We start from the raw sequence: 144,179 nt of genomic DNA, 5'->3' as shown, positions 1-144,179 counted from the left end.
TCATGCTCTCTCTCACTGCCTCTCTCTCAAATAAATAAATAAAATCTTAAAAAAAAAAAAGTTAATTATTATTATGTGTATTAAGTATCTCTTGAACATACAAGAAATGAGTATCTGTGGTTGCCTCTCTGGGTGCGAGAGAGACCTACGTACTACTGTAGCTTCTAGTCTGTGTACACTAGTGTTTCAGTGATATTTTCTCAGTGCCCCCCTGCCAAAAGAAATACCTAATAGTGCCATTTATTATGTAGTTAGTTCCAAGCAATTTAGTATTTGTGTTCTAAAATCCCAGTAGCCATTTGAAAAAAAAATTCATTTAAATTGAAAGAAAAAATGCTATTATTATTTTATCCATAAGTAACCACAATTGCCAACAGATGTGTGTGTTTGTTGGGCACCGCACAATTCCTCAAATCTTGGAAAAAGACCGGATGCTGCTGCCACTCATTTCCCATTCCACACTGATCTTCACAAGATTCTTGCTTTTCGGGGCGCCTGGGTGGCTCAGTGGGTTAAGCCGCTGTCTTCGGCTCAGGTCATGATCTCAGGGTCCTGGGATCGAGTCCCACATCGGGCTCTCTGCTCAGCGGGGAGCCTGCTTCCCTCTCTCTCTCTCTCTCTCTCTCTGCCTGACTCTCCGTCTACTTGTGATCTCTCTCTGTCAAATAAATAAATAAAATCTTTAAAAAAAAAAAAAAAAAAGATTCTTGCTTTTCATCATGGCACTCCCCAAAATTCTCAGCTTTGCAAAGATACATGTCATTGCAAGGAATGTAGTGTGATCTAATATTCAAACTATGAGCTACCCTGAGTTAGTAGAGTGGTGTCCAACAGGCATCACTTCTGTTTTCCTATCAATTTGTCAATTCAATAGGAGAAAACTTTCAAATAGCCCCTGCTGACCCTGGGAGTTGATTGTGCACTGGGCACCTCAACACACAGTTTGAGAACCACGGTTATATACCATTTCATAACTTTAAAAAAAGATTTTACATATTTATTATTTGAGAGAGAGAGAGCATGCATGTGTGAGTGGGGGGAGGGGCAGAGGGAGAGGGAGAGAGAGAGAATCCCAAGCAGAGTCTGCTGCTGAGCGAGGAGCCTGATGCTGGGCTCTATCTCACAACTCTGAGATCATGACCTGAGCCAAAAACAAGAGTCTGAAACTTAACCAACTGAGCCACCCAAGTATCCCACCTTTTCATAACTTTTCAATCTAGTTGATTTCAATCCATTAGAACATAACATAAAATATATGTATATATGCCTGCCTCCCCCCCCCACCCCCAAGTAATTTGACCAAAATCAAGTTACCTTTCACCCTGGGTAGCCTGTCCCTTGAAGACATTTTGGTCAAACTCTTTACTTTCAATGCATGCTGCGAAATGTCTTTCTGCTCTAGATGGGCAGTGGGTAAAGGGGACATTAGCCCCACCTTTTCTCTTTGCTGGCATCTCTGATGTTGGAGAAAGAAAGAAGAGTATAAGAGACAGAGGTTTCCTTCTGTGACTGCCTGTTAGGTACAGATCCAGGACTCAGAGCTGAAGCTTATAAACATTTATGAATGTTGGAGACCCTTGAGTACTAAAATTGAAATGGGCTCATTCAGGTGAGGGGTGCTTGGGTTTCACTTCATTACCTCATGCTAAGTTCCCCCTTCTGGTGGTCACCACTGTCTCTCTGCTCAAAGCTGATAGACATGAGCTCTTCGAGGTGGCCCCTCCAAATCCTGGAGCTGCATGGGTGCACGGGAGGGGTTCTGTGGCAAGAGGTTCACACCCTGGGAGGACTGAATCTGCACAAGCCCCTGACATGGGAAGTCCAGCTCCTGCTTGAACTTCTTGTACAAGTTTCTGCTCTCCTTGGTCCTCCACACCTCCTATGCCTGGTCCAGTGGGCAGCTTCTTGACTAGGCCGTCTCGGGTTAAGGTGTCATCCACTCAACCGACATAGTCTTACTTCACTGAAGGGGAGAAGTCCAGCCAAGCGATCACTGTGAACTGCTTCTTGCCTTCCCTCTTTCACCCTTCGTCTCTTCCTCATTGTTCTGCTCTGCTTAGATGACACAGTTTCCTGATGAGCAAAACTCTGGTTGAACTGAAGTCCAACAGGTAAACAAAAGGTTTATGCTGACTGGGGAAGTAAGAAGGTTTGGAGAGCTGACTAGTGATGAGGTGGACTGCCCCCAGGCACTTCTCAGAGGTCCAGAGGGGTTTTGAAGTCTCCCTGAACATAGAATGTGGAGTTCTTAACATCCTTTGCCCATGGCTTTGGGCCTCAGCTACAATTCTAGAATGAAAAGAAAAACCCACATGAAACATCATGTATTTACTCAAAATGCAGAAATGAAATATTTAAAGAGTAAGATAAAGTTAGCATTTACAAGAGATGTTTTAAAATTAACACTTCCATGGGAATTTAAATTGGCACAACCCTTCTGGGAAATCAATTTGAAAATATGTGATGAGAGTCTTAAAAATGTTCTTAAGGATATAGAGATATGAAAAAGGATTTGTGTACAAGGATATGACTTTTCCTGTTTTTTAGAAACTATTTTCTGTTACCCTTATTTCTATTTTCTGTTTAAGAGCCTGTGGGAGAACAGCTTAAGATACTCAGTGGTTGTTCCAACCCTTTCAGTGGCCTTCGCAATGGGAGCTACAGACCAAACTTCAGTGGCAAGCTGAGCACTTCAGGCTTCAGTAGGGAACTCCTGGACAGGCACAGAGGGGACCTATGCTTTCACACAAGTTTGTGACCCTGGGTTAAGTGGCAGTAAGTACCAACCTATCATAAAGGAAGTGATGTGCCCACAAGTCTGAGCCATCCTTGCTCACGAGGAGGAACCTGTGGCAGTGTGGGTTGCTAAAGATTTGGGTTCTGGTTTTAAGGGATCATCTAAAGTCTTTTGGGAAAGAAGACGAAGAAAGGGGCTTTTGCATAGTGGGTAAAAAAGGATAGGACAGATGGAGAAAGAGGAGGAACAAATCAGAAACTTCTGGGTTGGGTCACCAAAAGCCTGGCACCTGATCCAGGATGTTTGTTTCAGAAGGGGTCCTTGCTGTCTTGAATGTGGGGGCAAAGAGAGGGACAATACTCAAGAACCTGAAGGGCTTTGCATCTGAAGCCCACCAGGAGCTGACCAAATGCCATGCTTTGACTTAAGCAAGAGCCATTCTGAGGAGCCAGCCTGGAGCCTCAGCCAGTTCTTCCCACAGTGACTCAGAGAAATGAATGTCTCACACATTCATTTCTCTGACCGCCAGAAGACTTGATCTATCCCAGGCCAACTTATGCCTCAAAGAGATCCCTCACCAGCTGAGGGACTTCCTCCCCCTCCCTTGAGCAGGCTGGAGGCCCAGAAGTGAGACACTCCATTCCCTACTCATGTACACCTTCTCCCCAGGAAGGAACAAAGGATAAGAATTTGAGTGTGACAAACATATTGTCACACACTCCAATGCACTAGTTTATACCTAGTTGTTTATCACTCTGAGTAGACTGGGCTTATCTCCTTGTCTTAAAGAAATTATTACAAGATTTATAATAATGTAGTAAGGCTAAATGCCTTTTGGATGATTAATTACTGCATTAACTGTATTACTACTGGTAATGTCACATTTATAAGTAAAATTTTATTAAATTCTACTTGTATTACTGTCTTGAGGGTCAGTCTTCTGGCAGCATTGACAAACTTCATAGATCACAACCTTGTGCTTCGGTTCGACAGACAATATTGAACTCTTGTCCAAGATTTAGAAATCTCAGGCAATGACATGCCAAAACAACACTGCAAATTTGCAATATACTCTGCTATTATCAGTGAGGTGGTCAAAAAAACCTAGTGATAAGAATGTACTGTGGGGTGCCTGGGGGTGCCTGGCTCAGATTCCAGGGTCCTGGTATCCAGGGACTCCCTGCTCAGCAGGGAGAAGCAGGCTTGTGCATACACACTCTCTTTCTTGCTCTCTCAAATAAATGAGAGTGAGAGAGAGAGAGTGAGAGCAAGAGAGAGAGCACAGAGAGATAGGGAGAAGCATACTTTCCACCAAACAGGGAGCAAGACATGGGGCTTGATCCCAGGACCTCAAGACCACGACCTGAGCCAAAGGCAGCTGCTTAACCAACTAAGCCACCCAGGTGCCCCTAAATTAATAATATCTTAAAAGAAAAAGAAAATCTAGAAATAGATAGAAAATATAAAGATGGAGGAAGAAAAAAAAACACCCACAATTGTACCATCCCGAAGATGCAACCATTTTTTAACTTCGTCATATTTCTTTTCAAACATTGAAAAATTTGATATATTTCTTCCTCTTTTTTTCTCTACATGCCATTATTAAGATCACAGTATACATCTATAGCTTTAATATCCTGCATTTTTTAAAAGATTTTATTTATTTGTTTGACAGAGATAAAAAGTAGGCAGAGAGGCAGGTAGAGAGAGAGAGGGGGAAGCAGGCTCCTTGTTGAGCAGAGAGCCCGATGCGGGGCTCAATCCCAGGACCCCAGGATCATGACCTGAGGCGAAGGCAGAGGCTTAACCCACTGAGTCACCCTGGCGCCCCATATTCTGCCTTTTTAAGACTTAACATTATATAGTGATTATTTAGTTTGTCATTAAAAACCCTTTGGAAACAAGATTTCTAAAGATTCATGAAATTTCAATATGGCAAAAGACTCACACCGTAATATTTTCATTTGTCCTCATATTACTGGACATATAATTGCTTTTCAAAAATACTGCTAAAGAAGTGTTAAAATAACTACCGTGTGCATGAATTTTTTTTTATTAAAGATTTTTATTTATTTATTTGACAGAGAGAGAAAGAGACAGCGAGAGAAGGAACACAAGCAGGGGAGTGGGAGAGGGAGAAGCAGGCTTCCTGCTGAGTGGGGAGACTGACGCGGAGCTCCATCCCAGGACCCTGGGATTATGACCAAATCTGTGTCCATAAAAGTTGTAACCATGTTTATCAATAGGGCAGGAGTGTCCATTTCAATATAACCATGCTAGAATCTGAATGCCACTGTTTTTAGTCTTTGCCATAACAATAGGTGGAAAGTGGTACCTTAGTGTTTTAATTTTCATTTGTTCAATTAATAGTGACAATTTGGTTGAGTATTTGTCATGTATTTATTAGTGCCTTATTTTCCTTCTTTGAACTTCCTGTTCATATTCTTCACCCATTTTTCATGTCAGGATGCTGTTGTTTTTCTTGTCACTTTGCAGTTGTTCATTGTATACTAAACACATAAGTTCTTAGAAAAAAATTAAGTTGGAGTGTCTTCTCATATCATACATGAGACTATGTTTTAGATGAATCAATGAGTTAAATGTAAACATGAAAATAAGGCAATATTGAAGTGAAAAAAGATTAATATTTAATTTCTGGATAGATGAGAACACATATTTAAACATCTCAATTGACATAAAAATTTTTAAATTTCTGTACATTAAAAATTTATTCATTTATTTCTCCAATAAAAACTAAAAGGGAAATCACAAAATGTTAAAAATGTTTTTCATTATCTCCATAATACCCTGATTATTTTTATCCCAGAATTTATCACATTAAAAAAAGTAACTGTCAGGGCACCTAGGTGGCTCGGTCAGTTAAGCATCTGCCTTCATCTCCGGTCATGATCTCGGGGTCCTGGGGTCAAGCCCTGTGTTGGGCTCTCTGCTCAGCATGGAGTCTGCCTCTCCCTCTCCCTCTGTTGCTCTCCCTGCTTGTGCTCTCTCTCTCTCTTTGTCAAATAAATAAATAAAATCTTTAAAAAATTTTTAAAAAAATTAAAAAGTAACTGTCTATGTGTTTGTCTTCCCTACAGTGTGAGCTCCCTGATAGCAGGACTGTGCCTTAGTTATTTCATTTTCTTGTCTCCTGCACCAGGCCTGGCATTAGTGGATGCTCTGTGTAGCTTCTTTGAAGGAGGGAGGGAAGTAGAGAGGGGAAAGAGAGGGAGGAAAAATAGAGGAGGAACAAGGAGCAAGAAGAAGCGGGAAAGGAATGAATTGTTTTCCAAGGAAAAGTAGGCCTTTTGAGGACTGAGCAAGGGCTGTCTAGCAAGCAGTCTTTGGACAGCTGAGCCCACCAGGGCATCCACTGTTACTGAAGGGGATGGACTGGCAAAGAGCAATTTGACAAGGAGAGGCTGACCCAACTAAGATGAAAGGGCACTTTACTCGATGGGCAATCAGTAAAGCTCTTCAACCACAGAGGAGAGTAGGCTTGTGACTCTCTGTTGAGTGTCTGAGACACAGACCTGGAGGTGATTTAGAGAGATTGCTCTGCCAGTGGCCATAGCCCTGCAGCCATGCTTGCTGCTCACATGAACTGACCATTTACTGGAACACAGTGGACCTGGACATGAAAGGGAGGAGGAAGAAAAAGCGAAAGGGTGAACTATGGAACAGAACTATTGCGGTAGGTGTTGGATGATGGTGAATGGGTGTGAAGGAAATTATTAGGGTGATAGAAATATCCTATCTGGTTGCACAACTAGAAAAACTTACTTAAAAGCAGTGAATGGTATATTGTAAGGGTGAATTTTTGTGACACGACAATTATATGTTATACCTCAAGGTTTTAAAAAAATGTAAATGGGAGACACCTGGGTGGCTCACTGGGTTAAGCCACTGCCTTCAGCTCGGGTCGTGATCCCGGGGTCCTGGGATCGAGCCCCACATCAGGCTCCTTCCTCAGTGGAGAGCTTGTTCTCTCTCTGCCTCTGCCTGCCACTCTGCCTACTTGTGTTCTCTCTCTCTCTCTCTCTCTCTCTCTGACAAATAAATAAATAAATAAATAAAATCTTTTTAAAAATGTAAATGGGATAAATAAAAACTTAAAACCAGCTGGTCTCACATTTTTTGTGCTCAGGACCCCTAAGCACTCTAAAAAATTAGTGAGGACCCCTCAGAACTTTGTGTGCGGTCGAGTGAGGGAGTGGAAAAGCGTTGTATCTATCAATATTTATCATATAGAAATTAAAACTTAGAAATTTTAAAAAATATTAATTGAAAAAGTTAAAAAATCATTACATGTTAACATAAACAACATGCTTTCTGCAAAATACCTATCTTTTCCAAGGGGGGTGAAGTTATGGTGTTGGGGTGAATATCATTGTTTCATATTTTGCATATCTCTTGAATATCTGGTTTAAGAGAAGACGGCTGGATTCTTATTTCTGCCCCCACATTCAATCTGTTGTGCTATGTTGTTTTGGTTGACGTAGATGGAAAAGTTCAGCCTCCCCCAGATATGTAGTTGGAAAAGGGGACCTCCTGGGCCTCCCTGCTCCCACAGACCACACTTTGAGAACTGTTAGTCTGGCCTAAGTCATGATTTTTTCAATCATAGGAACAGTGCTCTAGCAGAAACCCAGACTGTTTGCCTTCAACAGAGACCAGAGATAAATTCTGCTTGAAAAAGGGTTTCCTGGGAGTTGCTATTAACCACACAACTCGGTCTGAACATTTTTATCACTTTGGGAAATGTTTTAGCTATACAGCTTGTTCCTTTTTTTTTTTTTTTTTAAGATTTTATTTATTTATTTGACAGACAGAGATCACAAGTAGGCAGAGAGGCAGGCAGAGAGAGAGAGAGAAAGGGAAGCAGGCTCCCTGCTAAGCAGAGAGCCTGATGTGGGGCTTGATTCCTGAGCCGAAGGCAGAGGCTTTAACCCACTGAGCCACCCAGGTGCCCCCAGCTTGTTCCTTTTTTAAACCAAAAGCATTTGCCTCTTTAAATAGCCATGCTCTGCTGTGCCCTGACCACAAGGTGGCTCCCAACCCAGGCTTTTCTAGAAGCACCCATCCCAGGACCCTAGGTTCCTGGTTTGAGCTGCTGAAGTCCCTGAGGGTAACTTTCTTTGGATGGTTCAACACAAGAGAAGCATCTGTTGGGTATGAGGAGGAATTCACTGTAAGAAAAGGAAAGTTGAGAAAGATCAGAATTATTTCTTTTTAATTTTTTATTTAAATTCAATTTAGTTAACATATAGTATATTACCAGTTTTAGAGTAAAGTTTGATGATTCATCAGTTGCATGTAACAACCAGTGCTCATCACATCACATGCCCTCCTTAATCCCCATCATCCAGTTACCCCATCCTTCCACCCTCCTCCCTTCCAGCAACCCTTGTTCGTTTCCTACAGTCAAGAGTCTCTTATGGTTGTCTTCCTCCAGAACTGCATTTTTTTCTGTTTTTATCTTATTTTATTTTTCCTTCCCTTTCCCTATGCTCCTTTGTTTTGTTTCTTAAGAAAGATGAGAACTATTTTCTAACCTGGTGGGGAGGTGGGGAGAGTAATGTAGAAAATTCCAAAGGGTTGTTCTAAATATTGGAAGAAGTACTATTTGGCACTCTCCCTCTCCTATCAGTGAACATGGCTTTCTTCTCTTATTATTTTCAACTCATAGGCTTAAATTCTGTATTACTATCTCTACTAAAATGATTCTGTGTCAAAGTGAGGTATTATACTGAAAAACACATGGGATAACTAAATGGTGGCAGTGGAGTGACTCACTCCATTGAGAGACTGGAGGCCTGTGTTCTCGTCTTCTCTCACTGTGACACTGGATGGGTTTCTTATGCTTCTTCAGCCTGAGCGATCCACTCCATTCGTAAAATAGGGCTAATAATACTTTACTTGCCCAAAGGCTTGGTTCCAAATCAATTATCTCTGGAGCTGCTCGCTGGCATTGAGATGTACGGATCTGTGGTTCAATTTGAATCTGGTAGGGTTCTTGAGTTGCAATAGAAATCAACATTGACTAACCCTGCTCAGTTTCCTTAACAAGACTCATAAGGTCTGGCCCCTGCCTGTGTCTCTGGCTTTAAATCTCTGTTGGCCCTATAAAGCTCCAGCCATAATGTGACATAACACCACCATCCCACATCATACCCCCTCAGCTGGTCATCTCCTAGTTGTCATTAGGTCTCAGTGCAGACATCACTTCTGCTGACCTGCCTTCTCTCACTTCTCCAGTCTGGTTCAGGTGCCAGGTATCTCTTGTTCTCCCCACAGCACCCTGTAACTTCCCTGGCACACTTTTTAGACTGTTGCATTATCATTTTCTAAATGCTTTACTCCACTGGGAGTTGTGGGAGGCAAGAAACATGTCTGCCTTCTTCATGGGTATCCTCAATACCTAGCATGCTTTCTGGCACATAGAAGGTGTGTAAGAACATATTTATCAAATGAGTGAAGAAACCAAGAGAGGACATCTTCCCTTGGATGATCCCTGTCACATAGTAGGTGATCATTAAGCACTTGTTAAACTGAACCAAAAACACTAATATGCTTAACAGGATATTCAAAACCCAGTAAAATGAAAAAAGATACTGACAGAATTTTGATAATGGGGTGACTTGCTCAGCATCCCAGAACTAAAAAGTGGCAGATCTGAGACTTGAACCAAAATATCCTTGTTCCAACATCTTTCATGATAATTTTGTCAAGAGAAGGAAAACATTTCCTTCTTCACACAGGCAGTCTTAATCATTGACTCTCAGGACACACAGTTAAGCACAGACTCAACCCCAAGGAAAGAGGGAAGAACACAAGGAGAGACTGAGGAACAATGGCTGAATAATTGGATTCTAAGATCATAGTGAGCAGGTGGGGAGACTTTTCCTACAGCACAGTCAGAAAAGGCATTGTCTGATTAGAAGAGACAAGAAGATAAACAGACTAAGATATCCTCTGCCCACAAAAAAGCACATCTGGCCCATCCACATATTCTATGTTTGCTCACTCTTGCTTTTCTTGCCTTTTGAGGTCACAGCAGCTGGGTCCCCACTCGTGCACAGTGGCGTGAGACACTTCCCAGGTACGGCTCTGGCACAAAAGTGGTCTGAGCTTCTGAAGGGGCCTGGCCCTTCAGTGTCAGACACCAGAAACCAGCAACGCTGACACGGGATTCTGGGTAGCTGATCTGACCCCACTGAAGGCTCATGATGACTGTGACCCATAAGAAGGTGACCACAACTCCTCCTCCACACACCTGTGTCCCCTGGAGGATTATTGATTTATTTTATTTCTAATTGTAGTAAAATACACACACTATAAAATTCACCACCTTAGTTATTTTTAAGTGTACAGTTCAATCCTGTTAAGGATTTTCACCATCCATCTTCAGAATTTTTTATCTTCCTAAACTGAAACTCTGTACCCAGGAAGGGACAGGTCCCCATTTCCCCTCCTTCCAGTTCCTGGCAACCAACCCCTTCTACTTTCTGTTTCTATGATTTTGACTACGATAGCTACCTCGTATCAGTGGACTCATACAGTATTTTTCTTTTTGTAATTGGCTTATTTCATTTAGCATAATGTGTTCAAATTTCATTTGTTTAATAGCATGTGTCAGATTTCTTTCCTTTTTATGCCCTGAGTAATATTTCATTATATAAATCTACTACATCTTCTTCATTCATTAATCAATCGATTACCTCCATCTTTTTTAAAAAGATTTTATTTATTTATTTGGCAGAGAAAGAGAGTGAGGGAATACAAGCAAGGGGAGCATCAGAGGGAGAGGGAGAAGCAGACTTGCCACTGAGCAGAGAGCCTGACACTCGACTCAGTTCCAGGACCCTGGGATCATGAATTCAGCTGAAGGCAGACACTTAACTGACTGAGTTACCCAGGCACTCTCCTTGTCAACACTTACTACATTTTGTCTTTTTGATACAAGCCATTCTGAGAGCTGTGAGGTGCTATCTTGTTGTGATTTTGATTTCTCTGATGATTAGTGATGTTGAGCATCTTTCCATGTATCTGTTGGTCATCTGCATGTCTTCTTTGGAGAAATGTCTGTATAGTGCCTCTGCTCATTTTTAAAAAATTGGATTTTTGTTGTTGTTGTTGTTGTTAGTCATGTGAGTTCTTTATATATATTTTGGATATCAACCCATTATCAGATATATCATTTGCCAATTATCTTTCCTATTTAGTAGGTTGCCTTTTCATTTTGTTGATGGTTTCCTTTGCTGTGTGAAAGTTTTTTAATTTAATGTAGTCCCAATTGTTTATTTTTGCATTAATTGTCTTGCCTGAGGAGACAGATCCAAAAAAATATTGCTAAGACCTATGTTCAAGAGTTATTTCCAAGGCATCTGGGTGGCTCAGTGGGTTAAGGCCTCTGCCTTCGGCTCAGGTCGTGATCCTAGGTCCTGGGATTGAGCCCCGAATTGGGCTTTCTGTTGATGGGGAACCTATTTCCCCCAATCTCTCTGCCTGCCTCTCTGCCTACTTGTGATCTCTGTCTGTCAAATAAATAAATAAAATCTTAAGAAAAAAAAAAGAGCTATTGCCAATGTTTTCTTTTAGGAGTTTTATGGTTTTGGGTTTTACATTTAGGTCTTGAATCCATTTTGAGTTTATTTTTGTATATGGTGTGTTAAAGTGGTCAAGTTTTATTCCTTTACATGTGGCTGTCTAATTTTCCCAGCACCATTTATTGAAGAGACTGTCTTTTCCACATTGTATATTCTTGCCTCCTTTGTCATATATTGATTGACTATATAAATGTAGGTTTATTTCTGGGCTTTCTATTCGGTTCTATTGACCTATATGTCTATTTTTCTGTCAATTCCTTACTACTTTGATTACTGTAGCTTTGTAGTACAGTTTGAAATCTGGGGGTGTGATGCCTCCCGATTCATTCTTTCTTAAGACAGTTTTGGCTATTTGAAGTCTTTTGTGATTCCATACAAATTTTAGGATCCTTTATTCTAGTTCTGTGAAAAATGCTACTGATAATTTGATAGGGACTGTAGTGAATCCATGGATTGCTTTGGGTAGTATGGACCTTATAACAATATTAAGTCTTCCAATCCATGATCATGGTTTAGCTTTACATTTATACGTGTTGTCTTCAATTTCTTTCTACAATGTCTTACAGTTTTCAGAGGACAGGTCTCCTTGTTTAAGTTTATTCCTAGGGATTTATTATTTTTGGTGCAATTGTAAATGGGATTGTTTCTTAATTTCTCTTCTGCTTCTTCATTATTAGTATACAGAAATGCAATGGATTTCTCTATATTGACTTTGTATCCTGCAACCTTACTGAATTCATTTATCAGTTCTAGTAGTAGTAGAGTCTTTAGGGTTTTCTAATGTAATATCATGTCATCTGTGAATAGTGAGTTTTCTCTTCTTCCTTACCAATTTGAATGCCTTTTATTTCTTTTTCTTGTCTGATTGTGGTGGCTAGCTTCCAGTTCTATGTTTAATATAGTGGTGAGAATGGGCATCCTTATCTTGATCCTGGTTTTAGAGGAAGAGCTTTTGGCTTTTCACCATTGAATACAATATTAGCTGTGAGTTTTTCATAGTCTTTATTATGCTGAGATATGTTCCCTCTATATCCACTTTGTTGAGAGTTTTTACCATGAATGGATTTTTAATTTTGTCAGATGCTTTCTCTGCATCTATTGTGATGATTGTATGATTTTTAATGTGGTGTATAATGCTGATTGATTTTTGGATTGATCCTTGAATCCTTGGACTAAACCCCACTTGGTCATGATGAATGATCCTTTTAATTTATTGTTGAATTCAGTTTGCTAATATTGTTGAGAATTTTTGTTTCTATATTCATCAGGGCTATTGGCCTGTAATTTTATTTTTTGTACTAGCTTTGTCTGATTTTGGTATGAGGGTAATGTTGGCCATATAGAATGAATATGGAAGCATTCCTTTCTGTTATATTTTTTGGAACAGTTTGAGAAGAGCAGGTGTTAACTCATCCTTAAATATTTGGTAGAATTCACTTGTGAAGCCGTCTGGTCCTGAAATTTTGTTGGGAGTTCTTCTTTATAATGAGTTAATTTCATTACTAGTAACTGATCCATTCAGATTTTATATTTCTTCCTGTTTCAGTCTTGGAGAACTATATGTTTCTATGAATTTATCCATTTCCTCTGGGTTGGCATATAATTTGTCATAGTATTCTCTTATAATCATTTGTATTTATGTGGTGTCAGTTGTCACATCGCTTTCATTTCTGATTTCCTTTATTTGTGTCCTCACTCTTTTTTTTCTTGATGAGTCTAGATAAAGGTTTATCAATTTTGCTTGTCTTTTCAAAGAACACAGCTCTTAGTTTCATTTTTTAGAAAAATTTTTAAGTCACTATTTCATTGGTTTCTGTTCTGATCTTTATTATTTCCTTCCTTCTACTAACTTCAGGCTTTGTTTTTCTTTTTCTAGTCCCTTCAGGTGTAATGTCAAAATATTTATTTGAGATTTTTTTCTTGTTTCTTGAGGTAGGTCTGTCTTGCTATAAACTTCCCACTTGGAACACAACTGCTACAGAGCCATGAAAAGAGAACACACATCTGAGGCATGCATGGGGAAGACCTCATCTTGGAGATAGAACTTGAGATGGGTGTTCATGTGCATGCAGTAGTTCTCAGAATGAAAATTTAGAAAGAACAGCATTTCAGGTAAAGGAAATGTATGCAAACATAACGGAAGTCTGAAGGAACATGTAAACTTAAAGATTCATAAAAGATTTTGGTATGGTTACAGCACAGGTGTATGGAAGAGGGTCCAGAGATGAAAGGAAGGGGGACTGACTCCTTGTTAGGGGACATCTGTTATGTCTTGGGCACTTTGCTTATGTTTTTCATTTAATTCTCCCATTGGTACTATTATCTTTATTTTATATTAAGGAAATTGAGCATCAGAAGTGTTAAGCAACTCTTTCAGGTTTAAAAAATCACCCAGGATCATGCAGCTTCAGACAGACCAGCAACTTACACTCAGGTCCACCTGAAGCCAAAGCTTCTGATGATTCCATTGTATCACCACAATGCAGTACTTGGAGTGGGATTCTAAAGGCCTCCAGTGCTGGACCAATGTTGGATCTTATCTTTGGACATTGCAAAATCATAGAAGGTGTCAAACTGAGACTGTTTCCAGAAGGAATTAAAAAGCAGTTGACTTCTGGTCAATGGCCCCAAGAAGGGCCACACCAGATAGCACTGAGGGAGGAAGGCAGAATATAGGCAAATATAAGCCACCAGCAAAAAGCAAGTCCTGGCTTGCTGATTGACAGTGATGACTTCCCACAGCTCTCATTTCTTATGTTTCTCATATCATTCCTTCTTCCATGAAAACAAAAACAAGAACATACTGTAGTCTGGAAGCCCTGCTTAAATCCAAAGCTGCCAAGTGTCACAAGGAAATCTGGGATGGTAGAACTTGTGTCTTCCTGGTTCTACCTTCAGTATTCCTCTAATTCCTGACCTTGCTTGTCCGTGACTACAGCCAGTGGAGATTTAGTTTTTCTTAGCAAGAACCTGGTGGCTGTATCATATGATTGTGGTTGATTTTCTACTCTGTATTTTGGCTGATGAAAGTAAAAAATTTGTGTCCAACCATTAACGATTTACTAATATTGACTTTGTGTGTACTCCCAGATGGTGTTTATTTTGAAAAGAGACTTCAAGCTACTGTGAGATAAAGTTCAAGATCAAAGTTTTCCAGAGAGAAAAGAAATGGCCTCAGCTTACAGGCTAAGCTGTTCTTAAAATTCAGAGCATGCAAACCAAAGACCAGCAATGAACATCTGAACAGCATATGAAGTCCCAGGAAGATAAGACTAGAAGACTGACCCTAGGGCCAACTTCCACCCCATGTTCATTGCTCCAGCCATATGCAGTGTATCCAGGATGAGACTCTTATCTTCATCTATGGAAACCCGCCTACCAGATCCTGAGGTCCTGGGGTAGAACAGAGCCTTGTCCTGGCTTCACAGACACAAGAGAAACACAGGTATGGCCTCTGCCCTTGGCTTCTTTAGGAACTTATGTATTGAGGGTTATATTGTGTATAGCATTGTGTTAGGCACTGGGTGATATTGATGGACCACAGAGAGGGGGAAAAAACCCAACCTTGTCACATACAGGGCCTGCTCTGAAAGAGCTTGTAGATGAATATGTGAATTTAACAAAAAATATGAGTGCCCACTATGTGCTAGGCACAGGAGGACAATGGGGGAGGAAGACATGTTCACTTTAACAAAAATCACTAAACACGGGATGCCTGGGTGGTTCAATTGTTAAGTGTCTGCTTTTGGCTTGGGCCATGATCCCAGGATCCTAGGATTGAGACCCACACTGAGTCCCGCACACATCAGGCTCCCTGCCCAGTAGAGAGTCTGTTTGTCCCTCTCCATCTGCCCCTTCACCCCCATGTGTGCTCTCTCACTCTCTCTCTCTGTCTCTCCCCTCTACACACTCTCTCTCATATAAATAAATAAATAAAATTTTTAAAAATCACTAAACACAAAAAATACTTTGACAGATCCCAGTGCTAAAGCTAAAGCTAAAAGACTGTAGAAGAAAGCACAGATGAATGATCTTGGACAAGGAAAAGATTTCTCAAATAGAACAACAAAAGCATTATTAGAGAAAAAAAATAAGAGATTTGGCTTCATCAAAACTAAAACCTGCTCTTTAAAAGATTCCTTTAAGAAAATAGGATAAAATATTCTCAATACATACATCTGACAGAGGACTTATTTCCAAATTGCGTCCTTGTAAGGCAGCATCTCTTTGCCATCTTAGGTATGATGCAAATATTTCCCATTATGGAAGATGAGAATTTAACTCCTTAAAAATGTTTTTCTCCTGCTATCCACGCATGTTCTTCCCATTCCCCTATCTTCCTAATACAGTATTATCATAATCAACATTTAACATGTCATTATTATATCTATGTAAATATTATCTTCAAATGAACCACTGTATTTTTACTTTTATGCACAACCCTTAGTTTTCCCTATAATTAATACTTGCTTAGTTTTCTACATACTTAACCAAAATCCAATCCTGTACAGTTCACCAAGTATCACAATCTCCTTTCCAGATGGGTGAAAGAACTTCTTCCCAGAGAAGTCTGTACTAGAGCCTCCTGACCTATCTCACATGAATGGCTTGTCATCTACACATGGTGCATGGCTGTCATTCTGGATTGTTTTAACATCATCCCAATTATCCCCTTTCCTCTTTCCTTCTATTGGATCTACTTCTTGGACCGTATGTCCTCTTCTAGCTTTGTTTAATCTCTTCTTTCAGTGGAGTGCACCTTCTAGTAACTTCCTGAGAAAGAGTGTATGGGAAGAAAATATTTTGAATTTTTCAATATCTGAAATGTCTTTTTGTTTGTTTTTGAGAGAGAGAGAGAGAGAAAGAGAGCAGGGGTGGTTGTGGGGGCAGAGAGATAGAGAGAGAGTGAATCCCAAACAGGCTCCACTGCCTAGCACAGAGCCTGATGTTGGCTTCCATCTCATGACCCTGAGATCATGACCTGAGCCGAATCTAAGAGTCAGATGCTTAACTGACTGCACCACCCAGGCACCCCTCAAATAAATAAATAAATAAACATTTAAAAAGGTTGGAAACAATTATTTTTACAAATTTTGAAGACCTTGTTCCATTATTCTCTAATGTCTAGAATTGGTGTTAAGTTCAAAGCCATTCTGATTCTTTTTTTTTTTTTTTAAGATTTTATTTATTTATTTGACAGAGAGAGACCACAAGTAGACAGAGAGGCAGGCAGAGAGAGAGGAGGAAGCAGGCTCCCTGCTGAGCAGAGAGCCTGATGCGGGACTCGATCCCAGGACCCCGAGATCATGACCTGAGCCGAAGGCAGCGGCTTAACCCACTGAGCCACCCAGGCGCCCCAAGCCATTCTGATTCTTGATCCTTTGTATAGTAACTGTTTTCTCTCTCTCTAGAAGCTTTTTGAATTTTCTCTTTGTTCCAAATATTCTAAATATTGTGATGATATACATTTGTAGGGGTCTACTTTTTTTAAAATTTATTTGTCAGAGAGAGCATAAGCAGGGGGAGCTGCAGGCAGAGGGAGAAGCAGGATCCCCACTGAGCAAGGAGTCTGATGTGGGACTCCATCCCAGGACCCTGGGATCATGACCTGAGCTAAAGGCAGACGTTCAACCGAGCCACCCAGGCATCCTATGTATGGGCCTATTTTTTATCCGTTTTTCTGGGCACTTCATTTCCTTTAAATCTAGAAGCATATTGTTTAGCTCTAGGGAATTTTCCTGAATTATGGCATTGAGGATTTCCTCAACTCCATTATTTTTTTTTCCCTTTCTGAACTCCTATGATTCAGAAATTAGACATGGGCATATCTTCTAATTCTTTATGTTTCTCTCTTATTTTCCATTTCTTCGTCTTTGGGATCTTTTTTTTCCTGGAAGAGTTCCTTGACTTTATTATTCAAACTTCCTCCTGAGTTATACATTTTTGCTATGATTGTTATTTATTTGTTTATTTATTTATTTATTTATTAGTATCAAAGAGCTCTCTTTTATTCTCTGAAATTAAAAAAAATATATACAGTATCCTGGGGGCACCTGGGTGGCTCAATCAGTTGAGCATATGACTCTTGTTTTCAGCTCAGGTCATGATGTCAGGATTATGTGATCAGGCTCCGCATTCAGTGGGGAATCTGCTTGAGATTCTCTCTCTCTCTCTCTCTTTCTCTGTCCCCCATCCCCTAGCTCTCTCTCTTTAGGATAAATAAATAAATCTTAAAAAATAATATACAGCCTCCTCTTCCTTTTCAGGGTTGCAGTATCTTTTCTTATCATTTTGAAAATATTAGTGATAATTTGTTGAAAATTTCTTCTCACACAATCTCTCTCTCTCTCTCTTTTTGGTTGCTTTTTTGTCTGTGTGTTTTTGTCTGCATCTTCCAAGTTAGAAGCTTTCCTCAGTTTCACATTATTCTTCAAAGGTTCATACACAAGAGCTAAACACTAAAATGCCGACTAAAAGCTCTGAGTGTGTGGTGAAGCTTCAGTGTAAAGTAATCTGGCTTGACCCCCTACTTGGGGAATCTCAGTATCAGTATCTTCATGTTGCTCCTTCTAGACTGTTCAAAGGTCCTGGAGAAGAACGCCGATCTCCTGCCCAGAGGATGATGGCCTTGTGGCCAGTATTCTGAAAATTGAGTGAGAACAGAACATACATCCATTTCATCCTACTGTGGACAGTCCTATAGTTCTGTCTGAAACCATGCCTTATAACATCACGGCCCTCTAGTTTATCATACTCAGAGAATAATTTCCTGGCTTTTTCAGTTGGGAGAAGGGCAGTTGGGGAGATGATTTGAGTAGTTTCTAACACAAACTTTCAGCCAAATCCTCTTTATTTTAGCATGAAACATTCATCAAAATAGACAATAATCTAGGCCATAAAACATATTTTTATACATTTAAAGGAATAGAAGTAGAATAAACTAGAAATTGGTAACAGAAAGAGCTGGAAAATGCCAAAATACTTGGAGATTAACCAACACACTTCTAACTAACACATAGGTCAAAGAAGAAAGCTCAGTAGAAATATAAACATATTTGAAGCCAATGAAAATGAAAATACAGGCGCCTGGGTGGCTCAGTGGGTTAAAGCCTCTGCTTTCAGCTCAGGTCATGATCCTAGGGTCCTGGGATCAAGCCCCACATTGGGCTCTCTGCTCAGCAGGGAGCCTGCTTTCCTTCCTCTCTCTCTGCCTGCCTCTCTGCCTACTTGTGATCTCTGTCTGTCAAATAAATTTAAAAAAAAATTTAAAAAAATGAAAATACAACTTACCAAATTTGTGGGATGCTGCAAAAGCAGTGATAAGAGGGAAATGTATAGTATTGAAGGCATTAACCTTCTACCTTAGGAAAGAAGGAGAAGGAGAAGAAGAAGAAAGAAGAAAGAAGAAGGAGGAGGAGGAGGAGGAGAAGAGGAAGGAGAAGAGGGGGAGGAAGGAGAATGAGGGGAAGAAGAAGAAGAGGAAGAGGAAGGAGAATGAGGAGGAGAAGAAGGAGGAGGGAAGGAAGAGGAGGGGAGGAACAGAAAGAAAGGAGGAGGAGGAGGAAGAGAAGGAGGAGGAGAAGAAGGGGAAGGAGGAAGAAGAGGAAAATAAATGATAAATATTAGAGTAGAAATCAATGAAATTGAAAATAGGAAATCAGAAGAGAAAATCAACAAAACCAAAAGCTGGTTCTTAGAAAAAATTGATAAAATCAGTATGCTTCCAGCCAAACTAATTAAGAAAAAAAGAGAGTGAACATAAGTTGCCAATATCAGAAATGCAAGAGGGACATCAATAGAGCATGGACATTAAAAGAATCCATTGGGGGGGGAGGTGCCTGGGTGGTGGCTTAGTCGGTCTTGATTTTGGCTTGGGTCATAATCTCAGGGTGGTGGAATCGAGCCCTGTGGTGGGCTCTGCACTCAGTGGGAAGTTTGCTTGAGATTTTCTCCCTCTCCCTTTGCCCCTCCACATACTCCTCTAAATAAATAAGTAAATAAGCAAATAAATAAATAAATAAATAAAAATCTTTTTAGAAAAAGAATATATTTGGTCTAGTTGACATGGACCATTTCCTTGAAAGACACAATCTGTCAGAACTCACGCAAGAAGTAATTGACAATCTGAATAGGCCTATATCCATTAAAGAAATCAAATCAATGTTAATTTTCCAAAACAGAAAGCACCAGGCCACAGGAGTTCACTGGTGCATTTCGCCAAACATTTAAGGAAGAAATTATAGTAATTCTCTACAATCTCTTCCAAAAGATAGAAGCCAAGGGAATATTTCCTAATTTATTCTATGAGGCCAGCATTACCCTGACACCAAAACCAAAGACATTACAAAAGAAGAAAGCATAGACCAATATCGCTCATGAACATAGATGTAAAAATCCTCAACAAATATTAGCAAATCAAATCCAACAATGTATAAAAAGAATTATACATCACAACCAAGGATGATTTATCCCAGGTAGGTGAGGCTGGTTCAACATTCAAAAATTAATTAAGATAGTCTATCACATCGATAGGCTTAAGAAAAATCGCATGCTCATATTAATAGATAAAAATAGATAAAAACTCACTTGACAAAATCCAAGACCCATCCATGATAACAATTTTAAAAATTAAAAAAAAAAAAACACCACCTCAGTAAAATTGGAATAGAGGGGAACTTCCTCAACTTGATAAAGAACATCTATAAAAACCTACAATTAACATCATAATTAATGGTAAGAAACTCAAAGCTTTCCTGCTAAGATCAGGAACAAGTCAAGGATATCCCTCACTATTGCTTATCAATGTCATACTGAAAGTTCTAGCTAATTCAGTTAACATAAGAAAAAGAAATACAGGGGCACCTGGGTGGCTCAGTGCGTTAAAGCCTCTGTCTTCGGCTCAGGTCATGATCCCAGGGTCCTGGGATCGAGCCCCACATCGGGCTCTCTGCTCAGCAGGGAGCCTGCTTTCTCCTCTCTCTCTGCCTGCCTCTCTGCCTACTTGTGATCTCTGTCTGTAAAATAAATAAATAAAATCTTAAAAAAAAAAAAAAGAAAGAAAGAAAGAAAAAGAAATACATTGGAGCACTTGGGTGGCTCAGTTGTTAAGCATCTGCCTTCGGGTCAGGTCATGATCCCAGGGTCCTGGGATGGAGCTCCGCATCAGGCTCCCTGCTCTGTGGGAAGCCCAATCACCCTGCTTGTGTTCCCTCTCACTGTGTCTCTGTCAAATAAATAAATAAAATCTTTAAAAAATTTTAAAAAAGATACATTTATACTGATTGGGAAGAAGGAAATCAAACTGGTCTTTGTTTACAGATGACATGTCTATGTAGAAAATTTGAAAAAATCTATACAAATACTCCTGAAACCAATAGCAATTATAGAAGTTTGCAGGATACAAGGTTAATATACAAAAGTAAGGGGTAAAAGCGGTCAACATACAAAAATGTCCCAGTTGTAAGATATATAAGTCTTGGGGATGTAATGTATCTCATGATGATGATAGTTAACAATACTGCATTGTATATTTGAAAATTGTTAAGATAATAGATCTTAAAAATTCTCATCACAAGGAGAAAAGCTTGTAACTATGTGTGGTGATAGATATTAGTTAAACTTATTGTGATAATCATTTCCCAGTATATACATATATCAAATCATTATGTTGCATACCTAAAATGAATACAATGTGTAAATGTCAATTATATATATGCATATATGTCAATTATATTTCACAAAACAACAATGGCTTTCTTATATACCAGCAATAAACAAGCACAATGTGAAACTTGTAATTTGTAACTTAAAAATATATTTCCATTTACAATAGAAGCACAAAACTATGAAATACTTCAGTATAAATCTAACACAACATATACAAGATCTACGAAGGAAAACTACAAAATCTGATGAAAATAACAAAGAAGTTAATACATGGAAATATATTTCATATTCATGAATAGGACAATGTAGTCAAGATGTCAGTTCTTCCCAACTTAATCCATAGATCCTACACAATCCAAATCCAAATCCAAATCCTAGCATGTCATTTTACAGATATTAATAAGCTGATTCTAAAGTTGATATGGAGAGGCAAAAGACCCAGAATAGCCAACTCAATACTGAAGGGGAAGAACAAAGTTGGAGGACTGACACTACCTGAGTTCAAGACTTATTATAAAGCTACAGTAATCAAAGCAGTATCCTATTGGCACAAGAATGGACAAATAGATCAGTGTAACAAGATAGAGACCACAGATATAAATCCATATATATATTGCCCACCAACTGATATTTGACAAAGATGAAACAAGCAAAGATAGTCTTTTCAATAAGTGGTGCTGGAACAATTAGACATCTTCATACAAAAAAAAAAAAAATCTAGATACCTTACACTCTTCACAAAAAAATTTTTTTTTGCCAAAAAAAATCATGAACCTAAATATAAAACATGAAATTAGGGAAGTCATAGAATATAACAGGAGAAAACTTAGATGAGCTTGGGTATGGCAGTGACATTTTATTTACTTTTTTAAAATATTCTCTTGGAAATTATCATTATTATGGTTTAAATTTCTTCTTAAAAAAGAACTTTCCAGGGGCACCTGGGTGTCTCAGATGATTAAGTGTCTAACTCTTGATCTCAGCTCAGGGCTTGATCTCAGGGTCGTGAGTGCAAGCCCTGAGTTGGGCTCCATCCTGGGTGTGGAGCCTACTTTAAAAAACAAAAACAAAAACAAAATTAACTTTCCCTAAGTTAAAATTATTATTTTCACAAATACTAGCACGAAATGAAATAGTAACAGCAAAACAAAAACCATGATTAATGAGGAAGTTGAATGTTTTATGATTTAACTATTTATCTTCCTACAAGCCTGTTGCTACTTTGCATAAAAACAGCATCAGCAAGGGCGATATATTGCAAAATTAAAGAGAGTATTGCTCTTTATCTGACACTACACAACTCACAAACCTTTCTCCAGTGCCAGTATTTCTAATGGGAAGATAATTTGAGCATTTCCACCTCAATCTGGGGTAAGCAATCCAGGATATAAGCAAGTGACTATATTCCCTAAGGTTTAAGATTACAATGTTGTTCTTGATTTATGTAATTTTTTATAACTAGTTTTTAACCACAGATAATTTCAGGATTCTGAATGCTATAATTGGAGTCTAGCCTAAAAATCATAGGGTGTTGCAAAAAAGATGCACATGTGTTTATCTGCAATCATTAGAAATTTAAGGGGTGGTTTCCTCCTTTAGCATTGTTGTAAGTATTGTTAAAAGTTGCTATTTTAAAACCTCTATGCACAACTAATTCAAGACAACTATACTAGATTAAGTCGCTTTATACTAGTTTATTTAGGGGTTTCATTTTCACTCCTCAATAGATTTTATGTATTTTCCATATGTTTTTTCACTCATTAATTCACCCAGTTCTGAAGGATTACTGAGTATTATCTTGATCAGCCAACCATTTTCATAACATATTTGTTGACACGTCTTGGATTTTCTGCAAGAGCTTCATTAATTTCAGTTATTTCTGACCAGAGGAGAATAGAGTTCACTAATAGCTTTCACATTTTCCAAAGCACCAAACTTATCTTGCTCAATTTGGTCCAACTTCAGGCAGATTGCAATTAACATCTCCCAAAGCTTCCTGTGCAAAGTTGCTGATTCCCACTGGTCCAATACTATTTTCTGTTGTCATCCAGTCACGTTTGTCTGTGAATGCAGGCACAGAGAGCAGAGTGGAGCATGTGCACAGCTTCCAGATGGTGCCAGTCCTCAGCCCCCCGGGACCCCAGCCCCCATGCTCCTCACTGCTCCTAGAGTCATGTTCTCATGTTCACAGAGGTGTGGGGGTCACAGACTGGCAATGACATTTTTGATAGAACATTGAAGGCATGATCCATGGAAGAAAGAATTGGTTAGTGGAACTTTGTTACAATTAAAAATTTCTTCACTGTGCAAGACAATAAGATTCTCTCAAGAGAATGAGACAATAAGCTACAGACTGAAAGAAATTACTCGCAATAGACACATCTGATAAAGGACCACTATTCACAATACACAAAGAACTCTTAAATTTCAGCAATAGTAAAACAAGCAATCTGATTTTAAAATAGGCAGTCTGAAAAGAAGCCTCACCAAATAAGATATACAGATGGCCAGTAAGCATATGGAAAGAGGTTCAATATTATATGTCATCAGGGAATTGCTAACTAAAACAACACTGAGATACCACACTATATACCTATTAGAATGGTCAAAATCCCAAACACTGACAATAGCAAATGCTGGTGAGAATGTGGAGCAACAGAAATTCATTCATTGCTGGTGGGAATGCAGAGTGATACAGCCACTTTGGAAGACAGTTTGGTAGTTTCTTGCAAAACTAAACATCCTCCCAGCATATGATTCAGCAATTTTGCTCCTTGGAATTTACCCAGAATTGAAAAGTACAGCGGTCTACCCTCATCTGTGGTTTCAGTTACCCCCCATCAACTGTGGTCTTGAAGCAGACAATCCTCCTTCCGACATACTCTCAGAGGGTCAGCGGTCACCTAATTCTCTATCAGAATGCCTCCGTCATTCACCTCGCTTTGTCTTATTATATAGGCCTTTTATCATCTCACACCAACACCCTGAGGGTGAATATAGTGCACAAAGATATTTTGAGAAAGAGACCATGTTCACATAACTTTTATTACAGTGTATTGTTATGATTGTTGTATTTTAATGTTAGTTATTATTGTTAATCTCTTACAATGCCTCATTGATAAATTAAACATGATCACAGCTGTGGAAGTACAGGAAAGAACATAGCGTATCTAGGACTCATACACTGTCTGTGGGTTCAGGCATCCACTGGGGATCTTGGAGCACGTCCCCCATGGATAAAGGGAGACTACTGTATGTCCACACAAGAATCCATACATGGGTGTTTAAAACAGTTTTATTAATAATTGCCCACACTTGGAGGCAACCAAAATGTCCTTCAGTAGGTGAGTAGATGAATAAACCATGGTACATTCAGACGATGGAATATTATTCAGCACCAAAAAGGAATGAGCCATGAAAAGCCCAGAAGGAACCTTAAATGCATACTAGTAAGGGAAAGAAGCTAATCTATCTATATCCAACTATATGGCATTCTGGAAAAAACAAAACTGTGGAGACAGTAAAAAAAAAAATCAGTGGCTGCTAGAGGTTATGGGGAGGGAGGATGAGTCGGTCAGGCGAAGGATTCTTAGGGCATGAAACTATTCTGTATACCATAATAGTGGAAACCTGTCATTATACCTTTGTCAAAACCCATAGAACGTATGACACCAAGTCAAATCTTACTGTAAACTATGGACTTTGAATGATACCGATGTGTCAACGTGGATTCATTGATTGTAACAAATGGACTCTGGTGGGGGATGTTGATAATGTGAGAGGCTATGCATGTGTAGAGGCAGGGGTGCATGGGAAACCTCTGTACTTTCCATTCCATTTTGCTGTGAAACTAAAGGTGCCCTAAAAAGATAAACCTATTAATTAAAAAAATCTCTTTTCTGTCATTTTAGTGGTATTAGGGGAGAGAGAAAATGTAGATACAGCCAGACATCTTAGATGTCTAAATCAGTATAATACATTGAAATAGAGTAGTGTGTTAAAGTCTATGGTTGGTTAAGAACACTAGAAGAAGCTGGTTACTTTTGGTCCTGAGGAAATAAATTAGTGCTCCTGGTATGAATTGAAAGCAAAGGAATGGGTATTGAGTAAAGAGGGTCCAATGGTTTATTTAAGAATCATAAATATCCTGGCAGTGCCAGCTGCTAAGTAATGGGGAACCATTTTTAGGTAGACTTCAAGCTTCTTACACTGTAGAAGATTCCTGACCCAGGAGGGAGAACACAGCCAATGTACAAGCAACAGAGGCAGAGATCTCAAGGTAGAGAAAGGGGTGCAAATTATGAGCCCATCTCTGCTGGGACCTAAGTCCACAGAATGCCTGCAGTTGGATGTATAACCACCAGTCAGCAAGTGCAGCCTTTCCTGCAAATACAGAAAGACCTCAGAGTCATAAATAAAACACACCCCGACCCCGCCAGGTGGGGCTCCTATTCAGCTGTCAGTGCTTGATACTTTAAACAAGAATGGATAACAAAAGGATAGATGCATAGTTCAATTAAATACAATGGAGAGTCCAGAAATAAATCCTTAAATTTATGGTCAGTTAATTTTTGGCAAGAATGTTAAGACAATCCATTGGGAAAAGAATAGTCTTTTCAGCAAATGGTAAATATTCACAAGCACACTAATGAAATCATACTCCTGCATCTTGCCACTCACAAAGATAAACTAAAAATAAATCATAGAGCTAAATGTAAGGGCTAAATTAAAAAAATTTTTTTAAAGATTATTTATTTATTTATTTACTTGACAGGCAGAGATTTACAAGTAAGCAGAGAGGCAGGCAAAGAGAGAGGAGGAAGCAGACTCCCTGCTGAGCAGAAAGCTCGATGTGGGGCTCGATCCCAGGACCCTGGGACCATGACCTAAGCCGAAGGCAGAGGCTTTAACCCACTGAGCCACCCAGGCACCCCTACATTTAAAAATTTTTAAAGAAAACACAGGAGTGAATTTTCATGACTTTGGGTCAGGCAACGATTTCTTAGATATGATGCCAAAAAGAAAACCAACAAAATAATTAAGAAATTGGACTTCATCAACGTTAAAACACATAGGGGCATCAAAGGATGCCTTTTAAAAAAAAAGTGAAAAGAAAACACACTTCCAAGAATGGAAGATATTTGCAAACCATATTTCTTTCCTTTTTTTTTTTTTTTTTAGATTTTTTTTACTTATTTATTTGACAGAGAGATCACAAGTAGGCAGAGAGGCAGGCAGAGAGAGAGGAGGAAGCAGGCTCCCTGCTGAGCAGAGAGCCCGATGTGGGGCTCGATCCCAGGACCCTGGGATCATGACCTGAGCTGAACGCAGAGGCTTTAATCCACTGAGCCACCCAGTCGCCCCGCAAACCATATTTCTGATAAGGCACTTGTATCTAGAATATATAAAGGACTCTAACAACTCAATAATAATAAAAAATAAATAATCAAATTTTAAAATTGGCAAAAAATTTGAAGAGACATTTCTCCAAAGAAGATATAAAGATGGCTAATAACCACAGGCAAAGGACTGATATCATTATTCTTTAGGGAAATATAAATCAAAACCAAAGTGATACCACTTCACCCCTACTAGGATGGTTATAATAAAAGGACAGATAGTAACAAGCATTGATGAGGATGCAGAGAAACTGGGGACCTCATACTAGCTGGTGGGAATGCAAAAATGATGTAGTTGCTTTGGAAAACAGTCTGGCAGTCCCTCCTGAGGTTAAATATAGAGTTATCATTTGAACCACCAATTCCACTACTGGGCAAATACCCAAGAGAAATGAAATCATCATCCCCAAAAAAAGTGCTCATGAATGCTTATAGCATTCATGCTCATGAATGCTTATGAATGAATGCTCATGAATTCATAATAGTAGAAATAACCCAAATGTTCATCAACTGATGGATAAACAGGATAAGTAAAATGGGGGAAATCTACACAAAATTATCTGACAATAAAAAGGAACGATATACTAACATATGCTACAACATATGTTTAAACCATTAGGTTAAGTAAAAGGAGCCAGTCACCAAAAGCTGTATATTGTATGACTCTGTGAAATGTCCAGAAGAGGCAAACCCATAGAGATAAGAACTAGATTAGTGATTGCCTCAGGTTGGCAACTGGGAGGGGGGTTTAAAAAAAAAAAATGGGAGTGATCACCAAAGGGAACAGAGTTTCTCTTGGAGTGGGGGGCACCTGGGTGGTTTAGTTGATTAAGCATCTGCCTTTGGCTCAGGTCATGATCCCAGGGTCCTGCAATCGAGCCCCACACTGGACTCCCTCCTTGGTGGGGAGTCTGCTTCTCTCCCTCCCTTTGCCCCTCCTGGTTTGCCTGCTCATGCTCTCTCTCTCTCTCTCTCTCTTGCACACTCTCTCTCAAATAAATAAATAAAATCTTTTAAAAAATCAAACGAAGTTGTTGGGATGTTTGTGCAACTCTGAATATCCTAAAAACTAGTTTGATTTTACACTTTAAATGGGTGAACTTTATGTATTTGTGTCAATTATATTTCATTAAAGCTACCTTTTTATTTATTTATTTATTTATTTATTTTTAGAAAAGATTTTATTTATTTATTTGACAGAGATCACAAGTAGGCAGAGAGACAGGCAGAGAGAGATGGAGAAGCAGGCTCCCTGCTGAGCAAAGAGCCTGATGTGGGACTCAATCCCAGGACCCTGGGATCATGACCTGAGCCGAAGGCAGAGGCTTTAACCCACTGAGCCACCCAGGCGCCCCTAAAGCTACCTTTTTAAAGAAAAGATTTTATTTTTAAGTAATCTCTACACCCAGCAGGGGCTTGAACTCACAACCCTGAGACCAAGAGTCTCATGTTCCACCAACTAGGAAGCCAGGTGCCCCTAAGGCTACTTTTTGAAAAAAAGATGGCCAGAGTCATTTGAGGAAAGCTTCCAACATGAAAGAGAAAGAATAAAACAAAGACACAAGTAGCAAAAATGATAGCAAAAAGATAACCAGAGACAATTTGGCAAACAACAGAAAAAACTCAAAATAGTAAGAGGGCTAATAAACACAAATATTGAAGACATAAAACAAGAATAGATTGTTTAGAGAATAAGAATGAGCTCTTGGGAATTAAAAAGATATTGCTTGCCAGCCCTCGAAGAGTTTAATATGAAATCTAAAGTCAATGAAATCTTCCAGAAAGTGGAATAAAAAAGACATGGATGTTAGTATATAAACTTAAGAAAACTGGAGGAGCAATTGAGGAGATCCAACATATAGGAGTTAGAGAACAGAGCAAATAAAGTTCAAAGCAATGCAAGAAAATTTCCCAGAAATTTTCAAGGGTACAAGAATCTAGGTTGAAAGCTACATGGTTTTCAGGATAATACATGAAAAACAATGTATATCAAGGAACATAATCATGAAATGTAGAACACTGGGCATACAGAGATGATCCTAAATGCTTGGAGAGAAAGAGGGGGAAAAAGGCCACTTATACAGGAGTGAGAATCCGAATGGCATTAGACTTCTGACAGTAAGACTAGAAGCAGGTAAACAAAGGATTAATGCCTTCCAAAGGCATGTGAATGTTCATCCTAGAATTTTATGCCTCCCCATATTTTCAATCAAGTAGAAAAGGGACATTTTCAGACAAACTAGGACTCCAAACTTTTTCTAGGTATAAATCAAGAAAAAGGAAGATACAGCTTTTGGCAAAAATGGGATCCAGCACAAGAAAGTGACAAAGAGAATTCCTCCCCAAGATGAGCTGTTTGTCAGGTTTGGAGGGCGGCCAGTCCAGACTGGGAGGAGGTGGACAAAGCATTTGTGCTCCTGGAAAACAGTCTGGCATTTGACAGATCCACTGCAACAATTGAAGGCAAGGAGGGAAGGACAGGCAGAAGGAAGGGAGTGAGGGAGGGAGGGGAAGACAGGGAGGGAGGAGGAAAGGATGTATGGACAGACAAAAACACCTGCAGTTTCAAAGAAAACAAAGCAAATGAAAAAGTGAGGCAATTAAGTCCAAGAGGAAAAAAATTATATAAAAAGAAAAACATAATCACAATATAGTATTTGGCTCAAAGAGTACATAGCATAGTCTCAGTAGTATTTACACTGACAATTGATTTAACAAAAAATTGTGATAGAACTCTGTTAGGAAACAGAGGTTGGGAAGGGGACTATAAGAGAATGACCATAATATGCTATTGATAAAAAATATTTGAAATAAGTAAGTCAAGAAATATCATTAGAAGCTTATTACCAACAAAGGAAATACTAGAAGAAATAACAGAAAAACATGACAGTTGGTTGTGTTTGGGGAGCGGGAAATGGTAAGAGATGGACACAGACTTCTTTTTTTGAAGTCTCTTCAAAACTATATACATTTATTATGTTTATAAACCTTAAAATTAGCTTTTAACAACAAAGAAAACACTTTACCAATCATGTAAACCAGTGGTCTTAAAACTTGTTTTGGTTAGAATGCTTGTTTTGGAAAACCTATGCAAAATACAAGCACAACTAGTATATGAGAGAAGCAAAAGGCAGGGCCCTCCTGCCCTAGCAGCCTTGGAGACCACCCTTAGAAGTTACTAATTCTTAAGAATAACTTAAAAGCCAGATTCTCTCTGACCTGTGTAACTAATAAATCTGGTAGAAGTTCTAATTTACCCAAAGTTATACAAAGCTGGGCTTAGAATCAAGGCCCTGGATTCCCTGCCCAGGACTCTTTCTCTTATATGGCCCTGCTTCAAGAATTTAAAAACACAAGCGACAGAGGCATCACTGAAGCCAGTTCATTTTTATGGACAGGGAAAAGGTGGGCATCTATGATCATATTGATGTAAGAGTTAGAGGTCAATGGAAGGAATAAATGAGCACTGAGGCTTTCACAGGAGGTAAGATGTAATAGGATCAAAGGAGAAAGAGGGGAATTCAAGAAGTTGGCATTGCCGTGTTAAGAGTGTTAACAAGATATTATCTTGATACCTGGTTTGATCAATCAATAACTTCTCCAAGCACTGAGTTGGGTTTTGAGGCCAGGTCTGGGTTCAGCCGGAAGGGGTTTCTTGATTGATTGGCGACGTCTGGTAAGACAAGTGAGAGGTTGCTGTAGTAGACATGCTGCATGTCTTCTAGTCTTGTCTTATTGCTATAAGCTATCATGATCCTTTTGGAGACATTAGTCACCAGCTTAAAGAAAAGGAAACTGGTGATTTTAGGAAACACCATGTAGTCAAAGCAGTGTGGCAGGAATAGTCAATGATGCTGCTGAACCAAAGGTAGTTTTGGATGCACCGTAGATCTTCAGTTGACTCTGCTCCTTGAGAGAGAGTGTGGTCTCTCCATTGCCCAAGTGTAAATGATACATAAGAGATGAAGGCTAGCTTATCCTTATCTTAAAATTCAGCAAGAGGGTACCTGTGTGGCTCAGTCAGTTGGGCATCCAACTCTTGATTTCAGCTCAGCCCATGATCTCAGGGTCATAAGATCAAGCCCCGCATTGGGGCTCTGTGCTCAGGGTGGAATCTGCTTGAGATTCTCTCCTTCTCCCTCTGCCCCTTCCCATTTCCATTCTCTCTGTCTCTGAAATAAATAAAATCTTTAACAAAATTCAGCAAGATGTTTGTCAGTGCAAGGATTAATGCAAAACTAGAGAACCTATTGTCTCAGATCTGAGCTATCCAGTATGGTAGCCATTAACCATGTGTAGCTACTGAGCATGTGAAATGAGGCTGGTATGACTGAGGAACTGAATTTTGAGTTTTAATTAGTTAAAACTGAAGTTGAAATTGAAACCCTCTTCCACTTTCAGATGGAGTATACATACTTCTCCCTATTCCTCCTGTTAAATACAACGAAACTCTTAGACGTTACATATAAAACAAAAAGCACTGAAAGGTAGAGAGGTGGAAGCCAAGCAGCTAGGGACCTCAGTCTCCAAGGAATAACATAGTAGTGAGTTCTCTGGGTTTTCTTTCTGCCTCAGTGTTCCAAACTTGGAGCTAGAAGCCAGTAGCCTGGAAATGCCAACAAGCACAGGCAAAAAGAGTCCCAACAAAAGCCTGCTCTCTCTAGCTAGTGGGGTAGACTAGCAAGACAGCTTTTAGACCATAATCGCTCTCTACTCCAGCCAATTGCCAGAGAACACTGTGACACCACACGCTCACCCTAAATTGCCATGCCAGCAAAGGCAAAGTGGAAGCCTACAATTCTACTCTTACAAGGCTGAAATGAGGCTCCTCAACATTCCTGCTGGGGTGATTTCAGAGAACTCCAAGTAGGAGGCTGGGATATTTATCCCCATTGGCTGGTGATGCCTTTCCCAACTTGGCAGTCTAAGTGAAAAATATGGGGAACCTGGACTTTGGTGTCCGATACCTGACAATAATGAGGCATCTCTCTCCCCCCATCACTAGGATGGTGTCAGAGGAGGCTTTGCACAGAGTCAGGACTTCTCAGTGATAATGAGGCCACCCCAACAAGATGTCAGTGGACACAACTTGGACAGCAGATACATCACCCCTGCTCAGCAGTTAACAAGGAAACGTCCCTGTCCCTGCATATCAAAAAGAGGCTGAGAGGCTGACTTCTGCCTGCACCAGGCAATAATGAGGCAGTTATGTCCCTCTTTCCTTGCCGGAACAATGACAGCCACCTAAAACAGAAGATCCAAAGTCTCGGAATGTAATGCAAAATGTCCAGGTTCACAACTGAGGATCACACCAAAAATCAGGAAGATCTTTGAAAGAAATCAATAGAAAACAATGCTGAGGTATTAGATTTACCTAAGATTTTAAATCACAATGTATGCTTCAAAGAGCAATTGCGTTCTTTAAAAAAAAAAAAAAATGGGTAGAAAGCTTCAGCAAAGAAGCAGAAGATATAAAGAATCAAATGTTATTTTGTGGTCCCCAAAATACAATAACTGAAATACAAAGCTCCGTGGATGGGCTCAAGAGTAGAAGAGAGGGGACAGAGTAAAGAATCTGTGAACTAAAAGAACAACAGAAATTACCCAGCCTGAGCAGCACAGAGAAAATGGGTGAAGAGGTGGGGAAGAGATGAGCAGTGTCTCAGGGATAACAAAAGATGTAATACTTGCATCTTCAGAGTACTGGACAGAGAAGAGAAACAGGGCAGGGATGAAAAAGCGCTCAATGAAATAATGGCTGAAAACTTCTCAAATTTGGCAAGAGATGTGAACCTACATAGTCAAGAATCTGAGTGAATCACAAACAGGGTAAATCTAAAGAAATCCAAGCCAGCACACAACATAACTAAACTTCTGGAAAGCAATTAAAGAACATTTTGGAGTCAGAGAAAGACAATGACCTTGTCTGTAGAGGAAAAATAGAATGATAATAGATTCTCATCAGAGACCATGGAGGCTGGACAGAAGGGGCATATTTCTCAAGTGCTGAAAAAACAACTATCAATCTAGAATCCTACACCCAAATGAGATTATACCCAAAGTAAGTACACCTAAAATATCTTTCAGGGGAAAAGGGGAGAGGAAGACATTCTCAGATGAAGGAAACCTAACGGAATTTGTCACCTGTTGACCTTTCCTAAAAGAATGGATAAAGGACATTTTCTAAAAAGATAGGAAAAGATAAAAATCCTAACAATATCAAGAAGAAAGAAGATGGTGAGCAAAACTATCCACAAATACAGTAGGATTCCCTTTCCCTCTTGAGTTTTCTAAAGCATATTTGATGGTGGAAACAAAAATTAGAACACTGGTTGATATGAGTTGCAAAAGAAAAACAAAGTTGCCATTCAAGCTAGTTTTCTCCCCTTAACAGTGAGCCATATGTATTTCATCCCAGTGTTCAATAACAATAAAATGTTTCTTCCTTTCTACAGTGAATAAGCACATTTTGTCCACTAAGCTGTCACTTTTGGAAATGGAAAATTCACTTGCTGAGGAAAAGTTCTTTATTGATGGAAAATAATATAATTAATGGTTAATAATGCCAGCATAGTAGTACTTACAAATATGCACTTTAATAGCAAAGATCTTTTATGTTGAATTTTTGCCAATGAAAATAAAATATTAATTAAGTACTGGACTTTAAAGCTGGTCCATAAGTAGAATCTGGAGGAAGTATTATGAATTTGATAAACTGCATTTAAAAAATTTGCAACTATTGGGGCGCCTGGGTGGCTCAGTGGGTTAAGCCACTGCCTTTGGCTCAGGTCATGATCTCAGAGTCCTGGGATCGAGCCCCGCATCGGGCTCTCTGCTCTCTAGGGGTGCCTGCTTCCTCCTCTCTCTCTGCCTGCCTCTCTGCCTGCTTGTGATCTCTCTGTCAAATAAATAAATAAAATCTTAAAAAAAAAAAATTTGCAACTGAGGGCACCTGGGTGGCTCAGTTGGTTAAGCATCTGCCCTCTGCTCAGGTTATGATCCCAGGGTCCTGGGATCCAGTCCCACAGCGGGCTCCCTGCTCAGCCAGGGAGTCTGCTTCTCCCTCATCCTATGCCTCTCCTCCCCACTTATGCTCTCTCTCTCTCTCTCTCTCTCTCACACAAATAAAAATCTTTAGAAAGTTTTGTTTTGTTTTGTTTGCAACTGAATAAAGATTCAGACCATAGGAGGTTCAGAGGAAGCCAGCCATGCTGGCTACTGTTTTTCTCTTTGAGATTTGCATTCAGATTTATCAAGGGACACATAACATGCCAAGTATGAAGGAGGAAACTTCGAAAGAATGTAGTATTTTTTCCCTCAACGCACTCCAGTCACACCCAGCAATGACCACAGATATGTTGAAGTTCGATCTGGCTGTGTCCTTGCAACATTCTGAGCGGAGTATTCACCTCCTATGGAATCTGCAAAACACTGAAGGGTCTGTTCTCAGTAATCTGTTATCTGGCCTTCAGCCCAGTTAATTCACTGGAGCTGAGCAGGAAGAGAAGACCAAGAGTAAGAAGTGAATGGAAATCTTTTGGGATTCCCTTAAGTACTGACACTCAAATGATGCATAAAATTGGAACCATTGCTTTTTAAGGATATGCACTTGAATACTAAGCATACACAAAAATGCTCAACCTCTTTCAAAATGAGAGGAATGTCAGAAGTACATCAACACACACACACACACACACACACACACACACAATTTTAACTTAGTCGATGGACAAAGATCAAAAAGGTTGATAATATACTCTGCAGCTGGCAAAGCAGTAAGTGAATACTCCCGTATGTTTCTCTTGGGGGTATATATTGGCATAATACCTGTGGTCAGGTCTAAGATTTGATTTTACCCTACTTATAAGCTAAGAAGTTAGCCTGTCACTCTTTCATGAATCCTGAAATAAGACAAGGGACTCCAGGATCAGACACACAGGACTTTATTACTCACAGAACATTAAGCAGCATGAGCACTGGTGTGTTTGCACAGATCTCCTTGCCTCCAAGTCCCACAGGGGAAGCGCAAGAGACCCAGAGGGATTCTGCTGAGGTACACTGAGCCTGAGGAACCTACCCCTTTTATAGCAAGCAATAAGGAAACATTTTTTATTTTATTTATTTTTTTTTGGTCTTAGAGGGAGACATTACTCCCCCACTCAGGGTTCCTCGCTACAAACCCTAACCTGAGAAACAGTCCATGTGAAAAGTGGTCAGGGCCTTGCCTTCTTGGTATACCCAAGAATGCATAGGAGAGAGCCATGGAAGGGTTCTCCCAAGATCTCTGCTGGGCAATCTGGCAATAAAAATTACAAATATACTTAACTTTTGACCTAGCAATTCCACCTCTAGGAAACTACCCTATATATGTACTTGCACATGCACAAAATGATGGCTATAGTGGTTATTTATTCCAGTATTATTTATAACAGAAAAAGATCAGAAACTGAAATGTCTGTTGATATGGGACTTTGCTGGATTGATTATAATACACCTTCATGATGAAATACCACATAGTATAATAAAACATGATGAGTGATAACTTAGACTGCCAAGTGAAGAAAACAGATGCAGAAAGCATTCATAACATTCTCCCATTTGTGTAAAAGAGGTAAAATGTATGCATTTTCTTGCGCTGTGTATGCATGAAGTTTCATTTAAGGACACACAATAAACTGTGAGAGGTGAATTGAATGGCTAGAAAAAGGAGTAGGAGACATTTTCTTGTATATCCTTTTACGTGTTTTGGTTTTGAAACTATATAACTATTCAAAAGAGTAACTGAAAGAAAATAAACTATCTTCTGAAATTCCACCAAGCATTTTATTTATTTCTAAAAGATTTTATTTGAGAGAGAGAGAGAGACAGAGCATAAGCAGTGTGAGGGGCAGAAGGAGAAGCAGGCTCTTCACTGAACAAGGAGCCTGATGTAGGCTCGATCCCAGGACCCGCATCATGACCTGAGAGGAAGGCAAACGCTTAACTGACTGAGCTACCCAGGCGTCCACATTTTGATTTTTGAACCATGCGATTATAACTATTCAAAAGATTAACAGAAAGAACACAAACTATAATATTTTCTGAAATTCCATCAACCATTTTAAACCAAAGTTCAGGGAGTTACTGTAGTCCTCTTAGTTTAAGTGTCTCATGAAGGGTAATCAACTCCTGATCAGGATTTATTTTATCACCCACCATACATATTTGATATCCCACTTAATCCACCTGCTGATCCTAGTGAAGTATATTTTGTCAATGTCTTATGGAAGAGAAGATAGGTCACAGAACCATACCCTGACCTGGACTTTCTGTGTATAACCTGAAAACCCATTTTTCCCACACCCGACCCTTCCCTTCCTGAGCCAGAACCCTGTCTGGGGAGGCTCTTCTCCCTCCCTCTCATGACAGTGCCTCCATCAGCAGTTGGCAGTCCTGGCTGCATACGGATCACTGAGAAACACATTGATAAGAGCAAGAAATTACAGATTCCAGTATGACATCACACCAAGGGATTTGGATTCAAACTTTTAATAATAAATTGTGCCAGTAGAAGCTTTTCAAAGGCAATGATATATCAATAAATAATAGTTAAATTGAGTTCCTGAGAAAGAACCTACCACATGAAAGTATGTCAGAGCGCTGTAAATAACAGGGCGTTACTATAAAATAGCGAAAATACTGACAGTCACGATACAAGCACAGCAGACTTCAGAATTTGCCATTCATACAAATGTAAACCAGTACACAGTAATTTTTTTTGTTTGTTTTTTCTTAGTTTAGACATTGATAAACTTGTAAGTGTTGTTGCCTAGATATATACTAAATAATGGATACATTATGCTAAAAAATTCAAGGAAAAATATGTGGAATAACATAATGAAAAATATGACGCATCAGATTTTTAAAAAGCAAAAAAGAATTGAACTTTTTACTGAGAAATAAATCACTTTAAATAGGAATCATACTAATTTGAAATAAGGAATATTTTGTGTGTTTATCTATGTAGTTATATATACATCTACACTTCTAAGAAAATACGTATGGCTTAATTATTTTTTTATTCCAATGTCACTTTGAATAATCCTTGCTGTTTTACAAAGATTAGAAAAGTGTATTTTTAAAACCAAGTTAAGATTGATACTTCAAAGCACACCAAAAAAAAAAGTTAAAAGAATTAAATTTCATCATGGTCGTAACACCTCCCTTGTCTACAATGACAGGAGGAATGACATCACGCAAACTGTTCAGTGCGGGCAGTGTGCTGGCAGCCGGGCCGTGGCTACAGGGTTCCACATATCAGCTATGCCAAGGAGAGTATACTGACTAGCGAAATGGACAGAGTTCGATGATTAATTTAATATTTTTGGGCATAGCTAAATTAATCCCTTTTGATGTATGTAAGTTTAGTATATGACAAATATTTAAGTTTACCCCCCAAAGAATCCAATCATACCCAAGACGCACACACAAAAATCACTTCTCAGTTACACATCTGCATTTCTTTGACAAAACAAAAAGGGATACAATCATAGCAAAGAAGTCACCCACACGATACGTTATCAGCAAACTGTCTATAACATCTCATTTAAAGATACTCAGTAAAAACATATTCACAGAACCTGCTGTGAATGGCAAGATATGGTAATTTTATAATAGAAAAACCTTGCTCATGCAGTACTCTCTACACACCAGACATCTGAAATCACACCCACATAATCACCTTGCTCACACTTCCTAGTATACTATCATATGCAAAAAGCAAAAAAAGAAAAAAAAAGAAAGAAAGAAAAAGCAGCTTTTAACATTATATCACAATTTTGAAATGTGGGAAAAAATATAAAACAAAAACCACTGTGTGAATAAAATGGTATCAGTAATATCAGAACAGTGTTACTTTTTTTTTTATACATTATTGCACAGAGATTTCTTATCACATGTTCTTCAGTTTGTATGTCTTTTCCTAAATGTGAATAAGTGCTATGGATAAAATACAAATGTAGAAAATAACAGCAGCATGATTTGTCAAAGTTAATCCCTATAATTTAGTAAGAAAAATGGCTATAAACAAAATAAGTGCTCTTTCTAAACTGTACTAAATTTTTAAAAATATTGTTTTAATGCAGTGAAGGTCCTCAAAAGCCAATTTCAATTCAAAGCAATGTTGACACTTGTCCCCCACCCCCATCAACCAGAATCTGCTAGACTTGAGTCCTTTATAAAAAAGCTTTTTTGTTTGTTTTGGGGGTTTTTGATGAAGACCAGAACTTCAAGTGAAGTAACCAATGGACTAACTTGAACAAAGCTGACCTCGACTCTCCATCAGGCCTGTTAAGAAACCAGCTCTGGGCCCCCTGGACCTCTGAAGCAGAGTGGCAGGGACTCCAAGTCACTGTCTACACATACACTGGCTGGCAACCTTCAGTCTGATCCACCATATCAGAATTTTCCAAATCAGAGTCCTCAGCCTGTGAAGCATCTGCTCCTGAAGGCTTTGGGCACCTAAAGGGATAGCCATTGTCATCAAAGAACCTTCGGAAAGTGAACTCATAAAATGCATGCTCAGGGTGTTTGTTATTTGGAGAGGTGAGTGTGTCCCAGGCCTTCGTGCTATCTTCACTAGCATCGTTCCAAGGGCTTTCTTCATCTACAGGGTCAAAATTTGAGGTGTCCATAGGGTGGCTGATCTTGGGGACATAGGGGGCTGGCTGCTTCCGGATGTCACTCGAGAAATCAATGGCCCCGAAGAATGGATGGGCCTTCAGGTCGTCGGCCCCATTCCTCCCCAGCCGGTGGTCAGCTGCGCAGCACAGTTTGGTGATGAGGTCCCGGGCCTCGGGGCTCAGCTTGACCTGGGCTGGAATGTGGAGCGTGTTCTCCCAGTTTATGACCTGAAGAGACAACAAAACTAAAGTTTTCCTTTCTTTTCACATTTTAAGTTTCATTTAGGGCAGTTCTGAGATAGTATGTAATGATATGGCTTTTAACTAATTGGACTTTGACGATGGGAGGATATTTAGAATAGATCGAGGAGCAGCAGGTGCAAAGCTGAGCAGCTATCAAAGGCCAACATGGGTAAGTAGCAGGCTCACAGCCTGAGGCGGAGGGTGCGTAAGCCAAACAGACCATAATAGACGGACTTTCTTCTATCAGAAATACAGATTCAAATTAAAACCACATTGAGATATCACCTTACACCACTTAGAATGGCCAAAATTAGCAAGACAGGAAACAACATGTGTTGGAGGGGATGTGGAGAAAGGGGAATCCTCTTATACTGTTGGTGGGAATGCAAGTTGGTGCAGCCACTTTGGAGAACAGTGTGGAGATTCCTCAAGAAATTAAACATAGAGCTTCCCTATGACCCTGCAATTGCACTACTGGGTATTTACCCCAAAGATACAGATGTAGTGAAAAGAAGGGCCATCTGTACCCCAATGTTTATAGCAGCAATGGCCACAGTCGCCAAACTGTGGAAAGAACCAAGATGCCCTTCAATGGACGAATGGATAAGGAAGATGTGGTCCATATACACTATGGAGTATTATGCCTCCATCAGAAAGGATGAATACCCAACTTTTGTAGCAACATGGACGGGACTGGAAGAGATTATGCTGAGTGAAATAAGTCAAACAGAGAGAGTCAATTATCATACGGTTTCACTTATTTGTGGAGTATAACAAATAGCATGGAGGACAAGGGGAGTTAGAGAGGAGAAGGGAGTTGGGGGAAATTGGAAGGGGAGGTGAACCATGAGAGACTAGGGACTCTGAAAAACAATCTAAGGGGTTTGAAGCGGCAGGGGGTGGGAGGTTGGGGGAACCAGGTGGTGGGTATTAGAGAGGGCACGGATTGCATGGAGCACTGGGTGTGGTGCAAAAACAAGGAATACTGTTATGCTGAAAATAAAAAAAAAATAGTAATGAAAGAGTAATAAAAAGAAAAAAATTCTGGAAAAAAAAAGAAATACAGTTAAGCAAAAGAATTTTGTGATTTCTATAAAAATGAAGAGGCCGATCACTGGAGTCATTTCTTTAGCTTATGCAAGAGATTTCTATTGAACCATCATGGTTTGCATTCAGTACTTATTATGGCCAAGAGATGGTCCACTGGGATTTTGTTTAAAAAAAAAAAAAAAAAAAAAAAAAAGACAACCTCACATAGGAGAATAAAGGTGACAGAACCTATGGTCTTGGCCTCATGCTTGTGACAGTCAACTGCACAGACCAGCCATCAGGATGTTTAGTAAATACATTTGTCATGAAGTTCATCTACTATGAAGAGAAAACCTAATGGACGTCTCTATTATTTATACTTAGAATCAGGATAAAGCAAGGCCAAATTATCAGGCTACAGGCAGGGGTGACAGGGCACTGGTAAGGCATGGAGATAGGTAGGTGTATGGGTGGGAGGGCTGGTTTGAACTTGAGTAGTTGTTTTAATAAAGCTAAAATTATAAAAGTCAAAGAAGAAAACAGGGGAAAATCTTCATGACATTGGATTTGGCAAAAATTTCTTGGATATGATACCAAAAGCACAGGCAACAAAACAAAAAATACATAAAATGGACTTTATCAAAATTAAAAACTTTTGTTCACCAAAGGACACTATTAACAGAGTGAAAAGGTAACCCCCAGAATGAGAGAATATATTTGCAAAGCATATATCTGATTGGGGATTAATGTCCAGAATATATAAAGATCTCCTACAATTCAACAATAACAACAACCTGATTAAAAAAGAGCTAAAGACTTGAACAGACATTCTCCAAACATGTGCAAATGTCCAATAAGCACACGAAGAGAGGCTCACTCATTATCATCAGGGAAATACCAATCAAAACCAAAATGAGATACCACCTCACACCCACTAGGATGATTATGATTAAAAAAACAAGTAAAGTAAGTGTTGATGAGCATGTGAAGAAACTGGACCCTTCATGCATGGATGATGGGAATGTAAAATCATGCAGCCAATGCGGCCAACAGTTTGGTGGTTCCTCAAAAGGTTAAACACAGAATGACCACATGATCTGGCCCATCTCACTTCTGGGTATATAACCCCCAAAAAGAAAGCAGTACTTGTATATGTACTCATGTTGACAGCAGCATTATTCAATCACCAAAATGTAGAACAAGCCCAAGTGACCCATCACCACATGATGGATAGATAAATGTGCTATACACATACACTGGAATATTCTTCAGCCTTATAAAGAAAGGAAATTCTGATATGTGCTACAGCATGGATGGACCCCAAAGACATTATGGTAAGTCAAATTTAGCCAGTCATGAAAAGACAAATATGGTTATTACACTTTCATGAGGCACCTAGACTAGGCAACTTCACAGACACAGAAAGTAGAAGAGAGGTTATAGAGTCTGGCGGAAGGAGGAAGGGGAGTTATTGTTTAATGGGTACAGTTTCTGTTTGGGATGATAAAAATATCTAAAAACAGGTAATGGTTACAGTTGTACAACACTGTGAATGCACTCAATGCCAATGAATTGTAAAATTAAAAATGGTTAAAATGTCAAATTTTATCACAATAAAAACATTGGGTTATTATCATGCAGGCAAATTAGTGAACAGTTCAGCAATTCAATTAGGATACAGATAATGTCAAATTGCATTTTTATTATTACCTGAGTGAAAACTAAGCCTTCATTTAGGGTTTTTCTAAGTAAGGGATTATTAATTTAAGGCCTAACATAGATTCTGGGACATGGATACTTCATAGAACTGTTAGTAAACACCTATATTGGTGTTAAAGTGCACTGTTAAAGGAAGTCTCAAAGATTTCATCAGCTTCTCTGTTCAATCCTTAAGTAATCAAATCATTTATTTCAGAAAATGGCTATCATTCTATCCTTCTAAAACTAGTTATTTAGTATTAAATGATTGACAGAGTAAATATTCTTTCCAACTGTTATTAGAAATATGTATAACTAGCCCAACCACACAGCTGATCATCTGCAAACGGTAATATAGCGTATAATGCAGTATAACAACCAAAGAAATAACTGGTTTCTTTAGGTCTAGTTCATAGAGTTTTCAGTGTTTTTTGCAAGGGAGGCATGGGTGGCAGCAGAGAATGGATGTACAGTGCACCTTTACGGCATCTCACTGTTCATGGTTCAAGATGGTGGGTGGCCACTGGTTCAAGTAAAACTTCAGATACACCTATGTATCAAAACACAGGTCTAACTTTGTGGCATTAGTAAAATAAAAATTTTTATACAGGTAACAATAATTATAATACTTTAAAATACACAACTGACAATCCAACACTATTCAGAATGAAAGGTCAAATGCTGACTGGAGACTCATGGGTTCATCAGAAAACCACATGTGTTTGCAGCAAGCGGATGCATAGGCTCATTAGTTCCTACCTTCAGTTGGGTTTCTGTGGGAGTAGGGGCCAAAAAGGGCGGCTGCCCCACCAGCATCTCAAAGAGAATCACACCAACACTCCACCAGTCACAGAGTTGAGTGTATCCTGAAAGACAGAGTCTCACTCAATTCCAACACAGGCATGTATTCTTCTCAGAGAAGGATTTTGTGAAATCCTCAAATGCTAACTGACTATTAAGGGGGAAAGCATGTTCAAGCAGCATACATGTTATGTAAAAGAAAACCAACCTACACAAAATGCACCTCCTTGCACGTGTGGCTCAGAATAGAAGGCAGGATGGGACACCTGCCGGGATGGTGCCAGTCTTCATGTATTCCCTTCTTTTCTACCATTAGTTTGTGATAAACACAGGATGCTTTCGTAATAGAACTTTCTAATTTTAAAAGCCTATTGTTATTATTAGCAACACTACGAATCAGGATTTTAAGTCCTTAAAGAATGCACAAAGACATCAATTAAAATAGGACTAACTGAAAAACAGCAAGTGCTACACCTGCCAGCCTCAAGGGCTTCCTGGGGAGGCTTGCTAAGTTGATTTTGGAAGAAGCTGAGGAATATGGAGCAGAAGAGGGAAAGGGAACGGAAACAACTGTCTCCTAAGACACAGCGTGACACACTCACGGAGCCAGCCCCTTCCTCACCGAGCTTCCAAGACACAGTAGCTGAGGCGGGGCACCCTGCAGCTTGGGCAGGCGGGGCTGGCCTCATCAAGGCAGCAGAAAAGGTCCATTTTTCTTTTATTTTCTCCCACTTTTCCTCCAGAGCTCTGTATCCCAGTCCCAGCCATGCTCTAGTCCTGATGTCACCTGATCCTTGCCAAGCCTGAACTGGGCCTTAAGACCTGCCAGCAGTGTTTGCTAACTCTGTTCTCCACCCATCCCATCTCCTCCTGCCCTGGTGTGGCACTGGAGGCGGCAGGGTAACACCAACCCGTTTCCTGGACTGCGGCATGTGTCAGGGTGCCAGAGACACCTCCCACCTCCCACTGGGAGAGGAAGGAGAGAACTACACCTTTCCAGGGCAGCGAGGCCGGTATTCACAACCACCTCTCAAGGTTAATTATTGTTATGCCTGTGGCTCTGAGTGGTTAAGTGATTTGCCTTGGATTTCCACAGCTAACAAAGAAAACTGACTTGAACAGACTTCAAAGACTCGAAACAACACATGTGAAAAGACAGACCACCGACCTTTGGATTTACTGCACTGTCACTACGAGCCCCACAGCTATCACTGAAAGGTTCCTCTTGTACTCAGTCAAATGAATATTTGATAGAACATCCACACAGATCAATTTTACTGAATGCTTGTAATTTCACACATACCACTGTCCCCAAAACTCACCTGCCAGCACTTCTGGACTAACAGGGGAGAAAGGGAGGAAAACAAAACTAGCGTTCTGTCATACTTCCTAACCAACTGGATAGACTATAAGCAGCTAGGAACCTGGGCATGTATGGTTCAGGCAGACTGAATAGTGTCCCTGTGCCCTCAGAGTTGTTTCTGTCAAAACCAGTTGTGGAGATTCTCTTGGATTCTAGACAGAAAGCCCACACCCTAAACCCAATCTATCCCAGCCAAAGCTAGTGAGGCAGGTCTAATGGTGTGTGTCCTCTTTCACCCCAGAAGCCACAGCAGCTGCAAAACAGATGTGAGACACGCTGGAGGCCTGTGAGGGAAATAATTTCCTCTCGGGCTTCCACGAGTACAAAAATACAATGAGAACATTCAGCCTTGGAAAGCTGGAGCTGGAGAGACTCAGAGGTCATCTGGTTCCACAGGTTTGAAGTCAAGATGGCTGCCAGTTGGGCAGCTGCCTGTGGCCGGAAGCACAAACCTTTTCGGAGGAGCACTTCCGGCGCAATGTAATTTGGGGTCCCAACCAGGGAGTGCGCCAGACACCTCTGGTGCTGCTTCCTGGCTCTCTGCTCCAGAGTCTTCAGCCTGTCTCCACATCGACAATTAGACACGTCATCCCAGAGGTCGCTGGGTTCCATGCTGTCCTGTCTGATGTGGCTCCCTTTCACCCAGAAATCAGGGGCAGTGAAAGAAGAGAATAAAAAACAAAGTGAATTTCCACTATTCAGTGATGCAACAAATCCACAACTTCAAAGGGGGAAAGTAATTCAGTTCAGCTCCAGACATATTACAAGAAAGGATCCTCCCCAGCTGCTCTGCAGGGGTGGTCCATGATTCCTGGGTGTGAGTTTCAAGTCAAGAGGTAACAAACACTAAGAACGATGGATGAGGCAATGAGAAGAGCTGGGTGCTGTGCAGGGTGACAGCGTGATGTGCCAGGAGAAAAGCTCAGGTAACTATGGGAATACCAGACATAGCACTCTGGCCAAAGTCTACTACCTGTCTGACAAGACATGTTTTAAGATGAGCATGGAAAAGCATGAGACGATTTAAAAAAATATAAACAAAAGTGGCTTTAATGCCAGAAAATGGGAAAGATGAAATGATTTAGGATTAGTTTTGAGTTAAAAAATAAATGCATGAGGCTCAATCGATAAAGCATGCAACTCTTGATCTCGGGGTTGTGAGTTCAAGCCCGTTACGTGTAAAGATTACTTAAAAAAAAAATCTTACTAAAAAAATAATAGATGACTGAGCCATGGTATTAAAATAACTATCTCAAGAAATGGAGTCATAAGTAAGCTAATGGCCAGCAGAACTATAGAAGATGGAGTTAACCTATATCTGTTCTTACAGATACCTATAGAGAGAGTCATATTAACTAGAAGAGAGGACTCTTAGGAGGTTGTGAGATTTAATTTTTTAAGGCTCATTTTATAAGGGCATAGTGATGGTTTCCACAAAGGTCCCATGACACCCCATAGCCTATTGTCCTAAAAATACTATAGTAAAACTTGAGTCCATTCATTTAAAAAACTTCTTTTTTTCACATATCATACTACTGCTTCAGGGAGAAAAGGATGTCATGACAAATTATAAAATAATGGAAAACAGATAATTTCAAATGATCAGGAACCACCCAGATGGGAAAGAGTTGCCTTAGATGGTTTAGTTATGTCTAGATGTAGAAGGTGGATGTGGCACGTCTAAGACAATACCTTTCTGGTAGTATTTGGAATTGTGAGTCCACCTGAACCCAGTGCAGAGGCCAAAATCTGTCAGTTTGATGTGGCCATCAAGATCTATCAAAATGTTGTCTGGCTTAATGTCTCGGTGGATAAAGCCCATCTTGTGGACACTCTCAATGGCCAGAGTCAACTCGGCGATGTAGAAGCGGGCCAGGTGCTCAGGGAAGACCTCCATCCGGATCAGCAGGCTCATCATGTCTCCCCCTGGGATATAGTCCATCACAAAGTACAGGCTGTCCTTGTCTTGGAAGGAGTAGTAGAGTTTGACCACCCACTCGTTGTCTGCCTCAGCCAGGATGTCCCTCTCAGCCTTGACATGAGCCACCTGATTTCGGTTCAGGACATCCTTCTTCCTCAGGGTCTTCATGGCATACAGGGCATGAGTGTCCACCTTACAAGCAAGGCATACTTCTCCAAAGGCACCGATTCCCAGGGTTTTGATTTTCACGAACATGGACTTGTCCATTTTGGCCCTCTTCAGCCTGTTGTAATTAGACTCCTTCTGGTAGAGGATCTTCCTCATCTGTTCCTGCTCAGCTTCACAGAGTCCAGCCTGTGGGGAAGGAAAACAAGGAAGTCATGTTAGAGGAGTCCGTGGGAGGAAACAGATGGGACAGGAGATACAAGGGTCCTAACTTAATTTATAGAAACAAGAACACTGAATGGGTCCGGTATACTATAAGCAAGACAACAACTGGTTCTGTTCTTTATATGCTTATGTAGACACAAGTCTGGAATCTAAAAGAAAGACAAAACGGGTGATTTTAGGCTCCAAAAAAAAAAAATATAAAAAAAAAAAAACAAAAAAAAAAAAAAAAAAAAAAGGGACCACAAAGTTCCTAGAACTCTAAGAGCAATCTAATAATTTAATAGCTTAAGGAAAATGGGAACAAGGAAAAGTCAATGAAAATGGAAGAGTGGAAAGGAAGGACACAGATTTGATTTTTAGAATTTGGAATGACTGGCTTTGTATGATTTAAATTTACTGTAACATTTTATTTATTTTTTTTAATTATTTATTTGACAGACAGAGATCACAAGTAGGCAGAGAGGCAAGCAGAGAGAGAGAGGTAGAAGCAGGATACCTGCTGAGCAGCGAGCCTGACGTGGGGCTCAATCCCAGGACCCTGGGATCATGACCTGAGCCAAAGGCAGAGGCTTTAACCCACTGAGCCACCCAGGCGCCCCTACTGTAACATTTTAATTTAGATCATTTCATTATCCACCTTCTCTAGCAGATTGGTGTCAATTAAGGTACATTTAAAATATTATTTACTGGGGCACCTGGATGGCTCAGTTAGTTAAGCATCTGATTTCGGCTCAGGTCATGATCCCAGGGTACTGGGATGTCCCTGTCCCTCTAGCCTCTGCCCCTCCCCCTGGTTGTGCTCTTTATGTCTCTCTCTCTCAAATAAATAAATAAATAAATAAAATCTTTCAAAAATATATATTACTTGCTAATTAAAGGATACATAGATTATTACCAGATATATTTTCCCTTATAATCCCACAATTTCAATTTGTAGAACCTCAAACTTTGTTTCTCCTCTTTCAAAATGTTTAAATACCAGTTACTAACAAATTTTGTTAAGGAATAAGTACACACCATAAAAATCGATCTGGTAATCTGCCTGTTGGCTGCATCACACTCAGTGTTCACTGCTCCCCTGCAGAGTCAGGGTGAACAGGCAAGGGAGCCTGAAATATGTGTCATTTCTCCAAGGTGTTCACCCTGTAACCATATCATTGCCCTGTGAGATGAATCATTTGTAATAAAGATGCATAAAGCAGAAACAAAAAAGGAATTCTGCTGTAATTCCCACTACCAATTTAGGAAAGAGCCAGGGCCAAATGATAAGGACATAATTAGAAATTACTTTCGCCATTTCCTGTTCCAGCTGCAACCTCCGGTTGACCTTCTGCTGGTAGGTTTTTATGACATTTTCCACGTGCTGCTCCATGAAGAACTTAAACGCATATGGCGAGTAGCTCTTGATGCGAGATTCCCTCTTCTCTTCATCTCTGCTGTTTTTCCGAACGGGAACAGGAGAGGTCTGAATCTGCTTTTTATCCTTCCCCACTTTCTCCCCTTTGGCATTTTTGTGGCTCTTGTCACTCCTCTCGGCAGGCTCGGCAGCCTGGCTGCCTCGGAGGCTCTGCTCCATGCCCACACACAGGCTGTCCATGTCATACTGCTCTGACTTACTCCGGAGCAGCAAATGCTTGGGGTACGGTGGGGGCGGGCACCTCAGGTCTGGGCTGCCATAGTCAACGTCCAGCGGGTATGCATTGGCTCCCCCCAGGGGCAGAGGGTGCTCATCCTTGGAGTCCAGACTCTCCACCCCGGGGGTGGGCGCTGGAACCCAGGCCGGGTGGGAGGGCCCCACAGCCGTCTGGGGCTCGGGCCGCATCACCCTCACACTCTTCACTGGGTGCAGGATGTGGGCGGCTGTCACAGCCGTGATGGTGTTGGGGGAGGGCATGGAAGGCTCCGTCTTGCTGGGCACTCCTGCCCGGATGGGCACGGCCACTGGCTGCTGGTGGTTGTTGAAGGAGTTGGTTCTGCTGGGGATGGGGCCTTCGGGCAGGAATGCCACGTGCTGGCGGGGGGGGTGCCTCCAGGCCCGGCTTCTGAAGAGAGTCGCGGCGGGACAGGGTAGAGGACTGCCACTGCTGGACAGGAGGGCTGCTCAGGTCATAAAGGTCCACGTTGAGGCTGTTTCTGGAGGGTGTGATCAGACTCTGCGGGGGGCTGTCGCTTGTGAACACCTGACCCCGGGAGCCCATCATGTGCATTTGGTGGGCCTGTTTGTGGTGCGGGTGGGGCATGTACAGCCCTGTGGCCGCTCCCGTGGGTGGAAACGCATGGCCGGCCCCCGGCTGCACGGCTGGGCCCTTGGCAGCAAGGTTTGCGTATGCTCCTGCCTCCTTGTTTTGGAAGGAGGGGCTACGCTGGATGCCATAGCCCAGCGGCTCCCCAGGTACCAGTACGTGTGGCCTGTAGTGGGGGCCTTGCAGTGGGAGGGGTTGGCCCCCGGGGCCGGCCACTGGGAAGTTCATCCCTGCAGCCTCCATGTTTGCGGCATAGCCTTTGGGCTGGTGCTGATGGCCACCAGGCACGCTGTGAGTGCTTCCGGCGAAAAGAAAGTCCATATACTGACGAGGTACCTCCTCCAGCGTGCTGCTGCCCTCGTAGGCTGCCCCACTCATCTGATGGTAGGGTGGGAAAGGCTCGCCTGTTCCTTCAAAGCTTGGCCTCCGTGGCACAGGGGCTGGTGTGATGCCCTTTCCTGCAGAGGAAAGAATGGGGACGGTATTAGAGGGGAAGCTGCTCCATTGGCTCTGGCTCTTTCAGGCTGGACCCTCGCACTGGCCGTGTCCTTGGGGTCAACACTGCTGTACAGACTCTGCAATGACCCCAGGCCCTCTGGAAGGCCCTCCGACAGAGGCTAAACTCTGCTGTGGGCAGATCCAGATGACCTTCTGGGTCAAAGGCTCTGCCCCACCCATCAAAGGTCCCTCACAGGGACGCTTGGCAGAGCCGAGAACCTCTACAGACATCATCTAGGGCAGAAGCACAGCCAAACAATTACTTTTCCTGGGCTAAGAAGATGCATCAGCAAATACATGTCAAAGGCAAATGCAGAAGAAAATCATTACAGACATGGGCCTGCATTTCCCCTTGGAGCTGTGCTCCAAGACAGACCCTGGGACTCTAAGAATCTTGATTTGGAGAGCCAGCAGGCAATCATTCAAGGACCTTCTATCAACAAGAAAACAAGAGTCTGTGTTCTCTTAACAAAAAAGATACAACTTCCCACTCAATAGATGAATTGGGTTTTATCAAAGATCTTCTACAAAATAAGGAAAACTCTTTTTGCTAAATATCCAAAAATCCCTTATCACTCCCATGGACCTCAGCCCACCCAAAACTTCTCATCTGCTCCAGAAACATTCACTGAGATCCAGTGAGGCAGAGCATGTGGTGCTGGTGTGTCTGGCCCTTCCCAGGGGACACTGTGGGGGCTGTCCTAGTGCCATTGCCACGGCTGCCAGCCTGGAGAGCTGCCTGCCAGCCTGCTCTGAGGCAAGAGCGTGAGCAAAGGTGTGTTCTAAGATCAATGAAATAAACCTCCCTTTTCAAAGACTCCCTCATAAGCCTAAGAGAAAATAGAAAGAACATTTTAGATCTCACTCTGCTGTGTTGCCTAACTTTAATATCCAGTCGGGTTTTTTAATCTTCCCAGAACAAAGCATGTATACAAGCAACACCCCCCACCACCGCCACTGGAAGTACCGCAGGCTATTTCAGGACCCAGGTAAGTCCTGTGATTGGCCACCTGCTGCCTCCCCTCACAGGGCCCGAAGGCAGAGCAAGGCAGGCCCAGCTCACCACTAAGTGCAGTGAGGCAAAGGGCCAAGAGATAATGTGCTGGCTGGGGCCATACTGGACCTCCCTTCCTGTAAGTGGAGTTGTGTTTTTCGATCCCCCACAGCGCTGCAGGTCTGAGCTCACCTGGCGAGGTCTGCTTAATGACTCGCACAATCTGCTCGTTCCTCGGGTCCAGGTAGCCCATCTTGCTGATGTACTCCAGAGCGGCTTCAATGCTCCGGCTGCCGGTCTGCTTCAGAGCCCTGCCTGCCATCTCCTGGGAGGAAAGCACAAGGCTGCTTCAGTGGGTGGTGTCAATGCCTGTCATCTTAAAACAGAGCCACGCGAGGACTTGCGTTGCCACCATGCTCAGGACTGTTGTGACATCTGCCCCTCTGTGCCTGCTGGGGTCCTGCAACGTGCCGCAGACAAGTCTCAGAATGAGCACAGCTGGCTCCATGTCCTCAGGGGCCTTGTGACAAAAGCTCCCACACACTAAACCATAGGCTATTTAGGATACGTCACAAACACACTGGAATTTTGATGGTGGACCTGAAAGAATCTTAAGTTCTGCTTCTCCTTAGAAGACTTCTGTGATTGGACTGATTCTGCTTTGTGGGCAAACCTAAAACTAGAACAGTTTAATGTGAAGAATGGCTGAAGTCAGAGACCTTGGCTTTAACCTCCTCTGACCCCCAGGCTAACTTGGAGAAAGAGGAGGAGGGGAGGGTCACCAGAGTCATTTATAAAGAGCTTGATGAATGCCCTGAGCTGGCTATGGTAGCTGGGAACTTGCACTTGGGCTCCTGGTCTAGTGGGAGAAAGAGAAGCCAGGCCCTAAAGGAGCCCTCGGAGAAGTGCCCAGCATAGGACAAGCCCCCTAAAACTGCCTGTGGGATGAACAAGAGAAATAAGCTGGGAACCACCACAGGAGACACAGAGGACAAAGGTCAGGGATGAAGGACAAGGGTCAGAGGAGACGGGATTCCTCCTGCTGGTGGGGAAGGGCACCAGACACTGTTGGTGGAAGAGATGGAGGCACAGCTAGCTCCTCAAGGACCCACAGAATTTGGGTAGATGGAGAGTCCAGGGGGTATTCTTGGCAGGGGGAACAGCCAGAGCAGAGGCCAGGGGGACAGAGGATGGGCTGAGTGGCAGGCAGCAAACAGGGACATGAGAGACAGCAGAGAGGGAGCTAAGGCTGGGGCCAGACTGTACCAGTTACAGAGGCTTTCCAATCGGGGACATGGGGCAATGAGAAGATCAGTTTGGGTTAGGGAGATGATAAGCAGAGCTGGAGGCATTCCGAGGTCAGAGAGATCACACAGGCCAGAGCGGATGGGAGACAGGAAGGGACAAAGTGCCTGTTGGTTGGCTTAGTAGAGCAGTGGGCGAACAGGAAGGATGGCAGAGGTTGGCCTCCTCAAGACAATGATGGAACAGGCTGAGGCAGCAAATGGGGAATTTGTGGGAGGGAACACAGAGCACTGTGAAGGTGGAGGGGCAGGCAAGCAGGGAGGAGCAACAAAAGGCAGAAAGGGTAGTGACAAGAGACAAGGGGGTCCAAAGGCATAAGGGGTAGGAAAGCAATGCAAAGGAGATCCTGTGGCTCAGACAGGAGGAGAACAGGAGTGAGGGTGCAGGAAGATCCCAGGATGACGAGAAGGAAGCTCAGGGCTATTCTGGGCAGAAAGACAGTGGCTGTGCTAGCCAAGGGCCACTCTGGAGAATCAGAACTCATCCCAGACACTGAGAAGGAACCGATCTCCCTGGCTTCCCAACCAAGTGCTTTTCCAGGCTAACTCAGAGCTGATCACTATGCTCCTGCCAGCCCTGGGACAGGGCATCACCTACCAATGACCTTCATCAGCCCAATCTGTCTGTCCATGTGTCCTTCTCTGGGACTGGGAGAACCTGGTGGGGCCTGAATTCCACCTCACTTGTGGCTGTATCCACCCACCTAATGTGGCAATTGGAACAACTTCAGCGCCTAATATCCCTCTGATTATGTAATACTAAAATCCAGTTTTCCTTTCCTGGCCATATCCCTGCTTCATGGCAGGACAAAGCACACTGGCTGCTAACCTGTGTCTATATTCTTGGTGACACCAAGAGACACGACAAGATGATGGGGGGTGGGGCAGGGGGCAGCCACTGATGGCCTGAGATGGGCGGGTGGGGACATGGTAGTTGCAGGACGCAGGGTGTGTGGGGGCAGGGGGTGGGGAGAACATGGAGAGGCATTTATGAGGCAGAGGGAGAAACAGTAGTTAAGAACCGAGCTGTGTTTTGAAAGCAGAGCTTGGACGGATAGAAATGGCAAGTGTGTCAAATCCGATGGGGCCGTTGAGAGAAGTGCAGAAGTGAACACAGCAATGCCTCACCTGTAGACAGGAGGTAATGCTTCAACCTCCCGACTTCACAGCTATGTTATGCGATGAGGTCATGTCTGCAGAGAACTCTCGACAGCTCGGAGGAAAACATGGTATAAGGCCGCATCTTATCAGGATCACCCTGGATCTTTTGGCACCCATTTAAAATGTGTGCCCAAGGGGGCTGACCCTAACCACAGCTGTCTGCTCTGTCTGAAATGTGACCACCAGCTCCTGTCTTCTCCAGGGTGAACTGCCAGACATGCTCACTCCCTCAGCACCCGCCGAACGGCAGAAGAGTGCAGATTCTCTGACGGACCACCACATTCTCAAACTCTCCCTGTTTACTGGGTACCCATGACTTCGAGATTTAAATGTTTATTGTGCTTTGAATCTAGGAATTTAACCAAGAAAAATGAACAGGAGACCACAAATAATGACTGTTCATAGCAATGCTTCAAATCATAAAACCTAACCAATGCTAACGAGGCAACCTGTTTATTAAAAACCATCAAATAATCCAGGTCAGGCAAGTCTTGCCCCTGTGCGTTCCTCACCCTCATTTGGAAAATAAGTGGTTTGTACACGTTAACTCTCGGAAGATGCTATACGCACACGTGTGCAGCTAGGTCTTACAGCTGAAGGAAATCCAAGATCATTTCTAAATCCAGGGGAACACGCACGCTGCCTCTCATCCAGCCACCCCCATCTGCCATGGACTGCGCACAGACCCAAGCAGGCGTCAGCTGGTGCTAAGCCCATCCAACAGCATACCCTGCTCCCTTCACGGCTGCTGCGTGTGACCTCGCTAAAGCCCCACACGACTCTGGCTCTCAGACACCAAGCCAGCAGCTTGGACTGTCCCCCCGGGAAGTAGCTTGGAACCTGCTTGGGGAGAGGTGCCAAGAGAGGAAGGGCAGCAGCCACTGCCTCCAGCATCCCCACAGGGTGTCCAGGCGCTCCCAAAGGTCGGATGCCCCTCCTGGCACAGGTCAGTGATGATGGTGGGGCCAAGCATGTCATTATACACAGTATTTCTAATGTACCCAAGAATGCCCAATTTCTGCCCCAGAGCTTAGGTACTTTTCCTGGATGGTATATGCTTGGACACTGGCATATCTACATGCATGATGCACGGGCTAGTACACGCAGTCCCCCTGCCCCTTTCTCCAGCAGACAGACACAGCCATGTCCTGTCTGCCTCTGGACTATCTCTTCCTCTTACCCGTCCCTGTACCACCCCTGCACCCCCCACCACCCACACATGTATGCTCCTCTGTACCTTGTACTCCCATCTATTACTGATCTGTCCCGGAGCATCTAAAGTCTCCCCTACCAGTGTAGCAGCCCAACGAGCACAGAGGCAATGTCTCGCTAATTTTGATTTCCTTAGTACCTTCAGTAATAAGTATCTTTGGAATAAAACTAAAAAGGCCTATCACAACTATAACAGAGAAAAGGAAAACAAAACAAAAACCGAGGGAGAAAAGGGGTGACCTAATAAGGCCAAAGTTAAAGTGATGTGGCATGTGTTGGGACCAGGCGGTGACAAGGCCCCCCATCCCCCCCCAAGGACCACCTCATTCACAGGAGCTGTGAAAACAAAGTGATCATCCTCCAACCATTCCTGAGACCTAACAGTATCACTTCTTCCCACATAGCTTTTTTTCAGTGTATACCTTCCATGGAAATGCTCCATGGGCAGCGTTGCCCTCTAAGGCAGATCTGAGAGGAATCTGGGCTCTGAGATCTGGTGGGGCACCTGTCCCTCCCACCCTCCTTTGTTGCAGGACAGGGCTTCCATGGAGTTCAAGGGAAACAATGAGGGATGAACCAGGCCCTGGGAGGGCAGAGGTGCCCCCAACCAGGGGCAGCTGCCATGGCAACAGGACTGAACAGGGGCCCCCTGTCCCCAGACCAGTCAGGGGATCCAGACTTCAACATCCATCCCTAGACCCCAACTGTGTCTGTCTGTCCATTGGCGCCTTCCATCCCACTCCCTATCTCATCCCAAATCCCCATTTCACAAAACTGCTCCTCAGTTTTCAGTGGACTGATGAAGAAACAGAAACTACTGATCAGCCCATTATCAAATTCATAATAAAAATGACTGGGAGGAAAAAAAATATACCCCAAGATGCAATTAACAACAGCAAAAAGTACCTATTACAGGGATTTGCACTTAACAGAAGGGTGACTCTCTATCTGAAATTCGAACCTGGGAAGCTCAGAGATATGGACATGGCCAAACAGTGGCTGCTCATAGCTCACAGCGTGGAAGCAAAAATGAGCAGGAGCTGATATGGTCAAAAGCTAATCATGAACCCAATCTTCACTGTAAAATTTCAATGGAAACTACTTGGTTTTGATGAAAATAAAAGTAAAAACGGAAACAATTGTAAATTATCTAATTTCTAATGAAACCTAATGTGGGAGCTGACAAATGATGACCTTAAGCCTGTCCCAGAAAGTCACTGAAGCTTCATTGCCCACATTCTCCCCAACTCGTAGGAAGCTGTCCTGCCACCTGCTGCCCATAGTAGCCCATGCTGTCTGCTAGGCTCTCCGCAGACCCCACACAGTATATCTTGTGGTGCAGCTGGCTCAGCTCCAAGGTTTCCCTCCTATTAGAGAAGGCTAGAGGGTGACAGAGACAAGACAGGCGACTGCTCCCTGGAAAAGAGATCCCACCAAAGGCCCTGGAAACACTTCAGCGTTTACCCACAGCTTCCTAGTCAGCCCCAAGGAGCAAAAGCTCACGGGCAATTTGGCGGCAACTCTTCTGGACAAGCTGCCCCAGGGATGAGAAACTGAGAGAGAGGAAAGAAGCCACATTCCTGCGCTCACTAGTGACCGCCACGGGCCGCACACCACATGCCAGGCATGAGCAGAGAGTGGCAAGGGAGCTCACAGCCATGTCAGGGCAAGGACAACTGGGAAGGGGGCCGGTGCCCTCTGGCTGGGCGAAAAGCCTGTGCACAGGCAAAGAGACAAGTGCACAGACAGTCAGGGGGATGGCAAGAAGCTGGAGCCAGGAGATGCAGGGGGATGAAGCTAATACTGGGCATTGGGGCCTAGAGCCAAGCTGAGGAGCTCCTTTCTCAAGCACTCACCCGCCGTCAGTTCAACGTCCTGATCGAGAATTGTGCAGGGCCATTCCGAGCATAAAACCTGCTCCTGAGCAGGCAGCAGGATGGCAGAGCACTACAGAGCCTCGACGTGGAGCATGGAGCCATGTGGCCTGGCTTCACTCCTGCCCTCTGCCACGTAGCAGCTGCGTAACCTTCAACCAGTCATTTACCTACTTTGAGCATTTGTTTCCTCCCTGTGAAAGAAGCTAAGAGGGCTGCCCCGAAGATTAGAAGAGATAATGACACGTTTCAACACCATTTAAGGGTTTGCTCTTACAGTTCACAGAGGTACTTCAAGTGTCTCTGGTGACAAACATAAAGATTATGCTTGCAGATTTGATACAGATTCAGTATTTAATCTTTCTAATACTTTATACTTCATTTTTCCTACCATAATTATAACTAGAACGGTAATGAATTCTTTTCACCAAGTCTCAATGGACACCTCCAAGCTCTTCCAGTTCACCTAGGGCTGCCCCATAAATATTACTCCGTTCCGTGGGTGCTAAGATGGGAACAGGGTTGGGTGGCCGTGCCTTGAAGTGAAACAAGTTGCCCCGAGAAGGATGGTCAGGAATCTGACACTAGAAAGGGCTGGCTGAGTGACAGAATGACTGAATGGGACTCTGGCAGGAGAGCCACAAAGGAGGAAAGGGGGGCCTTTGGGGAGGCCAGGAAGTGGGGAGGCGGGAGGAGGTGCTCTGGGTTCTCATGCAGGTTGCCTCTCCCTGTGTGGGAAGGTGGAGATAAAGCACAAACAAGGGCTGTACTCAACCACAGGCTGAAGGAAAAGTAAAACGCATACTGAACACAAAAATCAAACTATTTCCCCAAGTTTTCCTCTAGTACCTAATTTGCATACCTGGGCCATTCTTCAGGAAAGCCTCTTCTATAGAAGTTCACAAAATCTTCAAGCTGTCCTACCATGTGTCTCCTATATTGCTTACCACTTACTAATTATCAACGGTCTAAAACTGAGCAATACTATGGGTTAAAAAGACTTTGATAACTTTATGCCACCTAGCAACATGCACCAAGAAAATATTATGTACAACTCATTCTCCTAAAGCACTCCAGAAAGCTTCAGTTAGGATTGCTTAATAGCTCATACAAAAGTTATGCTTATCCACTAGGGACTCAGGCACCGTGTCTACAAGCCAGCCTTCTCTTTCACACAGCCCGGTGTGCTGGGGTTGAAGCTACTGCATGAGCTGTGCTAGGTCTGGTACAAGCTACCTCCAGGGTTCAAACTCACTTCCTTGGTGACTGCTCCATGCCACCTACAGCAATGACTCCACCTGTGCAAACCCACCCACCTGTTCAGTCTTCCCATTCAGTAAACAACAGCGCCATTCTCCCAACCTTGGAAGCATCCTGACTTTGAGATCTCCTTCATATCCCACATCCAATCTAGAAGCACTTTTTCTCAGCTTTACCTAGAGTAGTAGAAGATGCTTGATGCTCTGAAGGCAAGAGCCTTCCACCTTAGGTATCTCTCCCAAGAGATTTCTCCTTTTATATTTTATCAATAAACTGTTGAGAACTTAAAACTGGTTCTAGTCAAAATAAATTCTGGAAAATGAGATTTCCCCATATCTTGTCTGCTATGAAAGCGACTGCAGTGAGGCAGTTTAACAAAATGGCCAAGCGGCTGATGTGTAGGGCATGGAACCAAACTGCCCTCCCACTGTTCTGGCAGACTCTTGAGCTGCTCCACACCCCAATTTCAAAGCATTCCCAGGACCAGCCAAGCCTCCACCGTAGGTCCATTTTACCTAACAATCTCCTCTGCCTAGTCCGGATCCTGCCCCTCAGTAAGCCTCCTACCCAGCAGCCCTGCCAGCTGCTGCAGGGCCCCCAGAGCCTGCTCTGCCGGCCCTGCAGCCCACACACAACAGGAAGCCCACCGAACAGCACGAGGAGGCCCAGCAATCAGCTGTGCTACTTCTCCAGGTGCGAGGGCTCTTGATGCCAAAAATGCCCAGCTTGGGGAAAAGCCTGTGGTCTGGCCAGGGATGTGCCCCACCTGCCTTTGCTCTCCTGACGTGATCACCCTCAAATGGGTACATTTTCTCCACCACTCACAGGTCCTACAGTGCAGAGCTGTAGCAAACCTAGTCACGCGCCTACGGTTTTTGAGTCCTAACTCATAAGAGGACAAAAGCTAGGTTCACACACTCTATAAGGCTCGATTATTTTATGGGCATCGACGCAGGATTAAGATAATTGAAAGTCAGTGAAGAGTTATTATGTATGAAGGAAGGAATTTCCTATGGAGGTCCTTCCCCTAACCCCTTCCTGGTAAGGAAGCATTTTTCAAATATAGCAAAGCCATATCCCACATTTTAACATTCCAATTACAAAATTTGGCTGCAAAATGAGAAATGTAGAACTCTGGTCTTGTTGGGTCCATGTGGGCCTATGTCTCAGTCCTCAATACACACTATCAACTTAATTTCAGAGTCAGAATAGAGGAAAAGAATCTCTGGCCATCCCTTGCTGAAGACCCCATCTCTGGGCAAGACACCCAGCCACCTGAGCACTGCTGTCCTGGGACTCAAACAGCTCCCTTCTATCCCCAAATCAATGGGCACTTCCTCAGCCTGTCAAGGAAAAGGAAGACAGCACAGCTAGCTTTGTAATTGGGCGGCATTCCTCTTCTTCACCTTAAAAAGGAATCTGATCCAGAAGGCTAGATTTCCTGAAGAGAACACCAAGATGGAAAAGAAACAAACAGCAGGGTATTTGGGAAGGGCATCCGCAGTGAGCAGCAGCCCTGAGAGGAAAGGTGCCCGGGTGCATGGAAAGCTACAGCCCAGATAGCTGCTCCCGGAGCACACAGCCCACACACTGTCGCAAGGGCTGCTGCCGCCCTGCATTTCCTCAACCAAATGCTTCCAGGAGTTCTTTTGGAAACAGAGTGGAACACAGTGTTTCAGTGCATCCTGCCGCCAGTTTGTCAAGCCTTAATCAGAAACACGGGCCTGGGGCGGATTGGATGTGAATCACCAGCCAGCCCAGCAGACCCGCCTCCTGCCATTCTCTGTCCTGCAGGCAATTCCCAGACAGAAGGAAGAGCTCTCTACGTGGGCTTGTAGGCACTTCCTTGTGTGTGTGCTCCAACAATGGCTTGGACAAACAGAAGCAACCTCTGACTTTTAAAGGTGTATGCAAGAAAAGAAAATTACTAATGCACATTAGTGGCTCACAGCAACTTCAACCCCTCGTGGCGGCCTCTGAAAGGTTTGCTGGATGAAGCCACTGGACCTACACCTTATTTACCCAGCAAGTGGCTGTGAGGAGGTAGAGTAACGGCCCAGTACTTTGGAGGAAAAAAACCACTTCTTAGAGTAACCTGTAGATAAGAGAATGAAGAATAAATCTGGCCTAAAACAAAACATGAAAATTTTCAACCTTGCCAATGATCAAAGAAACACTAATAAAATAATATTTTATAATCACTATTAGCACCAAAATAAAATAAAACAGTATAAAGACAAATGGGCTGTTGAAACTCTTCAACAGTCCCAGACTTTTGGTGGCAATATAAGCTATCATACTCCTTTAAGATGAATGTTTGTTATTAAGTATCAATAGTTATAAAATTTGCTTGTACCCTGATTAAATAATTTTACTTCTTGAAATTTATTCTCGGGCTGTTTTTTGTTTTTGTTTTTGTTTTTGTTTAAAGATTTTATTTATTTATTTGACAGAGATCACAAGTAGGCAGAGAGAGAGAGAGAGAGAGGAGGAAGCAGGCTCCCTGCTGAGCAGAGAGCCCGATGTGGGGCTCGATCCCAGGACTCTGGGATCATGACCTGAGCCGAAGGCAGAGGCTTTAACCCACTGAGCCACCCAGGCGCCCCCCTTTTTTTTTTAAAGAAATCTCTACCACCAACATCGGGCTTAAACATATGGTCCTGACAGATAAAGAGTCTCATGCTCTACTGACTGAGCCCAGCCAGGTGTCCCTTTCAGGCTAATTTAAAATAATACTTAAAAAATATTTTAAAAATCAATTTGTATAAAGAGGTATCCAAATTAGGTATAATAAATCAGCCCCTTAAATAGAAGGAGGTGGGACAGGAGTTGGAAGGAGCTTAAATATCCAATGATAGAATGATTATGTTAATTATAATTAATGTGTTGCCCAGAACATACTAATACAGCCATAAAAATACTTTCTATGGCCACAATTATTTCACTTGACAAAAATTTACTGAGCACCTACTACTGCTCTCAATACTAAATATGCAGTAGCGAACAAAACATGCAACTTGCAATAGTGTAAACAACATGCAAAAATGCTTACATACAAAACATTATGTATCTTTAACTATGTACAAATTAATTATTATCTGTGAACAAGAGCTTAATTAGAACATGAGAAAAGAATCTGACTTGATTTTATGTTGAACTACCCATGATTTCTTTTTGTTAGACAGTAACACAGTAAGAGTACTTACTGATGAACATGCCGCATTCCATCAGAATAAAACTACCTGTATTATCTAGCATCATTATTGTGAGCAGGTAACAAACTCTTCAGATCACAGTGGAGTCCAATGAGAGAGCAAGATTTCACAAGGTAATCCCTCTGAAATACCATGATATTGAGGGATATTTGCTAAACTGCTAAAGATTTTTACTTTCGCCACTGTCAAGGTAGGTGAAGAAAGGTATGCACATTCCATGGAAACTTAGTACAGCAAAATTCCCTCTTAGTTTTCATACACACATATGGTTTCAGGGGCCCAGATCCTCTCTTTCTACTCATGTGTGCCTGTGTCCAAAAATGAGGACCAACTCCTCTATCCCTTGTACACAGGCTGCAGCTCCCAGAGGAAGGTGGAGTCTATCGCCCCGCCCCTTCAGTCACGGCTGGCCTGGGATCTGCTCCAGTGGAATGAACCACAAGTGAAACTGTGCCCGTTCTGCGCCTTGCCTAGCCTTCAAGAGGCCTGGCTGCTTCCATCTTTACTCTTTGGCTCCGTGTGTGACTTAAGAGAGACCCAGCCAGCCTCAGCAGTTCCAGCCTGCCCTGCTGCAGTTCTGGCTTGTGGGTGATGCCATCTTGGATGCTAAACCCCCAGCTGAGCCCCCAGTAGAATGAGCCATAAAGAACCCCAGCAGATGCCACATGGAGCAGAAGAACTGTCCAGGAGAGGCCAGCCAACCCAGAGGATCGCCACAAATAATAAATTACTGTGATTTTGCAGCCACCAAACATTCCGGGATGGTTTTTTACACAATAGACAAGTGATAACTGACTCAACTTTTTCTGCAGTACATAATCTGGGAAAAAAGTATGATTACCTATTTATCTTAAAACTTTGCATTATCATAATTTAGCTGCATATTCAGCAGTAAGTAGTACTGCCTTTCTACACAGTCTTGCAACTCTGTTGGCCCTCAAATAGATATTTGGTTGGGTTAATATTTGACTACAAAATTATTATTTTATCTCTAAATGTTTTTGTTCTCTTAAAGGAGTACCTAACCCTTGGGTATGACTTGTTACAGTAACTAAACCCAATCTCTTGTTGAGAAAAATAAACTATTTTTTTCAGTAATGAAAGTAATAAAAAAATAAATATACAAAACCACTTTAAAGTGTTTCAGGAAAGAATAGGCAAATGAATCTTTTCTTTTCTTTTTTTTTTCCTTAAGTAAGCTCTATGTCTAATATGGGGCTTAAACTCACAATGCTGAGATCAAGAGTTGCATGCTCTACCAACTGAGCCATCCAGGGGTCCCTGGGCAAATGAATCTTTAACAGCACACATGCTGTTCAATGTCATGTCTGCAAGGGAGAACTCCTGGGTTCTAACCACATGTGTGCACGGGCATGCACTTGTATGTGCACACAGCCCACAGTCTGGGCTTAGGAAATCAGCACTGTACTGAGCTTCCCAGCCCCAGTCTCCAATCTGCAGGCATCCCTGTGCTCTGGCAGGAAGCCCTTTGGCTCCAGCAGAACAGGGAATAATCCAGCAGCATCCTGATCCAAAGAGTGAGAGCCAAAGCCCAACAGAGATTGAGCAAGAGCTTCACAAGGCAGAATCGGCTCTGGCCCCTTCTCTCCCCCACACAAGACATCCCTGCTCTTATGACGGACAACAGGTACTCTAAAATGTGGCTGGTAAAATTCAGCAAAAAAATAACCATACACACAATGCACACAGGAGTTATCATATGCCTCACTTTTATCAAGTCTCTAAAACAACCTCTACTGCTGAAGGAAATGCAGATCATCACTTCCAGTGTTCTGAGTGCTTAGGGAAGCAAGAAGCCTCTGGCAGCACAGAAATGGTGTGATCCACAGGAAGCAATGATGTTGGCCCCACAGAAGACAGAATTCTAGGGAAAATTCTGGTAACCATCAGCCATGGGTTTGACTTCTTGAGTACGTAGAGGTCCATGTTTTCCCAGCACAAAAGAATGCCTATCACTAAGAGCACACACTTTTAAAGAATGAGCTGAAGAATGCCAGATGGGAGGGTAGGGCTGAACTCAGGCAGAAGACAGATCAACAAAGTTTCTGGCTAAGAGGACAAGATTATACAGAGAAAACTTAGAACATAACCTGACCTTGATAGAGTGGATAATTGAATAGATGCTAAGAGACCCAAAGCTGTCCTTCTTGGCTCCCTCTGTTGGGAAGAGCTCAGGCTGGCCAGGATGGCACCAACCTCAGGCTTTCTCCTGCGGCTTTCTCTTCCTTTTAAGACAGGCTCAGAGGTCAGGACAAGAGTCCAGAAAGAAGGGCTTGCCAAAGCTTGGGAGTTCAACTGCAACCTTAACTTTGAACTTCTACTGATGTCTAACAGGGACACTGGTAAGACAGATACTAAAGCTAAGGTAAGCAAAAGGCCACCTGCCATTTGTCTTTGGCTCCTAGCGGAGCATTATCCAGTGGTAAGGAGAATTAGGACAGGAGGTAATTTTGAGTTTTAATTCACACTCTTGATGGGAATTCTACCTTTAGAGGAAAAAAGTCTCCATAAAGGAAAAGATTCAATGTCTGCCTCAACCCATGATGCCTGAGGAAGAAAAATCATAGCAAGACAGTGATGGGGCCAGTGCTCTGTAAGCAAGGCACGGGGATGTTATTAATGAGCAAAAGAAAACTGTGCCCGAGATGTGCAAGCTTTTATCAAAGATACTGGTACCCATCCCTGGTCTCCAATACCCACTGTATATATCCTTTGAAAAAGGCAAGCAGATGACAGGTTCAACTCTATGAAGAACCGTCTGCTACCAAAGCACACATACTGTGATGGGCTTGAGTTTGTGAAGGACTAGCCTGTGCCAGGACTGGGCATCAAGCCAGCCAAAAGATAAACCAGAGTCCTCGAAGATGAAGCATGAACAGCTTAAACACGATTCTGGACAAACAGATTTCTCCTACTGGGCTCCAAGCCAATCCTGGCTCTTGAAATTAAGTCCACCAAATATGTGGGAAGACTGGCTGCTCTTCACTTCCGGACAAATGCTGCCTGTCAAGTTCTGCCCCTGTCTATGAAATGCTTACCTGAAAACAGCACATGGACCTACTTCACTAGCCCATGCTTTTGTCACAGAACTTGAAGTTTGTTTTCCTTGCTTTTTTTTTTTTTTTAATTAAAAAAATTTTTTTTTTTTTTTTATTTGACAGAGATCACAAGCAGGCAGAGAGAGAGCAGAGAGCCCGACATGGGGCTTGATCCCAGGACCCTGGGATCAGGACCCGAGCCGAAGGCAGAGGCTTTAACCCACTGAGCCACCCAGGCGCCCCTGTTTTCCTTGCTTTTTAAATGAGTAACTGTTTTTTGTTTTTCTGTGTGTTCAGGGCCCTCAGTACTACCTCTGTCTCACTTTGTTGGGGATGGTCAGCCCATAAGTATCAAGCGGAAGGGGTGTTTAGATGCAGTGTACACAGAGCTCTCTTCCCTGTGGTTATTTTTTTTTTTTTTATGTTATCAAGTAAATGGGAATATCTAGAAAGCTACAGGCTCGTCAAAGAAAACAGTAATCTGCTACTTTTGTAAGAACTCTTCAAAGATAATCATGTAATATATTACAGTATAATTTATTAAAATGTGTAAGTATCTTAGTTATGAAACATGGTAGTGAAAACTGAAATCCACTATTAAGTTTTTATGTATTTTTCAGAAACAGTTACAGTATAACTTTGAGATGAATATATATTGGGGAGTCAACTTTTAATTCACATCTCCAAAGACTTGGAAACTCTGTAACAATCTTCATTTTCCAACAATGCTTTATTTTTATTTTTATTTTAAGTAGGCTTCACACCAAATGTGGGGCATTAACTCACAACCCTGAGATTAAGAACTGCATGCTCTGCTGACTAAGCCAGCCAGGTACTCCTCCATCAATGCTTTCAAATCCACTCATTTTGTTTCAAACTTGGCTATGACTACCAGTTATAATTTTTTTTTAATTCTATGTTGCTGACAGTGAGATACTGCATTGCCAAAATAGTGGTGACAAACATTACCAAATAGTGGTATAAATTTTATGTTAAAAAAATATATGTTTGGCAAGAATCTGGAGAAAAGAGAACCCTTATGCACTGTTGGTGGGAATGTAAACTGATATAGCCACTTTGGAAAACAGTATGGAGCTACCTCAAAAAAATTAAAAATAAGAATACCGTATGATCCAGCAATTCCACTTCTGGGTATTTATCCAAAGGAAATAAAAATGCTAACTCGAAAAGATATTTCCATCCCCATGTTTGTTCCAGCATTATTTACAACAGCCAAAACACAGAAGCTTAAGTGTCCACTGATGGATGAATGGATAAAGAAAATGTGGTATCTGTATCTACATCTACACACACACGAATATTATTCAGCCATAAAAAAGAGCTAGAGAATGACAAATACTGAATGATCTCACTTATATGTAGAATCTTAAAAAAAAGAGAAAAAAAGAAAAAACCCAAAGCAAGCTCATAGCTACAGAGGAGAGACAGGCAGTTTTCAGAGGTGAAGTGTGGGGAATGGGCGAAATGGGTAAAGGGGTCAAAAGGTATAAACTTCCAGTTACAAAATAAGTAAGTCCTGGGCATGTAATACATAGCATGGTGACTACTTAATAATACATACTGTATTGCATATTTGAAAGCTGCTAGGAGAGTAGATCCTAAAAGTTTTCATCAAAAAAGAAAATTTTCTAACTATGCATGGTAATGGATGTTAACTAGATTCACTGTGACAATCATTTTGCAATATATACAGATACTGAATCGTTATGTTATATACCCTAAATTAATATGTCACATATTAATCATACCTCAATTATTTAAAAAATCTGTGTGTATAACATTTTAATATTTTTTTAAAAGATTTTATTTATTTGAGAGAGAGAGAGAGAAGAGAGAGAGCACTTACACAGGTTAGGGGGGTGGGACGGGCAGAGGGAGAGAAGTTGACTTCCCGCTGAGCAGGGAGCCCGCTGTGGGAATTGAGCCCAAGACCCTGAGATCATGATCCAAGCCCAAGGCAGACACTTAATTGAATGAGCCACCAAGGTCCCCCAACATTTTAATATTTTTAATATTAAATATATATTAATAGATTAAAATAATTAAGTAATATTAAATAGAATGCTACATTTAAATTCTTGTTGTGCCCAATAGGGCAAGGACAGCTTCTGCCAAGTTCAGATGACAAACTTGTCTCTCAGTACCCAAGCTTTCCTAGGAAGGAAGAAATTATCAATGACATTTCTTAGAGCACCAAGCAGTGAACCCAGGCCTCTGAAGAGCCTTTGCTGTTAGCAACTGTACCACAAAGCTCTCTCCTACTCAGGGAACAGGGGCAGGCCAGGCCCAGCCCAACAACCTGGACAGCCACCACCGGAGGATACAGAACAGTGGATGTGGGCGCAGATGGGTACATGAGAGGGAGAGATGGAGAGAGGGACTAATTGTAGAAAAAGGGGACGGGGCACCTGGGTGGCTTAGTCATTAGGGATCTGCCTTAGGCTCAGGTCATGATCCCAAGTGTCCTAGATTGAGCCCTGCACTGAGCTCCCTGCTCAGTGGGAAGCCTGCTTCTCCCTCTCCCATTCCCGCTGCCTGTGTTCCCTCTCTCACTGTGTCTCTCTGTCAAGTAAATAAATAAAATCTTAAAAAAAAAAAAAAAGGCAGGCTCAGTGTGGCTGGAACACAGCAGGCAAGGCCAGGATGGTGAGTGCCCATCCCACTGAGACTCCCAAGGCTGCAACGCTACTTTGACTATGGCCACAGGAAGCAGTCCATTTTACACAAAAACTCATTACACATGCACCTAACTGATCCAAGTGATTCAACACCAGCTGTGCGCTGCACTCTTCTATCCCTCCTCTACTTCCTGGCTTTGGAATGCTGGACATGATCCTGCAGATTCATATCAGGATGAAAATGGGCAACAAACCACTGGGTGGGAACTCAACGCACAGGCCATGATAAGGACTTTGGCTTTCACCCTGAGTGAGACCAGAAGCCACACAAGAGCACAACATCTGCCTTTGGCTTTAAAAGGATTGCTCAGGGGCTGCCTGGGAGGCTAAGTGGGTTAAGCCTCTGCCTTTGGCTCAGGTCATGATCTCAGGGTCCTGGGATCGAGCCCCGCATCGGGCTCTCTGCTTAGCGGGGAGCCTGCTTCCCCACCCCCTCTTCTTGCCTCTCTGCCTACTTGTGATCTCTATCAAATAAATAAAATCTTAAAAAAAAAAAAAAAAAGGATTGCTTGGGGGACGCCTGGGCGGCTCAGTGGGTTAAGCGTCTGCCTTTGGCTCAGGTCATGATCCCAGGGTCCTGGGACTGAGTCCTACACTGGGCTCCTCACTCAGCAGGGAGTCTCCTTCTCCCTCTGCCTGCCACACTCCCTGCTTGTGCTCTCTGCCTCTCTAATAAATAAATAAAATCTTAAAAATAATAAATAGAAGGATTGCTCAGGCCGTGGTGTGAGAATGGACTGTAAAGGTGCAAGGGGAGAGAAGGGAGATCAGTTAACACAACAGACCTGACTGACTCTACAAGCTCTGTGGCACAGCAACTGCATGTAAGGGCCCTCCTGGGACTCCTGCTGGGCTCTCAGGAAGGTCCTTCCAGCTCCAATGGGGCCTCTGTTACTGTCTCCTGCTGCTGCAGACCACAACCCTTGGTTGGGTGGGGGGGATATCTCCTCAGTGTGGGGGGCAAGCTTGTGGGTATTGTTGGAAGAAAGATTTGAGACAGACAAACAGAGTCAGAAACTGTGCACATGGTCTCCAATCTTCAGAATGACTCCAAAACACCAGTATTCATGTTTTATGAAAATCAGGAGATGAGGCTTGGAATGAGTAATCATATTGCAAGTTCATGCCATCAGTGGTTCAAACTCAAATAGTCAGAAAAACTACAATGTCATTAGTAACAGAGAACTGCATTTTCTTTTTTAGAGAGAGAGAGCATGAAAGTGGCGGCGAGGGAGGGGGAGAGAGAGAGAGAGAGAAAATCTCAAGCAGACTACATGCCCAGCACAGAGCCCAATGTAGGGCTCTGTCTTACAACCCTGAGATCATGACCTGAGCCAAAATCAAGAGTCAGATGCTAACTGAGACTGAGCCACCCACGTGCACCCAGAATTGCATTTTTTATTTAAATTCAATTTAGTTAACATAGTATATTATTAGTTTCAGGGGTAGAATTTAGTGATTCATCAGCTGCACATAACACCCAGTGCTCATCACATCACACGCCCTCCTTAATGCCCATCACCCAGTTACCCCATCCCTCCACCAACTTCCCCTCCAGCAACTGTTCTCTACAGTTAAAAATCTCTTATGGTTTGCCTCCCCCCAGAATTGCATTTTTAAAAACTATTTCACACCTCTTAGGTTGACATATTTAAAATGTCTGACACCACCAGCTATTGGCAAGGACAGGGAAACCTGCCCTGATAAACCAAGGAAAGGAGTGTGAATTGGTATAACCACAGAGAATACTTTGACAGCATCTAGGAAAGTTAAAGATGATCAAATCCTGTGACCCTGAAATCCTACTTCTAAGCATATACTCTAGGGAAATTGCCATGTTTACAAGAGGACATACAGAAGAATGTTCACTGCATTTCTGTTGGTAAAAGAAAACTGGAAACAATCTGAATTTCCATCAACGGGCTAGTGGATAGATAAGTGATGATATAATTATACAATGCAATACAACTGAGCAATTATAATGAATTAGAGCCTCTTCTGTCAACAAGGATAAATCTCAAAAACATGCTGCATGAAAAACCTAAGTTGCAAAATCATACTATACAGAGCTTTTTTCTCAAATTTGTAAAACAGTCCTGTGGATTGGTTATAGTACGCATGGGAAAAAGATGAACTCAGTATAATAGAGGCTGGGGAGGGAGGGGAGAGATCAAGGCTGGAAGAGCCCAGAGAAGCCCCACTCTGTATGTAATACAGTGTTTCCTTAAAAGTCTCTAAAGCAGCACCAGGATTCCTGACTCCAAGTTATATTACAGCTGTAGTCATCAAAACAGTACTGTATGCACAAAAACAGACACACAGATCAATGGAATAGAATACAGAACTCAGAAATAAACCCACAATTACATGATCAATTAACCTTCCACAAAGCAGGAAAGAATATACAATGGGAAAAAGTCTCTTCACCAAAGGTGTTGGGAAAACTGGACAGCTACATGCATGCAGAAGAATGAAACTGGACCATTTTCTGTAAGAAACACACAAACATAAATTCAAAATGGATTAAAGACCTAAATGTGAGACCTGAAACCATAAAAATCCTAGAAGAGAGCTCAGGCAATAATGTCTCTGACATCAACCATTGCAACATTTTTCTAGATACATCTCATAAGGGACAATCAAAAAAATTAAAAGGCAAACTATTGAATGGAGAAGATATTTGCAAGTGACATATCTGATAAAGGGTTGTGTCCAAAATATATAAAGTACTTCCAAAACTCAATATTGAAAAAAACAAATAATCCAATCAGAAAATAGGCAGAAGATATAAACAGACATTTCTCCAAAGAAGATGGCCGACAGACACATGAAAAGATGCTCATCATCACTTACTCTCAGGGAAATGCAAATCAAAACTACAATGAGCTACCACCTCACACCTGTCAGAGTGGCTAAAACCAACAACACAAGAAACAGCAAGTGTTGGCAAGGATGTGGAGAAAAAGGAACCCTTGTGCACTGTTGGTGGGAATGCAGATTGCTACAGCTTCTGTGGAAAAAAAAAATTAGAAGCAGAACTACCCTGTGATCCAGTAACTGCACTACTGCTTATTTACTCAAAGAATACAAAAAAACTAATTCAAAGGGTACATGCTCCCCTAAGTTTACAGCAGCATTATTTACAATAGCCAAATTATGGAAGCAGCCCAAGTATCCATCAATGGATGAATGGATAAAGAAGAGGAGATACACACACACACACACACACACACACACACACACACACACAGGAATATTATTAAGCCACAAAAAAGAATGAAACCTTGCCATTTGCAATGACATGGATGGAGTTAGAGGGTATAACGCTAAGTGAAATCAGTCAGAGAAAGACAAATACCATATCATTTAACTCATATGTGGAATTTAAGAAACAAAACAAAGAAGCAAAGGGGAGAGAGACATATCAACAGACTCTTAATTATAAAGAACAGACTGATGGTTACCAGAAGAGAGGTGGGTGGGGGGTGGGTGAAATAGGTGATGGGGATTATGAAGGGCACATTCATGATGAGCACCAGGTGATGTATGGATGTACTGAACTGCTATACTGTACACCTGAAACTAATACCACAATGTATGTTGACTAAATGGAATTAAAATAAAAACCTAAAAAAAAGTCTTGGAAACAAATGTGGGGAAATGTTCTCTTATTCTCCTTTTATGAATGTTTGGATGATTACATCATCGTCAACCATCACCAAACATACTGAACAATAAAACTAAGACCCAGCTTCTCTTTGTCCCACGGCCTTTCTCCACAATCCTGCCTCCTTATCCTATATGCTCTCAGGGCCAAAAACTGAGTCATACTCATGTTTGTATCCACTGTACTTAGCAAACAGGGACTGTTCAATGTTTGGTTAAGTAATGAACAAATGAATAAATGTGCGAAAGCATAGCTCTTTCATGCCTTGGTTACCTTCCTTACCACCTTGCAAGGTCCCGGGAGGCAGGAACAAGCACCGTTTCACATCTGATTCAGTGCCCCAAAGACCTTTACACAGCGTCAAAAAACTCGTATTTCCTTTGCACCTGCTCCTGTCTCCTCCCCTTCTCCTCTCAGACAACTATCTGAAAATCCCTCTGGCAAATTGGTTCAAATTCTCTATTGACAACTGGCCCAGCAAATCATGTCTAGGAATGATATAGCTGATTAAAAGTATATCCACATGAGTGTTGCAAATAGGGTGAAAAATTACAAACGAATGGAGTGCTCCCATATAAATTAATGTCTATCACCCACTTAGTGAAATATAACACTTTTTTTCAAGTGCTAGAGGGGCCCCTGGGTGGCTCAGTCATTAGGCGTCTGCCTTCTGCTCGGGTCATGATCCCAGGGTCCTGGGACTGAGCCCCATGTTGGGCTCCCTGCTCCGCAGGAAGCCTGCTTCTCCCTCTCCCACTCCCCCTGTGTTCCCTCTCTTACTGTCTCTCTCCCTGTCAAATAAATAAATAAAATCTTCAAAAAAAATAAAAATAAAGTGCTAGAGAGTAAAATTTCATGACATAGGAAAATGTTTATAATACATTGTTATGTAAAAACAAACCAAAAAATTGGGTAACAAAAATATATACAGGACTTGGAACATTAGCCACAACTCTACTTACTCTGCTTAGTTTTCCATCACAGCTCTTCTGTGAACAATCACAATGAAGAAGGGATTTCAGTTCAGAACCAAACGGAGGGACAACCATGGACTCCACATACACCCAAGTGTGTGATGGGAGCCCACAGGGCAGGAGAGGGTGGAAAAGAGGGTGCTCTGCTGGAGGTCCATCCGCAGTGGACCCAAGTCCTGGGGTTCCCACGCTGTGCAGGAGACACTGAACAAGAAGCACCCAAATCAGAGTCTGCAGCACAGCAGGGGGCAGACAGGAAGCAGTGAATTAAAGCGGGGAGATTGAGCCCAACTCACTGAACTGACTATGGCCCGGCACATCAGAGATCCTCCCATCCTGTGAACAGACCTCCCAGAGCCACTGGCCATCTCACAGACTCGAGGGTCTCTCCTGGAAAAACCCAAGGGCCCCTCAGACAAGTCTCTAGAAACAGATTTTTGTGGGACCGGCTCTCCCCAATCACCCTACAGTGAAGCCCCCATCAACAGGCCCCACCCCACAGTTCTTCCAATCAGCATTTTAGCGCACTGCCCCAAATATGAAGAGCCCGAAATCACTAGATACTCAAGAACGTCTCCCAAGAGAAAGTCAACACAAATCAAACAGTACCCACAACATGACCCTGATCTTGCAAAATTTTTAAAAACCCGAGTATACACCAACATTAATTGCTACTGGTGGCTAACCTGTAGTGGTGTCAGCATGTTTTTCCAGAAATGCATGCCAAATACCTTATAAGAGGACCCATGACCCTTCCTACTTCCTCTCCCTTCTTCTTTGGCTACTCTTCTGAAATATCTGTCTTCCTTCAAAGACTGAAACGGACTTCTAAAGATGGTGAATGTGAGGGGCGCCTGGGTGGCTCAGTGGGGTAAGCCTCTGCCTTCAGCTCAGGTCAAAGTCTCAGGGTCCTGGGATTGAGCCCCCATTGGGGTCTCTGCTCAGCAGGGAGCCTGCTTCCCCTCTCTTTCTGCCTGCCTCTCTGCCTACTTATGATCTCTCTCTCTCTCAGATAAATAAAATCTTAAAAAAAAAAAAAAAAGATGGTGAATGAGTGTCAACTTCTGGTGGAAACAATCTATAATCCTCTCCACATCCTCTCCACCCACCACTCATCAAATGCGCACATGGGCGCTGCTGCAGAAGATGTGGCTGGAGGTGATGCTGCTCATTTCAGGGAGGATGGCGTTTTTAAACGGGTCACAGTACCCACAAGTGGCAGAGAGCCAATAAACAAAAAATCAGAAAATGTACAACTCCTCAAGAGCATTACATTTTTTTCTGAGAAAACGGCTATTTTTTGTGGCAAGTGACTCTCTGTGGAAGATGATTAAACTATTCTGAGTACACACTACTGCTAGGAGGCTCTGCCTGAGTCCAGACCTTCCAAAATCTGCTGTGCTTCTCTCTAGACAGGACAATCTGGGGGCAAGACACCAGGTGGCTAATGTGGAGTTAACAGACTTCCAAAAATGATGGAATGCTATCTTTATCAACGTTTGCCAAAAGCTTCCGCACCTTCACTAGGAAATTTTCCAATGGAATTTTCTTTCTTCTTTTAAAAAAAGATTTTATTTTTAAGTAATGTCCACATCCAATGGGGGGCTCAAACTCACAACACTGGGATTTTTAAGAGTTGCACGCTGTACAGACTGAGCCAGCGTGGCACCCCTCTCATTAAATTTTCTACCTAAGAGCATTCCCACCTTTCAATGCCTAGGAAATGCCATTTATGCCACTGGGCACAGTCCACAACTGTAAGCTGTTGGTAGATTTTTGAAGGAAATGGGCAGCATGAGGGGACAATGCTAGCAAAGACCAGGTGCTGTGCAAGGCTCTTTACTTAGATCATATCTTATCCATCCCACAACCACCCTGGAAAACGAGCTTTACCAGCCATGCTTCCAAGATGGAAAAACTGTGACTACAACAGATTAGCAACGATAACACAGGTGGAGCAGTGTTAAGAAGATGAGAAGGTTGTTTCTATTACAAAGTGACTGTTTAAGGTATAGAGATTTTGTTCATGTCAATGACTTCATGATCTCGGCTAGAACACTGCATTCATTCAAAACCGTTATTAAATCACCAAACAGTAAGGGGCCCCGTTATAGGTATTAAGGATGCAGCAGTGACAGAACAAAGGCCCTCTGCTTATGTGAGTTCCATTCTCGTGGTAGGGTTAAGTTTCTATACCTAAAAATTCTCATTCCTTGCTCATTTAGGCCAGTTAAGCCAACCAGCTACAGTGACAGGTAAAGTGGGGCTTTCAGGATTACAAGTAACTACTCACTAGAGTTATGGAAGCTTGAGGTTAGTCCCAGAGAGACCTGAACAGGTGTCCGGGCTTGATGCCTGAGTAATATGCTCACCCTCAGGATGTGAGCAATGTGCTTGGGCCAAGACTTATTATCATACTTTATAAAAGCAAAAAACAGCGTGTTAGCTCCCAAATGCATGGAAAGAGTCGAATTTTCTGCAGACAAGACCTAACATGGCAAGAAAGGTAAAGATAAGGTTGTTTGAAAAGCTGCACTCAGGAAGGCTGTAAATGATACAAAGTCCTGACCTTTGTTTCAAGGCCGTGGAACAGAGTTCCATTTTAATGGTCTGCCTTTCACATTTATATTGGAGTGCTCTTAAATGTATTCTCTTAAATGTCCTTTTCCTTGTCCTCCCATGAAATTTGTATAGCTCGTTTTAAAATGAAATAAGGAAGCAGATTTAAAAAGCTAAATAATTTAAGGGGGAAAAAACTGATGAAAGGGAATTATTCTAAAAAACAAGAACAGGACAATATGAGCTCTGTGACACTAGTCCCCACTCCCTGGATGGGAAGGCGTGGCATCAGGGAATCCAGCAGCTTCCCTTCTTACTAATTGTCTCAAAGATGAGAGCAAACCACAGAGGACAATTAGCAATTCAACCATCTATCCTCTCAGGTCAAATGATCTATCTGAAACAAATTCCAGAACTGAAACACACCAGCCAAAGAAAGTAATAACGGAGTCAGGTTAAACAAACCAAAAAAGCCAGTTTGCCCTGCTGTACGGTTTGGCTTAGCTCAATGCTGAAGTATGAATAAAGCATAACCTTTGCTAAGGAACTGCTATGAAGGAAGTATTTTTGGATGAAAAGTATATGCTTGATGTGTATTAAAAAATTATATGCCAGAAGGTTCTACAATAACTCTTTCAGATAGCATGGAAATGTTGAGACGGTGTGGTGAAGCAGCGCCCCTCGCTGGCAATGCACGCCTCAGCCACCGAGTCAGAAAGGCAACACCAGCCCATCCGCCAACACAAGTTCTGATTTCACTGAACTTGACAAATCTGTTTCTGCAGGCAGCACTGCTGCTATCAGCCTTAAAGTCCAATTTGAGCAATAAAAATAAACATCACAGGCCCAAGGAAAGAATGAGTATGATACTTAAAAAAAAAAAAGTTTGTTGCATGGTTTAACTTTAGAGCCTCAACCACATGAACACTCCTTTCTCAGAAATTCAGAAATTCACAAATAACACAACATTCTTCATCCAGCTGGGCAATCAAAGCGATTCTAAGATCTTGTCTGTTTTAGGACAATTTAGTTTGGAAAAAGGTATTGAAAATGTATTTGCTGGCTGGTCATAAATTCCAAGAGGGGCCACCCGTCTATTATGTTCGCTGTAGCACCTGTGGGGTCCTAACACAGTGCCTGGCACACAGCAAGCACTCCACAATGTGCACTGAGTCAGCACCATTAGGATTTTCTTTTGAGTTTCCGATGCCAGGTGTTCTATGTAAAACTGTAGAACTCTCTTGGTCCAGTAATATTTAGATTACTGTGAAAGGGCCTGTACTGCACTTGGGCAAGAATGGTTTGGTAACATATTTCTCTATTCTTCTCCCACTATCGACTCTCTCACTACAAGGGGTTCAGACTCAGCAGCTGGCAGCAGAAGTCCAGATCAGCCATAGAAATAAAGGGACAGCCAGCTAGAGGACCGACTGGGGCAGGGTGCAGTTGCTGCTTGTGTTGGCCAGGGTTTGACTTTGGGCTGGTTTGTTGCAACCATCAGGATCCTGCCCTGGAAGAAGCCCCGTGTTTCAGACACAGCGAGGACCTGGCCTCCAGCAGAGATGAAACATGTTACTCTCTAGTGCACAATTTCCACACTTAGAGACATCTAATAGTACTGCACAGTAATCCATACTATACACATCAATTCACCTAAAACCCAAATAAAACATATTCTTAAACTTCTGTAAGAAGACAAGCAAAATACCTTTGGCTTCATTAACGCCCAACTTTAAAAACTCTCCTAGGTAGGTGTTATAAACAGAATTCAGGGGACTGTCAAGAATTAGTTTTCAGGGTGCCAGCTGGCTCAGTCAGTACAGTATGCAACTCTTACTCTCAGGGTTCTGAGTTCAAGCCTCATGTTGGGTGTGGAGATTACCTAAAATTAAAATCTTTATTATTATTATTATTATTATTTATTTATTTTTGAGAGAGAGAGAGAGAGCACAAGCAAGAGGAGGAACAGAGGGAGAAGCAGACGGCCCGCCAAGCAGGGAGCCCCATGTGGGACCGGATCCCAGGACACTGGGATCATGACCTGAGTGAAAGATGGATGCTTAACCGGCTGAACCACCCAGGCACCCCCTAAAAATAAAATCTTTTTTTTAAAAGAAGTATTTTCTATAATCAGCAGTTTCCCTTTTTATACGAGTTCATTCCTTTAAAAATGGCTACACACAAAAAAAATACCTTTCTTCACATTTTGTCCTTATCCTACAATCAGGAAATATTAGCACTCTACCATAAATACTAAGATACTAAGCACAGCCTCTCCTGGACCTTGAGTAAAAACAAGTGTTTCTTCACACCAACATTAAGTGTCTGGATTGTGCATTTCACAGCTGAGAAATTAGCCAGATAGCACCTTGCTTATAAAACCCCATAGAAAACCTGAAGTAACTAACTACTGTGGACAGGGGCCAAGACTGCCTCCCTCATATCCTGTTAAATCCAAGTCCTTGAAATGAGGGACACCAGGACAAAGGACAGCACCATGCCCAACCCTTGGCCATACATTTATTCTCAGACAGAAGACTAGTTAGGGGACCAATTACTCATGAGGAAAAAACATGTTCCACAGAATATGGCAAATCCAGAAACAAATTCATCCTCATTGTTAGTGCTTCTTTCTCTCCCAGAGTTCTAAGGAATCTGAAGCATCGAAGGAGGAGGTGACAGACCATTAGAAAAACCCTTAGCAGAGTGTTTGGCACCTGAACAGCAGCTAGATGCTGCTGAAAAGCACAGAGTCTGTCCCTTCAGTCTCCCATCCAGTAAAAGTTAACATTCTACGTATCACTGTATTATTGTTGTTTTGTTTATACCATGACTCACAATTTCATAAGAATGACTTACCCTTATTTACATGTGATGTGATTCTCTGCGTTTTTATTCATAGACCACAAAATGCTTGTTTGATCCACTCAAGGATCTCGCCCTGCAGTCTGAAAGACACTTGACTGAAAATGCTGGGGTGCTGTCAGCAGCCACCCACCTTTCCCCAAAAGGATCATTCATTTCTTCATTCTAGTAACGTGAGACTTCTCAAAATGCCATCCCTTCAGTTAGGTGCCATGATCCTCTTTATATTGTCTCAATTCAAGCTGCCATGGGGAAGCAGAAGTTGCCAGCTGGTCCACTCCTACTCCTCAGGCTCAATTTCACTTCCACAGGGAGCACCAGCTAGTTGCTTAGCAGCTCTGCAGCCTCACAGGTCAGAAAGGTCTAAAAAACCTGAGACATCCCCTCAGGCACATGTCAAATACTTAGAATTCAATGAAAGAGTAAAGATTTATTGGAGAAATACAGTTTATGGAGATAAACAAAGGCAAGTTTCTTCCTGATTCGGAACGTAGGACACTTGTTAAGTGTGGGCTCTGCAATGATGCTGAAGGGATTACTACTAGGAGGTGATAAGGCGCTGACACAGAAAACCAAAACTGTCACAGGACCCCTGACACGGGGGCACCATCTGCTCTGGTCACGCGCACACCTGGCACACTCCTGCGCAACAGCCTCTGACAGGACTCAAGGGCGCCTTCCACAGCACCCCAGAAACCAGCTATGTAGGGGCACCTGGGTGGCTCAGTGGGTTGAGCCTCTGCCTTCAGCTCGGGTCCTGATCTCGGGGTCCTGGGATCGAGCCTCACATCAGGCTCTTTGCTCAGTGGGGAGCCTGCTTCTTCCTCTCTCTCTGCTTGCTGCTCTACTTGTGATCTCTCTGTCAAATAAATAAAATCTTTAAAAAAAAAAAAAAAGAAAGAAAGAAACCAGCTGTGTCACAAAGCAGCACCTTCTCAGTTCCATAAACTGAAATAATAAAAATCTGTACGTCCCCAAATCAGAAGAGCTAATATTGTTTGTGACACTAAAGTGACTGGGGTAAAGGGGATGAGCCCAAGGGAAAATAGGAAGACAAAAGCTGAGAAGACTAGCCCAGTGGGTTCTCACACTTGCTGAGTTTTAAAAATACCAAGGCCCAGAACCCATCCAAGACCAATTAAATCAGAACCTCTGGGGTTGGGGCCCAGGCGTTCCGGGTGTGCGAGCATGAATGAAAGTGTGAGAGGAAGAGAGAGTGTATGCTCACATGTGTTCCCAGAGCTCCTTAGTGAGTCTAACTGCTCAGGGCTGAGAACTGTCACTCCAGGTCATGCATGTACCTTGGGGTTCTAGACTTCCTCCAATACACCCCTTACCTTTTCTCTCCTACTGGTTGTGGAGCTAACCTCCTTAACACCCGACCCTCAGACTGCAGTGTTAGAAAGCTCCTCCTGGTATCATGTATATACCACATGGACCTTGCTCTCACCTGCCTTACTTCAAACCATACAGAATAAATCTTGTCCCCTTTCCAAGTGTTCGAAGAGACAAAGTGAGCTACACCAAAGTCAAAATTAAGCTTTTTATTTAATTGTCAGGTGCCTCCACACACCTGTTTACTACCTGTATCAGAGAAATTGAATATTCAAGCAAGCTGGGGTCAGAGATGAGGGATATTACAGAAATAATCAATTTAGATATGAAGGTGGAGAGTTTCATTTACATGTTTTTGAGAAACTTAAGTTGATATAAAGAGTTATTCACTCTGATAGAGAATAAAAGAATCTTCATTATATTCACAAAGGGATTTTCCAACTACTCTTCAGGGAGGTGGGAGGAGCCACAATACCCTGGCTTTATAAGAAAGAATCACCTTTTCTGGGGGACATCTATTACCTCGATCATACATAAATTAAAAAATAATAGTTTCCCCTTCTTATTCTTTAGCTGGGTGCTTTGCCAATGGCTGGTGTTTTCTATTCCCCCCACCAGGCATTTTGATCTCCCATCTTGAGCAAACATAGGAGGCCAAGGAGCAGCATGTTTTGAGCGTCCCAGTACTTAGAGAGAGTGGGGAGTCACCGGAGGGGAAGACAGCTCAGCTTAGCCCGCTCCTCTAGCTGGTGCTGCAATCCCTGGCACCAGGGCCCAAGGCAGGACAGCCCACAGTCCTCAGGGCCAATAGGCCCCGTCTCACATGAGCAGCTGCTTGGAGGCTTGGGGTTTAGGTTCCATGAGAACATAATTTACAAGATGGAAACTGATTTTTTTTTTTAACTGTAGGACTGTGTGTAGGTAGAACAAAAACACCACTGCTAAAGAAAGAGCTCCTTGGGGGTGCCTGGGTGGCTCAGAGGGTTAAGGGTCTGCCTTCGGCTCAGTTCATGATCCCAGAGTCCTGGTATCAGGTCCTGCATCAGGCTCCCTGATCAGCATGGAGTCTGGTTTTTCCCCCTTTCCCTCTGCCCCTACTCAAGTTCTCTCTCTCACTCACTCTCTCAAATAAATAAATAAAATTTAAAAAAAGAAAACAGAGAGAAATCCTTAGGCTTCCAGCCCGTGAGCTCTGCTATATCCAGACTGGAAGCTGAGCTGCCAAGCGCACTGACCAGCCTCCGCCTGCCTGTGGTGTGAACCGTATTCATCTAAAATCCATGTGCACGGCACAACCAGTGCGCCTTATGCAGTGAACTGTCACTCTTGATGGAACGTTTGCTTCCCAAATCTTCTGAAGTTGAGGATCAACAATGAAACAAGATCTTAAAATTTCAAAAGTACTGAAGGGAGGTCCAACTAATGACACATTTTGTGCTACTGGCTAAAAGAAAACAGAGGACTTGGGGAAAAAGACAGTAGGCATCCTGGCATGTTGTGAGGGAGGTGCTCCCACAGCAAATTTATAGACCTTCACAGAGAAAAGTTAAATGTTTACTTGTGAAAAATAAAACATCAATTTGAAAAAGAGCATGCATGGGTTTAAACCCAAGAAGAAAAGGCAGTGGAATACGGAGAGAAGCAGCTCATGAAATGATAAACCAAGATTACAAACCAATGTGATTCCAGTTTGTTTGTTTTGTAAAATGCAAACATCCAGAAAGACTGAAAGGATCGGTTCGTATCAATACATTAATGTTAAAAATTTTAATTTTATCAGTGGTTGCCTTTCGGAGATAAGGTTTTTAACAGCTTTTGTTCTCTTCACTACAGTGCCCAAAGTTTTCTACAATGAGCACAGATTACCATTTTAGATGTAATAAAATGATGACAACAAAATTTTAACAGTTGCCTCTTCTAAGTCAGCTGAACTTTTAGTGAGGACAGTTACAACCAAGCAATCTGGGCAGAGAAATATCCAAAGCAACAGCACTGTGCAGGGAGCTGCCCCAGGCAATGGTGTGACCGAAGATGGCCTCACCGCCACTGTTGCCACTGACTAGCTACCCATCCACATACGGTCATTTCTAATTTTCTGACAGCCTCATTTAAGAAAACAGAGATAAAAGTGGAATTAATGTTAACATGTGTTCTCTAGCGCAATAAATCTTTTCATCATGTAACCAATATTAAAAAGATGGAAAGAGGGCGCCTACGTGGCTCAGTTTGTTGACTGACTGCCTTCAGCTCAGGTCATGATCCTGAAGTCCCAGGATTGAGTCCGCCTTCGGGCTCCCTGCTCAGCAGGGGGTCTGCTTCTCCCTCTGACCTTCCCCCCTCAAGCTTGCTCTCATTCTCTTTCAAATAAATAAATAAAATCTTTAACAAAAAAAAGATGGAAATATTTCACATTCTCTTTTTCTCATAAAGTCTTCCAAATCGGGTATCTATTATAGACTCACATATCTCAACTTGTGATAAGCTACATCTCTGGGGCTGCACAGCCACGAGTGACAAGATATATGCAACAGTAAAACCACCATCACAACAAAGATACAGAATGTTTTCATCACTCCTAAGATTTTCTGAGTGTTCCTTCTTGGCACTCCCTCCTTCCACTCCGACCCTAGTTAACCACTATCTACTTTCTGTCACTAAAATTAGTTTATATTCTCTAAAATATTATAAAAAGAAAATCCTATATGATTCTATTTTGTACTTAGCATCTTTCATGCACTGTGATTTTGAAATTCGTCCACGCTGTTGTTTATATAAGTGGTCCCACAGGTTTCTTTTAATTGAATAGTCTTCCATTGTATGGACATGCCAGGATTTATTATCCATTCACCTGCTGATGGACATTTAGGCTGTTTATAGTTTTTGGCTATTGCAAATAAACCTGCTATGAACATTTATGCACGAGTCTTTTTGCAGACACAGGTTTTCATTTCTCTTTGAGAAATAATTATGGGGACGCCTGGGTGGCTCAGTTGGTTAAGCAGCTGCCTTCGGCTCAGGTCATGATCCCAGTGTCCTGGGATCGAGTCCCACATCGGGCTCCTTGCTCGTCAGGGAGCCTGCTTCTCCCTCTGCCTCTGCCTGCCATTCTGTCTGCCTGTGCTCACTCGCTCTCCCTCTCTCTCTCTGACAAATAAATAAAATAAAATCTTAAAAAAAAAAAGAAATAATTATGAAGAGAATGACTGAGATGTATGGTTGGTATATGCTTAAGAAACTTTTTTACATTTCCACCAAAAGTGTAAGAAAATCCTAGCTGCTATACATTCCGTCAACACTTGGTGTTATCAGACTTTAAAATTTTATCCTTTCTAATATAGTGATATCTCATTGTGGTTTTCATTTGCATTTCCCTGCAATATTCCCTCTAATAATATTGAGTATTTTTCATGGGCTTATTAGCCATTCTTGCATATTTTCTTGTGAAATGTTTGCTCAAATCTTTGCCCTTTTTTAAAAAAAATTTTTTTTCAAGTTATTTATTTGAGAGAGAGCGAGATGGAGAGAGAGAGCACAGATAGAGAGGGAGAAGCAGACTCCCCGCTGAGCAGAGAGCCTGATGTGATCCCAGGACCCTGAGATCATGACCTGAGCCCAAAGCAGATGCTTAACCAACTGAGTCAACCAGGTTCCCCTGATCTTTGCCCATTTTTAAGCATTTGTCATTTTATTACTGAATTGTAAGGATTCTTTACATATTACAGAAATAAATCTATTGTCCAGTGTATGTATTTGAAGTATTTTTTTCTTATCCCATGGATTGACTTTTTGTTGTTTCAATGATGTCTTCTGAAGAGCATAGATTTTTAATTTCAGAAAAGTCATATTTATCAATTTTTGTTTTATGATCCATGCTTTTTATATTAGATCTAAAAAAATCTTTGCTTTTTTTAAGATTGCAAAGATTTTCTCCTATGTTTTCTTTCGAAAGTTTTTAGTTTGTATTTAGGGCTATAATCTATTTTAATTATTGTGACTGGTGTAAAAGTGTTAGTATTTGTCCACTAGGATATTCATTTATCCCAGGACCATTTCCTGAAAACACAAAAAAACCCTTTCCTTCTTTCCCTTGGTATCCTTGTGACTATAAAAAGGTGGGCTCATTTCTGCACTCTGAATTCTTTATTATTTTTTAGTAAGATTTATTTGACACAGAAAGAAAAGAAGCACAAGTAGGCAGAGCAGCAAGCAGAGACACAGGGAGAAGCAGGTTCCCCACTGAAGAGGGAGCCCAATGTGGGGCTCCACCCCAGGACCCTGGATCATGACCTGAGCCAACTGCAGAAACTTAACCAACTGAGCCACCCAGGTGTCCCTGGACTCCGAATTCTGTTTCACTCATCTGTGGATCTATCCTTGTGATAGTACCACACTGTCTTATTGTATAGCTCTAGAATCTATTATAAAGTTTAACTAGTATGAGTCTTGAAATTACATAGTTTAAGTATTCTACCTATGTTCTTTTTTAATATAGCTTTTGTTATTCTAGGTCCTTTGTGGAACATATGAATTTGCAATCAGTTTGTCAATTTCAATTAAAAAAAAAAGCCTGCTCTGGCTTTATCAGAATTGTGATGAATCTGCAGATAAGTTTGAGAACTGCCATATTAACAATATTAAGTCTTCCAATCTATGAACATGGTATATCACTCCATTTATTCTGTCTGATCTTCTTTAACACATTCAGTATTGTTCTGTGCTTTTTTTTTTTTTACAGGTCTTGTACATATACATATTTTGTTAAAGTTATCCCTAAGTATTTCATATTTCTAAATGCTAATATAAATGAAATCACTTTTTTTTTTCTTAAACAGGTTCCATGCCCAGCATGGAGCCCAACATGGGGGTTTGAATTCACAACCCTGAGATCGAGGCCTGAGCTGAGATCAAGAGTCAGGACACTTAACTGACTGAGCCACCCAAGGGCCTCATGAAATCACATTTAAAATTTTAATTTCCCAGTGTTGATTGCTAGATTACAGAAACTACTGATTTTTGCATATTAACCTTGTCCTGTAACCATGCTAAATTATTATGTAGGAAATTATTAGTTCTGGTAGCCTTTTAATAGATTCCTTATGATTTCCTACAAAAGGATCACATCAAATGTAAATAAAGACAGCTTTACTTATTTTCCAATCTGTGTACTTTTATTTCTTTTACCCTCCTTAAGGCACTGCCCAGGACCTCCATATAAGATGAAAAGTAGACATCCATGCTTTATTACCAATCTTAAAGGCAATGTAAGTAGGAAGAGTTTCACCATTAAATGTGATGCTGGCTGTAGATTTTACACAGGTGTCCTTCAGTAATGTGAGGAGTTCTCTTTTATGCACAGTTTTGTTATGAATGGCTGTTGGATTCTGTGATGGGATTTTTTTTCTATCTATGGAGATGGCTTTACTCATGGCCTTATTCTTCACTTTGTTGACATGGTGAATTACATTAATTTTCTAATGTTAAACCACCCCTGCATGTCCGGGATAAATCTCGTTTGTCCTTTATGTATTTTCACTGAATGGCATTTGCTAGTACTTTGGTTAGGATGTTTGCCTTTATATAGCATTTACAAAAGATATTGGAAATATTGGTCTGTAGTTTTCTTATAATGGTTTCGTCAAGTCTTGATACCAGAGCAACACTGGTCTCATGAGATCAGCCGGGAACCACTCCCTACTCCTTTATTTTGTGAAAGAGTTTTGGCTAGCATCACTATTACTTCTTAACTGTTTAATAGAATGCACCAGAGAAGCATGTGAACCTATAGTTCTCTTTGTAGGAAGGATTTTAATTATGAATTGATGTTGGGCTATTCAGATTTTTCTATTTCTTTGTGTTAATTTTGGTAGTTTTTTTGTCTTCCAACAAATTTGTCTATCCATTTCATCTAAGTCACATTTATTGGATCATAAATTTATTGGTTATATATTCCCTTACAATTTTTAATGTCTTTAGGACCCACAGCAGTAGCCATTCATTCCTGAAATTGGTCCTTTGTTTCCTCTGTGCTTTTTTCTTTCCTTTTTTTAAAAGATTTTATTCATTTATTAGAGAGAGAGGGAGAGAGAGCATGTGTACAAACATGTGGTGGGAGGAGGCAGAAGGAGAGGGATAAGCAAACTCCATGCATAACACCTTATAGACACTCAAGCAACATGTGCTCAAAGAAGGGCTGCAAACATGTGGGTTTACTCCTGGTTCTGCCAATCATTTACTACTACTGAATTTACTCAACCTCTAGGCAAAACTAATTTGCATGAAACAATTATATAAGAAGGCTCCTGGAGTAATTTCACTTTAAAAAAATCTAACCTAAGGAAAGCAGTAGAGATGTCTTTTAAAATTTACAAATAAACATGCTCACTGTAGCATCATTTATAATAGTAAAAACCTGAAACAATTTCATTGTCCAAAAACAGGGGAATGGGGCACCTGGGTGGCTCCATTCTTAAGCATCTGCCTTTGGCTCAGGTCACGATCCTGGGGTCCTGGGATCGAGCCCCGCATTGGGCTCCTACCTTGGTGGGGAGCCTACTTCTCCCCACTCCTACTCACCCTGCTTGTGTTCTCTCTCTTGCTGTCTCTGTCAAAGAAATATATAAAATCTTTAAAAAAAACCTAGGAATTGTTAAATTCTGGCAGACTCCCATGATAGCATGTAAATGTTTTAGATTAATGTTTTTACTGATATGAAGAGATGCTATGTATAGAAGTATTGAGGGAAAAGAACTCAGGATATAAAACAAGAAACAGATCTGGATTTTTGATTCCTGGTTTCACTACTTAGTAGGCACATTATTTACCTTGTGTAAGTTAACCTGTGATCCAGTTTTTTCATCTGTAAATGTTGACAATAATAGAATCTTGCTGTGGGCTTGTTGGGAGGATTAAGTGATATTCACATAGTAATTTCTCAGAAATATTAATTTCTTTAATAAGCAGTTCTAAAATATTAACCATGTAGTCATAAAAATTATATTAAATTTAAAATGTTGGGGCGCCTGGGTGGCTCAGTGGGTTAAAGCCTCTGCCTTCGGCTCAGGTCATGATCCCAGGGTCCTGGGATTGAGCCCCGAATCGGGCTCTCTGCTCAGCAGGGAGTCTGCTTCGTCCTCTCTCTGCCTGATTCTCTGCCTGCTTACGATCTCGGTCTGTCAAATAAATAAATAAAATCTTTAAAAAAAATGTTTATTCTATTGAATGTGTGATAACAGTATTGTGATTATGTTCCTATTCTGTGTGGTTTTTATTTTTTCTGTCTTTTGCAGATACGTTTAAATATATGAGTATATGAATGATGAATGAAATGATGTCTAGTATTTGTTTTCAAAATATTCTAGATGTTGGGGCACCTTGGTGGCTCAGTGGGTTAAGCCTCTGCCTTCAGCTCTTGTCGTCATCTCAGGGTCCTAGGATCGAGCCCCGCATCAGGCTCTCTGCTCAGCGGGGAGCCTAACTTCCCCCTCTCTCTCTCTCTGCCTGCCTCCCTGCCTACTTGTGATCTCTTTGTGTTAAATAAATAAATAAAATCTTTAAAAAAAATTTTAGATGGTATATTTGAATTAAATGTTTATTCTAAAATTACTGGAGAGAGAGATGCTATTATACTTTTAAATTTTTTCCAAAATAAAAAGTTAATCAAAGCAACAATAAAAGGAAATTAAAATGGCCAAGTAACAATAATTACCCCTGGACCAATTCTACTATGTGGAAATATCTCACTTTCATAAATGGTAGGGTGATGACTATTTCTCTTTCTTTCTCTTTCAAGTTTCATGGGTGAAACTGAGAGGCTTGTAGCTCTGGGTCTGTCCTTCATTTGCTGTATAGTCTTAAACTGACCACATTACCTCTCTGGGTCTCAGTTAATTTAACTATGTAAAAAGCCATGTAGCCTAGATAATCCCTAAGACCCCGTATAGACCTACCAGAGCACTCTGGATGGTACCAATAAAAAAATGGGAATTCAGGAAAGGGAGAAGCCCCACATGTGTAGGAATGAATAGCTGGAAAAGGCCACAAAGATGAATCATGGAAGAAGTGGGACTTGAGTGGGCAGAGCATGGCTGGGCTGGCGGGGAGTGCATTCCAGGTAGCGTAAACAGCATGAGTAAAGCCAGTGTGGGAGAAAGTCACACAGCTTGGTAGTAGCTGGTGTGTAAAGAGGCAAACACAGCTGGAGCAAGCAGGCCGGGCTGGAAATGAGAGAAATAATCAAGTTTGGTAAGTGGAGATCACATGGTAGGAAGAGGAGGGGAGTGGATACAAGGGAGTGGCTGACTGTCACCTTTTAGGAAAAGTTCACTGGCAGAAATACTGGGTCAGGGAGACTACTTAGAAGAATCCAGGTATAGAGCAGGGTGTTAGCACTGAAAAGATACAGAGATGTGAAAGATCTGCAGGAGAAGAAATAGGTACTGGGGAAAGTATGCCTTAATATAATGACCAAAGTAGAGATTAGATCAAAGACAGGTCACTTTACATTCTTTCTGGTCTGCAACACAACCCGTAGGGTAGGAGTAATTGTTACCCCCAGGGTATAGATGAAGGATCATGAGGCTCAGAAAGGCAGGCTATAAGCCCATGGTGACAGCCAGTACAACATGTGGTCATGCTCTGGCTCCTTAATGAAATCTACTCTCTGACTTACTGAAATCCAGTCCTCCTTACTAACAGAAGGCTAGTTACTGAAATCCAGTCTTCCTTACTAACAGGAGGCCAGTTCTATCGTGGCAGCCGTATGCTCAGCTAAAGTACACAGTTCTGCTTTAACCTCTGGTGACTAAGTGAATACGTTTGGGCCTGTGAGGTAGAGAAGCATCTCTGCTGCCATATTCCTGCTTCTTGTACAAACTGTTGGCTCTCAGAGAGGTGCCACCTTGGGCACCTGGAAACGGAAGCCTCTTATTAAGGAGCCAGAACTGACAGAGAGGAGGAGCCCAGGGCCTTGACAACACTGCAGAACCACCATGCTGGCCACATCCTGCCGAACTCCAGCCTTCCTTTGTTAGGCCACCTATGCATACTAAGCTCTGTAGCCGAGAATCTGTCACCAGCAGCTTAATTCAATTCCCAAATCATACTCAGAGCAACTTTAGTCAGAATGGAATACAGTCCATCTGATTCTAACTGCTGGGGGTATCTATTGAGCATTCACTATTTATTCAGGACTATGCTAGATGGCTGGGGTAAGGGTGAGGACATGGGAGAATGGTACAAAGGGAAGAAAAATTTCCTATGGTTTCCCACAACTCCAGGAAAAAGAGCCAAGTACACTTATAAAAATTCGAATTGTTGCACTGAAAGTCAATTATATATATATCACAAATGTGAAAAATACAATTATGAAAAATATCTCCTTTCCAAAGACTAAAGACAAGAAAGAGGAAATACAAATCAAAACCACAAGGAGGGGGCGCCTGAGTGGCTCAGTTGGTTAAGTGTCTGCCTTCAGCTCAGGGCATGAACCCAAGGCTGCTGGGATTGAGTCCCACATCAGGCTCCCTGCTCAGCGGGGAGCCTGCTTCTCCCTCTCTCTCTGCCCTTCTCCCTGCTTGTGTGTGCACGCTCTTCCTCTCTCTCTCTGTCAAATAAAAAAATAAAATCTTAAAAAAACAAAAACAAAGAAACACAAAGAGATACCACCTCACACGAGTCAGAATGGCTAAAATTAACAAGTCAGGAAACAACAGATGTTGGTGAGGATGTGGACAAAAGGGAACCCTTTTAACTGTTAGTGGAGGTTTCTCAAAAAGTAAAAATAGAGCTACCCTACAACCCAGCAGTTACACTACTAGGTATTTACCCAAGGAATACAAACATAGTGATTCAAAGGGGCACATGCACAACCATGTTTATAGCAATAATGTCCACAACAGCCAAACTACAGAAAGAGCCCAGATGTCCATCGGCAGATGAATGGATAAAGATGTGGTATTTCTCCTGTTTGTGTTCCTTCTCTTGCTGTGTCTCTCTTTCAAATAAATAAAATCTTTTAAAAAAATGTGGTATACATACACACTGGACTATTACTCAGTCATCAAAAAAATGAAATCTTACATCTGCAGTGATATGGATGGAACTAGAGGGTATTATGCTAGGTGAAATAAGTCAATCAGAGAAAGACGATTATCATATGATTTCACTCATGCAGAATTTAAGAAACAAAACAAAGGATCACAGGGGAAGGGAGAGAAAGATAAAATAAGATGAAATCAGAGAGGGAGACAAACCATAAGAAACTCTGAACTCTAGGAAACAAACTGAAGGTTTCTGGAGGAGTGGTAGGTGGAGGGATGGGGTAACTGGGTGATGGGCATTTAGGAGAGCGTGTGATGTGATGAGCACTGGGTGTTATCTGCAACTGATGAATCACTGAACTCTACCTCTGAATCTAATAATATACTATATGTTAATTTTTAAAATTAACATATAGTATATTATTAGCCCCAGGGATACAGGTCTGTGAATCGTCAGGCTTATACACTTTACAGCACTCACCATAGCACATACCCTCCCCTGTGTCCATAACCCAACCACCCTCTCCCTACCCGCCTCACCCTGGCAACCCTCCATTTGTTTTGTGAGATTCTTTTATGGTTTGTCTCCCTCCGATCTCATCTTTTTTCATTTTTTTCCTTCCCTACCCCCCAAACACCCCACCTTGCCTCTCAAATTCCTCATATCAGGGAGATCATATAATTGTCTTTCTCTGATTGACTTATTTCGCTCAGCATAATACCCTCTAGTTCCATCCACGGTGTTGCAAATGGCAAGATTTCATTTCTTTTGATGGCTGCATAGTATTCCATCGTATATACATACCACAGCTTCTTCATCTATTCATCTGTTGATGGACATCTAGGTTCTTTATACTATACATTAATTAACTGAATTTAAGTAAAATAAAATTTTTTTAAAAAACAATAAAGAAATCCAAGATGAGTAAATCATAATATAAAAAATTGCATGATGAACTTATTTTACTTGAGAACCATGAGCTTCCGGTAACTGAATTTTAATGCCAAAGTAAGAAGCAGCTGGGTAGTGACTATGATAATGGAGGTGGCTTTTTTGTTGTTAAGTTTGAAATTTATAATAACTGTATTACGAGTAGCTTAAAAGAGATTGTTGTTAAAGGACATAAAAGGTAGGCACACCCGGGTGGCTTAGTTGGTTTAGTGTCTGTCTTTGGCTCAGGTCATGATCCCAGAATCCTGAGATCAGCCTCATGTTGGGCTCCCTGCTCATCGGGGAGCCTGCTTCTCCCTCTGCCCACCACTCCCTCTGCTTGTGTGCTCTCACTCAAATAAATAAATAAAATTTAAAAAATAAATATAGGACAAAAAAACCCTCAATGTCCTTGTTGGGTATTTCACTTCTCTTTACATCCATAAATGGGTTGGCAATGACAGAAACAGTGTAAGGAGCCCTGAAAGAGACTGCAGGCAAACATAAGGCTCAGATATTAGAGGCACTTCTCAGGGCCGACTCTATCAAGCTCAATGCAGAGCTGAGGTCCCTGGCTGCCCCTTAGTCACCATCCGGGACCTGTTAGGAAGGGCTCGTACCCAGGGCCCACTCCTCACCAAATGAATTCAATCGCTGGTGCTGGCTTCGGTGGCAGTATTTTTCCAACACGTCCCAGGTTGGAAAATCACTGGGTGCAAGAAAAGGAGGAACAAATAATTGTTCCAAAACCTTCTCTAGCACTTACAGTATCTGCTTATGCAGCACTTCGAAGGGGGAAAGCACTACACTATAGAATATATTAAAAATGTTCATTAATCACCTATGAGGATGGCAAGAGCCATCGAATGGCCACAACCATATATATAAGAGCAAATAATCATTTAGGTAGAAAACTGCTCAGTGTGAATAATAGGTATTAAATAAACAATATTTGTGATCTCCAGTATTTTCCACATTATGGCACATACAGAAAATGTTAATAGTTGTACTGCATGTTTGGATTAAGGTAGAAGGTTGCTCAAAGGGGAGGCCAGAGCTGGCTTCCTAAGGGCAGCCAGAACCAACGCCTCAGCAACTCGTAACCCATCATTCCTAAACACCAGCCAGGGCGCTCAGTTCTGCACACCAAATATTCTGGGGAACAAAGCAAGCTGAATGTCTGGACAGTGCTGCTCCTGGGGCTGTTATGGCTTGTCCTCCCCAGAGGGCAGGCCTTGCCTACCTGTCTGCCAATGACTCTCTTGCAAATCCTCTAGGACTGCAAAATCCTGTGTTGGCCCAGAGATGTACCAGGCACAAATGTAAACCACTCAGGGAGGAGAGAAAAGACATTCCTCAGAAGATGCATTTTGGTCTTGATGTACTAGACTTTGCATTGCATTTTAAGAGGAAAATGGATCCAGTCTCAGACACTTAGAGCCCCCCTCAAAATATGAGTTTCCTGCTACCTAAAACTGAAGAGCTATCACCACTTTTTTACTACCACATACTTATTGCCGCAATTAAGAATACAGAACAAACTACCAAACTGACAAACAGATGTGTTGTTTCGTAGTAGCAGTATTCATTGCTGGCAGGGTTGGAAATACAGAGGCAATTTTAAAATTTTCGAAAGAAACTTGGCAAATTAAAACTATAAAAATGCTCTTATCGTTTGTCTTAGTAATTCAATTTCTAAAATTTATTCTAAGTAAATCAGTGATATCTATAAAGATGTAGAGGGATGTTCATCACAGTATTTAATTAAACAAGAAGGCCATCAGACGGAGGTGATTCTAAGATCTTATGCCTATGTACACAAACCAAACCTAAGTCTGTAATGCCTGGAGGCTAAAAATCAAAACCTAAGGACAACCAATCATAAACAGCTACCCAGGCTTTCCCAAATAAGGTAACCACTTAAGGTGTAGATATTGGAGAGCGAGACAGTGAGAGAGAGCATGAGGGAGGAGAAGGTCAGAGGGAGAAGCAGACTCCCCATGGAGCTGGGAGCCCGATGTGGGACTCGATCCCGGGACCCCGGGATCACGACCTGAGCCGAAGGCAGTCGTCCAACCAACTGAGCCACCCAGGCGTCCCTTAAGGTGTAGATATTGGAATCATTTTCTCACTTTGCTTCTGCCTCTGCTCTCTGAAAGTCTTTCCCTGAGCGATTGTCAGTAGACTGCTCCTAATCACTTCTGGTTTGGAATCATTTTTGCTCAGATAAACTTAACAATGTGCTTCAGTTTACCTCCTAACTCCAGTTACATATAATATGTATAATAAGTTATAGAACTACTATTTGAACAATGAAATACAATACAGGCATTAAAAATGAAAATGTTTATAGCAAAACATTTATCCCTTCATTCATATATCAGATGTTTTTGAGAATTTGCAAAGTTTTAGGTACTAGAGAACGATGACCAGAACAAAGCCACTGCCCTAATGGGGATTAAATCTAAAGAGAGAAATGGATATTACAAGAAATACACAACTAAACACTTAGTAACAAATTCTGATAAATGCTATGAAAGGAAATTTCTATGAGAGAGTATAAAACAGAGGCATCTCGTCTAGACTAGGGAGGGTCAGAAAATGCTTTTCTGAATCCAGGAGAGCAAGACAAGCCTTCCAAGAAGAGTAGGCATTATCCAGGCAAGAAAGGGCCAGTGCTGAGAAGAGGAAAGGCAGTAAAGAGGGCAGGGTCAGAGCACCAACTGCCGGTAAAGGGGTGCCACCTGAGGCTGTGGGATGGGCCTCGCCTTCAGGTCAGGAGCTTCATCCAAGTGCAGTGGAAAGATTTCCAGAAGGAAATGACAGGACCTTTTCCTTTTTAGAATGATCACTCAGAACGTTCTATGCAAGGAACATAGGAGAGGAGCCAGGAGGAAGGGCAATGTCAGTGAGCAAAGGTAGAGAGGCTTGGCAGGTGGGGGGACCAGAACTCAGAAGTGCACTGGAAGAGAACTGATTGGTCTTGATGTTAGATAAGGAGAGTGAGAAGGGCCATATTATACATGTATATTTTTTATAAAGGAAGAGGTGGGATCATACCCCATATTCTGCCTTTTCTACCTGTTACCTGGCACAGCTCTCCTCACTTTCCTTAACTTCCTTTAATTAGAAAAAAAGCTGGCCACTTTTATACCAGAAGTTCAGAGTGGTCTCATTTGAGCTGACAGAATTATAGGCAATTTTTATTTTTTTATATGTTTCTATATTTTGCAAACTTACACAATGAACACATATTCCTTTGATAACTAGAAGGGAGCCACAGGGTGGGGGGGAGGGTATGACACAAAGGTATGATGTGACTGTGTCTTGTCAAATTAATTTTAAATATACTACTTTAACAAAGTATACAGTTTATCTTTTGGCAAGGCCAGATTTAATTTGAAAAGCTAAAAAAAAAAAAAGGTGGGGGGCGGGGGTGAGACAAGGAACTGCTACACCCAAAAGCCATTGTAATACAGTTTCCTGTTACATTACTGGCATTCCTAAACTTAAGTGTTTCTTTTTTCCTTCTCCTCTTATGAATATTTCAGGGCAATACCCAGTGTTCGGTAATACTGAAAAGTCGTTCCCTTTCCAGAATAAGGGAGGAGGAGGAAATGTACTGGTTATCTAAACCTTTTCTACTTTTTTCATTAGCAAACTACCTGTACTCCAGAGAATGAATCCTGAGGCAGGATCCTGACACCAGGTTAAAGGAACAGCACTTCAGCATTAACATTTCTCTAGGTCACTGTCTAGAGCTTTCCTAATGATGTCAACTGCTTGAGCTAAACATACAAAGAGGCTTCGTGCTGTCTCTCTCCTAAAGTCTGACAAATCAGCAATGGCATGTACGCGGGCCAGCGCAGGGAACCATCTGGGCAAAGTTTTCCAGAGGCACGCACAGCGGGTGTGCAAATCCCCACCGCGCACACAGCAGGTGAGCCACACCTGGGGCTCTGCGCTCATGAGGACACACCTGGACACACTGAGGACATAGCACCCGGAGGCCTGCGCACCACGGGGCAAGTGCGACGACAGCACGACCACCTGTCCACACGCGGCTGGCTTCAAGCGTCTAGTGCCCTAGACATACGGAACACTGGAAGGCTGAATAGGAACAGTTCAAATCCAGGTGTAAGAATCAAGACCCTCAGTAAGAAAGAAGGAGTCAAACCATAACAGGTGCCCAAATCCACGCCAGGGAAGATGGATGCCGACACTGCCAGCCAACAGAATAATGTCTGAAGAAGCCCCCCAAACAAATGAAGCAGAGGTGCGAGCAGGAGGAGACTGTGCCATGCATCTGGGACAGGTACACAGGGGAGGAGTGGGTGGGACACCCCTGGAAAGGACCAGGCAGGGCCTGTGGTGAGGGGGCCTGGGGACTGGAAGTGCTGAGCAAGTGCCACCCGCCCATGCAAGCGAGAGGACATGAGGGAAAGGACAGGACCAACTCACGGAGAAGAAAATCCCACCAGGACGGGGTGTACATCAGCAAACACAGAAACTGGCCGGCAACCCACACAGTGCAAGTTAAAGACAGAGACCTGCATGGCCACATTAAGGGAGCACTGAAGTCTTTCCTCTCAAGTGTGTGTAACGAGTAGGTCTAACCCTTACTAAAGACGCAAGGTCAAGACCTGGGGGTTGGGGGAAGGGGCGTGCAGAGGAGAGCTTGAGTCACCTGCCTGACCACCCAAGCCACAGTTTCCTCTGCAATACTCGGGTAAGGACTGGGATCCATCTCAAATGCTTTCTGTGTAGTTTCAATAATGAGGCTATGGGTGCAAGTGCTTATTCGAACAGTACTTGGCACAAGAGGTTGCTGCCAACACCAGTGTCTGTCCTTCCTCTGTGAGATTCACAGGCCCCAGCAGGCCTCACCTCTCTGCAGTGCTATTTCCTTTGGCAAAAGGACCTGGGTTGAAGAATAACTTGTAAGATGGGTTGAGAAACTTGATTTTTCTGTACTTTTTGGTTTGAGAATGCCAAGAAATTCACTCCCTTTCCCATTAACCAGACTACCTGAAATTTATTTGTTGTTCTGACCATTATTCTCAGGAAGCATGCCTCTGAATATACATCCTGACCATCAGCTTTTTCCTTAGGCCAAATTTGACGTAATAAATCAATCTGTTTGTTTACATTTCTTCCTACCTTCACTCCAATAATGATTTAAGTCATTTAAACATTCACAATAAAGTGAGGAAAAATTGGATTAAGTCAGGATTAGGAAAATTATGCTAACACAGGACTGAAAGAATGTAGCTATGACAGGCCAGAGCCCTAAGAAGTCTTAAAGCTGCCACACACTTGGCACCTCTCACAGCAGATCAATGAGGAAGCCTCATGAAGGTCAGGATATGGGTTGTCCAAGGAGAAATAGCACATGCTAATTCCTCAAGAGAAGCAAAAAACATTTCTCAGTATTCACATCTGAAAGGCAGTTTTCACCTAAGTCGGCCTCTAAGAGGCACAAAGTGATAAAATGCTTAGCTACTCTGAAGACTGCAGGAGGTACTACTGAATAGGATCCTTGCCATCTCTAGACCCCTATGCCAGCCATCCATCCCTGCACCCTGAGAAGCCCCAAGTATGGTGAGCCTGTCCCAACAGCACCCTTACACCTGTTAAGCCAATGCAATTCAGTGAGAGGACTCAAGTCATATGCTTTCAAGAAGCAGACAATGTCATCGCAAAATCAAAGTAATGGGTTTTCTTTAGCATGTTTATTTATTTGGCAGAGAGAGAGAGAGCACGAGCAGGGAGAGCAGGAAAGAGAGAAGCAGATTCCCTGCTGAGCAGGGAGCCCGATGTGGGACTTGACCCCAGAACTCTGAGATTATGACCTGAACCAAAGACAAACACTTAACCAAAAAAGCCACCCACGCACCCCTAATTAGTAGTTTTTAAAACTTTGTCAGGAAGAAAAAGAGGGAAAACCTGGTAATATGATCACTTGAAACCACTAAGAGTAAGAGAAAAAGTGAAACTAAGTTTTATAAGATAAAGTAAAAGCTAAATTTAAATTATTACCTATGTCAGTATGAAGAGTATCCGAATGATAAAAAAAATATGACACTCATAACCAAAACACTTATCATTCCAAGTCCTTTAATCTGTCTTTAAAGAATAGCTCCTTCCATAAGGAATATTAATCCACTGGCCTTTTTTTTCCTGTAGAAATTTTCATTAAGTCTTTAGTAATGTATATGTGAAAATATTTTAGACGCTGCATCATTTGACATTTACACTATATCACTACACAGAAAATACTTAAGTCTTTTACTTTTCCTAGAAATTTACGTTAAAAATATTGTAATTAAAAATATACCCCAGTGGGGGCTGGAGCGCCTGGTTGGCTCAGTCAGGTGAGTGTCATACTCTTGGTTTCAGCTCAGGTCATGATTGTGAGACTGAGCCCTGAGCTGGCTTCATGCTCAGTGGGGAGTCCGCTGGAGATTCTCTCCCTCGACATCCGCCCCTCCTTTCCGTGCTCTCTCTCATGCACATGCTGTCTAAAAATAAATAAGTAAATCTTAAAACACACACACACACACACACACACACACACACACCCCTAGGGGTTCCTGGCTGGCTCAGTTGGAAGGGCATGCAAATCCTGAATTCAGAGTGTTGAGTTCAAGCCCCACGTTGGGTATAGAGATTACTTAAATTAAAAAAAATAATAAAAAATAGCCTGGGTGGCTCGGTTAAGACTCTGCCTTTGGCTTAGGTCGTGATCCCAGGGTCCTGGGATCAAGCCCCACTTTGGGCTCTCTGCTCAGCAGGGAGCCTGCTTCCTTCCTCTCTCTGCCTGCCTCTCTGCCTACTTGTCATCTCTGTCAAATAAATAAATAAAATATTAAAAAAAAAAATACACCCATCCATGCTAGTTACATGGGTGTGATTCACTGGGTGAAGTTCACTGAGCTGTCCACTTAGGATCCTACCATATACTGTTCTTACGGAAATTTTATTTTATTTAGATTTATTTATTATTTGAGAGAGAGAGCATGAGAGAGGAGGAGGGTCAGAGGGAGAAGCAGACTCCCTGCAGATCAGGGAGCTGGATGTAGGACTCAATACTGGGACTCCAGGATTGTGACCTGAGCCGAAGGCAGTCACTCTACCAACTGAGCCACCCAGGCACCCTCTTATGTAAATTTTATTCTAATAAAAAGTTTAAAAGAAAACACTCATAAACATTCAAGTAAATATTTTCAGTAAGCCTCAGGTCAAATAAAGTGGGAAAAAAATGTATAAACGTGTATATGCAATGGATAAAATAGGGCATACAAAAGTGTGTATCACTGGTAAGACCTTGAGAAAACATGGAGTTTACTACCATTCTGATTAATATTAGGGTTAAGAATGACAAAGTATGGGGTGCCTGGGTGGCTCAGTGGGTTAAAGCCTCTGCCTTCGGCCCAGGTCACGATCTTGGGGTCCTGGGATTGAGCCCTGCATCCAGCTCTCTGCTCTGCAGGGAGCCTGCTTCTCCCACTCTCTCTGCCTGCTTCTCTGCCTACTTGTGATCTCTCTCTCTGTCAAATAAATAAATAAAATCTTAAAAAAAAAAGAATGACAAAGTACAAGAAAATAAAACTGAAGCTAAATTAAAAGGCAATAGAGGAGGAGATAAAGGAAACTGAAAAGCTGCAACTTTTACTCTGTACCTATTATATTAGATCTGATAATCTGCTTTATTGAAGACCCACACAACTCTAGAGGTACTATTGATTATTTCCACTCCCATTATTCAGGTTCTCATAATGACGTTCTGACCAGAATTCTCTGAAAGCAAATGCACCCTGTGTACAGACCCAAACTGGAGGGTTAGGCTGAAGGCAGAGGTTTTTACTTTATAAAGTAACACTATACACCAAAGTGACTGAATCACTTCAGGAGCATTAGGTATGACAAATGAAGTCCTTCCTGCTATCAATTAACATAAATTAAATGTTGATGGGAACTTCACTGGTGTCATGATCCTTAATTTTACTGTATTTGTATTTTACTGTCTTGGATACAGCACCAGCTTCATTATTTCTTGTACTGTAATTATCACTAATGGATTTCACTATAATGAGATCCCACCTGTATTCTGGCTTATTTGCTTCACTTGTTTCTTTTTATCAGAGCTGAAACACAACTGCAAAGAACACCCTGCTCTGATTACCTCTTTTGTTTGCAAGTGATTTATAGAAGATTTTAGGCTTTGCTGTTGGTTTTCAAGTCTCTGCAATCTTACTCTAGTACTTCCCCCAGACTGCTCCTTCCTACTTTCAAAACCATCAAGTTCTGTTTGTCAAGGGATAGCACTTGGCAGCGTATTTAACTTCATATTTTCACAATGAGAAAGGTCATGCCTCTGCTGTCAGCTTCCACTGCTAAAACACTCTGCACCACATTATTCATGATCCTATGCTTTAGAAAAGCAACTCTCAACACAACAATGCTTGCTTCACATGAGTTAATCCCAGTATATCCCGAAGTGTCAAGGCAGTGCCCTGCAAAATAGCACGATTAGTTTCACAAACATATCATCTGAGAAATATAAATTCTCTAGTTAAATTCTATGGTAATCAACTACAACAAGAAGGTTGAGATAGCTTTTGAAAATAAAAGAGGGTATTGTTAGCCTTTTCCTGTGACTATGAGGCCAGGAGTAGGTAATTAGGTTCTTCCTAAGAAACTACAAGGGCTCAAGCCATCTTGATGTGCTTTGAACATGAAATCTTACTAATTTTCCTAGGCAACAAAAATACCTAGCTTACTTCCATTTTCATGCAACTGAGACTTTTAAGATGACAGATGGTAACAGAGCATTAGCTTTCAGAAGTCTTTTTTTTTTTTTTTCTTCAGAAGTCCTTTTGTAAGACAATTACATTTTTACCAGTTAGATTTTACTAAATGCATTTTTATGTGGTTGGACACCAGTTCCATTTTACATGGTCCAACCCCTCAACCTGGGTTTTACGTGGCTATGTGAGTCCTTACAGCATCACAAATGTATAGAGAAAAGTTGTGTATTTATATATTATTATTGTCACCTCCATTAATGTGTCCCTTATCTTGAAAGCAATTGAGAAGTCAGACTACGTTGCTTGATCATTTCCTTAACATAGTTATGTCTCCTATAACAGTATACATACTGTTTTTCAAAATAGGAGAAAAAAGAGTTTAAGAAGAGCCAAATCATGTTAATCAACCTTCCCCTTAGCTAAGTTAAATGAATGCACAAGCTAAAAACAAGGGAAGCCACTATCTTCCCCATCACAGCTCAGAATAAGCCCAAATAAACCACAAAGAAAGGGCTAAGTGTGAAAGCCCTTCTCAACTTCACAAGGACAGAACAGAAAAGACACATGGTACAATTTCAGTAGAGTTCGGAAATGTCTAGATTTTGCCTGTAAAGGAAAAGCGGCCAAAAAGACCGTTCTGGAGAGAAGATGGAAAAAAATGCAATGGCACACCAGAAGGGCCTCTGGTTTTGACCCAGAAACACTTCTCTTCGGAAGCAATTCAGAGCCTTCAAGTGCAAGCACAGGATCCTTGGCTGTCTCCCCTGCACTCTGCGGGACTACTTACTGTTAAATGCCAGGGCAGGAGCCTGGGGAGGTTACACCCACCTGGTCACATCCCGCGTTCACCAGTTCCTGCAGCATCTGTCGGTTTACTTCTGCCGCTGCGGAAGTGCTGGATTCGTTAGCAAAAGGCAACAGGGAGTATCTGATTTCTCTCAAAGCTTTCTGGTAAGGTCCGAACTTTGGGGTAGCTCTCATCTGCTGCTGTTGCCTGGCAGCATCCTTGCCCCCCACGACTTTGGTGGCCAGGGAAGCATCACTGTTTGGTCCCACAGGCAGCCCCTGAGTGGAAGACTTGGACGGCTGCTTTAAGCCCTCTCGAATCTCCTGCAGTCGCTGGCGGCTATTTCCAGAATAAGTTGTGGCAGGAAAAGTCTTTGGCCTCATTGTTAGTCCAGTTTCCTTTTACCATAAATACTATCTTCTTAAAGTGTTTTATTATTTAAAAAAAAAAAACAAACTGTCAACAGTATCAGTTAGTTGTAAACATACTTTCAAAACAATTGCCTTTTGAAAATCTTCTTTCCTTCAACTTCTGTAGTTCCTATAGAGAACCTAAAATTTTCCAGAGTCTTCATTTTGAAGATCATCGCTATCTGAAAAAGAAAATTGAAAGAACATACTCATTTGTGGCTTTCACATACTGTTAACGATACTTTTCAGAAACGGACAATGATCTTGAAAAAATTCTACTTGTTCCACTTGGAAGGATTAAGAAAGAACATATCACCTCTCAGAAATGATTTAAAAAAAAAGTGTTCAGCTTTGGTTGGCACACATGACATCTAGGGCTGTCCCAAGATGCTTCCTGTAATATGTAATCTGCAATAAAGTAAATCTCCACAAGCTCGTACTGACTTAGAAATATTTAACTCAGGCCAGAGCAGAAAGTAGTTTTAACAGTTGATAGCTCATTTAAAATAATTCACTATAATATAATTTCATTTTGAAATTCACAGCTTGAGTGTGTAGGGTTAAACTTTCTATATGAGGTCTTGGATTTCTGGCTTGTTCCTAATAACCAACCACTCAACTCATGAGCCACACCTTTGTCTCTTATCTCCATGATTTCATTAACCTACTCTCCCACCCAAACCTGTGGTCCTTCCATGTCTTTAGAAATTATTCCTTAGAGGGCACCTGGGTGGCTCAGTGAGTTAAGTCTCTACCTTCGGCTCAGGTCATGATATCAGGGTCCTAGGATGGAGCCCCGCATCAGGCTCTCTGCTCAGCGGGAAGCCTGCTTCCGCCCCCTCCCAACCCCTTTGCCTGCCTCTGCCTACTTCTCTGTCAAATAAAATCTTTAAAAAAAAAAAGAAAGAAAGAAAGAAAGAAATTATTCCTTAGAAAGCCCTCCCAAACCTCCTGGAAGATACCACAAAACTTATCACATTAAAGGTGTCCTAATATTGCAACTGAAAGCAGTTCTAACACAACATGCTATGAGATTCTGAAGGTAATTACTCCCTTGTTTTTTTACAAAGTGGTCACGTTCTTATCAGCATTGTGGCCTAAATACCTTTCTTGTAGAAACTGATATTTACATGAAAGGGGACTGGTAAAAGCATGTGGGTGATTTCTTTCTCAGGGTACACTATGACCATACTAACGAGGGGCTGTTTCAGTAAGTTATTCATATAGATCACCTATGACTTTGGCATGGAAACAACTTCTACATGTAGAAATAGGGACAACAAAGCCATTTTTTGATAGTGAATTACACCTACCCCAGGCCTAATTCACTGACTACTCTGTTGTTCTTGCATTCAGAAAACAAAATGGAGCCCAACACGATACTGCCCTTAGCAGCCAGCTCTCCTGGAAGCAGGATCTAGCTCATTTGGTGACTGGGTGACCTTGGACAAGTCCTTTAACTTCCCTCACCCTCCCTGGGTGAAACAAATGACACCATTTAGTGAGAGGGCAATGGTGAGCTGAGTAAGACCATGCATGTAACCGGCTCAGTAGCACCTGGAACTCTTTGGTAAACAATGTTTTCTACTACTTGTGTTATTATATGTGTAATTAGCTGTCATCACCAGAGCACCGATGCCCACTGGTGGTAAAAGCACAGACCTGCGGCAATGCCTCTGGGCTCACACCTGAGGCTCTAGGGGCCCCTCTCTCTCCCTGTTCTCTTCTTCTGCCCTCACTCATTTCACTCCTTTTAACCAACAGAACAATGAGCCAACTGTAAAGCAGATGCATTTTGTATTTTAATGAACAAAGAAAAACCAATTAAAAAAAGAGCAGTCTTTTAAAACCACAGGGCGAAGGGGATGATCTGGACTTTCTGTTTCAGTAAGGAATTTCAGAACTGTAAAATGGAAATCTGCTTCACAGGCTTTGTCATGTAGAAGGAAAAATGATTGCTAATATTTGTCCAGTATCCACTATGTGCCAGGTTCTAAGAGCTCTATGTGAATTTACTTACATAGATCTATTTCAAATCATATATGACTGTAAATTTGAAGAAATGACATTAAAATTACTATTCTTAGAGGTGGGAAGATGGGAGGTCTTAAAAAGTTCAAACTATTGTTCTCAATGACAGGGAAGATTCTATTTAGAAAGTAAGAAGCAGACTAAATACATTTTTCAACATGAAATCCCTATTTTAATATACAACATCTAACACAGTAAAGTCACCAAGATGACTGTTTTAAGACTATGCAGACAGTGAACAATTAGATCCAAGAACTGCTGAGATTTCCCTGGGGCCTGGACCAGAGTGCTGGCAGGGGGCCAGAAGCCCAGAGCTCTGCTTAATTGGTGTAAAATGGGGCATATTGCAACCACACTCATTTTCAGTGACTTCGTGGTCTAAGCATCTGTTTTGAAATACCTAAATTTCTAAAACCATGAATTCCCATTCCAGCAAAAATACAGAGATTCTCAAGGAGCTGCCAAGCACGTATGGAGTATGGAGGATCCTGAGTGACTCGTTATGTCTTAGAACAGGCAGAAGAGTTCTAGCTTTTCCTGTGGGAATTTACACAAATCACTTTGTTTCTAATCTCTAGGGTCTTCTCCCCCCCCCCTTTTTTTTTTGAAAACTGAAATACACAAGACATAAATCATACTACCTTCACAATAAATCATCAGGGAGGGTTTCTTTGCATCAAGATATACTCACCCTTCCTATACCATCTACTCATCTATGTGCCACCCACCCACCTACCCACCTTGCAAACATTCATCAGAAGCCTACTAAGTCTCAGGCACTGCCAGTACAAATAAAAGCAAAATCCAACCTTCAGCAAGGGGAGGGTGAAGTAGCCAAATAAACAGCTTCAAAGGAAAAGAGATGCCCAAGAGGAGGGGGAAAAATCATCTAACAAGTGGGAGAATAAAGGAGAAAGAAAAAACTCTGAAGTACAGATAACTGAATCTAAGTGTAGGAACAATGGAATTCCAGCCAAGGGGAAAGGCAGATGCAAAGGAGCAGAGGAACAGGCCCCACCCCTCACATTTACATCTGGGTGGCAAAGGCTTTTCCAGGAGAGTTCGGGAGGGAGGAGGGATGAAAGGGTGGGTGTCATACAGGGTCCCAGCAGGACCTTCGAGGCCATGTTAATTGTCTGGACTCCTTGCAGATGGTGGCAAGTCATTGTCTGCGGTTAAGCTAAGGAGTGACGTGGCCAAAAGTGCCCTTAAAGAGGAGTCTGGAAGCCAACTGGAAGGTGGACTGCAAGGGACAACTGCAACATACCAGGTGCGTGAGGAATGCCTGGGTGAGGGGCAGCAGTACCAGGGAGGGAGGAGAGAGGGTTTCAGGAGCTAGTTACACCTTGGCCAGACACGCTGGGCTTAGTCTAGCCTCAAAGACTTCAGTGAGAGCCATCAGCTCTCAAGGGGAACATTCGCCTAGCTAGGGAGCTCTCTGCTCAGCCACAAGAAGGAGTGGTTAGGTAAGTGAGTGGAGCTCATATCCCTCCCAACTGGCATGACTCAGAAGAGAAGCCTCATTTTACCGTCAAGTGATATTAGCAAACTGAAGAGAAGCTACAAAGCTGCTTTGCACTCAGCTAAGGAAGGGCAAGGGTCACAGGAGACAGTCCACACTGAAGAAAAAAGAGCTGTGAGAATGCCCAATCCAAGATGTGGGGGTGTCCCTTCTGCCCCGCCACACCAGCAGAGAGAAGGGGAGCCAGGCACAGGTGAAAGAGGTCCTGGTGGGTCAAGGCTTGAAAGCTGTCTGGAAATTTACTGTAAAAACACAAAGTTGCTGAAAGCTGGGGAAGAAGTCAGTCTTTTGGGGGAGTCGGGGGAGGGCTGTTTTCATTTAAGTTGAACATATATTTCTTAAGGTGCACAAATCATAATAAGATCAATGAATGTTTCCAAAGAACACACCCTTGTAAATATTATCTAGATCAAGGAGTGTGTCATTACAGCCCAGAAGGCCCAGGCCCCCCACAGACCAATGCCCCAGGGGGAATCGCCTTCACTACTTCTAACACCAAGGATTAGTCCTTGGTTTTTGAACTTTATATTCATGGAATAACGTGGTGTACTCTTCATGTCTAGCTTATTTTGGTCGACACTGGTTATTCATACAGTGATATGTAGCAAGAGTTTGCCATTCTTCAAGGCTGAGTAATATTCCATTGTATGAATGTACTTGTTTATCCATTCTGCCACTGAAGGACATCTGGGTTATTCCCAGTCTAATATGCTTTTGCAAACTGTGCTGCTGCTGAATGGCTGCTGGAGCCCACATGGCTCCGGCCCTAGAACTATGAGGGGTTGAGGAGGGAGTGGTCGGCTCTGAGACACTGATTCTACCACCACATCCAATACTTGCTGTGTAGTTATTGGCAGAGCCCTAGTGGTTCATGTGGTACCTTTGTGGGACTATAAAAAGGTACCCCCTCCTCAAGTAAATTGTTACTATATTATTGTACAACATGGGCAACTCCTGCCCTGGGGAGCTTTCCAGAGCTCTGTGGACAGTGGCCTGGCACACTCTGAAACATCCCGATGCCACATGTCACAATCTATCACACAAATGTGCATGCGTGCACACACACACACACAACATACACCCCCCAGGGAGCGGGGCAGGTAAAGTCTGAATCACAAGGAGGGTGGGAACTGGACCTCTGAGGCAGGTAACAGAGGAGTGATGTGTACTCTTCAGAATGGGTGCACGACATGCACGCCATGTGGCTTTATGCACAGAGGTGACTACTGCTGCACGAGTATTCTGTGAGTAGCCCAGAGTCTCCACATTGGCTACTCATGCCCTATTTAAGTGAGCATTCGTATCACGTGAAGTACACCCTTTTACACATAAGGCCCTTGAACAGTGCACAGCTCAAACACCCATACAAGGTGGCCTTGTAGTCTTAGAGAAGCAGAAAATAATGACCAGCCTCTGACTTTAAGAAGTTCACAGCTTAAGATGGGAGACAGACAAGAAGATCAATTACTCAGATAACGTGACAATAAAAGTCTACCCAAAGAATTATGGGGATTCGAAATAGAATAGTAGCTGGAAAACAGAAAGAAGTGGGTGATTCAACAGCTTAAGAAGTAGAACACATAAGGGTCGATGATGTTCACTAGAGGACTGGTTTGAAAGGGGAGGCCAAGTTTCTGGTTTAGGAACCAGAGCCAATGGTAGTACCATTCTCTGGGCCAGGACAACCACTTGGACTATGACCATCAAGAAAGAAGCCTTGGTGGAGATGGAGAAGGGCACTTAACAGGAGGTAAGGACAGGTCTGGGGGAGACAGATTCAGAAGATGGCTGTTTCAGTGCGAAGGAAAAAGCAGCTGGAGGTGAGAAGCCTGGCTTCCACCCCCAGCTCTGGCACTTAGCTCCATGTGATCTGGGCAAGCACTTCATTCTCAGAGCTTCAATTTCCTGCTGGGTAACAAGCCTTTCTCTGTCTACTTGACAGGGCTGCTCTGAAGATCACAGGTAAAACTGCATGTGAGATCATTCTCATCAGTAATGCACAACACACTGGCCAATTACCAGAATTACTAAGAAGTTCAAGACTCAGAATCAGTTAGACAAAAAACAGCTTTTAATCAAGTCAAGAGACAAGACCAGGGCAAAGTCCAGATTGGTTTAGTGGAAAAGGAACCAAACTGAATGTAGAAATGTAGGTGAGTGACTCCTCTTTAAATGACTACTTGATAGCAATGCTTGAAAAGTTAAAGTATCTTCCTTTTTAAAAAAGAAAGCACGGGGGCGCCTGGGTGGCTCAGTGGGTTAAGCCTCTGCCTTCGGCTCAGGTCATGGTCCCAGGGTCCTGGGATCGAGCCCCGCATCGGGCTCTCTGCTCAGCGGGGAGCCTGCTTCCCTTCCTCTCTCTCTGCCTGCCTCTCTGCCTACTTGTGATCTCTGTCTGTCAAATAAATAAAATCTTTAAAAAAAAAAAAAAAAAAAAAGAAAGCACGAAGAAAGAAAAAACTTAAGTGATTACACCTAATATTTGAAACATGTGGCTGCAGCCCGGCCGGAGTTGGCCAGTTCTGAGCAGTACCTGAGCTTCAAGAAGCTGACTCCTCCCCAACCAGCCAGCATCAGGTTCAACCTGGATGACTTAGGGCAAGTTAACGGCAACAAATTCTTCCTTACCTCTGAAACTTAGCAAGACTATGCTTTCTGCTAGGAACAAATACCACTCCCAGTCTGGTTCACTTATACCTCTTAAAATTCTCGGCTGAAAACCACCCCCTGCAGAAGGACCTCCCTGCCCACCCAACCTCAGAAACCCTGGTGTCCACTAACAGCCCTGTCACAGTGTATAACAAATGACTGATGTGCCTGCTTCCATCTTGAGCCACTTCAACTGCAGGGTCTATGGGGCAGGAATATGCCTATCAGACCTGCACAAAGGCCCAAGAAGCATCTGTTGAATGAATACATGAAGTCACCTAGCACTCTGGGTCTGCCCCCTCCATCCTAACCAGGTGATAAACCCTGCCAGTGGGCTACAGACGGTAGAGAAGAGTGCCTGGCACAAGGCTGAGTACACGGAAGGCACTCAATAAACAGCAGTGCTCGTTCTCTGAAGTGTAAGATGTGGACCCACCTGAAATGCTCCCCATTGATGTTCATACGTAACTTATAGAGTTGCGTAACAGCAGATTATTCAGTCAGAAAAAGGAATGGAACTTTGACACAGGCTACAACATGGATGGACCTTGAAAATGTTATGCTAAGTGAAGTAAGCCACATAGAGGGACAAATACTGCACAATTCTGCTTCCATGAGGGGCCTAGAATATGCAACTTGAGAGAGACAAAGTAGAATGGAGACGACCACGGGCCAGGGGAATGGGGAGCTATTTAGTATGTACAGTTTCTTTTCGCATGATAAAAAAGCTCTGAGTATAGATTACGGCGATGACGGCAGTAACAATGTGAATGTACTTAATGCAGCTGAATTATACACTTATGAATGGTTAAAATGATAAATATATGTATATTTAACACTCATACAAAAATGGGGGAAAATCGTCTAACTATTCACATTTAGCTAACTGGTGTTTGAAGATTGGTTCCCTTGCTACACATAGTGACACGTGCAGAGACCAAACCTTGGGACAGGGTGCTGGCAGGAGGGCAAAATCCCCGCACAGAGTGCAGTCTAACCTGCCAGGTGCCACATACGCCCTCCCATGCATGTGCCACCCAACAGCCAGGAGGCCAAAACATACGAGGCAGCAGCTTCCCAAGAGCAGCGGTCCAGAGATTCTTGGGAGTTTTAAGCACTCATGTGTCCCAGAAACACTCCAGCTATAAAGGCAGCTGGCACAGGTGAGACCAGACATTTCTGTGTTGATGTCTGAATTGACGCAGAAGCCAAGAAATACCAAGTGGATGAGCCCTTAAACAGAATCTGGCTCAGCTTCTTTTCTTTCTGTTTCCCCCTCAACAATTTATTACAAAAATTTTCAAACATACAGAGAAGTCGAAAGAATGATTCCGTGACACCCCATTAACACACCGCTGGGGAAGCTCCTCCGTGCGGCAGGAGTGGGAGGTCACCGCCCACTCTTCTCATGTTCTTCTCATCTCCCACCCTCACTGAACAGAAAGTGCTGGTCCTGGGACCACCACAGGCATTGCCCCGTGTCTTTTAGCGAATGCGTAAAATAGCACCTTTGGGCAAACTGTGTTCCTGCCTGAACTATCTGGAAAGCATGAAACTTTCCTTCAGTCTCATAAAAAATGTAAGTATTTTCTCAGCTTGAGACGTTGTATTTTAGTCTCTTTAGTTTGAAGACAGTTGGTTTCATGGCCAAATTATGAACTTATGAAAAGAATTTTTCATGAGAATACTCACCAAAGATTGCAGCTGGAAATGAAGTACTCTGACACACCATTATATCATTTTAATAAGTTCCTTCATCAAGAATTTTCTAAATATGACCCTAAGGCCTCATGATTGTGGATTTTTAAACAAAGAGAGTATCAAGCAAAGTAAGTCTAATTTTGGAAATTCACTTGGCATCATCAATCAATTGAAATATACTTTAAAAGAAACTATAAGACTCCAGAATTTTAAAACTATAATACAACTCACAAAACAGAAACACCTCATTTTCAAACCTGGAACTGAAATGACTACTTAGAATAGGTAGCTCATATAAAAATGTGAGAGCAGTACTTGAAGCATCCCTTAATTTGGCCCTCTCAAACCCAATTCCAATCCCAGAAGATGCTATCAGATGTTCATAAACTTTCATTCTAATTTCTGTTAGTGCTTCATGAACCCACACTGGATGCTAAACACATCAAGCCCCAACCACAGAATCAACCAAACCCATGTCTCCTGAAACCCACACTAATGACAAACACTGGCATTTTTTAAAACTATATTTCTTGGACCTAAAATTCCAGTTATTATTTAAATCATATCCTTACTATAATTAACTAGCAAAGTTGAAACTAAGTCAGGCAGACAGGTCAGGCTTCCAGCCAGACGCTGAATGTCAGAAACACAAACTACCACGCTGATGGACCTCTTCAGTACTGTCCAGGCCAAGAACCACAACAGGGGCTCCCCTCATAATGAGGGTCTTTGAGGAAATCAATGCTTACATTCCTCTGGGGATCCAGGAAAACTCTCCAATAAATAGTGCAATCACAAGGCTGCAGTGGGTTTGGAAGTGCTATATGCCAAATACTTTGCTGGATATTATGAGGTCTCACCCAGGAAGAACAGGGTCTCATCTCTAAATAAGTTTACAATCTAGAGGAAAAACAAACCATCACGTTCTCTATTAGCTCTGTACCTGATATCTGTGGGATATATATGTATGCATTATGAACAATGGCATAAAAAAATGAAGCCACAGAAGTTCGCCCTCAAGATTACCACACAGAACGATCAGGTTATAGATAGATTTATTACCCATTATTTGCAGCATTCCTAACAGCAAGCAACTGTATGGAATGGGTCTCCTTATCTTCAACTCCATACCCCAGTGTGGGTTTTCAGTCTTTAAGAAAGCATTGCTTCCTCTCCCTCCAAATTTCAGACATACACCAGTGAGGGAGTCAGAACACCCATCCCATTTGAGAGTCCCTGCTATGGACAGAGGTAATAATGTGACTATTCAAAGAATTCCAGTACATGTAGATTTTGGAGAAAATCTACTAGAGAAAGGATTGTTTCAGCAAAACTAGAAAGGCAAAAGGCTATGATTTGATGAAGGAAGTGTGAAGCTATTCTTAGAGTCTGGAACTTCCTGTGAAAAGGCTCAAACATAGAAGAGAAAAATGAATGGGCAGATAATGTTGGGGAGGGGGCAGGTGTTGTCTGGGTACATTTAATGAAAACACAAGAGTGAGACTTCTGAGGTAGGATGACATTAATTAGAAATGAAACCTGCTGGTTCTTAGCATTCCTGATCAGGAAAACTGCTTGGAGGCAAGGAGGCCAATATTCCAGAGATCCACCCCATTCAAGAGCCAGCTTACATTCATAAGATCTTTACCATCCTTACTAATTTACAGGTTACAGAATCTAAGCTATGCCACAAAAGAGCAAAGATTAGTTAACAATAACTATAAACCACAGCTACAAAATATGAGATTTTTTCACTTGTCCTCCAAAAATTTCCTATGAATGTTAAAGATTAGTACATAGGCAAAAACTATTTAATTAACTTAAGAAACCGTTTGTCACAATTAAGTTGACATGATCTAGATGGTAAGCGACATAAGGTTTTCATATAGTAAACGGTAAACATTAAATAATGTTAAATTTCTGTCCTAATTTTAGTATCACAACCACTATCTTTATTTCCAACACTACTTTGTTTGAATAACACTTCAAAAATGAAACTATAGATCAAATAGCATTAGCTTTAAAAATACTGAGAGAACAGCTGACTTATTAAAACTGGTGGCCCAAGGAGGGCTCCCTTCAAACACCAGGAGCCATTCACAGGTGCTGTGTAATAAAGCCCTGGCTCATACAGCAGCATCCACATAACACATAATGGGAACGGTGACCTCCGAACTTGCGCCACAGAGGCCCAGTTCTGTCCAGAGGAATTACTAAGCAATAGGCTTTTGTAAAAAAAAAAAAAAAAAAAAGAATTAGATTCAGAGAATTTTTCGAGCTAGAAGTCAGTCATTTTGGGGATTATCAAGCCCAACCCCTTCATTCTGCTGACCAGGATATTGTGCTCCCTTTTAAAGCAGATTTACAGTTAAGACAAAGTAAAGGCACTGAGTTGTGTTCTGTATTTCTCCAAGTCATTTTTTAAAAGTCAGTGGGGGTCGGGGGGGCGCCTGGGTGGCTCAGTGGGTTAAAGCCTCTGCCTTCGGCTCAGGTCATGATCTCAGGGTCCTGGGATCGAGCCCCTCATCAGCTCAGCGGGGAGCCTGCTTCCTCCTCTCTCTGTGCCTGCCTCTCTGCCTACTTGTGATCTCTGTCAAATAAATAAACAAAATCTTAAAAAAAAAAAAAAAAAAAGAATCAGAGCCTTTAAAAATAAATAAAAATTAAAAAAATTAAAAGTCAGTAGGGAATATTGTTTAGAAGTTTCTCATTATAATGATGAAATAAAATATAAAAGCAGCTTTTCAAAAACTGTGTTGGTCTGGTTTACCTACTACAAAGCAGAACACCCCCTCCCCCTCCAAAAGCTTTCCCAAATCCTTCCTATGTGTTTATGGTGAATTTATCAGCTTCAACACCTGCCCCCCCACTCCCACCCCCAACACACAGAGGGATTTAGAAGCCTAGGGCTGGCTATTTACAATGCAGCATTTAAAATAACAAGGCATCTTATTGTAAAAACATTCCCCTCCCACCAAAGGAAAGTCCCTCCCATCAACCCTGTGATTTGCTAAGGAAAGAAATATGTACAGTCCCAATTTACACTCAGGTCAAAATTATTTCCAACTAGATGGAGAGGCTAGTTGAATCTTTGCAGTTCTAAAATTCCACGATATTAGTAATTCACCTTAATACTTTTGCACGAGGTCTTCTGTTTAGGTACCAATTTAAATAGCTTTACATTTTGAGATTTATTAAATGTTTGGCAATTTTTATTTCAAAGGAATGCTGGTGTACTCATTAAACAGTGTTCTATATACCTAGATAATGAGACCAAATTTTATAAGAGACTGAATAACATAGTATCTTGTTAATTATAATTTAAAACAGGCTTTCTTAAACAGTCTCTGCATTCTCGTTTTGGAAGATTGTTCTGTTACTACCTTATTACTACAGCTGCTAAAGGAAAAAGTAAAAGATACAAGGCAGCTTAGTCTCTTGATTAAGCACCCAAAAATGGTGATCCATCATGGAGGGATTTATGCTGAGATTCAACTAACTATTATAGAGCAAGATCTACTTAGTACAAATTTCCTAAAAATAAGCCACGAGTTGCTTTCTCCATTATTAAAGGAAGGCTCCTCACCTACTTATTTAAACAGAACACCTGTATAAAGACAACACACGTTTTGTGACTTTCCATTCAAATTTCAGTACGCTTAAGTTTCTTGGTAAAATGTGGGTCAACTTTCCTTTAAAAATGTAACATATTTGCCGAATACTTTGGGAAGAGATCTGTTTGGCCACTGAATTTTCATCTGCCAAATGTATAGCCTCTAGCTTAAGAGTACCGTTAAACAATTTTTAAGTCTAGATTACTATTAAGAGCACGCTCACTTATGTCCTACATACGTGTGGAAATGTAAAAGTTCTTAAGATTTTGTCATAATCTACAAATAAAACTACAAATAAACTTTCACGACTATGATTGCAATAAAAAAAAAAAAAAGTTTCTCATTCGAAGGGCTCAGAACATCCAGGCAGCAGCCTAGGACACCCGGGCCCCCGAGCCTTCAGGTGAGTTTCACCTTCTTCTGGGGGTCTACCCTCCCCGCCTTCCCCTGGGGCACCCGGGACTCGGAATCAACATACGACAGGCTGGCTCCAGGCTTGCACTCCCGCCCAACCCCGAGAACCAGACTTCACCCTGAGAGAGATGCTCTCCCCGAAGTTCCGAAGGCAGGCTTGCGGAGAGATGATCGGCAAGACGCGAATTAACTCAGAATTCGCATCTCCGGAGTCCGGCAAGGGTTCTAACTGCACGTAAGGTTGCATCAGAAAAGACAAGCTCCAGAAAGTCGGCTAAACTAGGGCGCAGGAAAGGCGTGTTATGCAACGGCCGCCGCTCTCACGGCCGCGAAAGTGTCCCTGAAGCTCGGGCTGCGACCCGCGAGGACCGGGAGGCAAACTTGGAGGGCTAGGAACGAGCGCCGGCCTGGCAACGCCGGGGGCTCCGTTGGCTGCACTGCCTGTGGGGGGCGGGTGGGGCGGACGACCGCAAGACCAGCGGGGGCACGACGCCGCGGCCTGTGGGGGAACGACGGCACGGCCCGTGGCGGACGACCGTACGGCCTCGGTGGACGGCGGTGCAGCGGACGCTGGATCCGGACGCTGGATCCGGACGCTGTTGGCCCCCAGCTGGCACGTCGCCCGGCCGGGTCTCGGGGTAAAAGCCCGTGGAGGCTGGGTGCCCCTGGCGCGGACGGCCTCCCGGGACGCCCCTCTCGCCGCCCCAGGCTGGGCGGCTCCAACCCCGCCAGGAGCCCGGCCGCGGCTGCCCCGCGCACAACAAAGCGGCGGAGTCCCGCCGGCCGGGCGCTCGCTTCCAACTTCCCCGGCTCGGCGGACTCCGGACGGCCCGCGACAACGCGCCGCCAGCGGAGGCGGCTCCCGGCCCGGGCCGGGCGGGGGCCGTGGGGGCAGGGCGCAGGGCTCCGCTCGGGACAAACTTCCTCGGCCGCCCCGCTCCCCGCCCCTCGGCCCGGCCGCCCCGCCGAGTCGGGCGCCCCTGCCGGAGCCGCGGCCCGCAGCGGCTTCGGGCGCCCCTGCCGGAGCCGCGCCCCGCAGCGGCCCGAGGGTGGGCGCGGGGAGCCCCGGGGCTCCGCCGGCCCGCGGAAACTTCCAGCCGCCCCGCCTTGGCCCCTGGCCACACGCCCCCCGCCCCCGCCCCTGCCCCTTCACCTCCTGGGGCGCGGTCTACACCCTCCGGGGCGTCCTCGTCCGTGGCTCCGGGGCCTCGCGCGCCGGGGGACCGGGCGCCAGTGGCTGGAGCTGCTGCTGGCCCCACGGGTACGGGGGAGCCCCGGGCGGCGGCGGCGCGGGCGGCGGCTGCTCCATCTTCCCGGGGCGCTCACGCCGAGGTTCCAGCGCGCAGACCCAAGTGGGACATTCGCTACATTGTTGGCATTCCACGGGCGTCACGTGACCCCGCCTCCCGCGTCACTCTCGGCCGCATACCAGCCCGGGCGGGGCGCCTGCGGCCCTGGCTGCTCAGCGGCCGGCCCGCTCCGCCCCGCCGCCGTTTCCTCCCTCCCGGTCTCGGCCGCCCGCGCCCGCCGCCACCTGCCCGCGGCCTCCCCGCCGAGTGTTGCGGACCTTTTTGCTACTTTGTTACCCGCCCCCAGCTGCAGTTATTGCCCCATGGACTGCACTGGTATAAAAGTTGGTAACTCTGTCGTTAAAGCTACTGTTTTCTTAAGCATCTCACACCGGCCCTGACGAAGAAAGTAAGTCACAGGCCTGAAGGAGCCACCAAGTTACCAAATAGGTGTCAGCTGTTAAAAGTAAAGGCAGAAGAGGACAGACAGCCTAGTCCAAGGAATCAAGTAATAAAGGACGTTAAACTGTATATCCAAAATTAATTTAAATTTAATCAAACCCCAGTGCTGTGGATATTTTGTTTATAAGAAATGTTTCAAGATGTGCAGAACCAGATAGAAATGTATACCAACAAGTCAGAGTCTGAGTTTTGCGTTTGCATTTGTGGGCTATGAGTGCGATACAAGGGCATATGCAGGGATTGTGCAGAGATTTAAGTAGAAACAGTAGTAACCTGGAAGCCAAATCCTTAATCTACTTCTGGACTCTCCTGACATCATACTTCCTACCACTTATAGTCTGTGACAGGTGATGGTGAGGGCTAATTTGTTTTAAAAGCCAGTCCGATTTCCTTTTTAACTAATAAACTCTTGTGAAGTTCTTAAATTTTAATGTGAAAAGAAACAGTAATGAAGGTCATTATATCTGGACATTTTAACAACCTTCCCAGTCCCTGGTCTGCCATCCTGTCCACTTTCCTCTAATTCCTACCCAGGCTTTCAGTCCTGTCTTAGCTCTGGCAAGGAATCTTCCTAGATTGCCCTCCTGTTTTCTCTCCTCTTTGAGCTCTGGTAATTAAACCAATTATTGTGGAGTTAGAGTTCAGTTTCATTTTTCAGTGTTCTCCTGTGCTCTACCCAGGCATCTTGCACAGTCTAAGTCCCCAGTGGATGTTCTGTAATTGAGTCCCTCTTGCACTCACCTGTGTACATTTTCACTCATACATTGACCTTACTCTCTCCTCCCCAGCCCCAGGACTGCAGGGGCTTTTTTGTATGTGTTTAAAGGTCCTGTCCTTGCTGTATTCGAAGATGTAAACGTAATTAAATAAAACATTTTTTGTCAAAGAAATATTGCAAATAAAAGGAATTTAGTGACTTAAAAATTATGTATAAACCCCTAATAAAATTTTGTAATTATACTGACCATTAAAGCATTGTTTGCAATAGTGAAAAATCAAGAAGAACCTAAAATATCCAGCAATAGGGAATAGTAGGAAAATAAAAGATAGTTATTCAAGTGATGAAAAAGCTAAGTGAATGAACTAGTTCTATACTTTTCATATGATAGATGATAGAATTCAAATTGTAGAGTGGGAAAAAAGCCAGTTGCAGAACAATATATACATTATGATACCATATTCATAAATAAAATGCCACAGTACCTATACTAACAATACTTTTATAAGTATAGACATGGAGACTGCAAGAAGATGCACCAAATTCATGATGGCTCTTGCCTATGTAGAAGGAAGGAGGGAAAATAGACTGAGAAGAGTAGAATGAGGACTTCCACTTTACCTCCAATATGTTATTTCTTTTATTTAAAAAAGTAATGAAAAACTGTCAAAATCTTAAAATTTGTTGATCCCGGGTGATAAGGTTCAATCATTTGTGCTGTGTTATTCTTTGTGCCTTTAAAAAAGAAATCTTTTTAAAGTTTTCAATTATCAGGGCTCCTGGGTGACTCAGTGGGTTAAAGCCGCTGCCTTTCGCTCAGGTCATGATCTCAGGGTCCTGGGATTGAGCCCCACATAGGGCTCTCTGCTCAGCAGGGAGCCTCCTTCCTTCTCTCTCTGTCTCTCTCTGCCTGCCTCTCTGCCTATTTGTGATCTCTGTCTGTCAAATATATAAAATCTTTAAAAAAAAATAAAGTTTTCAAATATCTATATATGAAACAAATTGGAAATAAGTAAATTTCTAAATAGAAGCTTGCTTGGAGGGGTGCCTGGATGTCTTAGCTAAATGTCTGCCTTCAGCTCAGGTCATGATCCCAGGGTCCTGGGATGAGCCCCACGCTGGGCTTTCTGCTCAGTAGGGAGCCTGCTTCTCCCTCTTCCTCTGCCTGCCACTCCTCCTGCTTGTACATGCATGCTCTCTCGCTCTCTCTCTATCAAATAAATAAATAAAATATTTTTAAAAATCTTGCTTGGACAAATTGACACACCTATGCAGGAGAATATTATGAGTATTGGTCGTATTTATTATTATTCTGGATATGTGTTTATTGATATGGAGTCATTCATTCCTTAGGGTTTTTTGTTTTGTTTTGTTTTGTTTTTATTTTTTGAGCACTGCCAGGAGTCATGGGCTAAACCAGGCACTGGGGATACCATAGAGAGCAAAACCACATGATTTATCCCCTGCTGGAGCTGACAGTCTTATAGATGTGTTCGAAAAAAAGCAAGTGGTATCCAATTTTGTAAAATAATATAAGTATATATGTTTATATTTTAAAGTATATATACAAAAAATATATAACATAATATAGAATTTTCAAAAGTATACATATAGGGGGGCAGCTAGGTGGCTCAGTTGGTTAAGCAGCTGACTTTGGCTCAGGTCATGATCTCAGGGTTGTGGAATCCAGCCCTGCCTCTGGTTCCACACTCAGCAAGGAGTCTGCTTGTCTCTCTGCCCTTTCCCCTGCTCTCTCTCACAAATAAAATCTTTTTTTTTTTTTTTTTTTAAGTCCGGAAAAGTATGCAGCCAAATGTTAAAAGTTGTAGTTTCTAGATGTAGTTATTCTGGGTGATTTTTTTTGTTTTATTTCTTTATTATTTTTTATTTGTACTTGATTTTTTTTTAAGATTTTTATTTATTTATTTGACAGACAGAGATCACAAGTAGGCAGAGAGGTGGAATCAGGCTACCTGCTGAGCAGAGAGTCCTATGCGGGGCTTGATCCTAGGACCTTGGGATCATGACCTGAGCTGAAGGCAGAGGCTTTAACCTACTAAGCCACCCAGGTATCCCTATGTACTTGATTTTTTTAATTAAGTTTTTAATTTCAATTCCAGCATAGTTAGCATCAGTGTTACATTAGTTTCAGGTGTACAATATAGCAATTCAACAATTATGTATATTACTCAATGCTCATCATGGTAAGTGTACTCTTTTTTTTTTTTTTTAAGATTTTATTTATTTGACAGAGAGAGAGAGATCACAAGTAGGCAGAGGGGCAGGCAGAGAGAGAGGGAAGCAGGCTCCCTGCTGAGCAGAGAGCCTGATGTGGGGCTCGATCCCAGGACCCTGAGATCATGACCCGAGCCGAAGGCAGAGGCTTTAACCCACTGAGCCACCCAGGCGCCCCGGTAAGTGTACTCTTAATCCCCCTCATCTATTTCACCCTTCTGGGTGATTTTTGTCTTATTGTTCTTAATCCTTTTAAATAGCAAAATTAACAACAAAAATTATATCTAATTAAATAATCAACTAAATAAGTACATCCAAACTTCTCCAGCTGAGAAGAGGAGAAAAGAGAGAACACAAGTCCAGCTGAGCACAAAGCCTAGCAGTGACAATGTTACAATGTATAAATTAATTAACATAGTATGTGTATATATGTGTGTGTTTGTGTCCTTACTCTATACCAGCTGTTGCCCTAAATCTGTGTGTTCTCACTTAATGCTCTAGACAACCATGTTATTAACCCCATTTTTCTGGACAGAGACCCTAAAACACAGCCCCAGTAACCCCAAGATCCAAGAGCTGGGATTCAAACCTTGAATGATCTGACTCCAAAGCTTGAAGTCGCAGACCTCAAGAATCATGATTAGAATGCATCTATAAATAAAGAAACTGAAATTAAATAACTCCCTTATGTCTGAGTTTGTCTGAGGTAGGAGGAATGGGCTTTGTGCAGTGAGGAAGAGGGGAACTCAAAGATGTGTCTCCAGCATCAGCCAGAGCAGAGAGAAGCTGTGGATCCTCCCTGTCCAGTCCCCTCCAGTTGTGAGGCCAGGATGTTTTACGAGCTCTCACTGAGGCCCCTGAAGAATATGCCCTAGGACAACCTTCCTGCACTGCCCCTCAAACTTACAGTGCAAGAAACCTCATTATGGCTCAGGCTTTTTATACCTTAATGCCTGAAAAGTAGGCTCCAGTCTTAAAAGCCCTAAAAAACTAGAAGATGAGCTACACTGATTTAATTTGTTTTATACCTGTATATTTTGTTTCCTTAATTAGATTATAAACTCCACAAGAACAGGAGCCATATTCTTCCCCCAAGACTACATATAAAGAACTTCTTACCTGCTAATTTGAATATACTGAATGCACTTAAATATCTTAAATATCAAAATGTAATACCACATTTTTCTTGAAACCAATGACCCTGGGTCTACCAAAGAGATCTACTGGTTCCTTGTGGTTCTGAGTTTTGGGTTCTGCAAACTTGTAGCAACTTCCAGAGAAAAGAAAAGGAAAAAAAAAAAGAATCCAGAGAAAACGTTAACAATATTGGTTCTATTAGTTGGGGGCTCTGTTTCAATGATGAATTCTTTTTTTAACCTTTTTTTTTGGTAATTGTGATAAAATATAAAATTAAGCATTTTAACTAATTTTAAGTGTACAGTTCAGTGCCATTAAGTACATTCACAATCATTACCACCACCCATCTCCAGAACTTCATCATTCCAAACTGAGACTCTCACCCATTAAACAAATCCCGTTCCTCCTCACCTTCTTGTTTGTTTGGGGGCTTTTTTGAGGGATTTCCTTGCAGTTAGTTTTGCTTCTGTTAGGTAGTCAACTTCTTTTTTTTTTTTTTTTCTCTGCTATCAAGATTCCAGTCTCTAGTAAAATACCATACTTTACTAATTTTCTGCTTTTAATCTGCTGTTGGGTAAGAAAGATTACTTAACTTATCAAAACTGTATGTAAACTAAGAGCTAATAAAACTTCTCCTTCCTAAAGGGCTTGCTTCTTCAAGGAAGAACTAGAACTTTGTGATGGTTATTTCAACTGTTAAAAGGCCTTTCACTTCTTCCATTTCTGGACATTTTCCAAATGGTATATATTGTAGAAAGACTTAGAGATAAGTAGATTATTATTGTTTTTAAGAGAGGAATAGATTACTAGAGAGCAGATGAGTGACCAGAAATGTTTTATATTTTGTAATTTTTAAAGAGCCTCTATTTAATAGGAACCTATTTAATAGTTTCCACCTCAAGGTTTCTTTCCAATTTTTTTCAATTTTGGAAAAATACGCCTAACTTACAATTTACCATCTTAACCATTTTAAAGTGTACAAACTCTTATGTTTCACAATAATGAAAACAGTTCTGATACCAGAGGAGAAAATCCCCAGTATTAAGTTTTCATTCTTACATGTGTTTTCTAATATTAAAATCATGAGAGAGCAAAATTTTCACTGATTTTGGTTTATTTCTATTTGCTTTCACCATTTTGGAAAACAGGACCTCGTGGAAAACTTGGTAAAATTCTCTGGGAAGAAGGCCCAGGGTCCCAGCAAGCCTTCCACAGTGGCTACCTGGCCAGTCTCTGCAGACCTGCCTTTCCAGCCCCCAAAACCACGGAGCACAGCTTCATTCTCCACATAGCTGCTCTGCTTCTCAGATGAGTAATAAAGTATGTGATTGCGTAAGTTAGAATTGCTCAAGAGTTTAAGAAGATTTGTTCCCAGAAGACCTCAAAGAAACACTGTCAAGATAAAAATCACATTCTGCATTTACAGAATTCTTATGTTGACACGTTACATTATTAAGAGACGAATTGCTAAGACAAATTTTCTTTTCTTACCACATCCTCCGTTAGCTTACTTTTTATGCTGAGTGAGCTATGACAGCAACACCAGCTTACGTTTATAGTTGGGTGCAATTTCTGTTTTATTTGCAGACATTAATGACATGTTGCTATGTCTGTAACTGAAATAAAAATCCCACTGAAAAGGTCTATATGCTCCTATATGTTCTAAAACATTCCATTCAAATTTTTTATTTATTTATTTTTCTTTTTTTAAAGATTTTATTTATTTACTTGTCAGAGAGAGAGAGAATGCACAAACATGGGGAGCAGCAGACAGAGTGAAAAGCAGACTCCCCACTGAGCAAGGAGCCTAATGTGGGGCTCAAACCCAGGACTCTGGGATCATGATCTAAACCAAAGGCAGACATTTAACTGACTGAGCCACCCAGGCATCCCTCAATTTTTTAATTTAACCTCTTGCAGTAAACATTGGAAATTCTTGCTTTAGGAAAAGCTAACAGTCTAAGGCTCAAACTCTCCTCTCCACAAAATCAATTGCAATAGCAAAATTAACATTTTCAAAGGGAAACATCTGAGCTCATCTATATTGACAATAAATATTTAATTGGGTAATTGTAAAAGAAACATTTTCATGGTCTATTTTTAACTTTAAAATTTACTAAATGTTTTGGTTGTTTTCGAACAGTGCTTTTAAGACTATGTATTTTGCTTTGTTAATCAGATCTGAAAAAAAAAACAAAAACAATCGAGTGTGTTATAGTCAGATGCTTGATAAATGGGTTTTGATAATAAAAACCCTGATGAGATGATGATAAGGTGATTTCACATGCAGAAGTGGAAGGAGGCCAGTGACAGACAGGCTGCCAAATTTCAAAGAGCAAAGGGAAATCTGTAAAAGTCAGGAAGCAGTCATGCAGATTGTATTTGGTAGCTGGCAACTCCAGAACAAAAAGGGTTTCTTGGTTTGGGTTGAAACTTGAAAAATGTCCCAGAGCTAATACCCCTCAGGAAGAGACAGAGAAAGAACTAAAGTTTGAGTAAAGATACTTGGAAGGGGAGAAGGGCAGCAGCAAAGTCATGGAAAAGCCTGGTATTTCAGGCATGTGGAGAATGGAGAGATTAGGGAGAATGTTAGAGAAATAAGGCCGTGAAGTAAACAGAGAAGTTGGGAAGACCAGATGGTATCGCTCTGTGCTTATGTACTGTCAAATTAATACTTGGGGAGGAGAGAGGAGCTGAAAGAATATTGGGGAGATACCACAGGGGGTGAGAGAAAGTTAAACTGAGCTCAGGCAGAGAGAGGAGATGCCAGGACAACACTGGTGGAAAGCATCACAGTGCTTAGCATTCGCACAACTAAAGAACAGAACAAGGTTTTTGCCTACACTGAAAGGTGACCTCAAAGAAAAATACGATCTTGAGTTTGCCTACCTTTTCTCCCTGATATTTTGCATACATGGGAATTTGGGGTGTGTTCATGGGTAAGAAAGTTATAATTTGCATTTGAAAGTCCCACATATTCATTTCCACACTTCCAACCAATACTAGACATTTTCACATGTGTAGTTTGACAACCTTTCAAAGTCAAAGTGGTCTAAAATAGAACACATATATTCACTCAAATATTTATCGTACATTTACAATTCGCTACTCTTGTCACCGTCTTCAGCAGTACCTAATTTGTTCAACACATTGGGCATCCAGATGTGCTAGGCACCAGGGACAAAATCCTGAACAACAGGCATTCTCACGGACCTTACAAGTCTAGTGGGAGAGGTAAATAATAATGAGGTAATGCTACAAACATAGAAATTTTGGACTGTGGCTAGTACTATAAAGGAGACACAAACTGTCCGTGAGATTTTATAAAAGAGGGGATGTGATATGGTCTAAGAAATCAGGAAGCACTTTAGCTGAAATGTAAAAGATGCCAAGAAATTAACAAGATAGACAGGAAAAGCATTCTAACAGAAAGAACTACCTGTGCAAAGGGCCCTGTGGGGAAAGGAACATAAGGCACAACTTCAAATGCTAGAAGAGACTATTTTACTGGTATGCAGAAGTAGGGGGTGGCAGATAACAGGTAAGGATAGTAAGGTACGCAGGGGTCAGGCTACATGGGTCTTTGTTTGACATTTTAAGGGTTTTAGTCTTTATACTTAGAACAATGGGAGGTCATGAAAGGGACATGATGGAATGACATGATCTGATGTGTTTCCAAAAGGTCACTCTGGGGGCTGAGTGAAGGATGGGTGGGAGCTGAGAGGAAGGAGGCAAAGTCTAGTCAAGGAAAGAAGTGATGCAGCTTGGGCTAAGATGATAGCTTTGGATGAGGAAAAGAGTAGGTGAAATGGAGAAATAACAGTGGGATCAGCAGTACGGACCAGAGGGGAAGGAAGTGGCTCCTAGGTTTCTAACTTCTCGAACTGGTGGGCTATAGTGCCATCCATTGCCCTGAGATCCTGCATTTGGTTTTGGAGCTCTCTTTTGGGGTGGAGTGGAGTGAATGGACATGTTATGAAGGCAGTTGTAGACACCCATTTGTAGCTCAGAAGAAATCTGATCAGGAGATCCAACCTTGTGAGTTGCCTGCATATACTGCAGGTGGCCACCAAAGCTGAAGTTGTCGAGGAATTTGCCCACAGGGACAGTGTAGAGGGAGAGGGGGAGGGGACTTGAATGTTAAGGAAATGCAACATTCCATGGTGAGTAGAGCAGGCTGAGCCTGCACAGGAAACCAACAAGCTGCCGCAGAGCTGGAAGTCAATGTGATTTTATAGAAACAAAGGGAAGAGTGTTTCAGGGAAGGAGGGATCAACAAAGATGCATACTCCTAAAAAAAAGTCAGGTAAAATGAGAACTGAAAAATATCGGTTGGATTTAAAGACCTGGCAGTCATTGGAACCTTAGCATAGAGCTCTCTCTTGGGAGATTGAGGAGAGGAGACATTAGGTGGGAAACATTTGTGATGAGTAAGGTGACAAAGAAACAAGGATACGAAAGTGGCTGGAGGACAATGAGGGCTCAAAGGGAGAACTTGTTTTAAATGGGAGATTCTGCCACTGTAATAAATTACCACAAAATTAATGACTTGTAGAAGCACATATTTGTTACCTTACCACCTTGTAGGTCGGCAACACAGGTGAAGAATGGGATGGGAGACCCTAAGACCATTCCCTTTCACCTTTAGACCAATATGGTTCCCTAAATGGGCTCCCCTCCTTTCAGATTCTTCTTTTACCCATCCATTCTTCACAACCTGAAGCCACATTAGTTTTTCTAATGTGCAGCCTACTCAAAAACCTCCAGGAGGGGGCGCCTGGGTGGCTCAGTGGGTTAAAGCCTCTGCCTTCGGCTCAGGTCATGATCCCCAGGGTCCTGGAATCAAGCCCCACATCAGGCTCTCTGCTGTGCGGGGGGGGCCCTGCTTCCTCCTCTCTCTCTCTCGCTGCCTGCCTCTCTGCCTACTTGTGATCTCTGTCTGTCAAATAAATAAATAAAATCTTAAAAAAACAAACAAACAAACAAAAAAACACCTCCAGGAGTTCCCCACTGCCTACGGAACAAAGCCTAGACATTTCAATAGTTGACAAACCTTCCATGATGAAGCGTAAAAAATGTATTTCCGGGCTTCTTCTACACTCTTTGACTCTGTGTGCATGTACCCTAGACCTCCATGCACACTAAATGGCTGTTTCCTGCTTGGAATCTGTCTCCATATCCTGCTCATGCCTTGCCAGGCTTGGCTATCTGCTCCCCACTTTCTCTCCTGGTTGAAATCCTACTCCCATGTGGTAGGTAGCAGAATGCTGCCTCCCCACCAAAATAGCCATGTCTTAATGTCTGGGGCCCATGAATGTTACTCCACATGGCAGAAGGGACATGGCAGATGTGATTAAAGTTACAGACATTGAGGGATGCCTGGGTGGCTCAGTTGGTTAAGTGATTGCCTTTGGCTCAGGTCATGATCCTGGAGTCCCAGGATCAAGTACTGCATCAGGCTCCCTGCTCAGCGGGGAGCCTGCTTCCCCCCCACCCCTTTGCCTGCCTCTCTGCCTACTTGTGATCTCTGTCTGTCAAATAAATACATAAATTTTTTTTTTTTAAGTGGAAGAGAACAGAAGGGAAGTTTAGATGCTATAATATGGGAGGAATTTGACCTGCAAATGGCTTTGGAGACAGAGGAAGGGCCACAATCCAAGGAATGCAGTGGCCTCTAGGAACTTTGTAAAGCCCTCAATTTATAGCCAGCAAAAAAACCCAGGAACCTCAGTCCTACAATCACAGGAAACTGAATTCTGCTAACAACCCAAATGAACAGCAAATAGACTCCCTCTCCTAGAATATCTAGGAAAGAACTCAGCCCTGACGACATCTCGGTGTTAGCCATTGAGCTCCATGTTGGACTTCTGGCCTCCGGAAGTGTAAAAGAAGACAGTTTTGTTGCTTTAAGCCACTAAGTTTGTGGAATTTGTTGTGGAAGAAAAAGGAAGCTGCTCCACCTTCCTTCATGGAGTTTCTCCTTCCCTAGACACTTTCCAATTCACTGTCTCCAAGAAGCTGTCCGTGAGGGTCTTAGTCAGAAATAACCACTTTCTTTTCTTTTGAACACCCAGCAGCACTGTGGGGGACTTTTCTCCTGATGAGAAATGGTCTGGTATCCTGGTTATTTGCAGACTTGTCCTAATTCTCCTGTTAGACTTCTAGCTCCCTGAGGGGAGGGAGTGTTCAGGATTTAGGTGCACACAGCAGCCACCACAGTATTTAACCCCTTGCCCTAGTACCTAGAAGCCGCTTAAAAATTGTTTTTGTTTTCCTTTGTTTCGTTTTTACAAAATAAATGAACAAATGGAAATCCCTATAAAGATGGCAGACATAAAATAACCATACTGTACCCTTCCTCTTTTTTTTTCCCTCATGTTAGATATAATCATCTTTTTTAAATTTAATTTTGTCAGTGTTCCAAGATTCATTGCAGATATAATTATCTTAACTTTGAAATTTGAAGCCATTCCTTTACTATCATTGGTAGCCCCAAACCATTTGAATATTGACTGTTAACAGAAAATATTATTCCCATAATTAATTTCAATTAGTTATATTTCATGCCTTTCCTCAGAAGCAGACCTTGGAACTTCAGGGAACTGATAAAAAGTAAGAATGGATAAAGAGACGTGTTTACCTGTAAATGGCTGCTGACAAGCAAGGTATAATTTTTTTAATATTGCTGATGATAATCAGTTGTATTCACACCAAACAGGATTTTCTTTACTTATGAAGAACTAAGTCTACATTTTAAAGTTTCTTTTCCAGGATGGAATTATGACAAAAGGAAGAATACAATAGTAATATAAATTATACTTAGAAAGAGAAAAATGTGTTTAAAAAAAAATTTCCCCAGATTAAAGGACACATTCATGCCCATCTATACCAAAAGAACACCATAATGATAATAGCAAGGCAGACAGAACATTTATAGACTACTACAAATCCCAAGATACGAAGCTACAGTGTCCAAATAATCGCTATAAAAGCAAAAAGCAAGATTCAGATATTAGAGATGATTGCTCCCTTGACAATAGGCTCATGAATTTAATAGATCCCAGAACTAGACACCTAAGTAGTCAAAAGGTAAATATTTTTCTGGACAGTGGAAGCTACACTTAAAAAATGACAGCTCAGAGCTGAACTAACAGATTAATTTTACATTGAGAGATCAAAATGACAGATTTTGTTTTGGCCAGGTTCTTGCTAGCTTTTAAGCCCCCAGTATGCCTTTATTTAGCAGATAGTGTACTACATATTTTTCAAAATGAATATGCGTTGAAGATCTCTGTAGCAAACACGCAACTACTCAAATACTGAACATAGATACTGAAATCTAGAGGAATTTTAGATAAAATCTGACAAGGACGGGGAAGAAGTGACAAGAAAACAGAAGGAGAAGCCAAGTGGTACAACTAGAGCAGAAGCTGAGAGAAAGCACACTCAGGAGACAAAGCAGGTGGAGAGGAAAGGGCTGAGCTCCCAGCAGGAAAATAATCAAGGAACATGGGTGCTCTCCAACAGACAAGGCTGTGGGATTATGGTTGCCCATTCTATTGGTGTAGAATTATTCTTAGCAGATTTCTCAGTTTTCCTCTACAGGTAAGTTTTAGTTACTAAATGCACTAGAAATACTGCCTGAGCCCAAGTCTTTTTTTTTTTTTTTAAGATTTTATTTATTTATTCGACAGAGAGGGAAAGAGAGCTAGAGAGAGAGAGCACAAGCAGGAGCAGTGGGAGAGGGAGAAGCAGGCTTTCGCTGAGCAGGGAGCCCAACACTGGGCTAGGTCCCAGGATCCCAGGATTATGACCTGAGCTGAAGGCAGACTCTGAACTGTATAACCAATTGAACCACCAGTCCTTTTTATTAGTGGGTCCTATAAAGGAGGTCAAAAGTAAGGGAGGAGAGTCTTTGAAGTCCTCATGGACAGTAACCAATGCTGTATCACCATGTCCCCCCGACAGTGCTGGTCCCAAGTGTAGCTGCCATGTCTGAGCCCATTCTGATGCTGCATTTCCTCCCTAACAAATAACCACTGAATATTTGCATTTTAAAGGGAACCCAGGAGATGTAAAGCCTTTAAGTTTCAAAGGACTGAATCTCTTTAGGTGGAATTTCAAGAATTAGAAATACTGTGTCATTCATTCATTTATCACATGTATATTGAATTCCAGGCAGAGTGCTGGGCATTGAGATCATAATGGTGGTGAGCAAACTCAGACAGGACCCTCTCATCATAGAAATTACTGGTCTGAGGAGGAGGAGGTGGCTATAAATCCATCATTATAAAAACAAATGTGTGATAAGAAACAGTATTAAGTGTCATATAATCAAATTCCTCTAACTTGCTGGGCACAGTAGGTAGTCAGGGCTGCCCTTCCTGAAAGAATGACATCTGAGGCCTGAAGGATGAGTGGAAGGTAACCAGACAAACGGTAGGGATGGGGGGGAGCAGTATCCCAGCCCTGGGGACTTGAGAATTTCCATAAAGGGTGGGGAGGGGAGTTCTGCACTAATGAGTGCCCTATGAAGATTGTAGCCAGTCTACTCTTGCTGGAAGGACCATATTTTTTTCAATAAACAAACCCCCTCTTGGTGATACTGATAGGAGTGATTTAGGGGCCACAAAGTGTACTTGGAGGGGCTAAAGCAGATGTTGGTGACCTAAGTCCTTCTCCTGTCCCCCTCAGCCTCACCAAGAGGCAGATGGAACTGCCAGGGCAACCTCCCTATCAGGCCCACGAAAATGTTTTTATTTTAACATCTTTTAAGATCAAAAGAAAAATATGAATATCGTATCAATTATCAATTATATTTGCCTTTATACACAGTCACAAACATAATTTTCCTTTTTATAGAGGAAGGGGCCCAGGAAGGCAGTCTTCACACCACAGCCATGGGAAGTGTCTGTGGCAGAAGGGCACAAGTGGGGGAATTGAAAGGAATGGTTTGGAGGGCAGGCAGGGCCAGACTTCTGGGAAAGGTAAGGATGTGGGACTTTATCTACCTTGGAGCAATGGGCAGTCACTGAGAAGGTCTAAGCGGAGGACTCACGTGATTGTAAAAAGATCACTCTGGCCACAATGGAGAGAGCAGACTGTGGGGCCAGTCGAGAAGGAGCTTAAGCAGTCACCGGCCTCACACAGGTGAGAGATGAGGTCTCTTCCTCAGAGCAGGGCAATAGGGGTTTTCTGAGGCTGCCTAAAAAAGTACCACAAACTAGCAAACTAGCGGGGGGGTGGGGGGTGCACCTTACACAACAGGAATGCATTGTCTCATGGCCAGGGAGGGTAGAAATCTGAGATCAAGATGTTAGCAGAGCCGGTTCCCAGCAAAGGCTAAGGGGGAGAATCTGTTCCAGTCCTCCCTACAAGCTCCTGGTAGCTTCAGGTGTTTCTTGGCTTGTTGGTAGTCATTTTCTCCTTGTGTCCTCACATGTTCTTCTGCTGTACATGTTCAAATCGCCCCCCCCCCTTTTTTTTAAGATTTTATTTATTAACTTGACAGACAGAGATCACAAATAGGCAGAGAGGCAGGCAGAGAGAGGAAGGGAAGCAGACTCCCTGCCTAGCAAAGAGCCCGATGCGGGGCTTGATCCCAGGACTCTGAGATCATGACCTGAGCTGAAGGCAGAGGCTTAACCCACTGAACCACCCAGGTGCCCCCAATTTTTCCCTTTTTATAAAGACATATAATTGTACTGGATTAGGGCCCAACCTGACCACCTCACTTCAACTTGATTACCAGTACAAAGACTCTATCTTGGAATAAGGTCACATCCCAGAGGTACAGGGGGTTAGGACTCTAACATATGAATTTTGGAGGAACACAACTCAACCCATAACAAAGAGTCAGCAAACTATGGCCCATGGGCCAAATCTAGGCCACCACCTGTTTTTAAGTGACCCCTGAGCTAAGAATGGTGTTTATATCTTTAAATAGGGTGAAAAGTCAGAAAAATAATAATATTTCATGATTCATGACTATTTTGTGAATCTATAGTTCAGTGTCCATGAATAAAGCTTTATTGGAACTCTACCACACTCATTCATTTATGCATTATCTATAGCTGCTTTTGCCCCACACTAGAGTTGAGTAGTTGTGACAGATACCATATGGCCCATAAAGCCTAAATATTTACCATCTGGCTTATTACAGGGAAGGATTGCCTACCGTCACCCCAGAGCCACAGCAGAGGGCAAGGAAAAACTGGATGGGTACGGGGGATGGTGAGGAGGCAAAATTGACAAAACTTGGCATTGTGTTACATAGAGGTTGACAAAGAGGGGGATATCAGCAACTGCTGCTTTTTGGGTGCCTCCCCCAGATATTGCCATAGAGCTCAGGATATGCAAAAGCCCCTACAGACCAACCAGGTAAGTAAAATAACCCTGTGTTGGGACCCCTGTAAGAAATAAAGAACACCGGGGCCTTTGGGGAAACGCATGCCTTACACAAAAGTTTGCAAAGTCAGTTTTTGTGAGTACACAAGGCTGGTGAAACAGGACACGTCAGAAACCAAGTTTAGGCTGACTTACTGTTCACAACTCCCACTTGACTTATGAGGCTGATGCGTAAAGTCCAGTTCGGCTTACGGGGAGAAAGGAGGAGCCTCACATCTGTTAAATCCCAGACTTGCCTGTCTATCTCTGGCTGTAACCAACACCACATGCACCCCACCTTCTTTCTCTCCTGAAGGCCTTCAGCATTTAGACTTGGAGCTCCTTTCACCATCCCCTCTGATCTCCTTCGTTCCCCAGGCCTACCTCTTCCTCCCTCTCTCCCTCCCTCCCTCAAACCTGACTCAGCCTTCTTGCACCCTGGCCTGTGTGAAACCAAGGGAGAGAAGACTAAGCCTGTCTTCGCCTATGAAGAGTTCTCCTCTCGTAGGGGAGACAAAAATGCAGGCAGGTGCAGGTGTGTGAAGAAGGCTGGAAGTGTGGACCAAGGCAACAAGACTCTGAACAAAGGCCCAAACAGGTTTACCAGGATGCCATTCAGAGTAAGTGGGTTATTCCCAACAGCCTCCCTGCACCTCTGCCTTCCTGGTAGCACTTCCCACCCATCTGAGATGGGACCCAGGCTGGACACAGACAGACTCTCTAGGGGAACTGATGCCCAGGGGCAATTCTGCTGCCCCAGGGATGCTCCACCAGCCAGAAACTGCTCCCAGCCTTCTCTCCAAGTCTTGTCTCCTGGATTCACTTCTGAAGTTCCTAGAAAAGAAAGGTATGAATGAATTACTAAGTGAAGGGGGAAAAGAAGGAGAAATCTTACCCTGCTACTGTCAACTGCATGATGGTGGATTAGTTTAGTCTTAGCTCATCCTCAGCACCCTAGGACAAGGCCGGCATCTAGGAGGTAATCCATAAATGTGACAGAACAATTGAAAGTAACTACTTTCTAATGGTGTGATTTCAGGTGCCCAGAAATGCCATGTGTATGTTGCATTCCTATTTATTTTCCACTTGGTTTTGATCCTTAGTATTTTTTCCCCACTCGTTGCTCTCAAAGCTTCCATCATCCTGATTTAAAAGATCTCCCCATCCTGCCACCCCCTCCACAAAACCTTTCCTGATCCTGGATTGCAGGGACCTCTGGTCCGGGAGGCAGCTGAGTGTGCTGGGAAGAGCCAGTCTTTGGAGCCAACATATCTGGTTAGTTGTGAGATCTTGACCAATTTCATCAAAACTTTTGAGAGCCTTGGTTTCTTCATTTATAAAGCAGGAATTCATATCTGTCTCACGGTATCATAGGATCAAATAACACAATGTATGTGAAGCCTCTGGCATATGATAGGTGGTTGTGGAATAAATAAACTTTTTATTCCAGGAAAAATTTTGAAGAGCTGGAGCTTACCAAATCTCAAAAGAGTGAAAAGAGCATCCTAGAAGGGAGGATAAAGCCAACAATCTTTCGGTGAGTTTTCAGCCTGATGAATTATTAACATCAAATTTAGGGAGGGAAATGTATTTCTACAGAAAGTAATAGCGCCATATGCTACCAATTATAGCCCATAGCTGTGCTTTCTTAGAAATCATGAACAGAAAACCTAAATAAGGCATTTATGATGATTTTGAAGTAAGGCACAGTTGTGACCGACATCCTATAGATACTGAATTTTTTTATAAAACTATTTATCTATATTAAACTCCACATGCTGTACATGCTGGGGGGAAAAAAAAACAAAGAATTTGGGGACTTTGAATGGAATTTCCCTAACCTTAGGAAGGAACGCCACAAGTCGAATATCATAACTGCCAGCTGTGGAATTAATTCTAAGCCATTTTAAGGCCTGACAAGTATTTTGTTTGGCAAGAAGAGAGCTATGTGTTATGATGGATCTCTGAAACTTGGGGTTCAGATTCGGGGATAACCCAAGTTTTCCTCTGGTGCTGTTAGACAAAGAGAAGAAACATAGGATTCACAGGTTAGACTGGAAATAAAAAGATGACTTTGAACATGTTGATAGCCTATAATCCTATGTTGCCACTCCACCCTTTTTTGAAGGTTTATTTTTATGTTCATCACAAAGTTAGTTGAATTGATCAAAGTCAAACCCTATCTTTGTTAACACATGCGCACTCTCTCATGCACACAAACACGGGCCCCACGTCAGCTGGAAACCGGAGGTCAGACAGTCTACTCACCACAGCACGTTCTGTGAGGCCACACCCTGTTCAGTCCGTTCACACGCCCAGCAGAATGTGTCACTGAAAAACTCTGAATGTCAGGAAATTGAGACTATGGATAAAGAGAGACGGTCAAATGATTTCAATTCCTTCCTCAAGAGAAGCAATTCCTGACACCATGAGGAATGCTCAGAGGAATTTGCTCTTACACTTCCAGGAAACCGTTCTCCTATCTACTGGGCATTATCTCAAGCACCAAATGGGCTGAACAAGGACAAACAAGGGGCTCAGCCCTGAAAATTCCCTGGCAGTGCTGGACGTTAATTTAAGATGCAATCATTACATGTAAGTTCTACAAAAATGCACAACTGACAAGACATGCATGTATGGAGTTTCATTTGTGTGCAAAACAAGTACTTCTCTGCTCAGCTGCAGAAGAATTTCATATTTGCAGTTGCCGCCATTGCTCCGCTGCTAAATGCTAAACATAAATCTGGGCAGCGCATGTTACAATATTCTTCCAAGTGCCCAGCATCCCGTAATAGCGTAATGTTTAGTTTCTGTAGGTGTGCTATTTTGTAAGGTTGGATAGAACTGGATGTCAGCCAATAGCATTCATGGAGCACTTCTGTGCCAAGAACTGAGAAGAGAAGGACCAGAAAGGACTGATGGAGAGACCCACATACAAGAGAAATAATGATGGCATGCTTTTTATGCCACAACAGAGTGGTAAGAAATTCGAAGTAATATACCAACAAAGCAAGGGCTTGAGTATTCAGAGGGTATCAAACCAAAATTCAGAGCTCAGTTGGAGTCTGAAGTTCAGATGAGTGCACCTAAGGAAAGTAACAAACAAGGTACAGAAGGGGCAGCTCTGGGGGGCAACCTGTGTGGTCTAAACACAGGTATGTGGACTTGGAAACAAAATTTTGTTTTTGAGATTCTTTTTTAAGATTTTATTTTTATTTATTTATTTGAGAGGAAGAGAGAATGAGAGAGCATGAGAGGAGAAAGGTCAGAAGGAGAAGAAGGTTCCCTGCTGTGCAGGGTACCCATAATTTTTTAAAATAGTACCCAAAAATGAGGCTCAGAGAGCTATGATTTCACCTTCAAAATCTAGAAGGCAGAATTAGATCTTTTTCTTACCGAATTTTAAGATAAAACAATTTACTTCGATTGAATTGCTTAGTTATTCTCATGTAAAAAAACAAAAAAAATTGGTTTGTTTGATGCTACACAGTTCGCTGACATTTGGTTTGAAGGCAGTTTATTCTTAAGCTTGTGGTACTTGATCGTGATAAGATGAAAGGTGAAAACAAGTGGAGTATTAATTTAAAAACTTGGATTCAACCATGTATGCATGGCCTCACAGCCCTCCCCCCTTTTCTGTGGAGGTGGCCTAATTGAGTGACAATTTAACGAAACTTAACATTCTCAAGCAACTGAAGTATTCACTAAGTCAACATATAAATGACACTGCCAAATCACAGGTTTTTGTGAAAGTAAAGAGGCATCTTTCATCATGGCTCCTCGAACACAGACCTGAGATTGGCAAAGCACCAAGATGGTGAAAACCTGAAGGGGATCCTGGGCCAGAATAAAGAAAGCTCTGTTCACTTTTAATTCACAGACTGGGATGGAAACCCTCATACAATACTGCCTATAGGTATAGTCTGGGAGATTATTAAAAAAGTTCACTCTTTACCCAGACATTTGGAGTCCAAAAGTCCATCCAAAGTGACAACTCCAGGCATGTTCATTTTAGTTTTTATTATGGAAATTTCTAAGTATTTACAAATATAAAGAGATTGGGGTGCCCGGTGGCTCAGTGGGTTAAGCCTCTGCCTTTGGCTCAGGTCATGGTCTCAGGATCCTGGGATCGAGCCCCACTGGGCTCCCTGCTTGGCAGGGAGCCTTTTTCCCCTTCTCTCTGCCTGCCTCTCTGCCTACTTGTGATCTCTCTCACAGTCAAATAAATTAAAAAAAAAATAAAGAGATTAGTATGATGAACCCCACATATCCTTCACCCAGCTTCAACACATGGCACATCTTTTTTATTTTCTTGTATCCCTCCTCTGTATTATTCTGAAGTAAATCCCAGATATCATTTTTTTCTATAAATATTTCAATACTTATCTTTTAAAGATAAAGGCATTAAAAAAAAACAATAAAAGACACCCAAATCAGAAAGGAAGAAATAAAATTATCTTCATTTACAGAAGAAATATCCTAAAAATACATATGAATAAAACTATTAATCTGAATAGATTAGTTCAGCAAAGAAAAAGGATACAAGAGCAATATTAAAAAATTGATTTCATTTCTGTACACTAGCAATGAATAATATGAAAATGAAATTAAGAAAAAATCCATCTATAATAGAATCAAAATGACAGAAATACTTAGGAATAAATTTAACCAAGAAGCACAAAATATTGTTGAAAGAAATTAAAGAAGACCTAAATAAATGGAAATATGTCTGTGTTCATGGATTGGACAATTTAATACTGTTGAAATTTATCTACAGATTTAATGTAACACTGATCAGAATTCCAAAAGTTTTTTCACGGAAATTGACAAGCCAACCTTAAATTTCAATGGATCAGAGTAGATAAAACAATCTTCAAAAGAAAAAACATGGGGCGCCTGGGTGGCTCAGTGGGTTAAGCCTCTGCCTTCAGCTCAGGTCATGGTCTCAGGGTCCTGGGATCAAGCCCTGCATCGGGCTCTCTGCTCAGCGGAGAGCCTGCCTCCCCCCCTCTCTCTGGCTGCCTCTCTGCCTACTTGTGCTCTCTCTCTCTGTCAAATAAATACATAAAAATCTTTAAAAAAAGAAAAAAAGAAAAAAAAAGAAAAAACAAAGTTGGAAGACTCACACTTCCCAATTTCAAAACCTACTACAAAACTACGGAAACCAAAGAGGTATGATATTGGCATATAAATGTCACATAAATCAATAGAACTAAGATTCCAGAAACAAACCCATACTTCTATGGTCAACTGATTTTTTTTTAAGATTTTATTTATTTATTTGACAGACAGAGAACACAAGTAGGCAGAGAGGCAGGCAGAGAGAGAGGAGGAAGGAGGCTCCCTGCTGAGCAGAGAGCCCAATGCAGGGCTCGATCCCAGGACCCTGGGATCATGACCTGAGCTGAAGGCAGAGGCTTAAACCCGCTGAGCCACCCAGGCGCCCCTCAATTGATTTTTTATAAGGTTGTCCAGGCAATTCAATGGAGGAAAAATAGTCTTTTCAACAAATGGTTCTGGGATAACTGGATATTCACAGGTAAATCCCTATCTCACACCATATGCAAAATTTAACTCAAAATGGATCACCACCCAAATGTAAGAGTTAAAATGATAAAATGTTAAGAAGAAAACATGTGTGTAAATCTTCATGACCTCAGATTTGGTAACCTTTCTTAGATATGACACCAAAAGTGCAACCAACAAAAGAAAAAAAAATAATAAATTGGACCTTATCAAAATTAAAAGTGGAGCACCAGGGTGGGTCAGCCAATTAAACATCTGCCTTTGGCTCAGGTCATGATCTCAGGGTCCTGGGATCCAGCCCCACACCAGGCTCTCAGCTCAGTGGGACCCTGCTTCTCCCTCTCCCTGCTGCTCCCCCTGCTTATACTCTCTCTCTCTCTCTCTCTCTCTCTCTGTCAAATAAATAAATAAATAAATAAAATCTTAAAAAAATTAAAAGCTTTTGTACATAAAACCATAGTATCAAGAAACTGAAGATGGGGCACCTGGGTGACTCAGTCAGTTAGGCATCTGCCTTCAGCTCAGGTCATGATTCTGAGGTCCTGGGATCCACACACTTGTTGGGTTCCCTGCTCAGCAGGGAGTCTGCTTCTCCCTTTCCCTCTACCACTCCTCCACACTGGTGCATGCACGGGAGCTCTGTCAAAAGATCTTATTTCTTTATTTAGTTAGTTAGTTAGTCAGTTTTTATTTATTTATTTATTTATCACATTTATCTCTCTTTTTCTGGGGAGAAATAAATCAAAACTAAGCATCAGTAACCCACCACACCTATGCTAAATGAGATGGCATAGGAGATGATAACAATGATGTTGAGGATATCAATAGTAGCAGGTACCTGCTTTTCTGTGTCTGTTATGTGCCCATCGCCATGCAAAGGGCTTTAGAAATACAAATTCCCTTAAATCTTCACATTGGCCTTCTCACATCACCCCATTTTGCAGGCAAGGAAATGGAAGATGATGTAGTCTTTGCTGGCCTCTTTGCAGGCACGTGTTCCAAAGCAGCTTTCAGTCTCTTCAAGGCCAGTGTTGGGGAAAGACCCCCACAGTGTTTGCAGCCATGTTGGAACCCCTCGCCCCATAGTTAGGCTGACGTTGGTGTTAGAAAGAGACGTTTGATATCAAAGAGTTTGAAGTGAGGATCCTGTGAGATCATTACATCGTGGGGGGGGGGCTTTTTAAAAGAATTTCATTGTAGTTAACATACAGTGTTAGATTAGTTTCAGGTGTACAACTCTGTACATCACCTTGTGTTCATCATGATAAGTGTACTCTTTAATCCCCATCTCTTTGGTAACCCTCAGTTTATTCCTTATAGTTAAGAGTCTGTTTTTTGGTTTGTCCCTTTTTATTTCGTTCATATGTTTTGTTTCTTTTTTTTTTTTTAGATTTTATTTGTTCATTTGAGAGAGAGAGAGGAGGAGTAGTGGAGTGGGGGGTGGGGTGGGGGGAGAGGGACAAGCAGATTCTGCTCTGAGCGCAAAGCCTGTCGTGGGACTCAATCCCAGGACCCCAAGGTCATGACCTAAGCTGAAACTAACAGCTGGATGCTCAACCAAATGAGCCATCCAGGTGCCCTCATAGGTTTTGTTTCTTAAGGGAATTTAAGAATGAATGAATGAATGAATGAATGAATTCATTTTTTCAGACTGGCTTATTTTGCTTAGCATATACTCTCTAGCTCCATCCATGTTGTTGCAAATGGCAAGGGTTCGTTCTTTTTAACGAATGAATAGTAAGGTGTGTGTATAGCTATCTATCTATCTATCTATCTATCTATCTATATATATATATATATATATATATCAACAGACACTTGTGCTGCTTCCATATCCTGGCTATTGTAAATAATGCTACCATAAACATAAGAGTGCATACATCTTTTCAAATTAGTGTTTTCAGGGGTTTTTTTTAGGTAAATACCCAGTAGTGGAATTACTGGATCACACGGTAATTCGACTTTTAATTTTTTGAGGAAACTTCATACTGTCTTCCACAGTGGCTGCACCAGTTTGCATCCCTACAACAGTGCACAAGTGTTCCTTTTTCTCCACATCCTCACCAACACTTCTTGTTTCTTGTGTGTCTGTGTGTGTGTGTGTGTGTGTGTGTGTGTGTGTTTAGGATTTATTGATTTATTTTTAGAGAGAGAACAGAGAGGTGGAGGGGCAGACAGAAAGGGAGAGAAAGAATCCGGAGCAGACTCCCTGCTAAGTTTGGGCTCAATCTCACCACCCTGAAAAACCTGAGCTGAAATCAAGAGTCAGACACTTAACTGACTGGGCCACCCATGCACCCCTATTTCTTGTGTTGTACATTTTAGCCTTTCTGACAGGTGTGAGGTGATATCTCCTTATAGTTTTGATTTGTATTTCTCTGATGATGAGTGATGAGCATCTTTTCATGTGTCTGTTGGCCATCTGGTTGTCTTCTTTGGAAAAATGTTCATTTCTTCTGTCCATTTTTAAAATCGGATTTTTTTTCTGGTGTTCAGTTCTTTATATATCTTGGATACTACCCCTTTATTGGATATATCGTTTGTTAACATCTTCTCCCATTCAGTAGGCTATCTTTTAGTTTTGTTGATTGTTTCCTTTGCTGTGCAGAAGCTTTTTATTTTGATGTAGTCCCAATAGTTTATTTTAACTTTTGCTTCCTTTGCCTCAGGAGACATATCTAGAAAAATATTGCTATAGCCAATTGTCAGAAAGACTATTGCCTGTGTTCTCTTCTAAGATTTTTATGGTTTTAGGTCTTTAATCCCTTTTGAATTTATTTTGCCCAGTTTCATTCTTTTGCATATGGCTGTCCAGTTTTCCCAATACCATTTGTTGAAGAGACTGTCTTTCTGCATTGATTAATTGACCATATAATTGTGGGTTTATTTCTGGGTTCTCTATTCTGTTCTACTGATCTATGTATCTATTTTTATACCAATACCATACCATTTTCATTACATAGCTTTGTAGTAGATCTTGAACTCTGGGATTGTGATACCTCCAGTTTGGTTCTTCTTTTTCAAAATTGCTTTGGCTATCCAAGGTCTTTTGTGGTTCCATACAGATTTTAGTAATTTGTGCTAGTTCTGTGTAAAATGCTGTTAGCATTTTAATAGAGATTGCACTAAATGTGTAGAATGCTTTGGTTAGTTAGGACATTTGTTTTTCTGCTCTGTGAGCATATGGAGTATCTTTCCACTTATTTGTGCCTTCTATTTCTTTCATCTGTGTTTCATAGTTTTCAGAGTACAAGTCTTTTACCTCCTTTGTTAGGTTTATTCCTAGGTATCTAACTATTTTGGTGCAATTGTAAATGGGATTGTTTTCTTAATTTCTCTTTCTTCTACTTCATTATTCATGTATAGAAAGAGGTCATTTTTAAAACAGAAGTTTGTGGGCTCAAATAACTCTTCTGTGGATAGGAAGTATGGGGAGGTATTTTGAGGCCCAGGTATAGCTTTGCTTCCATTTCCTCAGCCTGCATCACAAGAAGAGGAGTCAGAGCCTTGGTTTTCCTGAAAGACAGTAACCTTCCCCAACATCCGACCACTACCGAATGGAGGTACCCTCACAGTTCTCAAAACTCCTTCAGTATCTGTGGTCATTACTGATTTTTACCTGCCCTTTGTAAGAAAGTACATTCATTATAAAAAACATCTCAGCAAATCAAACTTTGCTAAAACAGCTAAATAATAATATGATTCAAGTTGACAGTGCCTTTCCCCATGTAGGTATGCAGACATCACATTCACGTTGCTGAACTGAATTTCCTTCCCACGGAAACTAAATATTAAAGACAGGAAAGTAAGGTGCAGTGGATGACTTCAATGAAGTGGAGAAGAAACCCTCCAGTTCTACAAAAATCATTCCAAGAAATAGTGAACATAGGCTTAAAGTTACATAGGACTTTCTTAACTAGAATCAAGTCTGTGGGGTGCCTGGGTGGCTCAGTCAGTTAAACGTCCAACTCTTGGTTTCTGTGCAGGTCATGATCTCGGGGTCCTGGGATGAAGTCCTGCTTCCCCTCTCCCACGCCCTCTCCCCCTGGTTGTGGTTTCCCGCTCTCTCTCTCTCTCTCTCAAATATATAACTCTTACAAAAAAAAAAAATAAAACCAATCTAACCTCAAGGCATATGGGCAATGGCAGCCAACTGGCAGAAAGGGCTCAATGGGCTAAAGGAATCAGGAAGTGCAAGAAGAATGTTTTTAAAGTGGAAACTGCGTTTTTCTTTTTTGCTTACCTATATTTTCTGATTTTTCTCTCCAGAGCAAATGTTGCCTCTGTGATCAGAGAACAACAGCAATAAACTCCTTTTGGGAAAACTGAAAAGGACGTGCCAAAGGAGCCAAGGATTCAGGCCGGAGGATCTGGGGGTGTTGGCAGCCATGTCCAGGTCCCAGATTTGATGACTGTAGGATCTATCCCCTTCATCCTCTGCCTTCTTAGTACGTTCCGGGAGCCGAGGTGACCAAAAAAGTTGAGGACCTGGAAACCTACCTGAGTAGGACTTTGTTTAATGATCAGCATTGTGGGTATGAGTTTTTAAAAATACTGCTGCGGGGGCCTTCCCCCAGAAGCCCTGCTTCAGTGGGTCTGGGGTGGGGCCCAGACGTTATTTGGAAACTCCCCAGGTGAGCGTTATTGTTTAACGGGGACGGAGTTTCTGTTTGGGAAGAAGTTCTGGAGATGGACGGTGGTTGTACAACTTTGTCGATGTACTTAATTGCCACTGAATTGTACGCCTACAAGCGGTGAAACGGTAAAGGTTATGTTATGTATATTTTACCACAATAAACATCCCCTTCATACACACACCTCCTGTGATCACTCCCTGCAGCCAGCATGCATGAGGACCAGGGTTGAGACTGGCACTCACCACGTGTCAAGCCCCAGGTAAATTCCTTCCAGGATTTTTCTCATCGGATCCTCAGAGCAGCCCTCCAGGCAGCCACTCTGGGCAACTTCAGCTCATAGTGAGGAAAAGGAGGCTCAGAGGCCTTGACTGGCCTAACGTCTCATAGTAAGTGACTAAACCAGATTTCAAAGCCAAATCCGTTTTTACAATATCCTAAGTGGACTGCAATCTCATTGCCATTAGAACTAACCAGAGGGTATCAACCAGCAGGCACCTTTCATCTCAAGTGACTTTAATAAAGTTAACACGGACCTTTCTCCCCTCCTCCTCTTTCTTCTCTATCTCCTTCTCCTCTCTGTTCAACACACTGTGTTCACCCTGAGCCTGGAACAGCTTCCAGTTGACTTTTAGAGCCGGCAAAGCAGGAGCCGTTTATCATGCATTTCTGTACCATGGACCAAGGTTGAGCTTCACTGAAAACTATGCAATACATTTGCAATAGATCTCCTTTTGTTTTGGTGCCACTGCAAATACTGAGGCTCACACCGAAAGTGACGAATTGGAAGTGTATTATTTTTAATAGCAAATGCTATCACTGTAACGAGATACTAGCAAATCTCCAGGCCCAGATGGGAGGACAGCGGAACATGGAGGGAGGGAACAGAGAGGAACTGAGGCAGATGCCTCCTCTTCTGGTCTGGATTCTTAAGCAAGTGTTGTTTTCCATCAGCCTGCACTTTGCCATCCCCCACCTCCTTCTAGCTCCCTTGAATTCAGAGTGATGGTTGAATCTGGCTGGCAGAGCCCCCCGGCTTGGGGGATGTTCCAACCCTTGCATGTTTCAGAAATAAATTTCAGCGGAACAGCTATCTCTCAGTCTGGCTAAGCAGGGCTTTTTTTTTTTTTTTTTTTTAAGAAATGAACCTCTTTAGCAGTCTGGGAAAGCCAGTGGATCCCTTCTCAGAATATTTTCTAATGCATGAAATAAAAACCATATGATTACAAAGGAAACCAATTTTATTGAAATAAGATTATCAAATACTTTAAAAATCTGATGATATAGTAACATATGTGGGTTTCTTTACCCGTGCATTAAGATCTGATGGCAGATGTAAAAACGTCCATAATTAAGAAGGAGTAATGACCATAAATGGTATTTCAAGAATAACTACAGTTGTCACATGATAAGAAAAATCTGTAATTTCTACTGAAAACAAAGTCACAGATTCTGCTAATACTACTGAGAATGCTGCGTACATTCAGAAAGGAAGGAAATTCTTAATTTCAGTTAGAAGTTAGGGAAAATAAAAGTGTAACTTTCCCTTTCCAAGTTCATAAACCCCTTAGCTCTAGCCACAGACTTTTTGGGAGCTCTGAATCTCAGGTTAAGAACCCTAGACTTGTATCCTCTACATGAAATGTCCCCCACATGAAGCCTGATAAAAGGCTTGACTTAGCATTGAATGTTAGCAGTGATCACAATATACATCACATCATTAGATTTCCTTCTAATGAACCTAATCAAGGAGGATACTTCCATAGCCAGCTGTGAAGGGTGCTCCTTCCTGGTGTAAGGCTAACTGACCTCTCCTGGACTCACATTCTTCTCTCCGCCCCAACTTTTTATCAGGAGAATTTTCAAACTTACAGAAAACGTCAAAGAATTGTATACTGGTCACCAATATACCGCTATCTGCATCACATGTTCTCAAATTTTAGCATACACCAGAATCACCTCAAAGGCTTGGTAAAACACACATGGTTGGGCCTCACTCCCATAGTTTCTGATTCAGTGAAACTAACAAGTTTCTAGGTGATACTGATGCTGCCATTTCCCGCACGTCACTTTGAGAACTGCACAGCTTGGTTCTTCTAGATTTGTCTTATCACACATCTATCCACTTATCCATCCACTTATCCAACCATCCATCCAAATATTTTTTTGAGAGAGAAGAGAGAGCAGGGGGAAGGGTTAGAGGGAGAGAGATTCTTAAGCAGTCTCCAAGCCCAGCATGGATCCCAACACAGAGCTAAATCCCACAACCTTGAGATCATGACCTGAGCCAAAATCAAGAGCTGAGCACTTAAGCAACTGAGTCACCCAGACACCCTATAACCTTCCAATTTTCTGATTCTTCCAAAGCAAGTTTCAGGAATTGATACATGTTATCCCTGAACACTTTGAAGGTACATATCAACTAGACCCCAGTATTTGTACCTGGACTTTTTTTTTAAAGTTACGTCCAGTGTGGGGCTTGCACTCATGACCCTGAGACTGAGTCGCATACTCCACCAGCAGAGCCAGCCAGGCGCCCCTTCATAGATTTTTTTTTTTTAAATACAAATTTGATTTTATTCAACTGTTACATAATTCTATGGATATGTTGTGTGATAATCATTGTTTTTTTTTTTTTAAAGATTTTATTTATTTATTTGAGAGAGAGACAGTGAGAGAGAGCATGAGCGAGGAGAAGGTCAGAGGGAGAAGCAGATTCCCCATGGGGCTGGGAGCCCAACGTGGGACTCGATCCTGGCAGCCCGGGATCATGACCTGAGCCGAAGGCAGTCGTCCAACCAACTGAGCCACCCAGGCGTCCCCATAGATTTTTTTTTTTTAAGTAAAATTTACATACAGCGAAATATGAACTGTGCAGTCTTTTTCGTGCTCAAGTTTATTGAAATAGAATTACACATAGTAAAATTTGCTCTTTATGGTAGACAGTTATTATATACTATATAGTATGTGAGTTTGACAAATATCTACAGTTAGGCACCACAGTCAAGATACAGAACATTTACCTTGATATGAAATGTTTCTTCAAGCTCCTATGTGATAAACACCTTTCCCAACCTCCAGCCCTTGGCAACCACTGATCTGTTTTCTACCTTGATAGTTTTGCCTTCTCCGGAGTGTCATAGAAACAGAATCACAAAGCATGATGCCTTTTCTGTCTGACTTCTTCACTTAGCATACTACATTTGAGATTCAACCCTATTATTAGTAATTCCTATTATTTCTGAGCAGTACTTTACTGCTAATAGCATGCCGTTGGCTGGATAGTCTTCGAATTAAATTTGAAGTTGATTGGCACACACAATTGCACTGAAGTATTTGGAAGTAAATTACAGATATCTAAACACCTGCCTTCATGAGAACATTGTGTGCTGGATGCTGGCTTTTGTAATGCTCTGCACCTCATCTTCCCTGGGCCTTAGTAATATTCTCTACTCTACAACCCATGATTTCCTTAAAGTGACTTAATGAAGTCTGGTGCTCTGTTTCCTCCCATGAACCTTCTCCTAGAAACTTTTAGGACAAGAATCCTCCAAGATTCCTTGGGCAACCAGGAATGCTGGGTGAGTGAAATTTGGATACTTCCCCACCCCCACATAATTATAACATTCCCCTATTCTTAGGCCAGTTTCTCCTTCAGGCCAATACAACCTTCTTTATCTTCTTTTTTTCTTTTTCTTTTCTTTTCTTTTTTTAAAAAGATTTTATTTATTCATTTGGGGGAGAGAGCACTAATGGAGTGGGCAGGGGAGAGGCAGAGGGAGGGGGAGAAGCAGACTCCCTGCTGAGCTCCATCCCAGGACCCTGAGATTATGACCTGAGACAAAGGCAGATGCTTAACCGGCTAAGACACCCAAACAACCCTCTTCTTTTTTCTTTAAAGGCTTAGTTTTTTAAAAGCAGTTTAAGGTTCATAGTAAAATTGAGAGAAAGGTGCAGAGATTTCCCATATACCCCCCACTCTATGCAGGTGCAGCCTTCCCTGCTGTCACCACCCCCACGAGAATGATACATTTGCTATAGCTGATGAATTTACACTGGATACATCATAATCCCCCCCAAAGTCCACGGTGAACGTTATGGCTTGCTCTTGGTGCTGTAAATTCTGTGGGTTTAGATAAATATATAATAACATGTATCCACCATTCCAGTATTATACAGAACAGTGTCACTGCCCTAAAAATCCCCTGTGCTTTACCTATTCATCCCTTCCACCTCTACCAACCACTGGCAATCCCTGATCATTTTACTACTCCATCATTTTGCATTTTTCCAGAACGTCAAATAGTCAGAATCACAGTATGTAGTCATTTCAGATTGGCTTTTTTCACTTAGTAATATGCATTTAAGTTTCCTCCATGAGTTTTCAGGGTCTGATAGCTCATTTTTTAAAAGTACTGAATGACATTCTGATGTCTGGACGTATCAGTGTTTGTTTACCCATTCACCTACTGAGAGAGATCTTGGTTGCTTCTGAGTTTTGGCAATTATAAGTAAAATTGCTATAAATATCCACATTCAGGTTTTTGTGTGGATATAGGTTTTCCACTCCTTTAGAGAAACACCAAGAAGTGCAGTTGCTGGACCTGTTGGCAAGAGTATGTTTCATTTTTGAGAAACTGACAAGCTATCTTCCCAAGTGGCAGCACCCTTTGCACTCCCACAAGCAGTGAACGAGAATTCCTGTTGCTCCACATCCTTGTCAGCCTTTGTTGCTGTCTGTGCTCTAGATTTTGGCCATTCTCATAAGTGCATAGAGGTATCTCAGTGTTGTTTTGATTTGTACTTCCCTGATGACTTACAATGTGGAGCGTCATTTTGAATGCTTATTTGCAGACTCTATATCTTCTTTGGTAAGGTGTCTATTACAGTCTTTGACCCCTTTTTTAATAGGATCATTTCTTTTCTTTTTTTTTTTTTTCTTTTTTAAAATTTCTTTTCAGCGTAACAGTATTCATTGTTTTTGCACCACACCCAGTGCTCCATGGGATATGTGCCCTCCCTAATACCCACCACCTGGTTCCCCCAACCTCCCAGCCCCCGCCCCTTCAAAACCCTCAGGTTGTTTTTCAGAGTCCATAGTCTCTCATGGTTCACCTCCCCTTCCAATTTCCCTCAACTCCCTTCTCCTCTCCATCTCCCCATGTCCTCCATGATATTTGTTATGCTCCACAAATAAGTGAAACCATATGATAATTGACTCTCTCTGTTTGACTTATTTCACTCAGCATAATCTCTTCCAGTCCCGTCCATGTTGCTACAAAAGTTGGGTATTCATCCTTTCTGATGGAGGCATAATACTCCATAGTGTATATGGACCACATCTTCCTTATCCATTCGTCCGTTGAAGGGCATCTTGGTTCTTTCCACAGTTTGGCGACCGTGGCCATTGCTGCTATAAACATTGGGGTACAGATGACCCTTCTTTTCACTACATCTGTATCTTTGGAGTAACAACCTAGTAGTGCAATTGCAGGGTCATAGGGAAGCTCTATTTTTAATTTCTTGAGGAATCTCCACATTGTTCTCCAAAGTGGCTGCACCAACTTGCATTCCCACCAACAGTGTAAGAGGGTTCCCCTTTCTCCACAACCCCTCCAACACATGTTGTTTCCTGTCTTGCTAATTTTGGCCATTCTAACTGGTGTGAGGTGGTATCTCGATGTGGTTTTGATTTGAATCTCCCTGATGGCTAGTGATGAACATTTTTTCATGTGTCTGATAGCCATTTGTATGTCTTCATTGGAGAAGTGTCTGTTCATATCTTCTGCCCATTTTTTGATATGATTATCTGTTTTGTGTGTGTTGAGTTTGAGGAGTTCTTTATAGATCCTGGATATCAACCTTTTGTCTGTACTGTCATTTGCAAATATCTTCTCCCATTCCGTGGGTTGTCTCTTTGTTTTGTTGATTGTTTCCTTTGCTGTGCAGAAGCTTTTGATCTTGATGAAGTCCCAAAAGTTCATTTTCGCTTTTGTTTCCTTTGCCTTTGGAGACATATCTTGAAAGAAGTTGCTGTGGCTGATATCGAAGAGGTTACTGCCTATGTCCTCCTCTAGGATTCTGATGGATTCCTGTCTCACGTTGAGGTCTTTTATCCATTTCGAGTTTATCTTTGTGTACGGTGTAAGAGAATGGTCGAGTTTCATTCTTCTACATATAGCTGTCCAGTTTTCCCAGCACCATTTATTGAAGAGACTGTCTTTTTTCCACTGTATATTTTTTCCTGCTTTGTCGAAGATTATTTGACCATAGAGTTGGGGGTCCATATCTGGACTCTCTACTCTGTTCCACTGGTCTATGTGTCTGTTTTTATGCCAGTACCATGCTGTCTTGGTGATTACAGCTTTGTAGTAAAGCTTGGAATCAGGTAATGTGATGCCACCAGTTTTATTTTTGTTTTTCAACATTTCCTTAGCAATTCAGGGTCTCTTCTGATTCCATACAAATTTTAGGATTATTTGCTCCAGCTCTTTGAAAAATACCAGTGGAATTTTGATCGGAATGACATTAAAAGTATAGATTGCTCTGGGCAGTATAGACATTTTAACAATGTTTATTCTTCTGATCCGAGAGCATGGAATGGTCTTCCATCTTTTTGCGTCTTCTTCAATTTCTTTCATGAGTGTTCTATAGTTCCTCGAGTACAGATCCTTTACCTCTTTGGTTAGGTTTATTCCCAGGTATCTTGTGGTTCTTGGTGCTATAGTAAATGGAATCGATTCTCTAATTTCCCTTTCTGTATTTTCATTGTTAGTGTATAAGAAAGCCACTGATTTCTGTACATTGACTTTGTATCCTGCCACGTTACTGAATTGCTGTATGAGTTCTAGTAGTTTGGGGGTGGAGTCTTTTGGGTTTTCCATATAAAGAGTCATGTCATCTGCGGAGAGAGAGAGTTTGACTTCTTCATTGCCAATATGGATACCTTTTATTTCTCTTTGTTGTCTCATTGCTGTTGCTAGGACTTCTAATACTATGTTGAACAAGAGTGGTGAGAACGGGCATCCTTGTCGTGTTCCTGATCTTAGCGGGAAGGCTGTGAGCTTTTTCCCATTGAGGATGATATTTGCTGTGGGTCTTTCATAGATAGATTTCATGAAGTTCAGGAATGTTCCCTCTATCCCTATACTTTGAAGCGTTTTAATCAGGAACGGATGCTGGATTTTGTCAAATGCTTTTTCTGCATCAATTGAGAGGACCATATGGTTCTTCTCTCTTCTCTTATTGATTTGTTCTATCACATTGATTGATTTGCGAATGTTGAACCATCCTTATAACCCAGGGATGAATCCCACCTGGTCATGGTGGATAAACTTTTTAATGTGCTGTTGGATCCTGTTTGCTAGGATCTTGTTGAGAATCTTAGCATCCATATTCATCTGTGATATTGGTCTGAAATTCTCCTTTTTGGTAGGGTCTTTGCCTGGTTTGGGGATCAGGGTAATGCTGGCTTCATAGAAAGAGTTTGGAAGTTTTCCTTCTGCTTCAATTTTTTGAAACAGCTTCAGGAGAACAGGTGTTATTTCTTCTTTGAAAGTTTGGTAGAATTCCCCAGGGAATCCGTCAGGTCCTGGGCTCTTGTTTTTTGGGAGGTTTTTGATCACTGCTTCAATCTCGTTACTAGATTTCGATCTATTCAGGTTTTCAATTTCTTCCTGGTTCAATTTTGGGAGTTTATAGTTTTCCAGGAATGCATCCATTTCATCTAGGTTGCTTAGCTTATTGGCATATAACTGTTGATAATAACTTCTGATGATTGTTTCTACTTCCTTGGTGTTAGTGGTGATCTCTCCCTTTTCATTCATAATTTTATTAATTTGAGCTTTCTTTTCTTTTGGATTAGTGTGGCCAATGGTTTATCGATCTTATTGATTCTTTCAAAAAACCAGCTTCTAGTTTCATTGATACATTCTACTGTATCTCTGGTTTCTACCTCATTGATCTCTGCTCTAATCTTGATTATTTCCCTTCTTATGTGTGGAGTTGGTTTGATTTGTTGTTGGTTCTCCAGTTCTTTAAGGTGTAGAGACAGCTGGTGTATTCTGGATTTTTCAATTTTTTTGAGGGAGGCTTGAATGGTATGTATTTCCCCCTTAGGACCGCCTTTGCTGTATCCCATAGGTTTTGGACTGAAGTGTCTTCATTCTCATTGGTTTCCATTAATTGTTTAAGTTCTTCTTCGATCTCCTGGTTGATCCAAGCATTCTTAAGCAAGGTGGTCTTTAGCTTCCAGGTGCTTGAGTTCCTTCCGAACTTTTCCTTGTGATTGAGCTCCAGTTTCAAAGCATTGTGATCTGAGAATATGCAGGGAATAATCTCAGTCTTTTGGTATCAGTTGATTCCTGATTTGTGACCCAGTATGTGGCCTATTCTAGAGAAGGTTCCATGTGCACTTGAGAAGAATGAGTATTCTGTTGTTTTAGGGTGGAA

The 144,179-nt window shown here is 42.0% G+C and overlaps 1 protein-coding gene across 1 annotated transcript; it reads right to left on the bottom strand.

The window, feature by feature from the left end:
• Positions 1–35,935: 35,935 nt before the first annotated feature.
• Positions 35,936–110,536, bottom strand: LOC111159897 (large tumor suppressor kinase 2). The gene is given in 9 exon segments (XM_022522566.1): positions 35,936–38,299; positions 41,801–41,907; positions 43,658–43,840; positions 44,898–45,480; positions 46,805–47,539; positions 47,541–48,217; positions 49,444–49,576; positions 97,042–97,592; positions 110,495–110,536. Coding segments are annotated over 8 exon segments (3,255 nt in total). The 5' UTR covers positions 97,384–97,592; positions 110,495–110,536; the 3' UTR covers positions 35,936–37,804.
• Between the last annotated feature and the right edge of the window lie 33,643 nt (positions 110,537–144,179).

This window comes from Enhydra lutris, unplaced genomic scaffold (genome assembly GCF_002288905.1).
Source record: "Enhydra lutris kenyoni isolate GAN:26980312 unplaced genomic scaffold, ASM228890v2 scaffoldscaffold71, whole genome shotgun sequence".
In the NCBI taxonomy this organism is placed as follows: domain Eukaryota; kingdom Metazoa; phylum Chordata; class Mammalia; order Carnivora; family Mustelidae; genus Enhydra; species Enhydra lutris.
This window is presented reverse-complemented; position numbering and strand designations above follow the sequence as displayed.